This window comes from Micromys minutus (assembly GCF_963924665.1).
Source record: "Micromys minutus genome assembly, chromosome: 8".
Taxonomy (NCBI): Eukaryota; Metazoa; Chordata; class Mammalia; order Rodentia; family Muridae; genus Micromys; species Micromys minutus.
Window position 1 is genome coordinate 30,073,134 of NC_137977.1, and position 144,179 is coordinate 30,217,312.

Genomic DNA, 144,179 nt, shown 5'->3' on the forward strand with positions numbered 1-144,179 from the left:
AACAAAAGAACATATACTCAACTTACAACTTGAAAAGCTTTAATTTTAAGGGCAAAGAAGTGATCTCACAGGATGGGTTTGGCCATGCTAAAAAGTTTTTACTCTAGTTCATGAAATTCTAAATTAAAGTTCACTAAAATTATTTATGTGTAACTTTATTGGTACATATTTTGGATTTAAATCTATCATTCTGATTTGAATAGGAATGGCCCTCATAAACTCATGAGCTTGAGTTCTTGGCCCATAGGGTGTTGTACTATTAGGAAGCATGGCCTTGTTGGAGTAAGTGTGGCCTTATTGGAGGAAGTATGTCACTGTGAGGGTGGGCTTTGAAGTTCCATATGCTCAAGCTAGGCCTAGTGTGACACAAAGTCTTTTTTCTGCTTCCTGTGCATCAAGATGCAGAACTCCCAGCTCCTTCTCTAACACCATGTCTGCCTGCATGCAACCATGTTTTCTGCTATGATGATAACACACTAGACCTCTAAAACTGTAAGCCAGCCCCAATTAGATATTTTTCTTTATAAGAGTTGCTGTGGCCATGGTATCTCTTCACAGCAACAAAACCCTAAATAAGACAATTTTAGAAATATTTATATAAAAGTAATCCTGATTTTCCCCCTTTCTATTTGTATATTTATGGAAAAAGATGTCCACAATGATGTAATCAAAGTTTTGTGTTTGTCATGGGATTTTGAGAAAATTTTAAATTTATTTTATATTTCCATATTATTTTGAGAATTTGTTTTTTTGAGACCCTCCTCTTTACTGTTTAAATTTTTTATTTTAAAAATGGTTTATTTATGCTTTAGTTTTATGTGTGTATGTAGTTTTCCCACATGTATGTCTGTGTATCACACACATGATTAGTGCTTGCAGAGGGCCCAGAAGAGGGCATCAGAAACTCTGGAACTGAGGTTACAGATGGTTGTATATTGCCTTGTGCATACTGAGAATGGATCCCCTGGAAGAGCAGCCAATGCTCTCGCCAGAGCCGTCTCTTCAGAGCCACACAGCAGTGGGGTAGAATAGTAAGTAGTGCCTTATACACATACTTCTGCCTTTCGGTAGCTGACAACTGGTGCAAGGCAAGCTGGGAAGCAGACAGTGGTGCAACACAAAACCGTGTTCTTCAGTCACATTCACCAGCTGTCATGCTCACCCTGGGCCCTGACCCATCCTACCTCAGTCCTCTGCCAGCACCGCGGTGATATTGACCTGGCTTTTCAGGCCTGAACACCTACCATGACTTACTCGTGTGTTACCAAGCAAGCAGGAAAGAACTGTGTCATCTTCCGCTCCCACCCCCAATCCATTACTGGGAGCTGTGCTGGAGCTAGTTTGTCCTGGATCTGCCAGCCAGTTGTGAGGTATCCAGAGATCCCGTTATTGGTAGTTTGAATCAGCCAGGGTGAGGTGATCTGTGAAAACATCAATCCAAGTTTGCCTTCCTTCCTAGAGCCTGCTCAGCAGCCCATTGCAGATGGCAGAGCGTCTGCAGTTTATCTTGATTAATGTTGGCTCCCCATATAATGCTTTTCTCTGGGTCTGTCAGTAAATCCTCATTTTCTACTGGAATACTCATTTTCTTATCAGTCAACAAACTTCATTTCCTCTGTGTTTATGAAACAGGATGGCTAAATAATCTAATTTTGAAAAAGCAAGGCTCTCTGTTAATGGATGTTAATATCTTCTTAAATGACCTTCCTAGAAGTAATTCATTTCCATTTGCCCTAGGGACATTCTGGACTATATATATATTGGACTAGGAGAGAACATATGTGTGAGTGTGTGTGTCTGTGTATATACACACACATATATGTAGGCTTGAATGGAAGTATTGTAACTTTTTTTCATTAATCAATTTATTTATTCATTTTACATCCCAATCCCAGGCTTCTCTTCTCCAAGTCCCCTCTCACATAGCGCCTGCCTTCCACCCCTCCCTGTCACCTCTGAGAAGGGAAGCAATTCCTGGGTACCAACCCACCTGGCACCTCAAGTCCCTGCAGGGTTAGGCACATCCCCTCCCACTGAGGCCAGACAAGGCAGCTAGTTATGAGAATTGGATGGTCTGAGCCAGGTTTTGGTTCTGTGTTTAGAAGCCTTTCCAAAAGGCAAGTCACCCATGTTATGCACATGCATGCCTTCCACACACTGTAGGTGTTCAATAAATATTTCCTAAAAAAAAAAAAAAAAAAAGAATAGTTATTAAGGTCTTGTCCGAAGTACGTACGCATTTCCTTAAGTCAGATCTGCCTGAGTGAGACACACCTTAGGGGACTGTTTCCTCTCTAGAGCCTCTATGATGACTCCAGGCATTTGAAAGAAGCTGTCCTGGTTTCATAGCAGTAGTACCCAGCTCTTGGCTTTTTGCTTGGTTGTCTTTGCCTTTGCTCTGCTTCCACAACCTATAGCTACTAGAGCAATAGAAGCAAAGGAAGTCTTCCGTTTCGTCCCTTGTGATTTTTCAGAAGCAATCAGAAATTTTTCAGAGCTGTAATCGGGGCCTCGTACATGTTATACATGGGTTCTGTCCTGGGGCTAACATCTTCAGTCTCTGCTCAAGCCCAGAATAAAGTGCTGATTTTTCCTTGATAGGGAATCAAACTACCTGTAACAGGACACCAGTATCCTGAAGGCACAGGTGTCAGAGGAGAGCATCTTTCTCTTTTATACTCCTGCCTTTCAATGCGATGAGCTCCCACAATACCCTTCTGTGCTGCACCCTTCTCACTAACCAACGAAAAGACATACTAATGAAAGTGTGACTTACTGCATCCTTACTATGTTCCAGCCACACAGTGTTCTTTTGTTCTGATCATGCAGTAGCTTATTTCATTCTCATCACGGCAAGGACAAAATTATTATCCTTGGATATTATCCCCTCATCTTACATGTAAGAAAATGGATAGTTTCGAATGGCTAAGTTAATCACTGAAGTACGCATACCTAATGGCATAGATAGAAATGGGGCCACAACTGACTAACTTCCATGGACACAATGATGTCATCTTCAAATAGAGTGGAGAGGAAAGTCTAGAGAAGGTCGACTCTGGTAGATCATTGTTTTCTTCTGTTTGCACTGAAAGTGGAATTGAAGCTCCCAGCACACTTGGAGTCATACTTCCACATAGCAGTGTTTGTGTAACTGAGAACAGGGGTGTGCTGAGGAGCTGGGATGCTTTGTCTGTTACAGTGCTGTTTATAGTTAGGAATGGTGGAACTAAAGTGAAGTCAACATTTGTAAGACAGGTCAGTGATTGCTGGTTTCTACTCAAGTGCTGCTTGGGAGGTAACTATGTTTCAAGGACTCATCCCTAATTCTTTCCTTTGAAAATTCCTCTAGGGAAACAGAGTATGTTTTGGCAATGATATTTAAAGCGTAATACTATCATTTTACAAATGAGAAACAGCCAAAGGTTCCTACACTGTAAGAGGATCCCAGACACAATAACATGCCAATCCTGTCTGTTCCCAGGGGAGCTGGCTTCAGAGGTGGGGATTTAGGGAATGGTTCTGCTGAACTTCCTTGGCCCCTTTTTTGTCTGTGTCTGGAGCAAGTCTGTGTGATAGCTCATCAACTTTCCCAGGTCTTTGTGTTTACAGATGAATTTGCTGGCCAAGTGAGCTGAACTGAACCCCGCCAGTCCTGGAAACAGGAAGTGGGAGGGCTGGTGTTTGCCGAAGAGTGGTCATTCCAGCACTTGATTTTAGGCTGTCATTTCAGATGGATGTTTGAAAGAAACAAAACACAACAAAGCCCACAAGATACCCCATAAAGTGAGCTTTAGAAGTTCTTGGCATACATGTTTTTCCTGGGCAAATGCTCCCTCCTGTGGCCAGATAGTAGAATACAAAGGAATAGGAATTGACAGGGAGGACACCCAGAAAATAACAGGCATAAATGCAGCATTGTACTCAGAAGGAACAGATGCACAGTACAGTATAGATGACAGTATGGCAGTTTATTTGGGAATACCTTCTTGTTCATGGAAAAAACCTTAAACACAAGGCAAAAAAGCAAGAAAGGTAGGAGAAAAGAAGGAAGGGAAAGAGAAAAAAAGAGAACAAAGAAGGCAAAGGCAGGAAAGAAGAAAGGAAGGAAGGAAAGAAGGAAGGATGGAAGGAAGGAAGAAAGGAAGAAAGGACGAAAGAAAGAAAGGAAGAAAGAAAGGAGGAAAGAGAGAGAAAAACAGAACAAAAAGAATAACAAAGCAAGCAAAAGCCAATTTTTTTTTTCATCAGAGCATCCTGGTTATCTCTCTTTTTATTGAGTCTTCTCCAGTCACTCGAATGGTATCTCAGTCAGTCCTCCACAAACAGTTCAATACAGAAAACAACAGAATGAAATTGATTTAGAAAGACTCTGTTCGGGACAAGGACCTGTACCAGATGCAAAGGTGTGGAAGCAGAAAATAACTTTCAGATTTAATTAGGAAATTGATTGGAAAAGCACAAAACCAGTAGTGAGAAATAGTACTAGGTGCACAGGACACAGGTACAGGCTGTTCTATCCAACTACATGTCCTTAAAATGTTCTTACTGATGCACATCCATTGTACCTAATACTGAGTTTCATAAAAGTTTGACCATATTCCTGCCATTTACCATTTTCTTTCTCTCCACTCCAACCTATCCGGTCATTCTTTCCTCCCCTAGTCTGCCTTCTATTGTTGTGTGTGTGTGTGTGTGTGTGTGTGTGTGTGTGTGTGAGAGAGAGAGAGAGAGAGAGAGAGAGAGAGAGAGAGAGAGAGGAGAGAGAGCACGTGTGTGGTTTTATGCATCCACAAAGAATCTGGGTTCAACAAATGTTAGAAAACATGTCCACTCAATATTTAAAGAAAGTGATGGCTAAGACATATATTCAACTGTAAGGCTTATGCAGGTGAGGGGGGGGATGAGAGAATTCCTGCTCAGGAGGAACATAAGTAAAATCCAGAGCAGGAATTGGACCCAAAACCTGAGCAGGAACTAGCCCTTCAAACCTGCCATGGTTTTTCACATCAGACTGCAACATCTACTTGTATTACTGATACTTCAAAAGTTACATTTGCGTATTTTACCATATTGTAGATCAAAATTTTACGCAGAGGTTCTAGGAAACGTGGTGGTGACCAGGTAGAGCACACTGGCCCAGTCCCCATATCTGGCTGCTGTACAGTGCATAGGACAGTCATAAGTGGTGAGAAGCAGGGAGGTAAGACCTAGAATGAGAGTGGCAACTGGCTAGCACAATAACCTCTCAAACTTCCCCCAGAAGAGGGATCCTAATAACCTCAGCTTTTTGCCAATGATGTAAACTGTGCCTCGGTCTCCCTGAAAGTGTGCCTGTGGTAGTTGGAGCATTCAGAGGCCTGACTAGAGAAGATGTGTGCTTCTCATTCTTGATGTTCAATTTCTTTCACAATATTATACTCTCAATCTTATTTTTGCTTCATGCTGCTTTTATAAAATGTTTATGAGTTGATTTATATTTTTTAAGAAAAAATATCTTATGAATAACACAAGGTAAAAGGTTTTATTTTTTTTTTTTTTTAGAAAATGCAGTTTGTTTTATTTTTCATAGAAACAAAAACACCAGAGTTCATTGATTGCTATATTAAATACATAAATTATAAAATAACCATTCATAAAACTTTACATACAATAAATGGATTCCAATCTCTATGGTGTTACATACAGTACATGTACATGTCCTGTGAACTTCAGACAGTCACTCTGATGCAATCAATCAAGTTCTGCCTCTCATTAGTAAGCACTGAAGTGGCCTACTGGTCATGCTGAGATAGGAAGGATCCGAACTAATGCAGGCGAGTGTGGGAATGCTTTGGAAACCAGCCCCCTGGCTGCACTAACTCAAGAGACATATGAGGAATTGTGGATTCAGACATCTTTCCTCTAAACTTAAATTCCCACAGAATTAGATACTATAGGTTATATCATGCACCGAAGCTTCTGGAAATGCAGTTTTAGTTGATAAAAGCATAGGACCTTTGACTGATATGAATACTGTAAATTGTGCTGGGTGTTTTGTTGAGAGGCTAGGGAACAGAAATTTCTGGCTTAGGGGATAGGATCATGGGAAATTCACAGGCAACAGGAAATAGCAGTAATGGTGGAAGGTGGGTCAGCTAAGCAGAGACAGCCAAGGAGGGGTGGGTATAGACATTATATGCCAGACAAAATCGAGCTGCCTAGTGACATCAGAAAAGCATCTTCTCCAAGTCTTCTGAGGTCTGAAGTACATATCTGTTAATGCCTGCAACCCCATTCTATGTACAGCATACATGTCCCTCACTATTTACATCTTGTATTTATAAGTGTTTGGGTTTTCATCAGCCTTATTCAGGAGAGATGGTTTAGTTAAGAGGGGAAATAGGCACATTTTGTGAGTTGTCTGTCAAACTGAAGTGACTGCAGTTTATAGCGGGTTCCAGATCTGTTTCTGATTGGGAAATTGGTTCATTCATTCTTTAGTAGGAAGTCTTCGTGTGGGCAAAGAGGACTCAACATTGTTTGTCTGCACCACTGCCACCCTGTAGGACTGTATATAACAAAGATTTTAGTACAAAAAGAAACAGCAAAATAAAACCAGAAGGCTTCACTGAAGCAACTATGGGTTCGACACTCTAGAGTGAATGTAGTAAATTTCAATCCATTTTCCTGGACTGCTCCCTTACATATCTCTTTTAAAATTCAAATTAAGAACCCAACCCAGGCTCTCCCAGCAACAAAAGATTTATTGAGGAGGAACTCAACTGATAAAATCAGGGTTGTGATGAGAACCTGTCCTGCTCAGTTCTGAAGTGGCATCTTGAGGTTCAACCCTATTCTTCCATCATGGAAAGTGCCCCTGTGTATATGTACAGAATCTAGTCTCTAGGCGTATTCTGCATGAAAAAAATAAAGCAGTCAGGAATAAGGAAATCTTTATGTTATGTCCTTTTCCCCATCAAAACAGAAAAGAGACTTGCATCTATCCTGGAAAGCATCGGATAGTCATCTAAGATCTACTTGCAGCACTGATAGTTCCAAAGTTATATTTATGTACTTTCCACATAGTAGATTAAATTTAAAACCTCTAAAATTTATTAAATTACCCGGTCTGGGGAGATGCACCTCTGTGCTGTCTAGAATGCCGAGGCACCTGTGCTGACTAGAATGTACAGGTATCTGGATTCAACCTGTAGCACCAGTATAAAAAAGAAAATAAAAGGTAGGAGGGATGGGGGTTAGGAGAGAGGGCAGTGGAAGTGGCCCCAAAGCAATGCAACTGCCAATCAACATATCTGAATCCTACCAATCTTATCCTGGTACACACATTGTGTGTGTGGGGGGGGGGGCAGGCAGTGTGTATGTGCATGTATCCCATTATTTTCTGACAAATAGAAAGAATACAGTTGTGTTTTAATATTGAGTACACTGGTCATCTATTTTGATGTCACATCACGGAAATGGTCTAGTTGTTTAAATATCAACACATAACCAGCAGATGCTCATTTTACAGTTTCTATGAAAACCCAGGCAATTAAAAATGATAAGCGTCATTTTAAAAGAAGGTGCTTATTAATTCCATTTAAGTTATGAACATACAGATTTTATAGTGTTTATAGAAAAAGTTAGCAATAAATAGGCAGAAAAAAATGGGCATGCTTTGTTTCAAGTAGAAAAAAATAACCAAAACATTTTGAAGTAAAATACCACAACACAAATGATTTGGCAAATTCCATTTCTTCTATGGCAAGTGAAGGCCCTTTCTGACCCCAATGATGACCCACACCTTGTAAGGTGGAAAGAATCATATACTTTGATAAGAACTTACTTCTGGGGCTGGAGAGATGGCTCAGTGGTTAAGAGCACTGGCTGCTCTTATAGAGGTCATAAGTTCAATTCCCAGCAACCACATGGTGGCTCACAGCCATCTGTACTGGGATCTAACACTTTTTCTGGTGTGTCATAGACAGCAGGCTCATATAAATAAAATAAAGAAATAAATCTTTTTTAAAGAGAACTTACTTCTGAATTGAAGAAGCAAAACAAAGTGTATTTTTTCATGGTTTAAAAACCTCAGTTTTAACAGCAGTTTAGCTGAAATGACACAAGCCAAACAGGATCCGACAGTGCTAATCTAAATCCTCAACTGGGACAAAAGTTAGACGGCATTTAAAACAAGATGGTGAAGTGGCTAGCCTTGTTTTGTAGAATGGTTATCATATAGTCTGTGCATTTCTTTTATGGAAACCTCACTGTCCTAACAGTGTGAAACAGGAGCTTTCAGTTTTCTCAAACTAGTTCAGTAGGATGCAAAGAGATGAGTACTTGGCTAAGAAAAAGTAGTTAAATGTACTCTTATTGTGCTAACCCCCCCACCCCCAGATCTCTTGATGTGTGTGTGTGTGGTGTGTTTTGACAATGAGAAACAATGTCACATTACAACTCTCCATTACTAATGGTACAATCTTTTGGCCATTCCTAACATCATATGCAAGAAAGCATTTATTGAGATAGCATCCATGAAGAAGCAAAACACACACTTCCAATTTTTCTCAATACTGCTGTAGTTGTAGATATGGACAATCTATCAAGATATTTAAACTTTCATAGTCTAAATATTAGAGCATTCATTCTGAAGACGATGATGAACAGCTGATAAAGAGTCACATATTTACCCTATGATCTAGAGCAATTTCCTTGATATTCTGGATATTAAACAGAAAGAAAGACTCCCCCCACCCCCCAATCAAAGTGTTGGAGATGGCTCGAGTGGCTGCCACTCTCAGAAAGTTCAGTATGGGTTTTATGCAATTCAACTAGCAGCAGGGAAACATATGGCATATTATTAACATTCATAATAATTTAGACATAGTTCTCCGATATGAAAGTTTATCCACCAGGTTTTTGATAGGGAAAGCATAAGGAGTGAAGGAAGGCATGTATGGAGCAGACTAAGTATGCATTTTCTCAAGTGGGCCCCAAAATAGTACATGAAGTATAATTAAAGAGGTGAAGAAGCTGTTTGTGTACTCCCATCAGGAGTGAGTTAGTCGGATGGCTGGTGTAGTGGAAGTACCCTGTTCAACAACAACTACACAATGAACCTGCTAATTGCTGGGATCTGGGACTTACCTTAGTTGCACAAAGAATCCATTAGGGCAGTTCTGACTTTTTAAATCTTTGCATGAGGACACATCATTTGACAGTCCTTGAAAAAAAGATCGACTTTCTTTGTTGCTTTCTGTTCTTGCCAGTCCATGGTTGCATGGTTGGCTCTCCTGTGATGATGACAGGGTTTTGATTGATGGCAGGGTTTTGATTGATGGCATGTTATGCAATGAGGAGAGCATAAGAGGTGCTTAACATTGAAATGGCACACTCTCTGTCTTGCTTAGTAGGATGAGTCAACCTTCCTATAGATGCTTCAATCTTGGGGTTTTTGAATCTCACAATTTATTGCTAATAATGTCCTAGGTAGCTTGATGGGGAAGCTTCAGTAATGCTATGCTGTTTGAATCAAACTCAGGAACTATGTCGTTATACAGGGAAGTCAAATATGACAGCATTTATAACAGTTACAAAGCACTTTGTGCTACCTTAAGCACCTCTTGTTCCAGAATTGCAAACGAAACCTTATGGAAAAAAATCAAAACATTTAACCCCCATTTTGCAGATGAGGAAACTGAGGCACAGAGAGGTTTAGTGACTGGGCCAAACAGTTGGGTGAGCATTAAATACAAGGACAAAAATGTGGGACCCCGGGATTCTGTTTTGTTTTGAAGATTCTTCAGTTGTTCTGGCTCTGAAAACACCAGTGCTAAAACTGAAGGGGAATATACTTGATTCACATATGGAGCTACTTCTGTAGCATTTCATAGTCAGAGTTTCTGGCTCCCTACACACATTCTCTATGCAGGGGACCTCAAACCCCAGAAAGAAAACATTGAATATTTGAAAAATTGAGGTTTCCTTGTTATCTGCAGTCAAGGAGGTGTGAAATCAGCTCTTCAGGAGGATATATTTACTGTCATTGTTGAAACCAGGACTCCATCATACATGACGTAGGAAAAGGATTAGTTGTCTCTCCACCTGTAGTAGAGAGACCCTGCCAGTGTTGTCTATAAAAAAAGCAGAGCTGTCTTGCTGCGGACAGCTGTCTCAGAAAATAACGCTATTGTTCTAAATGACAAGAGTTCGGATTGCTCTGGGTCTAAAAGGACACTCAGTATCCACAGCTCTCTGGCAAACCCCGAATTCAGCCGTTAGCTCATCATGTCTCTGGGCTTTTCACACACGTTGGACAGCGTATTCATCTGCAGGCAATTTTAACTCGGATCTGGAGGGTGCAGAGTTGCTTTCTGGCCCTAGTTCCCTATAGATCTTGATGTTTTAGAGCTAAGTGAGGGAGTTTCTGACTCCTGAGTATAATCTTCACGGTTTTCAGCACAGATGAGATCAGTCCGTCCACGGTGGAGCAATGCAGGTGTGTGATACAAGGAAGCATCGACTTCCAATCCCATTCCATGTAACACTCCCCAGAGTCCATAGGCTTGTAGGGAAACTGGGATCCACCTCTAATCCCCAACTCCACCTTTTGGAGAAACACAATGGAGAGTATTTTTCTTCCCTCCTCATCATAGATGTCTCTGTTCCTGAGTTTAAAACAATCATAAAGACAGAAAAGCAAATCCCTGTAGTAAGAAACCAGACTTTTCAAATGAAACATTTTATTGTAAATAGTTCCTCATAGGTATTAATCCTCGTGCTTCATTACCCGCCCACCCTTGGGTTTTTTTTTTTTTTTTTTCACTTTTGTTTGTTCTGTTTTTTTAAATGATGTTTATTTTCAGGAATAGTGTTTCCATGGGGTGTGGTGTTACATTAAAATGACCCCCCCTGCACAGCAGGAGTTGAATGTTTCATTGTAACTTTGGTTCCATGCCCAAGACACATCTTCTCTTGATCTGCTGAAACTGGTTCCACTGCTGAACTTTTCCTTCCCACAATACATGTTTATAGTTCTCTTCTTCTGGTTTGACATACACACGTTTCATTAAATGCAGCATATAATGTAGATTTTTCAACAGGGTCATTATAAACTGTCAAGTAAGAAACCTTGAGTAATGGCTTTAAAGCACATAGTCTTGGCTACAGAGTAATTCTTAGATTTGATTTTCCTTACATCGGTGTAAACAATTTTGCCATCTTTGAAGATTTAAAAGCATTTGCCTTCTTGGGGTATGATCCAAGTTCTTGATTTTTCTATAAAATAGAGGAAAAGAATTTATCAGCCATTGTTCGTACTGACAGCTAATCAGAAAAAGAAAAGGAAGGAAAACTCTTATACAAGACAGGTTTTGTTTAGTCTCTAGTATCAAAACCAAACCAAAACCCTAAATAAATTCAGAGAAAAGATAAAAACATTTTTATTCTTGTGTATGTTTTTTGAGCTGAGTGCTTTTTAGAAGTTATATAATATCTCTAGGCTTAGTTACTTTAAGAGAAAAAGAAAAATTATTTACTCTACATTTTATTGAAATAAGATGCATATAAAGAAATCAAGAGCTTTCACAGAAAGTGCCCTAATATGTTAGCTATTATCATTATTACAAGATATTATTTAAAAAGCTATTTTACCTACAACTTTTTATAGTCACACTTTCTGTCCTACAGTTGTAGCTGCTGGAGTGTTTTCTCACCCAGAACAGCCCGAGGATTCTGCAGGAAGACTTCATTGTTGACTTTGAAATGTCACTGAAACTGAGCTGTGGCTATGTTTTTTTTTTTTTTTTTTTCAGTTCCTAAGCATGCACTGCTGTCTGTATTTCTACTTGAATGTAACTCCCCTTTATAATGTTCTGTCTTCCAGTGAAAGCCAGAGAAGTCACAAGAGGACAGACTGCTGTGCTTTACTGAATGACATGGGTGGAGAAAAACCTTTCCTTGGTTTTAGAATCAAGTTTTAGTATTGCGTTCCTTTGTTTGTAGTATCAAGTTATTCAGCTTCTCTAAGCAGCACTTTTTCCCCATCTAAATAAAAAAAAAATGAAGATATTGTTTCTGTAGAAAGACTATGCTATTGCCCTAGAAATGTTGACAAGATCTAAATTGAGAGAAAAAGAGGTATTTCATATCATCTTGATCATATTTTCAAATCACCACATAGAGGCATATTAAGCAGAAAAACCTTCCTGCTGTAAGTAAAGTTAGACATGTTTATAAAGTAGTTTTATGGGGAAAGTTTGGTCTAATGTCTTGGTTAGACGGACGCAGATGGATATTCACAGAGTAGACTACAGGAAGTTGTACAATGAATGAGGGGGTGAGATTATGATGGGAGGGGAAGGGTGCAGAACACAAGTGGATGAGTAAAAGTACTACTTGCTGCATAAACTTGATGAGCTGAGTTAGGATCCCAGAAAACCCATCAAAACAAATAAGCAAGCAAACAAGCAAGCAAGCAAACAAACAGAAAAGCCACTGAATGTTGTGGCTCCTATGGGTAACCCCAGCACTCTTATTACGACATGGGAGATAGAATCTCACAGACCATCTAGTGTGAAGTGTATAGAACAGCAGCAGCAGCAGCAGCAGCAGTAGCAGCAGCAGCAGCAGCAGCAGCAGCAGCAGCAGCAGCAGGAGGAAGTGGGGTGGTGGGAAGGAATGCACACACAAGAATGGATAGCTACATAGGCAAATTAAAGAGAATACCCTGGGAGGAGGTGGTGTTGCCAAGAGGCATAAAGAGATTGGTGATGTGTACACAGGAGGAGATCTGCCTTCTGTATACATAATTCTTTCTCTTCCCTTATTTTTTAGAGGAAAGAATTGGAGTGGGAGGACAGACTGGGAGAGCAGAAGGTTCAATATTTTTGTTTATGTGTCAACAAAAATTGACCTCAGCAGGAGGCTGCAGGCTGTAGCGCCACTGATGGGAACCAGAACAAGAAGAACCCTGGAAAAGGCTGGTTCTCAGACAGGCTGAGACTAAACTACCATAGAGTAGCCTATCACTCCTACCTATCACAATTAGCCAGATAGCACATGTAGTTGTAGCTAAAAACACATGCTAGTCTTAAAACCAGTTAGTCCATAAGTAATTTCCTAGGCTTTTACAGTTCTACAAATTAAGGGGTATCTTTAAAGGACATAGTTAGCACTATTATAAGGCCAACTGTGTTGAAACTAAATGACTCTGTTATCCAGAATCACAATATGGGTCACAGGGATTCTTATGAGCCAGTACTTAAAAGTGCTGAGCACTCCTTCCTTCATCAAACACACTAGTTGCAGCTACCATTCAAAAACCCTACATGCCACGAGACTTTGAACCAAGAGCATGTCACATCTGACTTGTGATTTATTATCTTTAAGCAATGGTTTTAGTGATTCTTTAAGAAATTCACATCATATATTTTGACAACATTCACTTTCATCCTTAAACTACTATTCCTACCTCAACAACTTTCATTTTCATTTTTTTTCCCACTGAATCCAGTTTGTTCTGCTCTTGGATAGTGGCTTTTAAGTGGAGCATGGTTGACCTATCCTGGACCACACCCTCAAAGAAAACTGCCTCTCTTCTAGCAGCTAGCATCTGCCAAAGACTGTAGCATCCTAAAGGCGCCACCATTTAACCAGTCACACCATTTGGAGACCGAGGGGCAACTCTCACACTTTTACATTTCTTCAGAACTGAAAAGCAATTTATCACACAATGGAGAGCCATCTTTATCTCTTTTCTACCGAAAAAAATGGCATTGAGGGTTGTTAAGTAATTGATACCTGGGAGTTTGAGCATGGAATATATAATACTGAATGAAGCCTAATAGAAGCCAGAGGGTAGAGGCTTCCTTGACCTTTCTACTGACAAAGGAGGTGATATTGTCATGGGCTGGATGATTTCTCCGTAAAATGTCTGAGGGAATGAAGGAGGTTCTTTTTGCCCTTCTGCTTCCTCTCTTGTATGGGGACATACTGTCTCTTACAGAACACACAAGGTATGTGTTGTCTTTGAAGCAGAAACCAAAACTTCATCAGATCATGCGCATGCCTAAATGAAGACTTTAATTCTCCCTGCTGTGGAAAATATCTCATTAATATTTATAGATCACCCAGTCTGGGGCAGTTTTTTGTTTGTTTTAAATGGGATGCAGATCCAAAAAATAATATGGTGTAACAAAATAATAGCATTGATTTTACAGGGTTGTTATTAGTATTAAAACATGGCTTTCAATTACCCTCACACCCCTTTTTGCCTGGAGCTAGAGACTGAAATCAGGGTTATGTATATGCAATGGTGATGCATTTTTAAAAACTATCAGGGATCACTTACAGTATTACTCAAAAACATGCATGAATATGAATCCTATTGTTTTAAACAGTACATATTTTCATATGTAAGTTAACGTTAATGAACAGAATAAATATTAAGTCAGTATATATAAAACTATCTGTCATGTGCTTTTCCTACCTATGAACAATCTGACCACTTTTCTCTAATCTTCTATCTTTATGGAGATGCTTTGCAGACTCAGATAAAATCATTCAGTTTTTAGTTCTATTGTATTTCCATAAATTAGTTAAGATATTATTATCTTTTGAAAATAAATAATTTTTTTTTTGTTTGGATTTAGGCTATAATCTGCTTGGAAATAGTGAAACTTACACTTTCATTATCTGTGTTAGAACGTCAATACATGCAATAACTAACATTAAACATAGGAATAGCTAAAAATGAAGATTACTTAATTATTTTTCAGGTAATTTGATAAATATTTTTCATGTGTGACATCACTTAATTCTCTCAACACATCACCATAATGAAGGAAAATATTTAAAGACTCGTGTAAATTAAATACACTGTCTGCTGTTACACTCAGGTTCAGTGGCAGAATTCACACTTACAACTGACTTCTGTGGTTCTCTGCTGTGATTATAAACCACTCTCCCTCCCCTGTATCCATTTTATACTGACCAGATTAATTGTCCCATTCCTCTGCTATTGTACTTCCACACTAGTCTTTCGTTTTAGAGAGAATAACAAAGTATCAGTTGTGTGCCTTTTGGAAGCACATATCCAATCTTGAACATTCCCGAGAGACTTCCAAAAACTTAGTAACGGTGGGGAAGGCATGCTGGGTCTTCCCCAGCTCCCTGACACTCAAGAGAGCAGAAGATACTGTGCCCTTCATGAATGAATGTGCACTTCCTTCAGGATGAAATGAAGATGCCCTGCTTTTGCTGGTTAAACTGCCTGTGGAGTGAAGAAAGTGAGTGTAGACCATAGTCCCGCAAGCACAGTGTTAGCAGACAGGCACCGGATGCTGCCTTTCTGATGGTAAAACAGGAATAAAGGTGTTGCTTATGCCAGAGTGTGGTTGTTGAGGATTGAAAGTTCTTGTTGCTGGGACTAACTCCCAGGGCTCGGCAGTGTGAGTGCTAGTGATACTGGAGGTCCCTCCTTTCCACCTGGTACTTGTCACTTTGCCTTTTCTAAGTTGCTATGTAGCACTGGCTCTTTATTTATGGCATCTACTCCGCTTATTTTGAAGAGGAACTGTTTGCCAACACTGTGGCCCCGTTAGTGACTTACCACAGACTTCTTCCTTTACCCCCATGTTCTCCTTCCTTTACGGGTTGATAATCAAAGGATGTAAACTTTTTGAGCCTTTTTCTTTTATTCTTCTAAGCTCAGATCATGCTAAAGCTTTCTTACTAGTTTGTTTCCCAGGGAGGCAATGAGGTTAACAACATGCATGAGGAGGGAAAGTGTGTCTCTTCTATATTTTTCTGCTTGCTAAAAAACAAAACAAAACAAAACAAAACAAAACAAAAAAAAAAAAAAAAAAAAAAAAAACCCAAAAAAACTAATATGAAGCCTGGACAGGAACTCTGGATCTCTGGATAATGCAACTCCATGACATAATCAGTGTCAAAAGTGGTCCATAGAAAGTATATTTAGAATAGCATGGGAACCCCCTTTGTGAACAGTAGTACTGAGATTGAGATTTGCAGTTTCTTTTGCTGACTGGGCACCAGAACCATCTGGTCGGCTCTGAAATGCAGACCAACGTCTGCTCTCTTTCACTCCCACCTCCATCAACTCTATCAGCTCAAGTGGTCTCACTCAGGAAGTGCACGATAGGGTTTCTGTAGCTGCTATTTTCAGCAGTGAGAACCATGAGCTAGAATTGCTGATGCATGTGCTCATTTTGGGCTTGGTAATGGCCATCATAAGATGTCATTTCCCCCGGCCCCCGCCCCTTGAATTGATGTGTTGGAAAGTATCTTGCTTCAAAACAAGATTCAAGTTCACTTAATATCCTGTTTTCCAGACATCTGACGTGGACAGAGCTGCAGTAGGGGAAATGGCTGGCTTATCTGAGTCTTGGAATCAGCACTTTAAGGCCGGAGACATACTAAAGAGACGGTGCTATTTTCTCAGTTGGGGGATAGAGACACAACACCTCCTGTGTGACGGACAGTCACCATGAGAACACTAAGGTTCATAGACACTGCAGTTTCTCAGGGTGGTAAAATTAAAGCGAACAAGTCCATTTTACAACATATGACCTTGAATTTTAAAAACAGCCAACCTGGATTGGACCCATTTTCCATTTTATGACTGACCAAACTATTTAGTGTTGGGGAAAAAACAAAAACATGCTGCAATAACAATATGTAACATCATCCTTCTGGACCACCTTCTAGAGCCGTCTTTGAGATACATGGAATCTTACCTTTAAGAGGCACCTTGACATCAAGGCCATAGAATGAAGGCAAGAGAGAAGAACAAGAATAGAAACAGAAACTGCAGAAGAAAAAAAGGAGATTATGTAAATCTGAACTTTCCTCAGTCACGCCCGCAGTATAAAAACTCAGCTGTTCCATATTACTTCATTTTAAAACATTCCACCATTCACCTGTTTGCCAGAGCCATGCCTCTAAGGCAGATGCATACACATTAGAGTCATTGGCAAGGGAGTCTCACAGGCAATTGCTCTTGGCATTTGGCTCCACATTTTATAGATGATAAAAAGTAAGCACAGAGTGGTAAGCCAGTAGTCTAACTTCATACACTCTTGGGGTACACTGAGAGCCAGAGCCCAGATATTGTGAGTTGTACTTTATTGTATACATTATCTCTTTTTTCAGGAATGGATGGGTACTTCAAAAATGTAACAAGAGATCTATGCTTATTAAGCTCTTATTAATGTGACAGATTTTAAGACCAAGACCCATCAGGAAGAATATTAAGGAATTGTGTAATGGGTCACAATGAGTGAAACACACTTGAGAAGATGGGACACTGTTAGGAATTAAACAGGATTAAAAAGTATAAATTGGGATATCCTGTACAAATTAGAATGTATGTTCCTCCTACTGGTATGGAAGGTAATACCACATCAGTGGGTATTATAGATAATGAAGGAGGGATATTCCAGCTGTCCTCATTTTGGAATAGACCTCTTCATATGTGACTTATAAATAGTCTAATTTGATATCTTTACCAAAATCCTTCATTAGAGAACAGAAAATCAGATGAAGAGACTCATGCATATGAAGTTCTGGAGTAAAATCAACTATGTATTAATTTTGAATTCTCACAGGCCAGGTGTACATTCAAATGTGGGTTCCTTTGGTAGACTTTACGTCCATTAAGCCACTTTAGGAATGTTCTATGAAGACAGCATGTTGGAGAGGATCCTGAATGGTTATTTGCATAATTCTGTCATTGCCAACCCTTATAATATTTTGCAACATTATTGCAATTGTTATAAAAATAATATGCTGAAATCTATGATTGATGACTTTTTATTTAATTTTCTTATTTGCTTATATTATCTATTTATAAACATATGTTAATATTTTATATTTATACGTTGATGATTTGTTCTAGTAAATGAAACTTTGTCTCTTTAAAAAGTATTTTCTTTATGGTTTCTGTTTGGTTTTTGTTTTGGGTTTTTTTTTTTTTCTTTTTTCTTTTTGTCTAACTGCCCTGGCTGTCCTGAAACTCACTTTATAGAGGAGGCTGGCCTTGAACTCACAGAGATTTTCCTGACTCTACCTCATGAGTGCTGAGATTAAAGGCCCAAGCCTGGATTTTGAAAAGTATTCTTTGAAAATACACACATAACAAGAAGACTAGAGAATGAGGGAGAATGGGAGGCTTCCCACCACTCCTTGAAGGAGAAGTTTGAGCTGAGCATGAAGCAATGACACAGTCTGTCACAACATTCTTAGTTCCTACAGTGAAATGGGACCTATAGTTGGTCACACCAGCCTCTCACCTTAATTTTCCATAGACTGGTTATATAACCTTGGGCAAGATGTTTACTTTCTTTGATGCATTGCTTACTACATAAATAAAAGAGGCCAAAATGTCTGCTGTGTCTCCCTCATGGGATAATTATATGACGAAATAGAAGTAACAAAGGAGGAAGTGCACTGCACATGTGAACTACTGTACGAAGTTGAGGATGTGTTGCTTGGTTTGTTGATAACTTCTGATTCTCACCAACTGTATACATGGGAATGAGCCACCCAAGGCCAGCAGGGAGACTGTGTGTAATCTACATAGGCTTTCAATGGTTCCAAGGGGAATAGGGAAGAATTTGCTGTCACAAAGAACTCTTAACTATTTTAGGATACAGGGCAAGAGGGAGTGAGACCAATGAAGCTGAACACCCAGCGTGAACTTCATCTCCCATTCTACCCCCTTTCAAGAGTCAGCTGCCTTGGCATTTAAATAGCTCAGTTCACTACTTTAAGACAATATTCAGCACCAATTGCTGCATTACTTTATTTTCATAAACGTCTAGGAAGTTTGAATCTATAAATATAGAAGTGGCTGTGCCACATTCTTATTAAATTCTGAAAGCTTTAACTAATTTTAATTTATTTAAGATTAATTTAATTAAGATTAAATCATCTTAATTTCTTTTCTCCCCAAATTTCCACAGCATCTATTTAGAAAGCAGCTGAAGTGGCAACCCTAGTATTTTAATTCCAGGGGTTAGGGTAGTTACTTCAAGCCAGGGAGATAGGTACGTGGGAGAGAGCCTCTCTACCCTTTCTGTATTCCCAGCAGAATGCTCCTGGCCTGTCAGACAGGACAGGCATTTGTGCAAGGCAGACATTTCTCTCCCATCAACACAATCTTTCCAAGTTCTCTCTTTAGAGAATGACTATTTATTTTGTCCAAGCATAAACTTTCTTGGAAGAAATTTCTCTTTTTAACTACTGAGAAAAATGGCAGGCACACTTATTGCTGTCAGTATAGGTTTCTGAAGTAATTGTTGAAGCCTAGGAATCAAAGGGACTTTTATACATAATGGGAATTTTTAAAGGTACTAATATATCTTTGCAAGATAAAGTAAATTAGAGTAAGTTTTAAAAGTGCTGGAAATTAAGACAAAGAAGGTAGAGAGAAGAGAATCAAAACCACACATAGCAAAATTCCAAAGGCTGCTGATGGGACAACCTTGCCCAAAATCCTGGTGTTTGACTATGGGTGGGCACTGCTCTCTGTGTACCTACAGCTGCCTGTTCCAGACACAGTAACTAGAAGAAAGGGAAAGTACCGAGGCAGGATCAACACCACGTTAAGATTAAATAAAGGGGATACAGAGTTTAGTGAATACCTTTTCTTCTAAGTCTTTTATCTGCCGCTTCTGTATGTCTGTTTTATCTTCTAGGTCACGGATTCTCTAAATAAAATGAAGAAAAAGCTAGATGTTAGGTTGTAGGGAAACTTGTTTACCAAACAAAACATACCACTTTATACAAAAACATTTGTATTAGGTCTCAGTGAATGGAAATAGCAGAAACATCCTTTTCCTTGTCTATGGGGTTTCTGCAGGTTACAAAGCTGACCCAGACTTGGGGTGGGAATGTATTATCACAGACAGATAAGACTTTTAAACAGAGTATTTTCTCATTGTTTTGGTTTAGATCTTACATGACTTCCGGACGAACACATCCTACAGGCGTGGTTACCAGCCCATGTGGTAAGGAAAGCCAGAGACACTTTACAAGGTAGGGTTTTGTAGAAGTCAGTCAGGTCACGGGGTGGTGGTGGTGGAGGGGGGCGTTCCCTAATAAGGGTATTGGGACCTTGACCACTTTCTCCTCTTTACTTTTTAGCTGCCGCAGGGTGAGCCACTTTGTTCCAGCTAATGCTACTTTCATGATGAGGCACCAGTGCACAAAACAAGGAGCTATGACCATAGACAGGGACTTCTGCAAGTGCAAGCATGAATGAGCTTATCTCTGATTGAATTGATTTTCTTAGGAATCTTGTCACAGTAACAGGCTACTAACAGCCTTTCTTACCCCAAACAGAGGCCTAGCTCAGGTGACAGGTGTGTATTCCACCACACTGCCACTGGACTTGGCCGGATTGCTTTTGGCCCAGGAGATTGTGAACTTAAGATAGATGTGAAATGTTGCATCCTTATAAAGAGAGCAGTATCCCAAACTAGTGAGCATGAGATGACTACTTTTGCCAATCCTTTGAATTGATATTCTTGTTGCTTATTTGTACAGCAAAAAATAGCTAAAGATAACTGTGCAACAGGAAACAACCTGTTGATCTTTCTTGTCTCCCCTGCCACAAGCTTCCTTGGAGTTAGAATTTCCATAGACAACATGATTAGTCAATTCACAAGCGCCAAGAGAGAGTACACTTTAACCCAACTTTTCAGAAGTAAGCCAATAAGCTGGGGATGAAGCATTAGTAAGAAATAGCACAGGAGCTCATAGAACTACATTCCATGCACTGGAACAATGCAGCTTAGATAGGGCATTATATAGACAACTGTTAGGAGGTAAGATAAGTCTTCACAATTCCTCTTGGCCACCTTCAGGCTTTTGGTACCCATGTGCATTGGGATGCTTAGTAATCTTGTTATTTAACGATCACTGTTTGCAGGGAGCTGTAAACTGGCTCTTCACCTAGAAGTCTCACTAGGATGATTACTTATGTAAAGGGTTTTATAAGGCAATGTGGGAACAAAACCATGTAAGATGGAAGAAAAAGATTTTAACTTGAAAAATCAAGCTTCCTCTCCTAAAAAACAAAATCTCTACTTGAGGTGCTTTTAACCCTCTGCTGGAGGGTGTCATTTGGTAATGTCTTAGAATTCTTCAAATTAGTTGGTATGATTATTTTCTAATGCATAATTGTTTCATATTTTAATATAGTGGGAAATTTATGTACCTGTCACCAGAACTTAATTGTGTAAGTATCTTTTATTGCCATTATTGAGGGTGTGTGCCAATGGCATCTGCTGGGTCTAAGTCAGAGGAGCTGCTCAATATCCTACACTGCAGGAGGCTTCGTTCCACCCCAAAGAGTTAAGAATGAGCTGACAATCTCTTTTAGTAGTGCCAGATTGACAAATCCTACCACTAAAGAAAAGAGGTGAGAAATGTGCTCTTGTTATCATCTTGAGATGTCAATGCTGATGAATAATGAGATTCAGGTGAGCCTGGAATAACAGTGGCACTTACATATGTGATCTGTGTGCTTGTGTGTACTTCAGCACTACTGCATAGGCTCTAATACTATACAACAAAATGATAAATGTGCCACAATTCCTTGGCCTTTATCTGTATACAGACATAAATAACTGATTCAGAAAACTGCATCCATGAGATTCCTGCAGTGCTTGTTCAGCCATCAACTCTGTGCTTTCTGACATGTCTACAACTGTGCCACATGTACTGGAGAAGACAGCTAAGGCATCACCTAATTCTTGCTTTCAAACAAACAAACAAACAAAATCACCTAATGTTCTTCAACTAGGTGGAATGTAAAACTGAGAATAACAAAATTAAGTAGCAAAGGTCTGAAATGTCAAAGATGTAAAATGGTTTCACCAATCTTCAGTTCCTAAGGCTGTGAGTCTATGCATAATACCAACTCATCACATAGTGGATCAATACATTATTTTTATCACATGTAATAGTCTTCTCTTTCCCAGACACTTGTCATCCAACAAAGAGAAATCTGAGACTCCAGAGTCTCAAACTCTTCCTTCTCCCCCCCTCTCCATTTCTCCCATTTCTCTCTCCCTTTCTCTCTTCTTCCCTTCATTCTTCCCTCCCTATCTCCTCCCCCCCTCCCTCTCTCACTATCATGAACATAGTGCATGAGCTCACCATCATTCCTTATTGGGCTGATGAGAGAATATTATTTCTTCCTGCCTTTTCTTTGGTTCATTCTACACCATGTAGGATCAAGTCCTTCCTACACCAACCAATATAGTTAATAGGAATGTGAAATGTAAATTGATCAGAGTGAACGTGGCATAACACCTGACTAGCATGCACAAGACCTGCAGTTGCACTCTTAGTGGCATCAGAGTAAAAAGGGTTAGAAGGATCACAACAGTCCTAAGTCTAAGAGATGACGAAAAGTTAGTTGAGTTGTATTAAAACCAAGGCCCAAATTATTAAAAGGCTCCATGCTGATCTTGACCATTCTTGCTCTCCAGCCTTTCCTCTTTGCCTGACTTGGTTCCTGTCAGCCATGTTGACATCTTCTACAGCTATTGAATGCACACTGGGGTCTTAGTGTTTCTTCTGTTTGCTGAGACATTTTTCTGAAACCTTTCTGTGGCTGGCACCTTGGTTATCATGTATCTTTAGAGATATCATCTGACTATCTGGCCTAATATGCTTAATTCTTCTGTCTTAGTCACATGAACATCAATACACAACATCTAAGTGTCTTCACAGCACTCAGTGGCCCTGGTGGAGATGGTCCATGACATGGTTCATCTGAGCTATGGCTTTGTCTTTTTCCAGCTGTAAGACAGATCAGATGTTTTCAGCAACTGCCATGTCCACAGCATCTGCTACACAGCTGGCTCTCAATACACAACTTTTACTGATTAAAAAATAAGGTTTGAAATATATATTTTTTAAAAAATGTTTCGTCCAATTTGCTTATCTGGTTTAAGCTTCTATAAAAGGTGGACATTTAATTGGGACTGGAAAACAATGAGAATGTTCAAATGCTACTTTTGGTGAAAAATTAAGCAAGCAAAAGCTTGGAAATAGGACATCAAGGGCAAGTGGCACTAGGCTTTGCATGTGGAATAACTCATGATGTGGTCTCAAGTTACATTAGATACCAGCTAATGAAAGACCTTAAAAATCCTACACAATGTCTATTGTGTATTGTGTATTGTATTGGAAAGGGAGACTATAGATGCCTTTGAGCAAGAAATTACTTTGAAGAAAGGTGATAAAAACAAGGACTGACTTATGGAGGAGAGTGGGAAGTACCTAAGATGTGAGTTCCATGATCCCTGGGGACCCAAGTACCCTTGTTAATGCCATTTAACATGTTTCATCATATTTTTATGCTAATTACCATTGTCTTTGTCTACATAAAGGCAGTGTCTATGATGAATTAGGTAGATATTCAGCAAATGGAATCTACCTCTAGAAAATACATTGAAATGTTCAACACGTACATAGATGACAGAGTTAGGTCAGCACAGGAGGCACCTGGAATCCATTGTCATAAAGACAAATCCTAAAAATGCCTGGGTGTCAAAAACAGAACAGCTGAAAAGCACCTGGGGGACAATGTCAGTCAGATGGGCTGCTACCTGAGTTCATGGAGAGATAGAGGAATGACTGAGAAGGCATAAGTGCTGGAGTGTGAGTGAGATTAGATTAAGATCATTTTACTGACCCAAGCCAATGGAGTGAGATGAGCTAAGGACACATTGTTTTTGTTTTGGGACACCCAAGCACAAGTGTCTAATGAATGTCTAGCAACAACCTCTAAAATGTATACATCACAATTACATCATAGCTCTATTCAGAACAACCCAGTTGGTGCCTTCTACAATAACTGATTTATACCTACTAATTAAAAGGGAAGAGGAGAGTAAGAAATAATTGGAAAAGTATACTTAATAAATGCTTCTTAGAGAGAGGGAATTGTCAGGGAACTCTCTCAGCTCAGCCTGAGTCTCTTAAACAGGAATTCTTTGTAGAGAGAGGTGGCATAACTAAAAGGTTAAAAAGAGACTCAAACTGGGATGCCAGAGTTTGATCGTAAGCAAATTTGGATAACCACAAGTTCACATTAAAACAAACACATCTGTACTTACAAGACAAAGCTCCCAACTTGTTAAAATCAATTTGATGCTTTTGCAATGTAAGAGATTTGTGTAGAAGACATTTTTATCCCCCAAATAAAAGTGAGAAACAAATAAACAAACAAACTCATGAAATAACCTATCATCAAAAGTGTCAACAACTTTCCACTGGTCACACTGCATATCCTTGTCATTCTGGGGGCACTCTGAGAGAGCATGCACATGCTTATCATCATTAGGACAAATGCCTTGGGTGCTCTGCTGGTTTGAAAACCACAAAGCTCCTGTCTCCATCTGCACTGGCAGACTTTGGTACTTCACTCTTACTAGTATCATAAAAGAACCACAATTCCTGTTCTACTTGAACTCCAAAGCATGCTTCACACCTGTTAATCCATCAGAGTGTCAGAGCTTTGAATACCTATAGTTCAACCTGGCAATATAGATTCTTGAGTTCTTTTGAATTTGCTCCATGGACAGGACCCTACTGCTGCTCACTGGTAAAGTTCCAACACAAATGATGAATTACAAAAATTTATGGTGGCAAGTTGCTTATAGGTGCCTATTTTTTTGGCTTGCCACTTTAGATTGATCACATAACTCACAAAGGCCGCAAGCTGTGTATGACAGCATTGTACTTTGGTTAGTACCTATCTCTTAGGGTCTGGCATATCTGGACTATAATTTTGCTCTGCCATTTACTATTTTGAATAAATCATTTGAATACCCTGTCCTCAAAAATGGAATAAGAACACTTATGTCATAGAGCTCCCATGAAGATAAGGTGAAATGCCTTTACATTCTTCACAATCTATTTTTATATGTATGGGTGCTTTTTCAGAGTGTATGTCTATATGTCAAGTGCATGCCTGTTGTCTGAGGAAATCAGAGAGGGCTCTAGTTCCTTTGGAACTAGAGTTATAGTCAGTTACTTGCCATCAAGTAAGTGTTGGGAATAGGATCTGAGTCCTCTGTAAAACAGCCACCCTGCTTACCACTGAGCATCTCATCTCCAGCCACAAGTACAGCCTTCAGGTCCTCACTGAACAAATGCCAGGCAGCATGCAACAGTCTCCAGGCTTTGTTGTTATTGCTGTTTGTTCTGAGAATCGCCTGGAGCTCCATTATTGGCAGGGACAGGTGAAGCAGAGCTGGTGCCCTTTTTCCTTACACAGGTGAAGAAACAGGTTCCAATAGATTTGGAGCCTGTGACAAAAATAATTCTAGAAATGATGGTCCCATGCAGGACCTCTGAAATGCCATTTCCCTCAAGACCAAGTTTATTTACCAACCTGCATGATGGTGGGAAACAGTTACTTGTTTCACTCGTCTGTCTGTCCACTGTTTCATTCTTGTATCGAGCACATGTGGCCCTGTCCCACATGCTCAGGGCTGACCTACACAGAGGTGGGCCTTGGTCCTCACCTGGTGGGCTTGTTGTAGAAGTTCCATCCTCTCCTGAAGTATCTGACAGTCGTATTCCCGGCTCTTCCTCAGCATTTGCCGCCGCAACTTTTCTACAGCCGTCCTCAGCTCTTCCTGCTGCTTGTCACTTAACAGTTCACCGAACTTGATCACAGTCTCTTGCTGCAGAGCATTGTACAAAGTAGCTTCTAGTTCCTGGATTCTCTGGCAAATAGAATCAGAGAAGTCTAACTTTGGGACTGAGCATTTAGGTGTGGTGTGGGAAAAGTGTGTGTGTGCGCGCGGGCGGCTGAGACAGAGACTTGGTGCCTTGGTCTCAGGGGATCTCAGAGTTTCTGAGTGTCTCCTGCCTGACTCACTCTTTATGAGATGACACAAATGCCATTCACACAATGCACAGGTTACTTTGTAATAAATTCATTTTTTTCTTGGAATGTTGTGTATATTTATTTTAGGAGGCCCTCTGTTATAAGGACGACACCTCCATACCTTTTTGGCTTTTCAAATGTAGCTGGGAATGGGTTTACTCTCCTTATGACTTGACAACCTTGCTACTGGTTAAAAGCATATGTGACAGTGACCAATGCATTAGAAATAAGTGTAAATAGGAAAAAAGTACTTGAGGTTGGAGATACATTTCAAACATGAAATTCCATCTCATTCACACAATTCTCTGTACTTGAAAATGTTTTATGGTTTTCATGTGTTTTCCTTAAAAAAAATGGAAATTGTGATTTAAAAATAGCCTAGAATTTTGGAGTTGCCCTGGTGTGGGGTGTGTGTGTGTGTGTGTGTGTGTGTGTGTGTGTGTGTATGTGTGTGCACACACATGTGTGTCAGGGCTTGGCATCAATGTCTTCTTCAGTAATTTTCACCATAGTCTTTGAGGTGGGAGGTGTCTCTTATTGACACTGCAGCTCACTAAGTTTGCTCACCTGTTTGGACAGCCAGCCACTTCTATGTTGGCTTCCCTAGCAATGGGATTGTATCAGAGCTGGGAATCAGGTCTTCATTAAATGAAAATCTCCTGAGTATCTGAACCATCTTCTCAGCACCTGGTCCCTATCTTTTTGCTACTATACACTAAGGTTTATAGTTGTTCAAATCAACTCAGTCCTCCCTCTGATTGATTAATTATCTACTATCTCTCCCTCCTTCACCCCCCCTCTGTCCCTCTGTGTGTGTGTGTGTGTGTGTGTGTGTGTGTGTGTGTGTGTGTGTGTCTGGCAGAAGTGAGTTGCAAAGTGCTGATGGGATGCTTTTCTACTGTTCCTGGATGAAATATATATTCCATCTTTAATTAAATATGGTTTTCTGAAGGAGATCTCAGAAGTTTCTTCCTAGAGTCCAGGTTAATTTTGTTTTCTATAGGCAGGAGAGACAAAGATTTTTAAAAGGGAAAGAAGTGGTTAAATGAAAAATTGAGTTTTATTTTTCAGCCCATTACCAATTCTCATTCTCTTCTTTCCCCAATGAGTACAAGAATAACTTACTCATTTGGAGAGTACAAACTAAACTAAACCATCTTTGATGCAAACAGAGATTCAGGGGTTTACTCTTCTCCTCAGAGTTACAAGAACAATATGAAAATCTCTGATAGCAATCTTGGAACTATTTCCATACTTTGCCCTTTGACTTCGGGTTCATTCTTGTGACCCAGTGAGTGGGTGGGGATAAGTAGAGAAGAAGAGCTGTAGTCTAATGTCAGGAATTTTGCAGTATGCATTTTGTGTAAAGGGAGGAACAAGTCCTGAACTTCTATAAGCACAATTATCTACAGAGTAAAAGAGGTTTAGTCCACTCAGCACCATGGCCTCACTTGCTGTGGCTGCAGTAATGGGCGCAAATCAGGCCACAGTTCCCAGAGTAAGAGCTACATTACAGCTTACTATTCTAACATCTCCAGCAAAGGTTTTCCTCTATATGTAAAAAGAATAACAACATTGCCTTTGATTTCTGTGGTTATTTTAAGAAATAAATGCATTAAAATATGCATAACACATTAAATTAATTCTTATTCTATTACTACATTCGAGTTCCAAATGATAATACTTGATTTAATAAAGTCTCTGATGGATCCACATTGGCATTCAGTATATCCTACATTTAAATATTAATTACCTAATGGTATACATTTAATTTTAGAATTAATTAGAATTATGTACAAAACATAAGAATATTATAGTAACAACAGTCTTGGGGTTTCTGTTCTAAAGCAGAAATAGCAATTAATAACTGCTGTATGTATTCATGAAGTGTGTATACAACTACACGGAATAACAAATTAGACAGAACACCTTAGCTTTGTTGTACAGAGTGAGGAAGGAGGGGTGTGTTGGCTCCGTCTGGTACTTACCATATATGCCTGGTCAAGAGCCTGTTTTCTATAGTCTAGTTCTTCCTCCAGGTAGCCTTTGATTTTGCAAAATTGTTCCTATAATAAAGGGTCACATTGACAAACTGAGAAAGAAAGCTCAGCTAACTAGAAAGTGATACATGAAAGGTACACGGATAAATGTTTTCTCTAGCACACAAGACAAATTACTAGACTTGTAGAACCATATTTTTTTTCTGCAAAGAAATTAGTTTAACTTTCAGTCTCACACAGGGAATGTGAAAAATCAATAGGAAAAAAGATAAAAGGCATAATCACGTGGAAAGCTCTTACTGACTTTTAAGCCAGCCTGAGAGTAGCTAATTAAGAACAGAGTTTAACCCAGTGGCTGTTAAATAATAACCTGTGTGAGTATACTTGGCTTTTCATTTCTCCTGCCTTCACACATAGAGACCCAGTCATCTTTGGAATGCAAATATTTGAAAGAAACATCTGCTGACTATGAAATTTGCTTTTATCATCCCTTATAATCATGGAGTATAATAGGTATTTATAAATAATTTATATTATAAATGGAATAGTACATAAATGAAACCTAGGGATGTTTTAAGACTACATAAGAGCATATGTGTAGATTATATGCAAAGCTGTGGCATTTTATAAAAAAAAAATTTGGCATCTGTAGACTTTGGTGTTTCCAGGGGATCCTGGAATCAGTTCTCCGAGGGCACAAAGGACAGCTGTGTATTGATATAGTATATTTTTCTAAGAATTTTAGGACATTTAACTAGATGATATATTATGGTAAACAAACTTGACTGTTTCAAGTTAATTGATAAAAAGATGAAGGGCATTTTAAAGAGCCAGGGTGACTCTGCTCTCACTGTCATTTGATGACTATTTATTGGCCCTTGTTGCAAAGCTAGGAGAGATAACTGAAGTTTTCTCATTGCTGGTTTCTACTTTTTTTTTTTTTTTTTTTTTTTTTTTTTTTTTTTTTTTTTACAGTAGCTATCCTAATAGATGGAAAATAGCTTATGGATTCTGAAAAGCAGAGTTATACACCCATCAAGTCTGTAATTTTTACATGGTAAATATTCCTAGCAGAAAAACATTATTCAGCATGAGAGAAAATATTTAATTTAATTTTTTAACATTAGTTTTTATAAATATTGCCAGGGTACAGTATGCTTTGGGGGAGACTAGAGCTGAAGATAATCAGCTACTTATGAGAAATATATCCCACTGTCTGTACAGAAATCAATAGGGCACATATGAGCTCCCATGAGTTACAGATAAGACACAGAGGCAATGTTCACTTCCAGACATTGTACAACACTTTGTCTGGTGGCTCACCATGTCACTTTCTAGTTCCATCATCTTCTGGTGCAGGGCGGCCTCTGCTCCTTCAATTTGTTGGATCCACTAAAGGGTTAAGAAGACAAATGTTTAGAGTGACCTGTGGTATGGATTCTGTAGGCTGTTCCCTGGTGTGCTTGGTCTCTCCCTTTATGTCTCTGGAAACTAACGGAAACTTTAGGTAAAAACTTAATTCATTTTTATCTCTAGGACTTTAGACAAAATGCTGCCATCTTTTGTGCATCATTAATTCACCAAATGTCCTCTGGTGTCTACTACATATCAGCTCCTAGGGCTTCAGTGATGAATACAGTTAGCAGAGCTTTGGTACCCATGAGGCATTTCTTTGGGAACCAAAGTCTAACAGAAAACCGAGGGATGTTTGGAAAAAATCTGGAAGAGAATTTCAAAGAACACAATGTTCAATACCTCAAGGTTAGAGAGTCATAGGGAGTGTTCCTAGTGAGAGTGAAATTTGGATCTATGAAAATGATTCTTGTAATGTGGTAATTGAAGGCCTTTTAGACAAACCACACAAAGAGAATGTATTTCCTACTACTCAGACTGTACCCTTTTGATGTGCTGTTAATAAGCACATGGTGTTTGGGTCCTATTGTATGAGAATACCATATATATGACTTAATTGAACCAATGATCTGAATAGGTGTCTAGCAAGGTGAGTGCTAGCTTAGACCTTATGGATTTGTGATTGAGTATAGTTATGCAAGAATACCAAAGAGAACCTCCTTGGTTCCTGTTCCAATTCAGCTTCTCTTTTCAATGTGGCTTTGAAAGGTAACCCAATGTCTCTTTAATTATACACTTTTATATATCAAGTTGTGTTAATAATAATAATTCATTAAAAAAAATAAAAGGTGACAGCTGAGCTGTGAATCTCTCATCTCCCTGACTATACACACAGAAACTTCTTTAAGGACATTTCAGTCAACAGCTATGGTTTTGTACACAGTATTGCTTTTCCAGACTCTTCTATTTTCTGTCTCTTTATCTTTGAGAAATAGTGTCAGTTTCAAATCATTCATCTGCAGACACTACAAACCTCAACCATGCCATTGGAAGCTGGGTATATACATATTGTCTCCTGCTCCTATTTGTGTGGCTAATGCAAGTTACCATTTATAAATGAAAAATAAGGCACCTGTAAACTGGATTTGAGAAACAATGATGGTATGTGCAGTTTGTGATGCAGACCTGAGCCCACTATGCTTTCTCACTTAAAGCCACTACTTTTTATGTAAAGACACACAAAGCTCTCCTGTTGGAATTTTGTCTGGGCATACACTGTAGCTAAAACCATACTCCCAACTCTTATTTAAATTTGTAGTCTTGAGATCAAAGATGAAATTTGGAGTAACTTGGCAATAGAACCAAACAAGCGACTCCATGGAGAAGGTGACTCTGATTTGAGTTGCACAGATCTGCACAAAAATTGGTTACACAACCAATGCCCCTAGGTAAGCCTTATTCATCTAGCCCCTTGTTATCTACCACAATGTTAATATGGAGCTATTACCCATTACTTGCTTAGCTAGACACTGTTCAGCTGAAAGAAAGACATGAGGAAAGACATGTATTAGATCACAACATATCCAATGATCCAGCTGCCTAGTGTTTTGTACAGCTTGCTTAAGAATTTCTTGAACCAGACAAGCATCTAAAGAATGATAAAGATGGACCCTGGGTCTAACTAATTCAATTATCTTCTTGGGCAGAGCACCCACATTTTCCTTGCTTCTGATTCCGTGAAGAAAATAAGGTGATATTTAGATTCAGTAGTTATAAGAGTCCAGTTCAAAAGAAGCACTCTGCACGTATTCACTGCGCTTCAACCGTCTTTGCGCCACACTCACTCAGGGACCAGGGTGATACTCATGGACCTAAAGAGATGCACAAGGCTAATTCTTGTTTTGTTTTGTTTTGTTTTTTAAATCTCTCCAGGTCACACCTTTCATGGAATCAGCTCAAGCCTTCTTTACAGTCTCAAAGCAAGGCAATTCTACATCACATTAAAGGACTATAACTCTTTGTGCCTTCAACTGAGTAAGACCCTCTGGCCATTGTTGTTAAATAAAGACCAGAATGGCTGATACAAACTGTGCTGTTTCTTAGAGTATGAATGAGTTCATTCATTCACTTTTTCAGTAAGCATTTACTGATTGACCATCTCCTCTCTAGCTGCTTGAGTTGAAATAGAAGAAATAAAGGGAAGAGAAACAAAGACCAAATTCTTGGTGAATGAGGTGTGAAAGTTTGAATGATAATGAGCCCTATAGGCTCATAAGACTGAATGCTTGGTCCTCAGTTAGTGGAATGGTTTCGGAAGGATTAGAAGGTGTGGCCTTGTTGGAGAATGTGTGATTTTATTGGTGCTCACCATAATGGTCATGGACTAACATTTCAAAACAATAAGCAAGTTCCCAATTAAATGTTTTCTTTTGTAAACTGTCTTGCTCACAGTGTTTTATCATAGTAATAAAACAGTAAGTAACTGAGATAGGTGGGTAGGTATGATAACCATGAGGTGGAAAGGGAAGATGTGAGTATCTAGATAAAGACTGCAGGGCATAGGACTAAGTGAAAAGTGAATAAGAATAGAGAATGCACTCCCCCACACATGCATACACAGGCATGCAAGTGTGCATACAGAGAGGGTGAGGAGAGAGAGATAGATATATAGAGAAAATGGAGAGGGAAGAAGGGAAGGAGAAGACAGGTAGGGAGGGAGACAAGGAAGGATGAAGATGGGGAATTATAGAGGAAAGGAAGAGAGAGGGAGAATAAAAGAGAAAGAGATAGGGTAAAGAAGAGAGGAGACACAATATAGAACAAGGGAGGTTGGAGGGGAGGAATGCTGAAATAATCAGTAGGTAAGGCTTCAATCCAAAAAACTCTTGGTAAATTTTGAAATCTGGACTTTCTATAGGAAAAATACGACACTATTAAACTACTAGGGAGAGGAAAGAGAACATGAGCAGGGTTTTAATTAAATTCTTAGGGAAACAACTCCTAAAATAGCAACTTCTCAATTTTCTGTTAGTACAAATGCAAATACTTCAACATGCATTTCAGACAGAAAAGTAAGGCCTTTCTAACCTGAAAAAAAAAAAAAAAAAACAATCATTTTCACATTTTGCAGAACTGGTATTAGTTTCTTTTATCATTTGCTAACTAGTCAATATCAAAACTTTCCAAGAGATGAGCAAAATGTCTTTAGTTAGAACACATAAATGTGGTTTGATTAAATTGATATCAATTAATGAATCATGTCATTATTTTGCATTTTTAATTCTATAGCACTTTCTCCTTTTTGTTATTATTTTGAGAATCAGAACAATGCTATTTGACCTGTAGAATTTGATTTCAGATGAAAAAAAAGAGTATTTCTCAGGGCTTCCTGTTACTTTTAACATGATCATTATGCCTTTTAGAATTAAGACACCATCTTAATGGATAAAAGCAAAAAAACCTTTCATCTCATTCAAGTATGTGCATGTGACTCTCTGCTATGTGTGGATTCTCTTTTTAATTAATTTTTCTCGGGAAAGGTTCTTGCTATGTAGACCATGCTGGCCTTGAACTTGTCTCTCTGCTTCCCAAGTTCTGTGAATAGAGATTTGTCCCATCACATCTGGCTCTATACTCATTCTCCTCCGGGCTTCCCAGTGTTGGTTCTCTCCACAGGTCATTTACCAGATGTAGACACAAGGGGTCAGCCGTACACCAATACTGTCCTGCTTTCAGCCTGAAGCTGCTTACGCCCAGAACCAAGCCACAGATGCCATGGAGTAAGTGCGTACTATAGGGACAGCTTGGGACTAGAGCCACTCTACTTTCACCAGCTCTCAGCAAAGCCCTTCTTGCTTGCTTCCCAGGTTGCTATGATTGCTTGAATAATATAACTGAGAAGGGTTTTCATATTGATGAATGCTATATTTTACAGATGACTTTAAAGGAAAAAGTATCTATCCATCACAAAGGGATTTACAGACTTCTGTCTGCACTCGTGCTCCTGGGTTGAATCACATTTATTACCTATTGGATAATGTAAGGCTGGATGTACAGGGGTAGGTGCTTCACTCTGCTGCCCTCAGACACCCAGCTAGACAGCACTGGATGATTAGAAATGCAAACTTTGCTCATTACCTTCTCTGCCAGAGACAGCACAGTGCTGGCCTGAATTATGGCCACCTGTTCTTCATTCCTTAGGTTCTGGAAAAACAACAGAAAGAGGATAAGGTGAAAATGTTTACAGCATGGAGAGCATGTATGCTGTGAACAGAGCATGCGTGCAAATAGCCTCTGCACATCCCTGCCTACTCCTAACTATTCCTCAAAAAGAGTTCATCTAAAGTCTGCAAAGTCCAGTGCTTTGTGCGAGTGTATACTCAGTTTATTAGAAGTCATGCTAGGCAAACCCAGAGCAAGGAAGGAGCTGTCTCCACACACAGCAGTTCTGACAAGATTTCATTGGTTCCAGTTTTCAAGGGGAAAATGGCATACATTGCTCAATGTACTCTGTGAGCCATTCACCTTATGAGCTACTATGAGTGATGCTGCCTCTGAATTAACAGGGAGCTGTTAGAAAGAAAAAGGATTATAGCCTCCTGCTTCATTTATGGGGCTGCCAACAACCCTAGTGTTAAGCAGTCTTTTCGACCGCCTGACTGATTAATTTTACACAGAATGCCCGTGAGCAGCAGACAGGCGGTAATTAGCTTTAATCACTGCAAATGTGATCTGCATTCTAACCTGAACCGCTTCTATGAAAAGCTCTTTACCATATCCCCTTTCTCAGTTACCTTCCAGTCATTGCTATGGCTGTTTTGGCTTGTGGGGCTCTCACTGTGGAGGTACATGCTTAGGCAGATACACTGTCTTTCTTGCTATAATCTTATGCCTGGCATCCTGGCAAGAATTTCTTAACTCTGTTCAGGCCAATTCATGCCCCCACCATATTTAATGATGTGTGACTTACCCCGTTATCACCTAGGATATCAAGCTGCTTTATGAGATCGGGGATGTTGACATCCTGCAAAATCAAGGAGATGCATTCAGGGCAGGGCCAGAGATGGTGGACAGAACACTGAAAGAAGATTCACTGGGCAGCTAGCTCAGTGGAAGCAGTAAGAGCCATGCAGAGAAGCTAAAGGACCAACCATAAATAACAAGGGCAACCCCAGGTCTTCCTCAGAAGGAAGTCCTCATGCCTTTCATGGGGATGCATGGCAGTTTATATTCTGGGTAACAAAACCACGTCATCTCAACCTTAATATTTAACAAGTGTTCTACTGAGTGCTAAAGAAAGAGCCACATTTGATCTAGTAAATTCCATATTCTGAAGCCTAAGACCCTCCCCCAAAGGGCAAAAATCCTCCTATCATTAAATCCACCAAAAGCAGAAATGACTGGAGGACTTCAAAAGTTTCCTGTCTTCAAAAGTTTCTTCTCCCTGACTTCAAAAGTTTCTTCTCTCTCGAACACCCCATAGCACTTAGGAAGCTTCAATAAAAGGCCTCATGACAGATTCTATCAGGCCAGCTTGGATTATATTTCTTGAAGCACATAGTTTATTTGTATTTCTCCACAGGTAATTAATGCCGTTTATTTTAATGCATGCTTTGATCCCGCACCATTCTGTATGTCCCTATGATCTGAATGCCCCATCTCTGTCCTTTCCTATTATCTTTTATAAATCTGTTAAACATTCATTTTATGTCCTATTGATTTCCCGATAGATGTATGGCTATTTTTTGTCTAGCTGTCTAGGGATTGACACACAGAGTGGCCATGAGCAGCCTTTCCTTCCCCAGTCCCTGCTTTCCTGATGTCTGCCATCCGATGTGATGTCAGCCTACCTTGACACCTTCTTTCATGCAGTAGATCTGCAGGGCACTCACACCGTCCGAGAAGGGGTGAATTTGTAGATTAAATGGAGGGGATCTCCTCTCTCTCTCCTTGGAATATATGAGGAGAAAAGAAGCAGCACCAGCTGATTAAACACTAAGCCACGTGCGTCTCTTTATTCTATTCCAGCCATTTATCAATGTGTCATTTGGCCAAAAACCAAAACCAAAACAAAAACCCACCAACCCTCAAGATGTATGACAAAATTGAATGGAGGAGAATTAAGCAGTCAACTAAAAATATGGGAGAAGAATTTATAGACTGTGCCATCCATCCTTGAAAACTTTTGTTCAGGGGAAATGTGGAAAGGAAAGTAGAGATGCGATTTAAACAATATGAATATTGTTTAAATTATACCCTGCAGGTCTCACAGGGTGAGCTTGCTATAAAGGTTTATGGTGGCACATAGCCTCTGCGTGTTGATCCTCTCATTCTTTATCGAGAAGATATGCAAGCTGCAGGGGCAGTCACTCCTCTCCCCTGCAGCACCCTGATGGTTTACTTTACCATTCGGCATGATCTCAAGTATATCGGTGGCAAAATAATGTAAAATTCAAGCAGTGATTTGGCATCACCGAGAACTTCAGTCAGATTTTGTAGACTACAATGATGCGGTATGACATGTTTTACTGTAAAACATTAAATTCCCCAAACAAGTACCTCACATTTAGCCCGAATAATGTAGATATTTCCTAAAATCCATCACCTGGTTGTTGGAAAAGCACAGTTCCTGTGAGGACAGTCTCAAGCTTCTTTAAAACGTTATCACTACCAGACAGATGTCGGCAACATTTCTAAGGTATTTAGTCTTGATTGTCACAGTTATACTATCTGGAACAACCTCTGGCGTGTAAATGACAGTATGACTCTGAAATGACTAATTCACGGTCTGCACAAGGCCATGCCAACATTAACACCAGCACTTCCTTACTTCCAGTTCTAGGTTGCGGAACTCCAGCAGCTCATTCTGGTCTCTGGCATCCTGAAGTTCTTGCTGTAGCCGGTGATTCTCTGCTTCCTGCTTCTCTATCTGATAAAGTAAACCCCAGAGTTAGGTGAGCACAGTAAGGGGACACCTTTGCAGAGCAACCATGGAGAGCTTTCATCCACCCACTGAGCAAGTAGACCATGACAATAATCCCAAAGGGTTTGGCTTTCCTTGTAGCCATTTTCTAGCTGATTTGGGGAGGCACAGAGACAAATGCCCAGAAAGGCACACGAAGGCTAGAGGTCATCTAGACAGTGAATTTGAGACACTCACATGTCCTGTGTGGATCAGATACAGTGTGCTCAGAACAGATTTAAGAGTGTTTATGAGGGAGATGAACACTCATTTCTAAAAATACCAGTTATCATAGGAATAATTTTACTGTTAATTTAGATCTTATAATTATATATGTTTCTGGCTACAACCTCATCAATTCATGGCCATCTTACAGCATTTTGTATGGTGGTAAGATCTGACGGGTATTTTTGCAGTTATTCTAAAATATGTAATCACCTCAAATAGCCCTTACCTATAAAACTCAGAATTGCTAAAAAGAGAGAGTGAAACTCCTTAAAATGGAATTCCAAACCTTAGAAAAACTGTTCACTACCAGATAATTAAGTATTCAATGTTGCCAGTGTTATCTCTGCACAGTCATATGTGAACATGTAAGCACACATGCACACGTGTGCATACACACCGATGTACACATGCAAGTATAAGCAGTCCTGATCCATCCTGTGATTCCAGGAGCTTTTTCTGTTCTTATCTATATGGAAAACACTCTTATATTTTCTTTACTACTGAGGAAATCATTAACTTCCCTGAATGCTAAGCTTTAAACTCCAGATGAGCCTCTGCTAGCCCAAACACTCAGAAATGGCACCTCTTCCTCCATTATCCTGTAGAACTGTTTGTTGTTTCTTATTTACTACTGATTGGTTAGTTTTCTAACACAGTATTTTTCCATGTCAATTAGACTGGCTTCAAATTCCTGTCCTCCAGTGACTGTTCTGCCTTAGTGTCCCAAGCAACTAAAACTATAGGTATATGCTGCTACATTATGGTCCTGTATGACGTTCTCAAGGGCATCCTGTCCAACCTGATGAAGCGTGAGGCATGAGATTGAATCAGATGTGCATTTCGTGTGCCGGCCCATAGAAGGGCTCATGTCCGAGACTCCTGTCGATCTTAAGGGATCTGATAATTGTATGTACTTTGTCATTATGGAAGGATCACTATGTACAGTGACAGTTTAAAAGCTTAAATGTAAAAATGCAAAAACTATAACTTTCATGGTAGAGTAAATCTCATTTTCCAAAACATATAACTGAAAATAAGTAGGATTTGTGTGTGTGTGTGTGTGTGTGTGTGTGTGAGAGAGAGAGAGAGAGAGAGAGAGAGAGAGAGAGAGAGAGAGAGAGAGAGGGAAACTCTGTTTCTGATTTAGAAGACACAGCTCAAAAATCCCTCTTTGTACCAAAGTAATCAAGAAGAATGGCTGGACTCAATTGCACGATAAAGGGTTATAACAGTGCATCACTAGGCATCTCTGATATTAGTAGGACAATAGCAACTGAGCAATCGTGACCTTCATTAATATGACAAATAAGGGTGCTATCCACTATGCACCCTGTCAATTTTTTTCTGTGTCATTCACTTGTCACTTGACTCCCACTCCCTACACATCTCTCTCTCTCTCTCTCTCTCTCTCTCTCTCTCTCTCTCTCTCTCTCTCTCTCTCTGTGTGTGTGTGTGTGTGTGTGTTTGTTGTACAACTACAAGGATGTGGGTACCCAAGGAGTCTACAAGAGGGTGATATAGCCCTTGGAACTGGAGTTATGAGTGCTGTTAGCCACTTGCTGTAGGTTCTGTAATTGAACTCAGGTCCTTTGAAAAAATAGCATGTGATTTAAAATGCTGAGCCATCATAAATACCTGTAGCCAAGTGAATTTTTTAATTGACTCAGCTTTTTATTTCTTTTGTAACAGCAATTGAACCCAGAGATTTAGGTGTGATAGGCAAGTGCTCTACACCAAATCTTTGTTTTTGTTTTGTTTTGTTTTGTTTTGTTTTTTTTTCTGAAACAGTTTCACTAAGATAACCTTGGACTCACCATATAGCCTTAGGAGACCTTCAGTTCTGATCTTCTTACCTTAGCCTCTTAAGTAGCTAGACACTTGTGCTAAGAGACCCTCCTAACCACATTTGTATAGAAGCTTTAAGGTCTAACTCATCTGGAGCGAGACAGGCTGTTCTAGCCTTTCCAGACTAGATGGGAACATCTTCATCCATCTCACTCTGACCCAGGCAGAGTGGCCAATTTTTGTTAGTTATCAACTATTAAAAATAAATGGAAATAAGGCTGAAATATTCATATATCCTATATTTAGAAAGCTTTAAAGTTTGTTTGTATCCAGTATAAGATTTGTTTTTAATCTTTCATTAGACTACAGAAAGAATGTATCAAAGAAAAAAGTTACCTTTAACCTTGAGATGTTCTATGGTGCTATATTGCCTCAGATCAAAAGGCTGTGGTTAATTATATCTACTAGGTAGAAACATAACTTACTGCACTAACCAGTTTCCTGGACATAATGTTTTTTTTTTTTTTTGTTGTTGTTGTTTTGGATGCTTCTAAAAACTAAAATAAATCCCTTCCTTTATGATGCAAAGAAAAGAAATAGCCAAGCCTACCAAATATGTCCAAAAGTGAGAACATCATCTGTGAAAGTTGGAGCACAGATATATTCTGCCACTTTCTTACACAAACAGCATATGCAGTGAGGATTTGGGGGTAGGAGTGGGGCCGAGGCAGGTGAACAGGAGATGCTCATGTGCATGTGCGGGCACACATATATAGACATACAACATATATACAGTACATATATGTGGATAACGCATTGGCGGGGCACAGGATTCACATCCTCACTAGTATGCAGCCATGCATGAGGGCCACTCAACTGATGGGGATGGGAGTAAGGGATGCGGTTGAGCACTGAACTGATGGGTGATGGGGGTAAGGGATGTGGCTGAGCCCGCAGCAGAAGACAGAGCAGCAGTAGGAGAGCCTCCCCTTCCCTGGCCCCTGTGCCACTCCTGAGAGCACCCCCTGCTGCTCCTGGATCATCATTTTCTCGCTGCCCCACTAGGGTGGTGCGCCCAACATACCTTTTCTAAAAGCTCCTGGTTTCTCTTAATGAAAAGTTGTTTATCTTCTACCCAGTGTGAATCCTGTTTGACAAAGAATATCGCGCAGTCAGCATTTCAGAGTGCCAGGAAAGAAGTAGCATGTGCCCTCAAACCAGTTGGCCGGAGCCATGTTCTTTCCACCCAGTTTGCCTGCAGAGGGTAACTGGTTCTAGGAAATGATGCCCACCCTTTCCAGCAGCTTTTTCAACATTGCCAGGAAAAATATAGTCCTCTCTCCATTGTCATTTTCTACCCTCTACCTTTTCCAGTCTGAATAATCCAGGACCAGCCTTCTGGGGACTCAGAAGTGACCACACAGGCAAAAAGTGAAACAGGTCAGAATGCACACGGGCTCAATACGTATGAATGGAAAACATTAAAATGTAGAACCATATATGTAGCACAGAGGCAAAGAACGCAGCCAGGGAAGGGCAACCCGCTGCCTTAGCGGCTTTGTCGCAGCGCTAGGCCTAATTGACTGAGCACCTCTTCCACTGGCCTCTCTCTTGCCCAACTTCACCCACTGTGGGGGGGGGTTACATTCTTGGAGAATAACACCAGGGACAAGGACTAGTTTACATTCTGACACAATCTGAGAAAGGTCACTGTGGTGAGCCAAGCCATGTCCTGGGTGTGACCCATGCAGGGGTGAGCCAGAGAAGAGTTGGTGTGTTGGTGTGAACCGGCTGCCACTGAGGGAAAGCTAGCACCAAGCACCTACCTGCCCTTTCTGAGCCAGCGTTGCCTCCAGATCTTCGATTTTGGCCCTGTACCTCTGCACCTCTGCCTGCAGCTGCTCTTGTGCCTGGTGAAATCAAAATTCCAGAGCTTGGTGAGTAAAATGGCCTTTCAGTGTGTTGTCCTTTGTTCATCAAGTTTGTTGTCCCTGTTGTCCAGTGTGTTCAACAAGTTTGTTTGTATAAGGGAGGGATTCTTGAGACTAAAAGTGTTCGGCTAAGTTGCCTTGATCTAATGATCTAATAAGATCTAGTGTTTTCAATAAACTTCCCTGGGATGTCATTTGTCATCAATAATATTCGCACTCTTTAGTAGGCCATTAAAGGACTCACATCACCCTCCAGACACCACCTAGACTTCACCTCTGACCCATGGCATCCCTGTTTCCTACATCCTTGCTGGCAACTCACCACTACTCCATAATATAAACAAGCTTGCTGTCTGAGGGGAAACAAGTCTGAATTTCCTCTTCAAGTTCTATTCATTCTTTCAGAGCCAACTTTGTAAGCTGGTATCTACACCTAAGATGAAAAGTTTGTATTTTATTGGCCTTTCCTAGGAGAGTATGAAAGGCTGGCAAATACCACTAGTGAAAATCTCAGATATTATTTGGTATCAAGATAAACATATGAGTATAGGAGAAAATTTTCTTCTGATGGTGCACAGCCTGTCCCAAATCAAAATATAAGTGTAAGCATATATCTTTGTGTGTGTGTGTGTGTGTGTGTGTGTGTGTGTGTGTTTGTGTGTGTGCAGGCATGCCACACTTAAAAACAAAGACTTGTAATACCTATCTACCATGTAATTGCTGTGGCATGTCCTGGCACAGTCTCCTTCCTTTGAGAAGAAAACTGGAGCAGCAGCCATGCAGAGACACGCTCCTTCTGATCTCTTGCCAAAGGTCACAAGGCAGGCTCTTTTGGGTGGTTCTAACTCTGCACTTTGAGGGCGGGGTTCAGGTCCTAGCATTACAACCTTGGGTGAATAATTTAACTTTGTAATGTGAATTTAACTTCTATGTATCATTTCTCCTTCTGTAACTAGGAGAAAAATCATAGGCATAGAACTTTTAGCACTCTCAATGCCAAATGTGGGGCAGAGCAAGGAGTGACTGACTAAAGGCATAAACAAATATTACTTACAAACTTCCTTCTTTTTCTTCTTCTTCCCTCCCTCCCTCCTTCCCTTCTGCTCATCCATCCTTTGTTTTTCCTTCAAGAAAAAAGTTCTGACATTCTACAAAGAACATGGATGGGTAACAGGGAAAGTTCACTAATCTCTCTGACTCTTAAGTCCTTTTATAAAACACCTGCTTTTGAGAGCTGACCCAAGGATTCATTTAAATATTGTCTGTGTAAGGCTTAATAAATTGAATATGCAATGTTTTGCACTTGTTAATTCAGTATCGAAAGTGGCTAATCATTACTTTAAAAAAATAAAATAATTACTTTTGAAAGCAAGGAACTTCAAAAAATGGATCATCAAAATTTAATATGAGTTAACTTAGAAAATATAAGTTTTCAAGTAGTAAAAATAAAAACTATGTATTTAACTATCTTTAAGAAGAAAAAAAAAAAGCATTGATCTCTGCTGGTTCTTATGTGGGTAGATATGAAGTTTATTAAACACAGCAATTCAAAAGCCAGAGGGGACAAAGCGGCACAAAGAAAGCCTTGCCTCTGACATTTTATGGCCACAGTGCTTTTGCCATGCAACCTGTGCACGTTGGTTCCAGATCTCTTCAGGCCCACACTCACCTTGGCTTCTCTTTCAGCATCTATGATGCCTCCGGTCTGCTCCTGCAAGAGGGCGTATGCTCTTTGGAGGGCTTGGTATTCTTTTGTTAATTGTCGAAATCTTAGCTCAGATTCTTCAGCAGCTAGACTCTTGGGGTTTGACATACAAAGATTCCAAAATTAATTATGTTATGTCTGCATACTGTGTTCTGCGTGAAAAGTGACATTTGACCATATTTGTAATGAAGCTATGATTTATTTGCTTCTGTTTATCAATCTGAATTATCAGTAAGGATGTAAATTCAGAATATTTTCAATATATATTTTGGAAAAATATGTAGGACACTATTTTAATGAAAGAAACACTTATTTTTATGTTAGTGATTACTTTTCATTTGGCCTTGAGTAACACCAATTTTAGATTCAAATAAGAAGGCACATTCAAAGTTTGGATGTAAGTTTGAAGCAAGGTTACTTAAACCTTTACTCTTGTTTGTTTCCATGCATTTAGATAAACAAATAAGTTATTAGTTTATTATTATAAACTATAAAGTCCCTTCTTAGCTTCAGAACTTAGATTTGGGGCATAATTTAATCATCATGAGAGAATTTGGTCACAAACATAACATGAAGGCCTAGGTAGGAAGCTTAGTTGGTAAAATGCTTTCCTAGCATGTATAATGCCCATTTTCCAGCATTTTACACACACATGCACGTGCACACACACATGAACACATATATAGTATAGGTATAGGAGTTGAGGTAATCTTAGAACTTGGGAAGTAGAGGCAAGAGGTCAGAAATTAGGTCAGTCTCACCTGTTTAGGGTACCCAGGGCCCACTGGCATTACATGAAACCCTGGCTATAAAAACCAGTAAGTGTGGACCGAGAAGACTCACAGCACTAACCCTGACTTCGGAGTTGTGTTCAGTGACACTGAATCCACAGGATCATTCTGATGAAAGTGGACCACAGAACATGGGTTCTGCTTAGCCCTGCCCCAGACTGAATCCACAATCCTAGGCTTGCTCTCCCTTTCATGTCATGCTTATTAAAGTGGAATAGATCTCAAGGTTGGCCAGTGTTAGAAGATCACTTTATGATTTTTCTTCCTCTTAGAGGGAAGATTTGGTGACAATATCACGCAGAACCTGAGAAAAGGAACAACTTACTTCATCCAAGTCATCATCAGGGGTAGCAGGTGTCCGGTCTGTTCTAAAAGAGGTTATGGATGATGTTTCTGAATCCATGGAGTCCTCGTCATAGCCAATGAATGGATCTAACACAGGCCTCTAAGTGGAAAGAAAGCTTATACTTACTAATACGACTATAATTCATCAGAGATGCTGTATTAAAAATCCATTTACTAGGGCAGATGTAGACGATCGTTGAGGTCCTTTAAAGCTTCTTTGCTGAAATACAAACTCTAGGCAGGAACACAATGCCAATTCATCCCTCCCCTGTGTTGTTTCACTTCTGACTTATTCAAGGGAAATGTATGGACATTTGGCTGTCCTCCTAAAGCCACCATAAACTGGTCACTTTACGCTCTATGCCACAATGACTTAACATGCCTTGTTCTTTTCAGTGTTTAAAATCTGCCAAAGGGGCTTTAAAAATGGAGTCATCCATGTGAAGGGGGTCTTAGTGTCTTAATTCTGTTCATCTAATCCCACATCTGAACCAAGTAAAAAGCAAACACAGTAAAAAGAAATCAAGACAATGAAGCTTTTGTGTATTAGATCCTATAAACATAAAAATGGACAGAAAATGTCATTATCAATATTTCCCAAGTGATAATGCTTAATCAATTACAGGACAGATACCAGAAGCAAAAGTGATTCAATGTAAAATACATATATATGGCTTAGTTTTTCTCAGTGTGTAACACATCCACTTGTTAGAAAAACTTTTAAACTTTAAATCCAGTGGCTTCTAATTAGAGGAAGCGATGGTCTTTCAGGTAAGGACACAACAACACAGCCTAAACGGAGAAATGGAGAAATGACCAAACTTTTCTTCAAATAAGTAGTGCTCATGGTATACTTCAGTTCAAAAGCATCTGATTTATCACATTTTTGCAGAGTGGTTTCTCGGCATGCCTCCCTTTCCCTCCCTTCGCTTTGTAGCATCCTGATAACAGTTTTCTTGTTACCTTGATTGGTTTTGAGCTTCTTCTGTGCTTTCTCCTCCGGATGAGTTTTTCTCGATCCTAGAAAACAGATAAGGTCTTTTCAGAGCAGAAGTTGTCCAATGTCCCCCAGAAGTTCTGTTGTCACGTTCTTCTGGACACAGAAGCCAGAAGAAGGCATAGGATCCAAGGGAGCCTCTGGTGGTTCGGAGAACTGAGCTCAAGGGCTGAGACAGCTCTGCAGCCCCTTGTTTTGTTTTTTAAAGAGGCAGTTGGTCTCCTTTGAAGGATTATATGTTTTTATCTGAAGAATGATTTTATTTTAAAAATTTTCTAACTTTTCAATGTGATATGCTAATATTTTCAGAGTGTGTATAGTATATTTTTCCTGTCATCTAATCACTTAGGAAGTATATGCTGCTCCTTCATTTTATACTAAAAAACAAATAACATTGAAAACTTTGCACTTGTGGTGAGAAAATACTATTTTTCACGAAGATGCATATTTTTTCCATTTTGTCATTTCTTAGCATAGACAGGTGTCTCTTGACTATTTTTAGAACCTTGTTTTGAGGCTGCTGCTTGTAAGGATGAGACAGGAGGCACACTGTCTGCTTTCTGGGAGTCACCTAGTTTTGTTTCTACTTTATTTAGGCAGAAATGGCTACTGTTTTCTGAGCAATTTGGTGATTACCTACCAACAACAGGCACTGGGGCAACTTGGGATTTAATCATTACATAATCCGTGTATTTACTGCAAATGTCAACTATATAAAACTCTCTAGTCAATTGGAAATTTATAGCTTAATTCCAGGCTGTTCAAAGTTAGGTATATTTCTAGAACATGAAATACTAAAGATTAAGGAGTCATCAAGGTGGGAACAAGTGACCCAGGCTTCACACCACATCTGAATATGACTCAGAACATTGATATTTAAACTTTATCTTTTTTTTATATATAAAACATTTTAATCTTGCATCCTAAATTTAATGAGAACCTTTAAAATTTACACATTGTATACTTAGATTATTCACTTAATTTTAATTATAGCATACATGAACAATGAACATTTTTTAAAAATTGGATTTAAATAAATTCTCTGTATTTACATTTCAGATGTTATCCCCCTTACCCTAATACCATCCCCCTCCCCCTCCCATTGCCTCCATGAAGGTGCTCCCTCTCCCAAACACCCTCTCCCACCTCAGTGCCTTGGCGTTCCCCTACACTGGAAGAATGAGCCTTCACTGGACCGAAGGCCTCTTCTCCTATTGATGCCAGAGAATGCCATCCTCTGCTGCATATGCACCTGGGGCCATGGGTTTCTCTATGTGAACTCATTTTGGTGTTTTAGTCTCTAGGAGCTGTGGTGGGTTTGGTTAGTTGATAATTTTGTTCTTCTCTTGGGTTGCAGAACTTTTCAGCACCTTCTGTTCTTTCTCTAGCTCCTTCACTGGGGTCTCTGTGTTTAGTCTGATAGTTATCTGCAAGTGTCCTCCTCTGTATTAGTACAGTTCTGACAGAGCCTCTGAGGAGGCATCCATATCAAGTTCCTGCCAGTTAAGCACTACTTGGTATGAGTAATACTGCATGGGTTTAGTGGCTGCACTAGACAAGGCTGCCCACTCTCTTCCTACCTATTCAATATAGTACTGAGCAATCAGACGGCAAAAAAGAGGCGAAAGGGATACAAATTGGAAAGGAAGATTTCAAAATATCATTATTTGCAGATGATATGATAGTATACTTAAGTGACCCCAAAAATTCCACTAGAGAACTCCTACAGCTAATAAACAACTTCAACAAAGTGCCTGGATATAAAATCAACTCAAACAAATCAGTAGCCTTCCTCTACTGAAAGGATAAACAGGCAGAGAAAGAAATTATAGAATTGACACCCTTCACAATAGTCACAAAGAATATAAAATACCTTGGTGTTACCCTAACCAAGCAAGTAAAGGATCTTTATGGCAAGAACTTCAAGTCCCTGAAAAAGGAAATTGCAGAAGATCTCAGAAGGTGGAAAGATCTCCCATGCTCATGGATTGGAAGGATCAACATAGTAAAATTGGCCAGCTTGCCTAAAGCAATCTACAGATTCAAGGCAATCCCCATCAAAATTCCAACTCAATTTTTCATAGTTAGAAAGAAAAATTTGCAAATTCATTTGGAATAATAAAAAAGATCCAGGATAGCAAAAACTATTCTCAACAATAAAAATCTTCCCAGGGTATCACCATCTCTGAAAATGGAAATTAAAAAAACATTATTTCATGTATGAGTGCTCTGCTGAATATACATCTGCCTGCCTGAAGGGAGCATCAGGTCTCATTACAAATGGGTATAACCCACCATATGGTTGCTGGAAATTGAACTCATAACCTCTGGAAGAGCAGCCAGTGCTCTTAACATTGAGCCATCTCTCCAACCCAACAATGAACATTTTTTAAAGGACAAGTAGTTATTAATTAAAAGCAGAAAAACAATCTCTTGCTCCCAGTGGCAGTGAATATTCTTGTTTACCTACTCTGGAGACTGGTGTATAAGAGCCCCCCCTAACTCCCAGCCCCCTCCCCCACTTCTGTGATTAGTTCAAGTCTACAGGCTTTGGCTTATTCTTGAAAAAAGAGGCAACAAAGATGCCACTCTCAGAATAAAGACATTGAGAGGAAGAAGGTTCAGGAGGCCTCTCTGCCCCATGTTGCTAAAGGGAACCTCAACTATATTTAAATAATGTAGCAGCAATCATGTAGTCAGTAGGTACTGAAATATCTATCAACCAGATAGTGTAGACTGGAATTCCTGCTTTATTATGTAACTATGATGATGTTCTTTACTCACAATGTTGCACACAGATTGTATCTATGTGCTGTGCACTAATTAGGTGTCAGAAGCATGACATATATGTTCCTGTTTTTGTAGGCAAAAACAAATAAACGAAGAAGCAAAAAACCCAAAGAATTGCTGAGCTTCAGAAACCTGATCCTAGAAACCTGATCCTAGTAGACAATTACAAGATACACCTACCTAACCTGTATACTTCCATAAATGTACAACTGGAAATTTCTTTAGTATAAGTTTTACTTATGCTTTCAAACTATGTGACAGATGTTTATAATCAGAATATCAATCATGTTAATGTAAAACACTTCAGGATAGAATCTCTTGTACATAATGATATTCTAAATATATGAATGGGCATTTGAAGTTAATCTGAAATTGTGGAGAGCGGGTGTGGCGGCAGTCCCAAGATGGCACTTGGGACTCTGGCCAAGTCTTGTGACTAGCACCTGACTTCCTTCTGCCCCCCCCCCCAAGATTAGCCACTCCCACCGTGCGAGCTGCGCAGGCGCACCCATGACTCGAGATCAGGCTAGATGATGCAGACCTATGAACTGCAGTCACGCAACATGGACTGAGGAGGCGGAGATGAGAGAGAATAAAAGGGACTGCGCTTGGGGGCGGAGAGAAGAGAGAGAGAAGAAGGGAGAGAGAAGGGGAGACAAAATATTTTTAACTTGCATGCTGTAAGGTTCCTGAATAAACCGCTTTGAAAAGAACGCTGTGTCGTCGCTCCTTTTCTGCTGGCCGGAGACGGTAGCGACATGAAATTATTAAGTGTTTCCTTATGTGTTGGTTGTTGGCTATCTATCCTTGAGAACAGCTAGAAGTTTACAGACGGTTCACCTACCCTTGTGAGCTCATCAATGATATTCTGCTGTTCAATGACCTGCAGTTTTAGAAACTCTGTCTCTTGTTCTTCATTAGCTTGGTCAAGGTCATTCAGAGATTTCAGTTTCTTCAGTGGTGGGTGAGATGTTATTTTTTCTCTCTAAATTGGAGAAGAAAAAAAAATAAAAGCAGAAACTTCAAAAATTCCAAAATTTACTCATTGTTATAGTTGTAGAAATTGGGATCCAGTCACTTTGAATATTTCTCCAGTAGATGACACACTTTTATGTACATGAACTAAAACTGTCAAGTACATTTTATCTGCTATAATACATTGGAGTCCTTGGTAATGCTCTGGAGATTGCTAAAGCTATATTGACAGCCTTTTCAAGAATGTACTGTCCTATCACCCATTAACATATACTCAAGCTCTGATATTGATTTCCCAACTATTAAACAAATGAGAAGGCAGGCGTGACCTTGCTCCACATTTCTGTCGCTTAGGAGCCACACCTAGTCTTTGCTGCTTGGTTTCCAAGTATCTGAAGTGTAAGTGTATTCCTGGAAGAACTCCTTCAGTTCTGCGTGGTTAGAAACCCATACGGTTCAGAGGCAGGACCTTCTCTTGCTTTTTTCTTTCATGTCTCCTTGCTTACTCAAGGAAAAACTCAACCGCTTTATAAAAAACCACCCCCGAGAGGAGGATATACTAGGTTAGGAGCAACACCCAAAAGGTATTGCAGAGTGTGCGATACTCACCATCTCTGAATTTTCCTTGGTTACGGCTTTTAGTTTCTCTTCCATGCGTTGCAAAGACACCATCAGTTCATCGTTTCTCTTGGCTAGGCACTTGTTCCTTTCCAGGAGAGGTTTGCATTGTTTTTCGGTTTCCCGCACACGTTTCAACTGGGCATAAGTAAATTAAAATGTGTTTCTCATAGCTTGAGGGAAATAGGGCATTAGGGGTCGATTTTTTTCTAGTTTTGTCTCCTGGGTGTTAGTTTGGCCTGCATGCCAGCCCTCTTCATTCCTCTCTGGATGCCTACCTCCTTGCTTCTGAATGGGATGGTGCTATGGAGAGCACTCTGAACTTACTATGTAGACCTAAGAACAGTGCAACAAATGGGATTCCTCTTGTTCCTGTCTTCCCAGTGCTGTAATTAGAGGCCATGAGCCAGGATGTTTGGCCCTCATCATAGTTCTCAAATCTCGTTCTATTTGTTACCTTACAAGAGGTGCCACAGATTCAGGTGGTTAAAGTGGCCAAAAGCCAAGTTCTGCTGCTCCCGTTTACTTTCCCCATAGATTACCAACGCAATTAAAGAGTCTTGTTGAAATCTCTCTCTCAGTAAGACAACTTATGTATTTCTGTTGTTGTCATGGGTACTGTTTTGTATTTCATAGGGTGTTTAGCAGTATTCTTGCCCTCTGCCTACTAATGGCACTAATACCTTGCCAGCGGAGATGACTATATGTTGCTCAACTGCATTAAGTGTCGAAGTACTAGGCTAAATGTATAAATGTTGCCTTGTAATTCCTTCTTTTTTGAACCCCTTCTGTTTGGTTGATGTACTATAGGCCAATCCATAGAAAAAGCTTGAATTTCCATGTTGAATTTCTAATGATTAGCTTACTGTTTTCTTACAACAAGGAAAGAAAGATGTGAGAGGATCTCAAAAATAGTGAGCTCTTTTATGGAAATCTATGATTTGGGGAGATATTGGGGAAGGAGGAAGTGACCTATGCTTAAACAAAAATCAATACAAACTGCGTTTGTGGATCTTGGCATTTCCCAAGTTCCTTGGGATTTTGAATTTTGGGATTCAAAAGGTTGATTTTGAATATTCTGATTTTGAAACTCCAGTTTTATAATGAAGATAAACACTGGATTCATTTTTTTCATAAATAGTGTAAGGCAACTCATAATTTTTGAACTTTGGTATCTGAATCATTAATATTAAATTTTGTGTACATATGAAGACAGATTATTCTTTAGGTTTATTATTTCACCCTTTGCCTCTTACAGAGATCAATGCTTCATGTTTTAAATATCCAAGACTACCCAGTGCATACTATTCACAGAAAATTCAAATGAACACGAGAAGAAAGAACTGCCCTATTTTAGCACAGCATACAAGCATGACAGTTCTGAAGCATCCAACAAAATGATTCTTCAGAAAGACAGGACTTGGTATGTAACAAAGACTGAGATGATACATATATGATAAATCATGCATATATGTATGCATACATATAATAAACAGAGATTCCTGTGAACACTAAAACCTCCTGTATAATGTTAACTAATAAGTGTCAGACCTGAGGTCAAGGAGAGAATTTATTTTATAATATGAAAGAATTGCTATACCAACACCATTAGCAAATATTTATTTATACCCACCAAGTAACATAATTTCAAATAAGTATGAAGAAAAATGGGCAGAGCTAAGAGGAGGCAGAGAAGAATTTGCTCAGAGAATAGGTAGGTGAAATATTAAGGGTATATAGAAAATTTACAACGAGGTAGCAAATTTGAATAAAGCTACAACTGAAGGTTGTGGAACACATCTTTCTTTCCTGAGGACATAGTATATTTCTTAAAGCCACTGTCCTGGTTAGTTTTTCTGTCAACATAGCACAAGCCAGGGTCACCTGAGAGAGGGAACTTCAGTTGAAAAAATGTGTCCTGGGTGTTGGGGCCTGTAGACAAGCCTGTGAGGCAGCTTCTTGATTGACGCTTTATATGAATGTGTCCAGCCCACTGTGGGTGGTACCACCTCCTAGGGAATGGTCCTGGGGTATATAAAAGAGCAAACTGAGCAAGCTAGGGTCAGCAGGCCAGTTGGCACTGTTTTCCATGGTCCCCGCTTCATTCTTGCCCTGACTTCTCTTTACGATGAACTGAGATCAGAACACGAAAGCCAAATAAATCCCTTTCCTCCTCAACTCTCTTTTGATCATGTTATTTTACCAAAGCACTAGAAAGCAAATGAAGACAGTGAGCCTATGTTGTGGCTGTAAAGACAATCTTAACAAGCACAAGAGGATGAAATGTTGCTAATAAGTAAGTAAAGCAGGGGGCTGGAGAGATGGTTCAGCGGTGAAGAGCTCTGACTGCTCTTCTAGAGGTTCTGAGTTCGATTCCCAGCAACCGCCTGGTGGCTCACAACAATCTGTGATGGGAGAGTGAAAGTGTATTCACATACATAAAAAGTAAATAAAGTTTATAGATATATAGAAAGAAAGTAAAGGAGAATAGAAAAAGAACAAAATACCCAGGGCAGACTCTAAGGGAATCTAGGTCAACCAGAAGGTATTCGACAGCTCACCCAACCTTATTAGAAAAGGTAAAAATTAAAACAAAAGTGAGAATAAGGATACACCTCATGGTCACAGACACTGATGAAGTGAACAGTTGTCTGTTTGCATTGGCTGTGAGAACCTCAGCATCGGAACCCATTCAGGAACAAGGTGACCACATTACAAGCTCCAAGTGTTTATGCCCAGAGGCAACAGACACTTTTCTTCCTCACAGATACAGAACAGCCCCTCTAAGCCTAAATGTTCTTAGAACCTCTGTGAGTTCCCTTTAAAATGGCTGCATTCACTGCACTTTGGAAACTGGATGTCATCGAGTCACGGAAGCAAACAGTTTCACATACAACTCAGAGGAAGAGTCTCACAGGCCAGCACTGACTGAACCCCAGCAGCAAGGAACACAGGCCTAATATGCAATTATGGTTTTAACAGCCATCGGAGTGGTGTCATCTTTACTTGGGTGTTGGGTAGGAGGGAGGGGTCTTGGTCATTTTCCACTTACTCATCTGGAGGGAGTTATGTGTAGCAGCCATTTTGTGAGGATTTATCATGCTGAGCTTTTATTATCTCCTTGCTTTTCTCTCAGATAAACTATACAACACAAGGCGTACTTTTGGAGTGTAGTGCTTAACAAGACACACAATGAAAACTGTTTGAGTATAACTCACCAACTCATTTCGCTCATCACCGAGCAAGGTGTTCCTGTCTTCTAACTTTCGTATAGTGGCGTTCAATTCGGCTATTCTCTTTTGGTTTCTTCTCAAATCCTGCACGTGAGAACTAAAATGAGTATCTCTGGACCACAATTAGTAAAAGTAATAGGCACCTTTCTTTCAGTTGGGCACATGAAGATGAATAATCTTTTACTAAGAGAAGACTAGATAGCCCTTTCAACATTTACTCCTGAATAAAAACCATGCCTGGTTAAAACCACAAATGAATTCCATGTGGCAGACAAACCCTGGGAGCCAGCCTTGTGGCATGGAGGGGGTGACTGAAGGTTGAAACAGGTTATCAGACCTGTTTGTCATGTGATCTAGGTGAGGTGTAAGGTTCAAGGCATATCCTCATGTCGAAAATGTCCATTGCTGCCTGTGACACAAACACCTGCCACTACTATACTTAGCAGGGGACAGCTTAGGAAGTAGGCATGGGCTTTCGAATATATGTATAGTTATGAAAAAAAAGGTCACTGTGAGAAAACATTAACTTCATGTGCAAAATGCAGGGTGTACAAAATAAACTTGAATAAAATATTTTACATAATATAACCTATTATCTCCTTTTATTTGGATAGTGGCTTGCTGTTGGTAGAGCAGTTTCACATCGCTGGAGTCATCATAGCCTAGAAGGCTCAACAGAACCGACAAAACGACAAAACGTTCGGTGGTTCTAAATCAGCCCAGTGTTGTAGTGGATAGCTGTACTCAGTGCCTTGAGGGATAACTATGGAACAAATACACTTTTCTACATTCTCTAAATGGTGTTTCATAACAGGTAGACCAGCCTTGAAGAAACCACCATGGCTTCCATCTTACATTTGAGGATACTGAACAGGGAAGTAGTTCATATATGGAAATTAAGATAAAAAATTTGATCCAAGGGGTCTAAATCCAAAGTCCATTTTGGTTGAGGAGTAATCATGATATATCACATGTAGATATTAACAAAAGAACTAAACTTTCCACATGCTATATCCTAGATCAGTATATACTTCCTACCACCTACTAGGGTGTGTGTGTGTGTGTGTGTGTGTGTGTGTGTGTGGTGTGTGTGTGTCCCATCCTGTGTATGTGCTTGAGTGTGGGAGTGTTTATGTCCCCTAAAAACCAATTTATAAGTTAGTCATTACTTTGTTACGTGTCATACTTTGGAACTCATTTTTGTTCCTAAATCACATATTTTCATCTTTTTTGCAGCTAAGTCAATTGATAACTCACTGCATGCAAGCTTATATCTTTCAGTGTACAAAAACAATTACTCATGTAAAATTATGTCAATCTGGTAGAGTAAGTGGCAAGCTCGTTAAACTAGAGGCTTTCATGCTATGACTATAGATAATTCAGTTTTTTGTTGCCGGCATGCATCCCAATCTCTGAAGATGATAGTGGTCTTTGTCAATTTCTAATCCAGTTGCTCACACATGAGAAAATGACCAATGTTGCCAACAGGTCAAAATCTTTATTAAACTCATAATTCTTATAATATATTCTAGTTTGGATAGATATCATTAGGCCAGAAAAATTCTGGGATAGATGTCGACCCCTGCCTCATTTACTTGGCATTTACTAATGAATCCCAGCACACTTTGTTGTCTGTGAGTCTAGAAAAGCCTGTTCCCAAGATACATGCTGGTTTTATAGTAGGCGGCAGAATTGATTTCTTTGTACTTATAGATGGGAAAATAGCATAAGTGAAAAGCAGAACATGGGAGCTAAATAAAAGATGACTCCTGAGTTGTTAACCGCAACTCGTAGGGACTTACCGGGCTGCTGCAGTGTTCAGAACCGTCTCCTGCCCTTCCTGGAATCTCTCTCTTCGGACTGCTCATGTTACACTCTGCCTCCTTGACAAGGAAGAGCTGCTCATCCAAAGCTTCCTTCTGCAGCTGGAGTTTCTGGACATAGCCTGTCTGAGTCTCTAGTTCCTTTTCCAGGGAAAAGATGATCCTGTCCTTGGCTTTGATTTCATCCATCTGAATTAAATGAGAGTCAGGGCATTTAATTTGACTGTGGTATGAATGAGTCCCATTTTTGTCATGGGAAGTCTGACTCTTTCTTGTGATGATGAAAAGAAATTCCTCGGGAATCTGACAAGTGTACCAAACTACCAAATGATATGGAGTAGCATTGACTAATGAAAGGTGGTTTACCCTGTATGGGTGTTGTCCTTACATACAGTGTTTGAAATGATCTGGGTCGGGTAGCCAAGGATAAAATGATTTAAAATGGATTATTGGCTTCAATGAAGATAGGCTCAAAATATCCTAGTATGATGATTCTCAGGGCAAATAAATTATTACTGTTTCTTTCAGGGAACCAGCATTCACTCTTGATCCTAATATTGATTGATATTATCAGCCAGTCATTCACAACTGAAGGAAATAGCAGGCTTCCCAGGAGTCATTTCTTATTTTCTAGGAAGTGTCAGTTCTGGTGATATCTGGAGGTGGTCCTGTTGTGTGATCTTTTCTTTCCCACCCACACCTCAAGGCAACCAGCCTTAGCAATCATCCCACCACTACTGCCAGAAAACTATCACTGGGTCTAGAATAGGAAAGAGAAATGCCTGATAATTTTAGTCAAAATGTTTCCTCATATATCTGTGGGAAATAATTATTGATTTCAACACTCATGTATTCTAATCTTGGGTGTGGCATTAAATATCAGTGGATAAGAGTTCCAATTGACTGGAATTGGTTTGCTGTGCTAGAAGAGAGTCACCGAATAAATGGAAGGAATGTAACAGTGTTTGAAGAGATTATAGACACCTCGTGACACCTTTTTGTCCCATTTCATTATATTCTATGTGAATACTTAAAATGGAAAAAAAAAGACATTGGGCATAAATACCATTCTTGTCTGTCCTTTCTCATATTTAATGACTCACCCACTTAGTGTATTTCTTTGCTGTGCTCTTTAGATGAGGAGAGCAGTCAAGCATCTGATTGTACAGCTACTCTCTTCCTGCACACCAGTGCCTGGCTTTTGACACTAGGCTGCATGACTACAATGGCAGATGACTCGACTAAAGTCTGCACCATCCTCTAACATCGCCTGATAGCTGCTAAAGATTGAAATAGTACCCAGTTGATTTTGAAGAGAATATCAGCACTATTCTCTTATTCCTGAAAGAAGTTTGAGTCCAGGGTTAAGCTGAGCACACATGAGAGTTAATATATACAGAGCTATTTGCTGATTAACACAGCACATAACCTGCATGTTCTTGGCTACCTGTGATGCTTTCTATATCATGGCAGATGCTAGATCATCTCATTAACACCCCATGGAGTCATCCTTACCACTTCTAAGATTATAAATGATCCTTTAGGTCACAAATCTGATTCTTGGCAGTATTTGCAACCCTATGGTTATACAAGTTATCTCACTTTCTATTAATGTCCTGTTCAGTAGGTTCCATTACCACCCTGTACCAGATGGGACTTAGAACATGAAAGGTTAAGCATTACATCACTGTCACCTGCCTTATGTGTGATAAAATCTTGATACTTTACCTTTGTCTTCAGAGCTCAGAGCCCATTTGTCAGACTCTGTGTAATACTGGCTTTATGATTATCCACATATCCCCAGAATTTCCCAGTGTGATTCCCTGTGGAATATCTAGTCACATAGGGGGCTCAATTATACAGTGGTCACAAACACATAATTTGAGTCTCATAATAGCACAAAATTAACCATTGCTCCAGGTCATAGATGAGATTTGTAGAATTATATTGGTAACATTGTTTACAAAGATCAGATTTCATTTTGTTCCCCACCCCTGGATCCAAAAGTACATATGAGGGTAAGACAAGGGATAGGAAATAAAAATGAGAAAGGGAGGAGGGGACACATACAATAATAAAACATTTCCCTGAATTCTGTTTGCACCAAATTTTTGAGTCACTGTTCTGGTGGTTTAGATTTCATATGATTGCTTAGGAGGTTCTCCTGTCTACTTCAGCAGTGTTCTTGGAAAGAGGTAATGGGGGGGGGGGTATGACTAATTTGTTGATTTCACACTGAAAGTCAAGCAAGGATTTTTAATTCTAGGTTTTCTTATAACCCACCTACCTGACTGTTCCATAGTTTACAGTCTTGAATTTTTCTTCAACCATGGTCATTTCAGAAACCAAGAGCAGGACAGAGACCATTATTTTTCTGCACTACACTTGGCCTCAGTTGTCAAACAGAGCAGCAGAATGAATTGCAGGTAACTCACTCAGAAATGGTAGCAGGGGCAGACTACAGTCACACTGTATCACATTACTAGGAAAATGACACAGGCTTTCTTGTAAAATGTTCTATGGGAACCACTTTTGGGTCAGAGTGGAAATCTTAGAGACATTATCCAAAGCACAGACAGAATTTCTAGGAAATCGCCGAGGATGGGCAGACAAGGGGAACAAGATGTTTTTTTGTCTGAATGGTGCTCTGCTTATAGAAACATACAGTTTTAATACATTTTAAAACGATGGTTTTCAACCTTCCTAATGCTGCAACCCTTAAATACAGTTCCTCATGTTGTGGTAACCCTCAACTATAAAATTACTTTTTTTGCTATCTCATAACTGTAATTTTTCTACTCTTATGAATTATAACACAAATATTTTTGGAGATAGAGGTTTGCCCAAGGGGTTTCAACATATAGATTAAGAATCACTGTTGTAAAAACTTAAGCTAATTTTCAACTTTTACATATAGATGAATATAATTTTTTTTCTGTAATCATAAAGAAGATTGACCGAAGCTCCTACAGTTTTTAGATCATTCATTAATTTAATTAATTCATTTATTTATTTTAGCATTGTGATATCTATATCTATCTATCTCCATCTCTTTCTCTATATCTATCTATATATGTATCATTTGGCTTTGGATGCTAAAAGAAAAAAAATTTGTGTGGGTTAAACTAAAGAGGATTGTAAACAGCAAGAAGCTACTTCTGAATGACATCCAAGTGAATAAATAAAAAGTAAGTAAAATAAAATAAAAAGGAATGGCTCCTAATAAATATTCCTTGCTTATTTGGGGGGAAGAAAACCATTTTTCAAATGATCAGGGATTTTTAGCTCAATGTTTGCGATGATGAATCACTCAAGATGCTTTCAACAGTGGCCATTTTCAGAAACATCCCCTTTTTCCTGTAAATACCAATAGAATTTTAGCCCCTGGAAGCCCAGAGCAACAAGCTAAGGTTAGTAGGGTTTGTAATTTACATTTTTTTTTTCATGGACCACCCAAGAACACAGGTTGCTGCATGAATACCTGTGCACCCACATAACTCAATTACAATGAAATATACTATGAAAACGAAAACTCTAAAAATCTCTTACATTTTACAGTTCCAATTTCTACTAAACTTCCTACCAGTGTACCTTGCTCTTCAGACAGCGCAGCTGGCCAAAGCACAGATGTTTAGTTTATGGGAAGTGACAAAAGAACACCCAACAGGTGAACCCTCCCTGTCTGCCCTGCTCTTGTTAGTACTAACCAGCCTCCGTATATCCCGTTCTGATTCCCACTTGATCTTCGAGATGGCTTCCTGGTGGGACTGATGCTCGCTCCTAAGGTCCCCAGCCTTGATTTTATCCGCTTGGATCATGTTGCTCAGAGCCTCATCCACCTGCTTCTTGGCAGTTTTCAAGTCTGTAATTTCCTGCAGGAGCTTCAGGCGCTCTGCATCGAACTGTTTCCGGGCCTCCTCCCGGGCCTCAATGGTGAGTGCTGTCCTTACTTTGTCACTGCTGCCATCCCGGAGAGCACACAGAGCAGACTTGAGTCTCTGGATCTCTCCATCCCGCACCTTCACTGTCCTTGACATTTCCTGCTCATGTTGCTTGATGAGATTCTCCCGCACGGCCTGCAGCTCCTTCATCTTCTCCTCGTGGAGCTTGGCTTTAAGCTCCGTCACCAGGACTGTGTGTTTGCGCTGCTCCAGCTCACGAATCCTCTTTGCTTCTTGAGTCTTCTCTCTTTCAAGTTTTGATACCTAGAGGCAGAGGTGAAAACATGAAAAAGCATGAGCCTCAAAGAAAATGTGAGCTCCTAAGCGGTATCTTGCAGTTTAGATCCCTATGATCTCTTAATACCTTATTTATTAAAGGCAGCAGCGGGGGAGGACAACCTACATGAAAGAAAAAGAGCACCGGCCTAAAAGCAGAGACTATGGTGTGTAAAAGGAGGGAGTATCTAAGATGTTTACATTAGCGAGTTCAGACAAATGTTTGATATTCTGAGGTCTTCTTAATCAGCATGTGGTCCACAGAGTGGCAGCTCCAGAGACACCTGGTAGCTTGTTAAGATTGCAGAATCTCAATTCCCTCAAACCTATCAATCAGAACGGGCTTTAATAACTTCCACAGGCAACTGGTATACCCAGGAAAACAGTGAAGCTTTGCTGGGGTTGTTCTCCCATTGAGAGTGAACGGTCTACAATTACCAACTGCACAGTTCAGGCTTCATCCAAGCCCATCAATGTGGGCATCTCTGCATGGCTCCAAGTTTGATACATCATTAAGGTGCCTGGAATATTATTTGATTATGCTTCTCTTTCCCACTTGGGAGGGAGGAGGGCAGGTGTAGCACACACTGACCATAATGGAGAAGGTAAAAAGATGAAGATAGTTATAATAGCCATGACTTTATTGTTCTTTGAAGAGCAGCCATGTTCCATTCCTCAATTTCTTATATGTCCACACGCATGCACAGTAGTTAGCCAAACAGATAACATCCCTAAAGCTGGTAGGTAGTCTGTTCGGCTCTCCTTTAACGGCAGGGATTTAGGTGTGGTGCTGCTGCATGCTGCTGGGGGTCTCTCTGCTTTCACTCTGATCATTTGACCTTGCTGCCACCTGCGCCAAGTTTCGGAATTTCAAAAAGATTTCTTCTTAATCTTTTCACCTTGCAAGAATGAAAATCATCTCCTGAGTTCTGTTACATTTTCAATGGCAATATTCATTCTTTCTCGACTGTGCTACTTAATTGTGACCCAGTAAATCCCTGACTGAACAGAATGCTATGAAGTGGTAGCTGGCCACCTCAGTAGGATGAAAGGGTTTCTGTGATCCTGTGCTATTTTCTCCTCCACTTGGTTCATCCTATTACCTGCCTGTGCCATCTTCCTGCTTCTTTGTCTCAGTAGACAGGGACACACACACACACACACACACACACACACACACACACACACAGAGAGAGAGAGAGAGAGAGAGAGAGAGAGAGAGAGAGAGAAACAGAGAGAGAAACAGAGAGAGAAACAGAGAGAGAGAAACAGAGAGAGAGAGAGACAGAGAGAGAGAGACAAAGAGACAGAGGCAGAGACAAAGAGAGACAGAGAGAGACACAGAGAAATTGAAAAATTGAAGACAATTAAAAAGCCCCAGGAGCATTATCTGATTTGTGACAAAGTCTCTGCCATTTCCACAGTTGGAAAGTTTTAATAATAACATATATTTTAAATTTTTATTGAACCTCCCCCATAAGAAATATTTTGATTGTGGTTTTCCCATAATTTGAGAGGTTTTCAACCTAAAAGTTTTAAAGTCCCTTTTAAAGTCATTGTAACTAGTATAGAGTGTGTGAGATTTTACTTACCTCAGTAACTTACCTATATTCAGCTATAACAGTATTTCCTAAGTGAAGCAGAGCTTGGTAAACAAATTTTTAAAGGCACAGAAGTTAACCTCACAGTGGTTGTCCTACACGGTCCAGAACCCAAGAGGACTTGGTGAAGCAACAGTCATATGAGTTCCAATGACTGTCTTCTGATCTCTCAGCCTGATGTCCAACATGGTGAATACTCTATACACTGAATACTTGTTGCCATATTGTAAGCATGAGATTAGCTTCCTGTGTAAAATATACCCTAGGTCTTCACAGTTTATCAGGAGACAATGTTTCTTTTTAGTCATTTGACATGTGTTAAAATGATAATGTTTTGTGTGAGTTAAGTTAAACAAACTATATCAGGGAAAGTAACTGATCCCTTTCACTTTCTAAAACTTTGGCCATGAGGCACTTAATTAAAAGCCTCCTATCTGGCATTCATCTGTGGTTCACCCTTCATTTCTTTTGGCCAAACTTACTCTAGAGTTCTTTGGGGTTGCTTTGGAGAAAATGCCTCTCTTCACACTGCTAGTGATGCTCTCTTGGTAAATCCTAGCCCTGGCATTACTGTTGTAGCTGTTCCAAAGCCTCTGAGGGCCCTCTGCACTGAGAAAGGAATCCCTTTCCCTCAGCCTTACCACTCAGGCTCCTATGTAGGTTGAGCAGGACTTTGTTCCTCATTCCCCTCCCCCACCCCTGCTCCAGACACAAGAGAATATGCTATTTTCTGCACATGGTTTATATTTATACCTGTCTGCCTACAGTTCTTTTCCCCTGATGGCTCTCCCCTTGGCTCTCTTTGGGAATATCACATTCCAACTGGCCCAGCTACTTAACATCCTTTCCTGAAGTGTGGCCCTGATTGTCTAGGATTAAGCTCATGTCTACTGTTTTTGTTGTTGTTTTTTGTTGTTTTTTTCTTCTTTGTGCAAGTTCTTGCATCTTAGTACATCTTTCTTTATGTAACAGATTTTGTGCATGCTTCTCTCTCATTCCCACCACCTCTTATCCTGTTCCTGATTAGAAACTCCTAAGAGACTACCATTATATATGCAGGCACATCTCAGTAAGAAGCAAGAAAGCACAAGTGTAATTACAGGCCATATGCTATTGTTTTCTGACTAGCCCCACAAGGAGAAGCATGGATAATATATACTGTCATACAGTTTAGAGAACATGGGCTCAGGGAGTTGCCAGGGTAACTATGCATTCACACATACACCTTTGCAAGATACTACAGCAAACCACAATATCTCTAACAGGTAAGGATGCCTCTCTCTTCTTGATAATGTAGATTATGTTCCCATCTTTCCAGAGTAAACAGAAAATGGTAACTTCCAGGTATGGGATGCTGAAACTAGAGCCTGTATATCTGCCTCTGCCTTTATGAATAAAGATCTATTGGAATACAACCATGTCTGTCTGCCTATTGTTCGGGACAGTCATTGAGTACTTTCAGAGACTATCTGGTCCATAAACTGTAAAATATTTAGTGTCTTCCACTTTGTAGAAATGTTTCTTAATTCTTGTCCTAAATAATGTGTTTATTTTTAGAGGAAGGGCTTTCCCCACCCCTAATTTAGAAATTCAATTTAGTTTACATATAAGATATTAGGAATGTATTCTCTGTCTGAGCAGTAAATGTTTAAAATAGTATCATTGGGAAGAGGATTGTGACAACATGGCTACTGGACCACAAGGTCCTAAGGGAAACAATACTTCACAGGACACTGACAAGCGGTAATGAGAGTGGATACCATGTAAACAAGTTTGGGTTTGCATTTATGCTCTCTCTCTAAGACGGTGGTTCTCAGCCTTCCTGATGCTGTAACCCTTTAATTCAGTTCCTCATATTGTGATGACCCCAACCATAAAATTATTTTATTGCTACTTTATAGATATAATTCTGTTGCTGTTATGAATCATAATGTAAATATCTGTGTTTTTAGTGACCCCCATCAAAGAGTAGTTCCACCCCAAAGAGGCCACAACCAAGGAGGTTAGAACCACTGATCTAAGAAAATGTGTTTGAAAAATACCTGTAATAGTTATTTGTAGAACCATATTAAAACACATGGCAAAATAACTTGAACTGTTATATACTATGGTATATAAGGCAATATTGTATTAGATATGACAGGAGGCATTTAACCTTAAATGACTCATGTCAAACTCTCTTGAAGTACCAAACATAGCGTCTTCTTGTGATTCTATCTTGACTGTGTTGTTTCTCTCAGATTATGCATAGAAATCTTTCATTTCTATGTGTGTCAGCAGAGAGAGTTTAAAAGAACAAAGAGTTAGACTATAAAAATACAGCTGTGTGGAGAAGATATTCCAGCCCAAAGAGAAAGCTAACAAGAACAGGCCCTGGTCACGTTGTCAATCACTCGGGGGAACTCACAAAACAAAGAAACGTTCACATTTGCTTCAGTTGCCATGGAAAAGGCAATTATTTGCAGGATCTCTTAATATGACTTCTTCCCTTTAAACTTATCTGGAAAAGTGCTTCACTTTGAGAGAGAACTAAAGAATGCAATTTTGGAGACTCAAGGGTCATAACAAAGTGATTTTCAAGTGTCCTAAGCTTGACCCTTTAATACAGTTCTTTCTGTCATGGACACGGACACCCATAACCATAAATCTCTTTTGTTGCTACTTTATAACTGTAATTTTCTTACAGTTTTCAAACATATTTCTGATGGTTGTAGGAAACCCTTGTGAAAGAGTTCTACTACCTCTAAGAGCTTGTAACCTACAGGTTGAGAACCACAGTAGTTATGTGGTGAAATCTTTTCCAAACTTATATTTAATTTAGGCATTAAGGCAGAAGCTTTAAATATCCTAATAGAAATCTCGAGATGAGGATACAATAGAGCTATTGCTGAATAAAAATTTAAATATGAACACAATAATATTTTGAAATAGAAAAAATTATTTAGCAAATAAAACTTATTTTGGACAGTGTGGGTGTTTTGCAGAGATAATTTAAGCTCAGCCATAGGCTTGTTGGTGTTTCTGAGTGTTTTACTCTACGTTGATGCCTGTGGATTGGTATGTAGATGCAGGTGAGGGCACACACAAGATAAAGCAAAGCCTGTGATTGGGCAGTGAAAAAAAAAGTCAGGGGTAGAGTTTTTAAAAGGCAGGAGAATGGGGAAGAGGAAGAAGAAACCAGGATGGAGAAAGAGAAGAATGAACTAGCCTTATGTGGCTTTAAGTAGCCACAGGTAGATATGAATATCTTATAAGAGATGTATTTTTCTAGGACAACTTGTCTTATCTAGGTGGGCAGTTTATATCAATATCAACTGGCTCTGAGTTTATTGTGTGGACGTTTGTGGAGTGAGAATTTATTGATATAAATATGGTTGATAAATAACAGGCTTTTAGAGTTTTAACTTTGTCAGGTTACTGGTAATTGTAACTCTAACTATAGGGGCAGATACTGAGAGTATGGGCAGAGTCCAAGCAGAGAGCTGGGTAAACGGGCGTTGTACATATTAGTACATTTGGCCTGCAGGTCAGCACTGTGGTGTCTACATACTTGCACCCACGATTTCAGGGGAGAAAAGAAGAAACAATCTTTCTCTAAGCACAACACAAATCCCATCCGTGTGGCCAAGAGCCAAGTCTGGCCTAGAGCCCAGGCCTGACTGCTCTCAAACTTTCAGCAAGCTCCTTTATCTTGGTCAGCCTTTTTCTCATTGGCATATTGGGCTGATGATCTCATTCTCATCTGGTTGTGGAGATATGACTCAATGTATCAAAAGCAAGTGACTGAGCAACAGTAGACACTCTCCTGTTCACTTTGGAAATATTGTTGCATATGGTAATATATTATACAGTGTTACATCAAGCCTCCAGCAACAAAAATGCAAATACACATAATGTATGACTAACATGGCTACATTACATTAAAAGTGCAGTAAACATTTCCAAACAGAAAGAAATGTCCAAAGCAAAATCTGGATTTCCTTTGGGATGTGTTGAGATCCCTGCTGTTGGTGACATAGGATTTTGACTTGGAAGACAGTGAGAATTCAGGATTAGGGAAGTCAGGGGAAAGGCAAGGACAAGGAACACTGAACCAGGCTATGAAAATGAAAATTCAAATCCCCTTTGCCCTAGAAATTTCATGGGAGGAAAAGATCACTATGAGAAATATTTCCTGTGACAAACGTTGCAGTGGGACGCAAAGAAGAGGCGTCATAACTGCCTCACTCTGTGTTCTGTCGGTAAGTCTACTCTGGCTCCTGGAAATGTCCATGGAAACCCTGTCAAGGTAAACACGGGGGCGACTGGAGTTTTAATGCAGTCTTAGAAGCCAAGGGTTAAAAACCGAAGCAGCGGAGATAAAGCAAGGCTAGGGCTGAGGTTATCAGGATGTGTCAAGTTATCAGAAGCCGAAGCTTGGATTATCTGGCATGTTTCTGGGGAGTAGCTTCACAGTAAACCAGCAGGGATGGCACCTGAGCCTAAGAACTTTCAGACAAAAGGGCTGAGAGGCTGCTTTTATGGAAAAATCTTCTAAGATCTGGGGTAGTGCTCTGTACCCTCCCCTCCCTTCTCCCACACCCTCATCTCTTCCTTCCCTAAGTTTTTCTCTTCATTAGGCCTTTTGAAACAGAAGCAAAGGTGCAGAAAGGAAGAAAAGTATCACACACTACATTTGAGCCTTGAACCAGAGGCTCTGGGAAATGAGGATCGTTCTAAGGGTAGAGGGGAGGCAGAGGTTGGGTGTTCAAGCACTAACTTGATCTCCAATGTCCCTGAATAGAATCCCTGTTTTGGGGTCTTCACTTGCTGCTTCCAGAAAGCAAGTGAGTTAAGCAAAATGGAAACTCATCCCCCCCCCCCCCCCCAGTGAAATCAGAGTAGTAACCACAGGCTTCTTGTGCTCCAAACATGCTGGGAAGACCATGAGGTCAGATGTCAAGTGTTGTGCAGTCTGAACGTCTATTTCCTTTGGCTGCTCCTGTTTGGAGCCATTGCTCCCCAGCCTGTGCTCCCCAAGCTGGCTAGCAGCATCCTGTACAACAGAAACCCCTTCTCTGCTCCCGTGCTTTCATCCCTCTGTCACCCCATCCACACCACTTTTCACTTACACTGTATGCTAGCTCCTAGAGAAAGTACACTCCCTGGAGAACCCAGTACTAGAGTTTCTCAGCCCATAACAATCTACACTGGACAGGGGATTGCAGCCTCTTGGTATCCACAGGCAGGGAAATATCCACATAGTTAGTGGCTTGGAGTACTGACTCAAAGAGAAAGACAGGCCGTTCTTCACTTAAGCCTGAGGTGAGCTTTCCTCTCAAAATATTACAATAATGATGTTACCACAGAGATGTCAGGAAAGCGTGTACAGTTGTTACACGGGTCCATTCAGTAAGTAGTTTTGAGCAACCAGGTAAACAACTTTCTTCATTCAAAGAGAAACAAACAATGCCTGCCTGAGAAGGGGAGACAGAGGGACAAAGGAGCTAACAGGACCATCCACTTGCCATGCTTACCGTCAGGGAACTACTGGCTTCTTCACTACAGCACACTCGTCTGGAGCAGGTGCTTCTGCAGTGCCACTTGACAGAGGAGCAAAGTGGGACTTGAAGACCTACTCGGGGCCAGTCAGGTGCTAAACGTAAGAACAGGTTCTGCAGTAGGGTGAAGTGCACATATTGGAGTGTGTGATGGATGGTGTACATTGGGTCTGTTGTAGCTCGCTATTTATGTTATCCGCCAGAGCATTGATGATGGACTCTGTTCTCTGCACACTGGGCATTTTCTGTAAATGCCAACAGCATTATGTGTTCTGCTGAGAAAATGAGTAATGGCCCATCATCCCAAAGGTTCCCAGGCTTTGCTCCATTTCCTCCCAGTACTTGGATTGTCATTTTATCATAAGAGCCTCAGGGTTAAACAGAGAGCGTAAATTCATACCTTGGCTTTGATCATGTTCCCCCCCCAGAGTCTGTTCCTTTGAAAACACAATCGTATTTATCTATAATAAAATTTCGTTATGATTCATTTGCCCTCCGCTTCCTTTTGCTGCTGACATGCAGAGAGGCTTTGCTCTAACTCCTGTACTGAGGTTGTAACAAACTGTGAGGGGAAGGACGAAGGGCAGGGATACCTGGAAGAAGGGATGAGATGCCTGCTTAAGAAGCCTACTGCCAGAGCCTTGTCAGCGGAAGAGGGGATGACACCTACCTGCCTGTCAACATGGAGGCTACGCCAGGCCCTTGATGACAACTTAGGTAACATTCGAGAGCTGTCTGTTTCAAAAGACTTCTTGTAGTGATGGGTCTCCGTTGGAGTACTGTGGGTATTTTTCTCTCCTAAGCATTCCAATGGCTGTCATTTGCCATCCTGTCCTTACTAAATGGAGCCTGCCTTCCTTCAAATGTTATTTTGCCCAAGGCATAGTGAAAGTGAACAAACTGGATGCTGGTAGGAGACAAGACCTGAAAAAATCCTACAGGGAAGGACGGACTAATCCCGAAGACTGAGTCTCTCTTATCTGAAGCTGTGCTGGGCTCCTTACTTCACCCACTTAACTAAAATTGTTGGCTTATAAATTAAGGAACCTCCATTTCTACTGAGGTCTCTCAGGTCATTCTCTTACAGAGTGATGTGTGTGAGACTAATCACAGATATAGACCCTGAGATACCCAAGTCGGCTTCCATGGAAAGAAAAAAAATACACAAGGCCAAGAACTTCTGATTCACAAATGAATGCTTTTTAAATGTGAGGATGTGTTATCTTTGCCTCATTTGGATACAGATATTTACTTCATGATTTTTACATTAGAGTTTATCAAACGCCAACTCAGCTGAAACAGTTAGAAATAGCTTCAAACAGCCTCAAACAGATTCCAAACTCATTTATTACTTCCATTGAAAAGAGTGAAATAGGTTTGGTGTAAAATTAAATTTCTTACCGTGATCAAAGAGAATGCCAAAACAGTGAAATAGTTGTTAGTTTGTGATCAAGAATACTTTTGTAGTAACAGTTATCTAAACGGTGTAATTTTACATTAGTATGGTTGTCTCTGGGCTGCAGGAATCAAAACCCAGGATTCAAAGGAACTGCTGAGTTTTCTGTTCATGGGGAGTCATGGCCCCAGGTAGCTCCTACTCACCTTAGATTTCTCTTGATGCAGTTCTATCTGAATGTCTGTAAGTTTGGTCCTGAGGTCTTCGTTGGCAGCTTGAAGGGCAACAATGAGGGCCTCGGGCTTCTCGCCCTTATTTCGTCCTTTCTTGGACATTGTCCCTTTCTAAATGGAGTCCTTTGGGTTTTAGTCCTCTCAAACAGGTACTGCCATGTTACTGTTTCATTTCCTGGAGTGAGATGTTTCAGCCACTACTGCATGGTGTTCCTCGCTAAGGTCTTCTCAAACGCTGCCTTGGAAGCCCTAGGAAGAGACAGAGATGGTGGTGACTGCTTGGTGAAGACATGAGTTTTTGCCAGTCCATCCACACCTAGCCAGAATGGCCATAAACACTCTCTCCTAAGGCTTTCATGCCTCCACAACATCCCTTATCCTATATTTTGTACCTAACAGTGACATTCAATTCCATTGACATCTGCTTAGAATCCATTACTTGAAGCATATGTCACTCACATGTCTGAATTCCTTTTTGGGGAATAGAAACCCATTCTTCTGTCTTTTCCCATGTCACTCGTTGAAACTCTTGTGAATGGAGACACCCTAGTATTCACAGCTCAAAAATAAGAAACACTGTATACGTAGCTGAACATAATGCAATGGTGAAAATGTGAGCAGTGGGTAGTAACTAAGTCGATTACTGGATTAAATCGTTCAGTTAATCTTGTTATTGTTACTTTTAAATGCTTTTGTTAGCACAATATTTTTTAAGTCATAGTTCCATGAGAGGAAAAAATCAGCTAACCACAACCTCTATCTTTCTACTATTTATCTGTCATCTACTTAACTAATGTCTATCTATCAATCCATCAAAATGCACCTACTTGCCTTCATCGGTAGCATTGTTATTTATATGATCTCTCAGATAAGTGCTTTGATTTCTATTTTTTTTTTTCCTTTGATACAAGGTCCCACTGTGTATCCTGGCTAGCTTAAACTTGCTTTATAGTCTGGCTGAAAACTCACAGAGATCTGCATATTCTTCCAAAAGTTACTGCTAGTATTAAAGGTGTGTACCACCACACCCGACTGTGATAAGTGTATACACACACACACACACACACACACATACACACACACACACACACACACACACACACGCAGACACACAAATTGCTTTTGCACATTAAGACAAGGACCTTTGTATCTTCCCTGCATATAAGGAAGTGTCTCAGAAGATAGCACCCTTGGTCTGGTACATGAACGATAGATAGGATGTCAACAATGTAGACAGAGGTAAAGCTTCCTGGGCCAAGAAAATTGAAGGTGCAGCAACTTGGCAAAGAAATGACACAGAGACTGTTTTGGGTAGGAATAAAAGCTAATCAAGTTGAGCCCCAGATCTGCCTGGTAAGTATGAATGCTGGAAATATTTGTTGGTAAAAAACTTAGAATATTTCCCACCTCAGCTTGTAGGGCTTATCCTCCACTAAGCAGTGGTGAAATTCCTGACTGGTAAGTGTCCAGCAGGGAAGTGAAGATTAAGGTTATTCTGGTGGCAGAATGGGAAGAGAACAGAGACATAAAGACTAGATAGGAAGTTGCCGAATTGGTTCAGGTAATGGAGGCCTAATCAGAATCCTGACTAAAAGAGAGAAAGGAGAAACATCTTTACCACAAGTCCTTAAACACTGCACTGGAACAAAGATGAAAGCAAAGAAAATTATCCACATCCAACTGTTAAGATTGAAAAAGAGAAGATGGGACCAGAGCTTCCCATCTATGCTTCCAGAGTTTGGGGAGTGGTGAACTGGGATGCTGTCAGTGAGAACTAAGAGACTCCCACTGATCATCCATATGTTCCAGCATCTGCTGCTTTCTACAAACACCGTATTTGGCTTCAAGGATTGGGATACTTGGTTAAATGCCACCCTTTACAAACACTGTAGCTGTGCCCTTTGGTGTGTCTCCAGGGGACAGGGGCATAAGGCTAAGTAATGAGCTCGGGGCAAGAGAGATTGAATTGGTCTACACAAGACATGGATTGATATAGCTCATTCCATGATGGGGCTGGCATTATGGTCAAGAACCTGAGGCTACATAGGTTATAAGTCTCAGGAGACAATCAATGACTATTGCTCTGCTAAATGGACATAGTACTAAATTGACACCTAGTGACTTAGTGTTAAGCACAGAGGTTAGAGCATTTTTCAGATCTCATTAGGGAAGAATAGTTTTGCAGGGAATGATGATTGATGTAGAGAATTATGACTAGTCGAGGAGTACAGAATAAGAGACTGTGGAGTGCTCAGCCCTAAATAAGACATCTGTATCATACAAAAAAACAGTGTTTTCAAGACACAACCCTATAATTACACATTATGCTGGATAGTTTTATGTCAACTTGATACAACTTAAAGTCATCTGAGAGGAGGAGAACTCAACTGAGAAAATTGCTCTATAAGATTAGACTGTAGAACCAGTATGTAGGGCATTTTCCTAATTAGTGATTGATGGGAGAGAGCCCAGCCCATTGTGGGTGGGGCCACCACGGGGCTACTAGTTGTGGGTTCTACAAGAAAGCAGACTGAGCCAGTCATGAGGAACAAGCCAGTAAGTGCCATTGTCAATGGCCTCCTCATTATTTCCTGCCTCCAAGAGCCTGCCCTGTTTAAGTTCCTGTCCTGACTTCCTTCAGTGATCAGCTGTGATTTGGAAGCATAAACCAAATAAGCCCTTTCCTCCTCAAGTTTCTTTGGTCATGAGCTCATCACAGCAACCATAACCCTAATTAGGACATTAAGGTTGTGACAGCATGCAAAGTCCCACACAATCTTATGCCACGAAAAATCCCATTATGGAAGAAGGAGGCTAAGCACAAATTCCCACCACTAGCTGAGAAGCTATTGGCATTTGATTACTACTAGGAAGGAGAAGTTTAGTTTTTTTTTTTTTTTTAAGGGTATGGCCCCTAGTAAATGAACAGTGCTTCAATAGATGGTCATAGATCCAAGATTATTAAGACAATATAAACTCATTTTAATCTTTGTTTTAATGAGAACACAAAATTGGGTGGACGGGTAAAAGGATAGATCCAAAAGGGGTTGGGATGCGTGATCAAATACATTTTATGAAATTTTCAAGCACTAATACAAATACTATCTAAAGAATATATAGTATATATTTACTGATTAAAATTTAAAATATATAAAGAAGCATCTATGACACTCCTGCCAAGTAGTATCATCTACCTTAGAAGATGAGATTTACACCTAACAAAGAGTAAACACATTCTAGGAAACAGTGGATGGGTGAATGGTCAAAGCCACCAGAAAAATTACAAGCAGATTAGGAAGGCATAAAAATTGCATAAGACAGCTAGTATAGGAGTCAACCTCACATCAGACTGCTTTGCCTAAATGGCTGGCACTGTACTGCACACAAATCCACTGAGCGACCTCAGCCAGATCCTTCTGGTATTGCCTCATTACTTTTCAGGCTAACCAAAAAGAGGTTAGTTAACCTGGGGAATGTTCAGTTATGAAATGGCAGAGCCAACACTGAAATGCACATCTGTCAGTCTCTGAACCTTAGCTGTAGTAATACTTTGTTAAGGAGATAGCAGAGAGCACACATAGAAGTTACATCTGTGGGTTAATGAAATGAAATTGTAAGAGGTATTCAAAAACTTGCTATTTAAAAATCACAAAAAATGAATATTAATTAAGTTTTCTTATTGTATATTCTTGAGCCATTAAATAGTCTAAGCTTCTACTCTCTTGCAGCAAAATGGAAATGCGCTTACCATATTGGGCTCTTTCAAAGAATAATGCATTGAAGTATGTGATGAAAAGACTAGCAAATATTGCTGATATTGTCATATTTACAGTTCTTCATAGACATAACACTCTTGGTAAACACCAGGAAAAACATAAAGGGCAGAACCAACACATTTATCACTCTTTATATATTAAAAAGAAGGGGCAGGGAAGACATAGAGATCCTGAAAAGGAGAAAAAAAATGCACATGCTTGCAGGGAAATGAGGCTTTCATTGACACGATAAGTATTCCCAGAGGACTTTGGCTTTGTGACTGCTTCTGCCTCAAGCTAGAAGCTGAATAAAATCATAATTAACCTCAAGCTTTCCAATAAGGCTGTTGCCGCTGAGTTATGATTTGAATGCGATGTGATATGAAATAGCTAGAGTTCACATGTGTGAAGCCAAGTGCTTCAGCAGTTCTGCATAATTGATACTGGAAAATATCCACCCTAAGAAAGCTTTGAGAGCTTATCTAAGCGTCTCTTCTCTCTGAAGACGATGCTTTTGAGTGAGATGCTGTCTGTGTTTAACATGTATGAATTACACTCGAGTTCATTGTCCCTGCAGCTCGCATAGACATGCTCTCGTCCCCCAAACCCTCCATAAATGCAGATGTGTTTTATTGTGTGCTCATGAGTTTGGCACAAAAATGCAATATAAAGGGCTGCCACTTAAACCTTTATAACCTGGAAATCTAGTTTTTCCTGTATGGCTGCTTGTTCTTGTTCTTGTTATTGTTATTATTATTGCCTGAAGGGGAGGGACAGCTCTCCAATTCATTCCACCTGTGTTAGGTGTTGATATTTAGTGTGTAGTGATTATGTACCTTCAGCATGGTAAGCTATTGGCCTTATATGTTTATAATTTTAAGCTTTATTCTTTCAGCAAGTTCCCCTCTTTTTCACATAATAAAAATAGCATATATATGAAAAATTAGTTTAAATTCAATGCCATCAATATAAAAATGATACTATTATATTAATACAACTCAAATATGGCTTTCTTGGTGGTATTTCTTTTTAGATGCTCTGTTAAAATTTCATTTTAGACACACATTTATAGAGCATAAGTATGTAAAGGGCTCATACTTTCACATTTAAGAAAGACTTACTGTCTCTGAGGTGAATTTCCAGGGAAGCTTGGTGGAAGCAGTGTCTGCTGGGAGAGAGGAGAGCCTAGCAGGTGACATTTATCTACTTCATACTTGTGAATTTGGTCCTGTAGCTTTTTGATTTCCCCTTTCTTGCCTTAATTCCCTGGTGAAATCCCTTCAGCTTCATCTTTTTAAACCAAGTCTGATGTCACTTCTTGTCACTTCCCATCACATCTCCTCAGTCTATCCTGGGGTGAAGTATTCCATTCCCCAGCATGGACAACCGTGTTCTCTTTGAGGTATGTTTTGTAGCTCTTGCCACTCATTCGTTCTGTGCTCATTAATTCATAAAGAGCTAATAAGATGGTCCAGGACATACCTGTTCTGTGAAAGAAAAGACCTCTGTCCTTCCTCAAGTGGGAGGGGTCGGCATCTTAATAACTGTAGAAATTGCTCAGACAATAGAAGACAAGAGTAATAGCATATATTCAGGTGAGCCAGGAAAGATTACTTGGGGAAGATGTGATAGATAACCAAGAAGAAAGTCCATCATCTAATTGTTAGAATGGGAAAGAACATTCTAGACTAGTGTTTCTCAGTTGTGAGTCTCACCCTCTTTGGAGCCACATATTTAAATAATCATATCTACATATTGATTTGTAACAGTAGCATCATTACAGTTATGAAGTAGCAATGAAATAATTTTATGGGTGGGGTCACCACAACATGAGGAACTGTATCAATGGGTCACAGCTTTAGGAAGGTTGAGAACTACTGCTCAAGACAGATGTATTGAATATTATGTCCTCCAGAAATAAAAGTATATAAGGATAGTTTCAGAGAAAAATACACTGTGAGTATTATGAGTAAACAAACAAACAGCAAAAAATGAGGTTGGAAAAGCTGAAAGAGACTAGAGGGCAAAAAGCTACCTGTTGTTACCATAGTGTTTCAAGTATAAAAAGAACCCAATGAAGTTGAATTAATAATAATCCTATGAAAATTAGGTACAGAATGGCGTCAAGCATTGTTGAAGTCTACATTAACCCAGGACCAGGACCTTTGGGAAGATGTGACATCAGATGCCAAGAACATAAGGGGTTGTGATTATCGCTTAGTCTGTGATGCTCTTGAAATACCCAGTTTCCCCTTTGTGCAATATTGTTAACTTAGTTTCCTGTACATTTTATCCCACTGTGTAATAACTTTCTGCTGAGACTTTATTTTTCCCATGCAAAATGTATGTAAAATACTACATTTTAAATAAATTTGCTTTGTGAGTCATCTGCTTAGATAAACACTTCTCATCCCCAAAGTTTCCTATCTTCTTTACCTGATTTTGGTTATCTTCCCACTTAGGATCCAATCACTGAAGAATGAACTACGGGTACAAATCAAGGACTTAGGAGAATGTGGCTATGGCCGTTGTAATGTATCTACTCATGTTATCTCTGTTTTGTGCTTTTACAGTGTTAGAAATCTAATGAAAGACTTTGCCTGCCTTAGTCCCACCTCTGCCTCCTGAGTGCTGGCTAATCTTCGATATGCTATCAAGTGCATTCATTCGCTAAGGGCTCTTAATCATTGTTCCTGCCCACCACAGTCAGCCTTACTTTCTCTCCTTAGCATAGGCTTTGCCTTGCATCTTATTCTATTGTCTGGATTTAGAAATACTTCATAAGGATGGGTTGTCTCATGGGCAAAGGTAAGTCTCTGTGTGACAAGTATCTTCATTCTCTTTCTTGATTTGAAGTGCCTAACAGCTATTATGGAGTTAAAATGTCAACTCCAGGACACAAGGGAGAAGCCTCAGACTCAACAGGAAATGTTCAAGGATAGACAGAGTCAGGAACACAGGGGCTCAGAGCCTCTGCCTGAAGCAGGCACTGCTATCCATGTGCATTGCTCTAAAACAAGATGGTATGAATAGAAAAGCATACAGATTATTGGATGGAGTTTTATAGAATTTTATTTATAACCCAGAGCAAGCTTTTCTATTTTAGGTATAAGGGAAATATATATATAACCTATCCAGCTGTTTCCTTGGAAACAGTTTGCAAAGACCTTGAATTCTGAAAAAGAAAACCCATCAGGAATATACCTTTGTGAAGTACCAAACATAAACAGAGACTCCTATAAATAGAAGATGACCCAAGTATGTCAGCTGGCTTTCAAAAAGACAGAATAATTTCAGCACAAAGATTTATGACTAATGTAATACTACTTAGGCAAAAGAACATAAACTTGAATAAAATAGCTTTGATATTCATAGATGGGTGTCAATAGTCCTATTATGAAAACCTCCAATTAATTTTCTGTACACCATATAATAGCAAAAATTTGCTTATATTGTGGTATAGTACAGTGACAAACTACAAAATTACCTGGATCATTTACAAAAGAAGGAAGACTAGGAAAACAGCTTAGCTAGGGAAAACATAATAGGCTGAATTTTATTTTCAGGACTCACCCATGTGTTAGAAGAAGAGAACTAACCCTTGAATATTGTCCTTTGACTTCCATTCACACACACACATACACACATACACACACACACACACACACACACACAATTAAATTAGAAAAATGTTACTAATCAACAAAATTAAATGATGTGTTGAAAGTTTTTTCTTAAAGAAGCCAATGCATGTACGTGTGTGTGTGTGTGTGTGTGTGTGTGTGTGCGCGCGCGCGCGCGTGCGTGCACGCAAGTATGTTCAATTATTAATATCTTCAAAGAAAGTTTTCGTATTTAATAAAGTGGTTATGCAAACTCTACAGATGGTTTTTTCATAAAATCATACACAAAAATTAATATAGACACAATCTCTGAAATATAATTATATATTATATATTTGACAATTACGTTACAGTTTGGTTTAGCACAAAATATATATAGTAAATGAAACTTCATATTCTAGATGCTAAGATTGCAGGCACAGACATGCATACAGTGAGAGAGAGAGAGAAAGAGAGAGAGAGAGAGAGAGAGAGAGTACTGCGTAGAGAGATACTCAACAAGCAAGCAAAGAAACAGTAAAACAAAACCCAAAAGCAACCAAAACAAAAAACATACACAGAGGTGAGGATAAAAGAGCAAGTCCTGGTGGCCTAGGAACTGATGGATTTGTATGTAGTCTAATCCTTACTGGGATGCTGATGTTTTAAAGAGAAGAGGCTTGAACCTCCCTCTTGAGTGAGTTTTGCACCAGCCTATGGTTAGGAAGATCTTTGGTCCTAAGGCAGAACTTGCTATTGTTATTTTGCTGACTGGCTCTGGTTGTCTGGTTTTCTTGTAATCCTTTCCATTTGTACCCACAGATCCGGGCTGCTCTCAGCAGAAGCTTCCTTACAGTGGGCAATAGTCAGTGGAGAGATGTGAAGAGTTGAGGATAAGATACTGAGTGCTTATCCCTAAATGCAACATCTTGTCTCAATCACTTCCTAAAAGCAAGGCTCAGGGAACATCAGGAAAGGGGCAGCAGACAGGATGTAAGGAACATAAAGAGCAAGATGAGGAGGAAGAGCATTAGGAAATGCAAACCTCCAGATGTAGCCACTACAGAGCTACTTTCCTCACACCCGCCATGGTTACCTGCATATGACCTGCACACGGTCCATTAAGCAGAAACCGAGTAGAGGTATCAGAGGGGCCACAGTCTTGTGTCCTATCCCTTCCTGAATAGTGAGTGGAAAAGGAAAATCATTCATATTTTATTTCAGCATGTAGACATTGGTAGATTTCCCATGCTCCAGTGGATGCCCCCAACTCCACATACATATGCTCAGTACTAAGTGGATTTGATGGGTTACCAAAGAGGACATGATGTCAGGAAAGGAGGGTTAGTGTTGGAGGTATTTGGAGGGAGCTGGAGAGAGGAAATAAGAGGTGGTTATGATAATTTTCCATTGTTTACATGTATGAAAGTCTCAAGATTAAGGAGAAATTAATATGAAAATTGCTGTGTGTGTGTGTTTGTGTGTGTGTGTCTGTGTGTGTACATGTACAAAATCCTGTGTGTACCTGCATAGAGGCCAGAGAAGACATCAGGTGTCCTGGTTATCACTCTTAGCTATATTAATTTGACACAGGCTTTCTCACCGAACCTCTGAACCTGGAGCTGGGCTGGTAGTCACGAAGCCCTGGCCATCATTTTATATTTTAATTATGAGGATTGGAGAGATGACTGAGCAAGGACGGGTGCCTTGCAGCCAAGGCTGGTGGCCTGACTCTCTTCCCATGTTTCGGTCTCCTACCTGCACTGCACTTGGGTAACAGATACACATTCAGCCTTACATGGCTATGTATGTGTGTGCTGGGATCTTTCCTCGTGCTTCAGCAGCAAGAGCTAAGAGCTTTTAGCCACTGAACTGAGTCCCGAAACTGGCCTTTAAGGAGGACTATTATTGGCATTCAGTGTAGTGCCAAACTGAACAGAACGAAACTACAGCAAAAAGTTCCAACATGAATTTGTTTGTAATATTCAGTCAGAAAAGAAAAGCTTAGAATGGGTGGAGAGCTACACAGCTTAAGCTAAAAAAAAAAAAAAAAAAATGTAATCCAACCCACGTTTATGATTCTCTGTATTATAAACATCTTCTCTTTATGAATTTAACTGATGAGCCCGTGATATACATCATGTGTATTTTCTTATTTTGACTTTAAAAGAAACTATGCATCATTTGTAGATATTTGCAGTTATAACACTCTATAGAGAGAGAAGGATTCCGTTGATGGGAGGTAGTTCCCTCACTAAAAATCAAAGAGCGAGGCTAATAGCATCATTGAGACATAATTGGCGGAATCCTCTCAGTGCTTCTCCCTGTCTGGTTTGTGACATGGTGAAAACCCATGTACCATGCTCATTCTGGAAGCCTTGAGTTAATGAAAGTTACAGATGACACAAAACTCTAGCACATGGGACACCAAAGAGTGAAAAAACTGCTCCCCTGACAACCCCACCCCCGCCCAATACCCAATGGTTTAGCAATAACATAAACTAACAGTTTCAGGGACCTTAAAACTAAAGTCAGGCACCATGTTAAACAGAGAATGTTCACATCCCCACTACTCCACATTATACATAGGAGACTGAAGAGAAAAGATCAAGAAAGAAATGAAAACTTTGCATCTGATCATGTAATAGAGAAGTAAAGTCTCTATAGCTTAGATAGATTTGTTCCAGGAGTTTATAAACACAACTATCAAAAATACTGTATCTAAATTATTGTGGATATCTATCTATCTATCTATCTATCTATCTATCTATCTATCTATCTATCAAAAACTCACATTTGAGAAACAACAGTATTTTCTTTTTATTACTGATTTATTTATCTCCCTATTGTAAGTTTGTTCAATGCCTTATCTGAAATCAATATCAAAGCACTTTATGGAAATAAATTTCAGTATAATGGAATCTATGACACTGAAGAAAAACCAGATAGTTTATGTTTACACACATAAAAAGACAAGTGTTCAAAGAAAAAACAGACATGAGCTTTTTAATGTCAGATGACGAGATACCACAAATTTACCGAGGCTTTTCTTCCCCATTACAAAGATAGTTATAATGATTACTGTGTTACTTTTATGACAGAAATTGGATATTGCTTTGGAGAAAAAGGCAATTCATAGAAGAGGTCAGTGAAAGAGGTGCAAGGAGGAAAAACTACAGGCAGACAACCATCTGAACCAGGAATGAGGCAGGACTATAAGGGATTGACACAGCAGTACAAGCTGAGATTGTCACCAGCAGAGACATCATAATGGAACCTGAAGTGGATACAAGAGGCAGTTTCTTCACAGAAAGCCAGAGAGCTACATTCTTTTACAAACAAGACTTGCTTGAATGAACTGAGTAAAACTAAGCACTAACACCTGCTGGCTCCATTTCAGGAACTATTGTCAGGATTCAACTAGACCAGCACTTAAATAGAGATGATTTTGGAATTATTGAAACTCACTGTTTTCTAACAACCTTTCTTTCTTTGTTTCTTTTTTTCCACCAGTTAATATTTTTAATTAAAACTTTTTAATACCTTTGACTTTGATCACATTCTTAAATCTCCCTCCCCTTAACTTCTCCCAGATCCTTTCCAACTTTATCCTCTCTAGGTACAACAGACATACTTCATGATAGGTCTCATGCCCAGAAATAGTCAGCCAACACAAAATGAATTACATGGGTTGGTTTGTTTTAAGAAAGCTTGCTGTTCTTAAAGAAGCTGTCCTGCTTCCTCCCACGAAACTAAACATCCTTCCCCAGCCTTTCACCTTGCTACATTAGCATCTCGCTTTCTTCTGGCCGGAAGAGGTAAGGATTCCTTGAACCTGTCCATGACTCTGCTTTGATCTCTGGGCACAGAGGTTCATAGCAGATATTCAAACACAAAAGTGCTGTTGGAAGATCAGTGAATTCTGTCAGCAGTCTAGGTGTCCTTCCTCAGCTCTATGGCTGTTCCAGAAGAGGGCACAGGACACTTTTATGCTTGGAAGAGGCTTGTTATCTCCTCGTTAAATATTGTAATAGACTAATATCCGTGAAAAGTTACCACAATACTCTCAAATTTTAGCAATCTGTATTTGAGAAATAATTATTCCCTCAGTATTTTCTTAGTTTTATTACCTTCTGGAACAGAAACCAGGAAGAGCCCTTCTTCATTTTAGGTTTTAAACTATCTATCTACACAGCTTTGCTAGAAAAAATGAAGCCTTGGGATTGTTTTCCTCTATGGTTCTGACTATCAGAAGGTTCAAGAATTTCCTGTGTGTGTAGCAAGCAGTTTTCTATATTACAAACTGCTGGAGTCCTGGCCTTTCTTATTCTTGACACAACAGCTTTGTTAAAGATAATTCTTTAACACCTCATCTGCTGACTCCCCTCCTGCTGAGAAGAATGAATGCTCCCCGGATGCTCTGCTTTGTCATTCTCATCATGACCATTGACCATGCATTACTGCTGGTCACTGTGCTAAGTAAGTATTGACTGGCATTATCTGCTCAGTGCTCTGGTGGGGGATGGAAAAGTGTTGTAGTCACTTCTGAGTGTGTGATTTATGAATCCTCTCTACAACTCTCACCCCAGGGGAGGCCAACATGTAAATAATGAACTCAAGTCTGCAGATGTAATGATAGCCAAAGGAGCTGTCTGCCCACCATTCGAGCACAGAGGACAAGATGTGTTCCCTGGGGAGGATCACACAGATCTGATGGAAAGGATGGCCCAAGTGAGTCTTGGAAGATGACACAGGATCTGCCATGTGGTCTGGAGACAGGAGAAGGGTTGAAGGGAAATTAACATGAGAAAAGTCAGTAAGAACTATGGATGGATTGAGGCTATTGCTTGTTACGAACATAGAAGAAGAATGAAGGAGAAAGGAACACGTTGAAAGGGTTCTATTTTTCATACGTGATAATAAATTCATCAGTATTCTTACACCTCAAGTGAGATATTTGATATGAGAGGAAAGGGACTGATTTTTCTGATTTGTGAGAAGCACAGGGATTAATAATGACTCTGCTGAGTGGCTGCGAATGTAGCATGCAGGAGGCCTTCCATCGGGCCCCTTACAGCAGAGCATTTCACAACTCTACTCGGATCTGCATGTGTCCCATTCTTTTCAACCTGCTTTGTTTCAGTTTTTGAGACAGGATCTCGTCCTATAGCACAAGTTGGCCTGGACATCACTATGAACCCCAAGCTGACCTCAAACCTGTGGTAATTCTCCTGCTTCTGCCTTGTGTGAGCATTAGAGGTGGGAGGCACAGTGTCCAGCTAAAATGCATGTATTTTATGGAGAGTATCAGGAACATTTACACATTTTGTGTACCAAACATCACTGTGATGCTCTAGACCCTCTCACACTGCTTCAGCCATTGCACAATTATCTTATCAAAACACATTTATTAGAAGGTACATCCTAATATTAAAATTTTTTTTTATTTGCCTATGTAGATCAGAGAGTTAATTATGCTACTGGGATATATTTGAAGGCTGGAAGAAATGGGTAGGTCGTGTGGGTGATAGAAGAGCTAGTGTGAGACTTTAGAGTAGTTTGAGATGTCCAAGTCCTGAAACTGCAGAAAACTAGGAGCCTGGAGTGGGGAGGGATCCAGGACAGCAGCCTAGAGGAGGGCTGAAATTAATGGAAGAGCAGTATTTACAGACCATGCTGTGCCTTTTAGACATCTTTTCATAAATTTTGGCTTCTACTCAGAGGGTAGGGATCCCCTGGAGGCCTTAAGAACAATGTCCTAATCTGACCGGGTCTTTTGCATCTTTAGCATTTCACTCTCTGATTGTGCTGGTTAGAATAGAAAAAAATTCCAAAATTTACTGAACAGAACACCAATGGCTTGTGCTCTAAGAGCAACAATTGACAAATGGAACCTTATGAAGTTACAAAGCTTCTGTAAGGCAAGGGACACTGTCAAAAGGACAAAACAGCAATCAACAGATTGGGAAAAAATCTTCATCAATCCTACATCCAATAGAGAGCTAATATCCAACATGTACAAATAACTCAAGAGGTTAGACTCCAGAGACCCAAATAACCTTATTAAAAATGTTGTACAGAGGTAAACAAACATTCTCAACTGAGGAACATCAAATGGCCAAGAAGCAGCTAAATAAATGTTCAACATCATTAGTCATCAGGGAAGTGCAAATCAAAACAACCCCAAGATTCCACCTCACATCAGTCAGGATGGTAAAGATCAAAAACTCAGGTGACAGCAGATTGTGAGGATGTGAAGAAAGAAATGCATGTTTCCATTGTTGGTGGGATTGCAAGCTGGTACAACCAATCTGGAAATCAGTCTGGCAGTTCCTCAGAAAACTGGACTTAGTACTACCTAGGACCCAGCTATGGCACTCATTATATTATTATATATTATAATGATATTATATATTTTGGGTATATTAACATATACCCAAAAGATGCTATAACATATAACAAGAATACATACTCCACTATGTTCATAGCAGCCTTATTTATAATAGCCAGAAGCTGGAAAAAACCCAAATGTTCTTCAACAGAAGAATGGATACAGAAAATGTGGTACATTTACACAGTGGAGTACTACTCAGCTATTAAAAACAATAACTTGGGGGGGGGGTCTGGTTGCAGCTCCTTCAGTCCTTTGTCCAACTCCTCCACTGGGGACCTTGTTCTCCATCCAATGGTTGGTGCAAGTATCCATTTCTGTATTTGTCAAGCTCTGGCAGTCTCTCAGGAGACAACTATATCAGGCCCCGGTTAGCAAGCACTTCTTGGTATCCACAATATTGTCTGGGTTTGGTGACTACATATGAAATGGATTCCCAGATGGGGCAGTCTCTGGATGGCCTGTTTTTCAGTCTCTGCTCCACACTTTGTCTTCATATTTCCTCCTGTGAGTATTTTGTTCCCCCTCCTAAAAAGGACCGAATCATCCACACTTTAGTCTTCTTTCTTCTTGAGCTTCATGTGGCCTTTTAATAGTATGTTGGGTATTCTGAACTTTTTGGCTAATATTCACTTACCAGTGGGTACATACCATGTGTATTCTTTCGTGATTAGGTTACCTCACTGAGGATAATATTTTCTAGTTCCATCTGTTCGCCTAAGAATTTCATGAAGTCATTGCTTTTAATAGCCAAGTAGTACTTCATTGTGTAGATGTACCAGATTTTCTGTATTCATTCTTTTGTTGAAGGACATCTAGGTTCTTCCAAGCTTCTGGCTTATATATTCTGTATAAATACAGTTGCTATGGACATAGTGAACATGTGTCCTTGTCATATGTTGTAGCATCTTTTGTGTATATGCTCAGGAGTGGTATAGCTGGGTTATTATTTAGAACTATATTCAATTTTTGGACGATAGTAAACAACCAGATCCCCAGAGCTCCCAGGGACTCAACCACCAACCAAAGAGTACACATGGAGTGACCCATGGTCTCAGCTGCATATGTAGCAGAGGATGGCCTTATCGGTATCAATGGGAAAAGCCCTTAGGAGGAAGGAAGATGAGAAAGGGGGTTCCAGAGGGAAAACCAGGAACCAGGATAACATTTGAAATGCAAATACATAAAATATCCAATTGAAATTAATAAAAAAGAAATAAAAAAGAATTAGCACGAGGGTGAAAGCAAAAAGCTAGGTTTTTTTTTACCTTCTGCAAAATCCTAGCCTGGCAATGGTAGCATAATGTCTGAGACCAGAGAAGAAGCAGGAGGAAGCTGAGAGAAAGTCTAGTTACTCTGCTCAGCACCAGATTGACAGGTCCTGTGTCGTTTCTTGGGCTGAGCCCTGTCTGTCCGAAGAATTAACTGCATTTTATTGTTCACGTCTGAAATAAGCTTGTCCTCTGTGCAAGGCATTGTGCTTCCCCTGCAGCCAGAGGAAATGAAGCGACTGCCATTGATCTCACAGAGCTGCCTGCCTATAGAAAGGACAGGGGGCTGCACCTTACTGCATGTGGTGGCAGAGTTTGGCCACAGAAAATTTATCCAGTGAATACTTGTGTTAGTGGACAGTTTGAGCAGCTAAAGAGTGATCTGCAAAACCAGTGTATAAAGGTCCTTGTACACATAGAGTTTATATTTTAGTAGGCTGAGACAAAAAATAAGAAGAGAGGTATGTATATTATTAAAGGTAATAAAGAGAGACTTCATGGTTATCAAATTTTGTACTCAAGAAGTGAAAAATTAGATGTGAACCAGTATCCATATAAGAGAAACAACTTTGAACAGTTAACAACATACTATGCAATGACTTTAAAATACTTAGGTTCATCTATACTGGTGAACAGCCAAACTGGACTTCAAAATATATGATATGGACCTCAAATAAAGATACACAAAGTATAATGTTATTCATGTAAAAATGAAGTATATTCATTCATGCTTACATTAATGTATACACATACAAACATATTTCTATGTGTACTCATATATATAAGTGCACTAAACTTTTGGAAAACATAAAGAATAAAGGGTTCCATTGCACTCAGTCTTTTTCACGTTCACATCCTAAAGTGGGATTCTAACCTCAGTGAGGCGATGCATCATTCTCCCCTGTAGTGCATGATAGGCTGGTGCTATGCTCTATGTGACTACAGCTCTGACAGCAACATATGTGACCTTTCTCTGAAGCTCCTAAACATCACACACAGGATTGATTCTGAGTGAGAATAAGACCTGTCCAGCTTCTCTCCAGTCCAGGACACCTCAGGCTGGTTGGTTGAGCTCTAGTCTGGCCTGTTTTCTCCCTTTCCCTGCATATTATTGTCTTGACAGCTCCTCCCTCCAGCCTTCAGAAGCAGTTAGGGTGAGAAGCTACATTTGTCGATGTGCTCCCCCAAAATAAGGTTTTTATCCAAAGCCATGCCTGGCTTTATGAGTTTTATTTTTAAAAGAAGTTTGAACACTTAAGCTCTGCCAGAGTCTGTCAGAAAGATCTATTGTCCGTAGAGCAGCATGGATGTGGTCAGCTATTAAGATGATTCCTGAGAGTTCCCTCACATCCTACACTGTGCCCAGGTTAAAGGCTAATGTCATTCGTAACTTTCCTATGTCCTCTAATGGCCTACAAATTGAGAAAGATAATTGTAATTCATCTCCCCAATCCATATTCTATTTTCACTGTCGAAATATATTTGGTTGAACTGCTCTAAATTTAAGAGCTCAGGGTATCTATATGTATGTATGTATGTATGTACCATCTATCAACTAGCTATCTACCATCTATCTACTATCTATCATCTGTCTATCATCTATCTATATAATTCTCTATCATCTATCTCTCTATGTATGAATGTATGCATGCATCTACCTATCTATGTACCTATCATCTATCTACTATCTATCATCTGTCTATTATCTATATTTCTCTCTGTCATCTATCTATGTGTATAAGTAACTATGTACATATCTATGTACTATGTATGTATGTATGTACATATGTATGTATGTATGTATGTATGTATCTATCTATCTATCTATCTGTCTGTCTATCTATCTATCTATCTATCTATCTATCTATCTATCTATCTATCTATCTATCTTCCTTTGTTCCTCTCCATTAAATACTTAAAAATACAGTGGTGTGCTTTTTCAAACCTAATATTTATAATGACACCAAAAGGAAGATATGCCTGTCTTCACTTTTCAGATAAGAAAACTAGAGCTTAGAAACTGTGGTTAGAAGTTTACCACAAAGATGGGTTTGATCTCATCCATCTGCCTCTAAAGCAGTGGTCCTCAACATGTCGGTTGTAACCTTTACAGGGGTTGCATTCTGGATATCCTGTATATTAGACATTTACATTCTAATTCATAACAGAAGTAAAATTAGTTATGAAATAGCAATGAAAGAAGTTTATGGTTGGGAGTCACCATGACATAAGGAACTATAGTGAAGTGTCACCACATTGGGAAGGTTGAGATCTACTGTGTCTACAGGCTGTGTTCATGCATCACAACTCAAGCTTTGGCTTTGAAGGAGGCTGTACCACAAGGGCTTGCTCCCCTCAAGTCCTGTTAGAAAAGGGCCAAGTTTTTCTTTTCCATTTGTCTGGAGTAGAGTTGCATAAAGATAATCAGAGATGTGCACACCTCTCAGGAAGGACTCCTATACACAAGAACCTGTACTTCAGTCTTTGCTTCTGTGTGCTCTGGGGGAAGTGTTCAAATTTACATATTCAAGTGAGGCATCCCATCCTCCCCCAGAACTGGTGCAGGCCCACTACCTTCATGGAGAACTCTTTGTCTCTAATTTTAGTACCTCAACTTAAATGTAATGGTCGCAGAGAAGCTTATGTAGGAGGGCAAATTGTGACCTCCAAAAGACATGTTTGATTTCCAGCTACCCAGGCATTTCACCTTATTTGAAAATGTGATCTGGCAGATGTGGTCAAGTTAAGCTTATGTCATCTTAGATTAGAGATGGGCCTCATCTACCAACTGGTGTTCGATAAAGAGGAGAGAAGTTTTGAAAGAAATGCACAGACATGCAGGGGGCAAGAAATTGAGATCGTAATGACTTGTCTACAGTCCAAGGAGCAGACTCCTGTCTGTCTAGAAAGAACCACTGCTCTGGACACCTGATTTCACACCTGTGAGAGAATACGTGCCTGTCATTTAGGCCACCTAGTTTGTGGCAATTTCTTACTGTAGTTGTAAGAAACTCACTAATGTCCACTTATTTTCTGAGATCAAGGTCTAATTCTTAGGGCATGTTTGCATAGCAAACCTGTCACAGATGTAAGCAGATGTTTGATGTTCTGTTTTACCAAGATAGAAATCCTGTGAAAGCTGGATTTGCACTGGGTTAATGGCATGTAGCAGTCAATAAATATTTCTGAAAGAGTTGAATGCTTAAGTGCATTGGTAAGTCAAGAGACCAACCTGACAAGGACAGTACTTGTCATTTAGGGCCTGGAGACACTGAGAAAGATTCATTCCAAAGCAAAATAAAGATCCCTGTCTTGGTAGGCTCTTTTCATTTAGTTTGATTCATAATATCTGACATTTTTAAAGGGCTTGGAGTAGTGATAACAGTGGTCAAAATAACTAGTATAAACACTGGTGACGGATGCTAAAAACAGTGCAATATGGAACAAAGCTGTTCTCTCTATCAGCAGAGACATTGGGTGCCTTTCACCACTGGAGCTTATTATAAAGCATCACATAGATTTTTAGGTAAAATTCAGGACTAGAAGCCACCTCTATGCAATCCCATGAAATAAAGTAGTTTAAATGAAAAACAACAGACTATTCGAAAAGGGAGCCAGAGAAAACTGAAATGAACAGGGACAGGATTTTTTTTCCACAAAGAAGCTCATATCTGTCATGTGTAGTAGATTCCCATGGGATGCTCTTCTTCATCCTTGGTATCAACAGACTATCAAGACTGTGGAGATGCAACTGGAAGCCAGCTAGAGCAAGCACAGTGAGTCGGCTTAGCAGGGTAAGTAGCAGAGACAGATGAGAGCTCCTGATGCAGAAGCTGGAAGCTGAGATCATTCGTGGTTATCCTGGCGTTTCCTGGAGGATATGATCCCCATTGTTGCTTGTATGAGGTACAATGGAGTGTAGAAAGCTGTTGAACTTATCAAAGGGCCTAGGGCTGAGAAGATACTTGAAAATGAGAGAGGTGAGGAGGTAGGCAAACCTTTTATTAACCCTTTGAGCCCTAGTCACATAAATCCCTGTGCATGAGAAGAAAGATCCACAAAATAACAGAGACTAAATTGGAATTTCAAGGTAGTGAGGCCTTAGACTATGGGTTTTGGGGAGAAAATAGACTTCCCACACACACACACAAAAAAACTTGTTTGCCTTACTGAAACTAGTGACTTCCCTTCCATCTGTGGAGACTGATAAAGAAAACAATTCAAGAGAAACAGAACTCATCATCCAGGAAAAAATACTGATATTATAATATACCTTATGGTTTAATGTATTTATTTTTTATTTTTATTTATTATTTTGCTTTAATCTGATTATTCTGCTGTTTTAGTACTTCCTAAGTAGTGTTTTATGCCTTCCCTTTTCCCTTTAAACATATTTTCCAATATGTTCTTTTTTGTATTTCATACTACTGACCCCATATACTTTCCATCCCATCCATAATGTGATCCTCTTCTTCTCCTTAACCATTCCCTCTCAATTTGCTAGTCACAGACACTCTTAGCTTTAACCAACTATAAGTTATGTACTCACCAGATAGTACACTAATACCATTGTCTTAGAATATTGTTGGGAAACACAAATATTTTCTACAGTGGGACTTCTATCAAATTGTTACAGCTGTCCTATAGGTGACTTTCCCATTAAACAGTACAATCAAAAAGAGTAAGGAAACGTAGAAAAACAAAGCTGGCGAGTGTATTTATTCCAACAGCTTTGCAAACAAGATGAAGAAAGACACGCAAAAGAAGAGAAAGAGAGACAGAGATAGACAGCAAGCCACAATAACTTCTACAAAGTCACATGCCCTCAATATAGAAAAATAAAAATAATGGGATAACTGAAATAATGGAAAAAGAAACTCAGAGTTTTAAAATATACTCCACAAAGTACCTAAAATAAACAGATAAGACACAGTGCCCAAACCATAAGTAAGAAATGGGCATCTAAAACACAAGAGGCATGAATTGCAGGTAGACATGACCAGAGAAGAATCTCTCTACAATATATAGTCAAAAGGCCAAAAATACAGAGCAAAGAACTAAAACGCTTCAATAAAAAATACCAGTCACCAACTATCTTAGTTAGAATTCTATGGCTGGGACAAAACACCATAGTCAACAACTTGAGGGGAAAAGTGTTTATTTCTGCTCGCACATCCTGATCATCCTGAAGAGACATCAGGGCAGAAACACAGAACAGGAATGTGGAGGCAAGGACTGTAGCAGAGGCCATGGAGGAGTGCTGCTTACTGGCTTTCTTTTTATGTTTTGCTCAGTTTTCTTAGGACCATCTAGGGATGATACTATACCCCATTGTCTGGGTCCATCCACATCAATCACAAACTTGCCTATAGGCAACCTGGTGGAGTTATCTTCTCAATTGAGGTTCCTTGTTCCAAATTGAAAGACCACTGTACCACCCAAACCAAATAACATCAGATTTCTCATCATTAACCATGAAGATATACAACAATTAATTTCAAGCTCGGAATGTAAATCATGTACAGCCAAGATATCTATTCCTATCAAAACCTATCTCTTAAAAATAATGTAAACTTATGACTGAACACAATACGGAAACAATGGGAAGAAGTACTTACTGGAGCATGTTGAAATCATAAGATATAAAGCAATACTGATATAAAGGCTCAGAAAGACAACAGGTTTTCCTAGTCCTAATTTTCCAATTGTGTGATCAATAAATTATGTCATGGCTAATTTAGTTCAGAAGCATCACATAAGCTAGCTGATAATGTTGGTTAGAAGCAGGAGGAATGAGCTACTGAACCACTGTACCAAGCTGCTTGTGCAGACTCCCCCAACTTGCTGACCAGTATTAATTATACAGACCAGTGAACTTCTGTCATGAACGGACCCAGGCTTCCCAGCATTGGAGCCCACTCAGAATACTGAATCTGCTGTTCCCTCAGCCCCACCACCTTCAACTGCTGTAACCATGAGCTGTCGCTAAGAGTGGCACCAGGAGGATCAGAGAGAAAAGGTCTGAACTGTTGAAAAGCAAACAGCAGACGGGGACATGGTAAGTATGAGAGTGCATAGCAGAAGTGCAGTCAAGGAACCAGAATCTGACAAAAGTAGAGTTCCTCCCTGCCATTCATTGCAAGGGTTAGACTAAGCCATACCAGATGTGTGCTATTGAACCCTGCACACATTAAATTATTATCTCTTCATTAAATTATTTCAATTTTGTACTTTAGTTGATAAGTTGCTCCATTTTAACTTCTATTTCTTTAAAAAAAAAACTCTTAGGACTTCTCTTTTTCTATACCTCCAAAAATCTTTTGGACATTTCTCCATCCCCAGCCAGCTGTCTAATGTCTCAGAGTCTGCACCTATTTGGGACACAGGAGGCACACAAGTGCTTCCTGTCACAGGTCAATGGCAGGACCAGTGGCAAATGTCAAAGTAACGACAGACATTACTTCACACAGCAGCATCAGGAAATAGAAAGGTAACCCCATCAGGGAGACTCACAGGAAAGAGCAAAACAAAATGAATAGCATAAAGGAGAAAAATTAAAATGGGAAGAAACATTCATCTCAACAAATGCACAAAGTAAACCTAAGAAGTCTACATGTATGAAGCAAGAGAGTATTTAGGGCAGTTCATATCAGAAACCAAGACCCCGAAATAGTTACATGTCAGAAAAAAATTCAGAAACCTTCTGGAAATTGCCAACAACCACATAGAGGGCTCAAATAGGCACAGAGACAAAGCCTTCTTAATAGCTAAGGGCATTTAAGTAGCATTAACTTCATATTAATAAAGAGAAAAGTTAACCAAGAAGATTTAGAAGCATAAATACTTATGTACTGAACCAAGAGGGTTTCAACTTCATTACGTAAACATCAGAAAGTGTAGGCAGGGCATAGTTATAGTGGGATCATTAAGGATCCAATTGCACACTTAGATAGTTCTCCCAAACTAAAAACCAGCAAACCAACGATAGCCTCAAAGAAAGGAAACTTCTTGGAAGAAACTTACTTAAAAGGAAAGCCCTTGCAAGAGCCACCTTAAATCTCTGAAAAAAAGAGATTGAAAAAGAAAGCAGAAAATGGCCGTTTGCTCAGCTATGATCAAGGTCACACAGGTCACACAGTAGCTAGAGAATGGAGCTACTCCCAACATCCCTTGCCATGAAAATGTGGCCCATGTGCACAATGGAACAACATTCATCTGTAAAGAAAAATCATAAAACTTGTAGGCAAGTGCATTGAACTGGAAAAGATTATGTTGAGTTAGTAACCAGGACCCAGAAAGACATATGCTCTATGGTCTCTCACATGGGACGTTCCTAGATCCAAACCCTCAGATGTGAGTATATAACCTGGGGTAGCCAGAGAATCCAGGAAAGAACAGATAAACCATGGGAGGAAAAAACATGACTCTAAAGAAGTCAATGACAGGAAGCAGGTTATATGAAGAAAGAAGTTAGGAAAAGAGAGTAAGACAGTATAGCAGGAGAAGGAGGGAGAAAGAATACTGGTATTAAGATTCTAGAAAAAATACATGTGTCTTATTTTATATTTACCTAAAGTTACATATAACACATATAAGCATATACATATATATGTATATATAAAACATGTTTTATAATATGTGAATATATAAAACATGTTTTATAATAAATATGTATATATAAAACATATGTCTATATATATATATATATATATATATATATATATATAAAGTGACAACATTTGTATATATATTTCTTTTCTCCTAGCTCTCCTAGGTCCACTCTTGCTCCTCCTAACTGCCTTCCAAATTCATTTTATTCTACATTTAAGGTTAGGTATAAACAAACATGATTGCATAATTTATTATCCTAAAAAATTACTGCACTCAGAAGTGAGATTGAGAGACCAACTCTAAACAGTTACTATGTCTGACCTTGAGCATCTTAACTCCTCTTGGCTTGGCTTTCAATTTCTGCCTGCCGGGAAACTGTTTGATGGACCAGACTATTACATGCAAAGCCATGCGGAAGTGACTGTGATGACCTATTTTAGCTATCACCATCACAGCTGGATGTCTGACATGATAACACCGTGGTGAGCAGTCACTGAGGCATCTATCTACCTGTCCTTGTCTGAGCTACACCTGATACATCATTTCCCTTTTCATCTGAAAGCAATGAATAAAATAGGTGGGCGTCATGCTGGACCATGGATGGTAAGGCGCTTCATAACAGAAAGAGATAGTGATCTTCACCAATCTTTTTGATTCGGCAACAGAGAAAGGAATAAGCCTTACTTTATTTTGTGCTAATTAGTTAAATTCAATTTTTAAGCTCGGTGAGGTGGCAGTGTTGGTAAAAGTGCTTGCAGCTTTGCCAAGACTTGCAACTTGAACTTGATCCCAGGGATGGTGTGCTGGAGAGTACTAACTCCTGTCAGGTATCTTCTGACCCATGAAAACACACACCCACACACACACACACACACACACACACACATACACGAGAGGGGATGGGATGGAGAAGGAGAGAGAAAGGGAGAGATAATAAATAAAAATAAATAAATAAGTAAATAAATAAACAAATAAATAAAGTAGTGAAATGGAAAAACAAACTGGATCTAGAATCATGAAGTCAACATTCCAAGGGAATGCAAATGTCTCTGGTTAACTGAAAGCATCTAACAGTCAGAACTGAGGTCAGCTCATGAGGAGAGTTTCTGATCAGATAAGCTGTATGTGGAAAAAATCAAAACCCATTAAGCATATCCTTGGTGTTTGCCCTTCTCAAATAATTGACATCTCCTAAAATCACTGCAAATCCTTGTAGATTAAACAATTAATACATTGAACTTCATAGTATCCAGGCGTGAATATGACTGTTTGGATGTCAAATTATGATCATATTGTCCAGTCTAAATTTTAACATGCTGGTAATCATTGGCACCCATGCTGGAGAAATACCAGAATATAAAGCATCCCCTTGACGTTCTGTTTTGGCTAGAGGCAGCAAGGGGGATGCCAGCAGCCCGATCCCATTCTAGATACCTCCCGTTTAATTTGTGTGGTTAATGATGGGCTGACATTCAAATCCTGTACATCTAAAACAGGGCAAGCCTGACTCCTCAATGGACTCTGTATATCACACATTATCATTATGCCAGGCCAGCCCTTCCAGGGTTGAAGAGGCTCTGTAGAAAAATGAGCCTCCAGCAAGATTCTTCCTGGTCCCATAATTGTCTAGTGAAATTGATAGGCTGCGCTTGTCAAAGCTGCTGCTTGCCGTTCTTCCTGACTGCCTCCCTCTGTCCCTCCACGTGGTTGGCTGCTTCCATCTGCAGCCTTTATGGTTTAACATCTAATTTGGCCTCCTGATTAGGCTTCCCCCAGAGGACCTTCATGCTACTTTCTTTCCTCAGACGTTTTTCTCTTAGTATGGTCAAGTCACTCTCCCCATCTCTCGAATAGTCAGAGTTAATCTGATGAAATACTCAGGGAAACAAATAAATGAACGAAAAACTGATGAAAGAAGGTAAAGCATGAGAAACAAACCATGTTCTAAGGAACAGAAACTTAATTTGTTTTCTGTCATTTCGATCAGAATCTGCATGTATGCGTTTGATGCATGTGGAATTGTGATAGTTATTGAGTGTAAGGGGCTTCATCGCGTGCTGATTGACTCATAGCACAGAGAAATACAAGTACAAGAAATCAGGGCATTTTATTTCATTTGTGAGCATTTTTAAATGTCATCTTCAGAGTACTCTCTCACCTCATTCTCAAATAAGGGACATTTATTAGCGATCCAGTCTAGACATGATTAGTATTAATGCTCAGGATACCTTCGGAATGATTATTGGACCGAATATGGCAGTTTTACGAAGATGCCAATGATCCAAGAGGTGCTCTCTTAACAATGGCTAAAAGGAAAGAAAAAGAATATTTGGCAGTAGATAGCATAAAAAGAAAGATGAGTTGGAATTGCCTGGCTTGCTTCCAGGAGCACTGTGAGAGATGTGACACTGTCAAGGATGCAAGCTTTGTTTCCTTGGACTAAAGATAGCTGTAGTTTATGATGGGCACTGGGTTAATGGCTTTCTTAGTCTGCAGGTTGGTTTTTCCAGTTCCCGCATTTCCTGTCTAGAGTGCCAGATGAATTGGCTTCTGTGTGAGAGATCTATGTAACGGGAATGGCTAGGCTCCAACTGCGGCATCCCTTGCCTGGGCCTTGGGCCCAACATTTATGCTCCTTCCTAGCTACTGAGCAGCAAAGATAGTCGTGTTTTTTTTTTTTCTTTTCTTCCCCTATTGGCACACAATTGAATAGACTGTGTGTGTGTGTGTGTGTGTGTGTGTGTGTGTGTTAGAGAGAAAGGGTGGGAGGAAAAGAGGAAGGGAGAGAGGGAGGGAGGGAGGGAGGGAGAAAGGGAGAGAGGCAGTGTGCACAAGCTGAAAGACTTTATTATGTACTGATTTATAGAAGTTGAGGTCTAAAAGCTGTCAGGCCTCCTTGATTTATATGGAGACATGAGTTAAATTTAAATTGAAACATGTTTTTTTTTCTTACAGAATTTTACAGAATAATCTTTAGTTTTGTGTATTACATTATATATTTTAAGGCCTCAGCAGATCCAGTGACAAATATAGAAGTGTAATATTATGACATCTGCCTCCATTTTCAAGGAGGCAAGAGCATCACAACACTCCACGGAGGCCCTTCATATTCCTGCTTCAATAAAGGTTAAATAACCACAACGCAGCATGGAAATAGATCCCTTATGGACATTGGGCAGACTTGGGAAGCACAAAGCAGTGCCAGCTAAGTTTAAGTGCAAAAGCGATGGAGACTGACATTCTCCCTCTCTGGGGACAGGACTGTCCTTCATTGCTGCTCCTTAAAGTTATAAACAAACGTCACTAAAACCATTAATACAGCATGTGCTGTCATTGGTTCCCTGAGGCCCACAAAACAGTATCTCCTTTACCACACTCTTCACAATGTGTATTGAACCACATTTATCACAATCTATACTGATGAGATTTCGTGCTATACAATCTATTTACTGCAAACCTTTTCCTATAATTGACCCATGCCCCCTTACTGCCAGTGGCCTTAGTTCATGTTTTGATTCTAATATAATCAAGCACATGTAATATATACCCACTCAGTACATATTGTATGGGGAACACCATTGAACAATGTGTTTTACTGTAGGATAAAGGAGATTTGAGGACAGCAGAGCTAAAAGTTTTATAGTTTAATTAAGGAAAGACCCCACTTAATGAACTGTAGGGTTTGCTAACCTATGTGTCCTGTGCAGACGGTATGCTAGCAAGTCAAGCTGGGCTTTGGTTAGAACACTATTACAACTGTTAAACAAGACGGAGTCAGACTCTGGCCTAAGGTAAAAATGGAGAAAGAGTAATGTAAAGAAATTGCCCAGGGATGAGAAAAGAATTAGAAGCTATATTCTTGGTGGTTATTGTATTTGTGTGGGGGGATGAGAGAAGGAGTCTTTACATTAGAGATGGATATAGAAAAAGAGGTTAGAAAGAGAGGTAACCAGGTTGGTACAGGGAGAGGTGGCTTGTGAAATAGAAGAAATGAAAAAACAAAGGTTTCCTAAACATTTTAACCTTTTAAACAATGTCACCTTTAATCATCCAATAATGATAACAAAAATCCAATAGCAGAATCAGAATAGGCTTCCAGAAAGATCTTACATATGGGGTGTTGGCTGCTGCACTTATTTCTGTACAAAAATATGCAAAAGAAGCAGTTTAATGAAGGCAGTGTGCATTCTGCTCACACTGCTGGGGTGCAGTACATCATGGAGGGAAAGCACGAATACAAGAGAGGAAGACAGTCACATTGCATCCACAGTCAGGGAGAAGGGAGGGAGGGAAAGAGGGAGAGGAAGAATGGGAGAGGGAGAGAGAGAGTCGGAAGGAGAGAGACAGCGACAGAGAAACAGAGAGAAAGAAATGGACACACACACAGAGCAGGTAGGGAGAGGGAGAGGGAGCGGGAGAGGGAGAGGGAGAGGGAGAGGGAAGTAGAGGGAGAGGGAGAATTAGAGGGAGAAGTAGAGGGAGAGGGAGAGAAAAGAGAATTTTTATTCACTCTTGGAAATCAGTCTATAGACAGTGACACTCACATTTATAGTGAGTTTTAACTCTTCAGTTAAACCAGATGTGTCCAACCTTTTCGTTTCTCTAAACTATAATGAGCAAAGAAGAATTGCCTTGGGCCATGCATTAACCTTTCTGGAAACTCAGAGACATTTCCACAGTGGTTCTAAACCCCATCAAGTTGACAATCAAGATTAACCTTCACACATGGTTTATGTTATATAGGAACCAACACATGCATTCCTGGAGGCAGGAAACAAAGCTGAACACTTTAAAAGTAAAACTTACTTCTTAAGAGGAACTTGAATAGAATCATGTTCCCAAGGAGAAATGAACACCAACCTGCTCCGTAAGATCACTCAGGTAAATGGCCTATTACAGGTTTTCTGATGTGTCAATTAAGGGAATTCATTTCTTGACCCAAGCCACAAGCCAACCTTCATAACAGTACAAGATCTGAGTTCATCCTGCCAATCATAGTTAAAAATATTTGCTTGAGAAGACCACTGCTTTCCACAACAGAGGGGAGGAAGGAGTTCAAAATCCTACTTTACACAGACCTCAAAACTTCTTCCATAGACATTTCAAAAGTGGAAGATTTATTGGGACAAAAGTATCAGGTAGCAAAAGTAGACTCATGAACATTTGGAAATTATTGGGCACAGAAATTTTATATTAGGGCTGTAACATGTAAGAGTTCAATAAGGATTGAAAAATACAAGCTAGGAAGTAAAAAAAACATTAAAAACAATCTAATAATTCAAAAGCATTCAGAATACACACACAGTGGGTCTTTAGAAAGCCTCCTGACTCTCTGAGCTTTCAGTCCCATTACCTCCTCCATGCTGTGGCTCTGTACTCTTCTAAAATGACGTTTTCCAGCAATGTGGCTTCTTTAATTTCCTTGCATGCAAGAAAGGAACTCTTGGTAACTACTACATTTCGGGTGAAAATAAAACTTTTGGATGGAGACACGTCTTTGACACTGGGGTCTGTGCAGCAGGTAGCACCATCTATGAAGGCCAATGTTCAAAGTTCATCTACTTCACAACCTGAGAAAATGGTTCCTGGCTGAGCCATGGGACAGTGCATTTTAAAGATGAAGAGAATTCTGATTCCCTCACTCACCCTCAAGGTTAGAGTAACAGGATAAGCAGACTTAGTTTGGAAATAAAGCCCCCTGGTGAGCAAAAAACTATATTCCTGTAATCCTGGTGTGATTCTGTTGGGGTATGATTGCTAGTCTCCCTTTCCACTTGATCATATGTTGATTCCCAGCTCCACCACATTGGCTTTAAGATGTCAGGTCTTGAGGGGCAAAGGTTAGGTCATGAGTGTGTGACACTCTCACAGATCCTGCCAGTGATACAAGAATCTTAAGAATGAAGATGCAAGAATATATCATGTCACAGGAGAGCATGCTCAGCAGATAGATGCTCTGGTGCACTGATCATGGGACTCCCAGCCCCCAGGGTGTGGAACAGTTAATCTCATTTATGAATGATCCAGTCTAGTGTAGTTTGGATCAGCAATATAAGTAGATAACGCTGTGCTTGTTCATTCAATTTGCTTTTCTTTCATCTCTCCACTCTTCTGATAATAGAACCACCTTAACTAATGATTCTCTTCCATTCTAATTTGACTCTCTTTTATAGAAGCATGAACCTTCTACTACCACCTATCTCCTGCCTGTCCGGAAGCATGATTATTATATAAATAATTCAAATAAAACACTTTTAGGACAGATAGACTACTACTTTTCCACTCCATCTATTCTTCTCTTTCTTCATTTTTTTCTTCCTCTTTCTCCTCCTCTTTCCTTCCTTTTTACTTCTGACTTTTCTTCCCCCCTCCTTCTTTCCAGAGAACTAACCCATGATGGACCACAGAAGCTAAAAAGAAAAGAGACTGAGAGAAAGTAAGACACATACTGAAACTATACATGCATCGATGCAGTTCAGTCTCTGTACTCAAGAGACACAAAGTAAATTATCTCTCCTGCTTGTTACAGGTATGTTTCTGAGTCTTCCAAAAGAGAGACTTCTAACAGGTATCCTTTAAAAATTTTTGAATTTATGGAAATTTTTTGCAATGGAATCATAATCACAGACATAAGAAAACAAACAACAGCAAAAGCCAAACTATCCTATGATAGGACTTCAATATGATAACAAAGGTAGAAGTACAATACTCTGGGATGTTTGATTTGTTTCTAGCCTCTCCATGGGTGAATGGTAAGTGTAATGCTAACATTTAGGTCTCAGATATTTTCCTTCACCAAGATCCATCAGGACTACACACATGTTCCATTTCTCCCACATCATTTTAATACTGGGTTTTGTTATTAAGAAAACAAGTGGTATGTGTGTGTTGTGGGTGGTGGGAGTTTTCCACTGTTAGTAGAAGGTGAGGTATGAGGTGCTAATCAGTGAGTGGGGTGATTCGCTCTTTTCGAGAACTTCATTAAATATTGGTAATCAATTGGCCTCTTCATGGAGTCCTCTGCTAATCAATCTGCACTGTCATTATTCACTGGTGAAATCTGGAACTGTCAATAATCATGCGCAGCTGACATTATTGCTTATTGTGACTTTAAGGACAGACTATAGGGTAGAGTTAGGAAGCTCCTACAATAAAGTAACACCTCATGCGCCTATGTAAAGCCAGTCAAGGGCCTGAACAAGCGGGATTTCTTCGTGTTTCAGAAGACCACTGCATTCATTCAGTGGAACTAGGCAGAGAAAATGACAGCAACAGCATAATAGAGGGAGAATGGCAAGATGCAGGCAACCATCTGCACACAAATCAGGCAGGGCAATTTTATCTCATCATTGGCTATGCCCAGGATATGTGTGCAAAATCTCTTTGGAATATGCTCACTTGGTGCTGATAGACAGACTATTTCTTCACTCTTAATGATAATTGTCTTCTGATTTCTTGGTTGCTCAATAAACCTATTAAGATGCATAAACGACTTCTATTGCTCAAGCAGAATCTGAATTGCAAAGTTGGTGTAAGACACTTGCTTTCTGCACCTAAGTAGCAGTTTCCTGGGGCTGTCTGAGAATTCAGAGAACACTACCCTCTGAGACAGAATGGTAACCTGTTATGTAGTGAGCATGTTAAAGACCCTCAATGCCCCTGACAGAGCTCTGACAACCTTTACCTTCATCTTTGAGATATTCGATGTGAGCAAATGTGACAAAGTGAGATCTATGTCCAGAACAGAAGTATTGTGACCAGTTGTGTAATGATCAAGGGTAGCACTCAGAAGTTCTCATTAATTTTGGCACAGAGCATAGAAAGAGAAGATGTTTAAGCCTATATGTAATTAAGAATTTTCAATTTGCATTATAAAAATCATTGTTAAAAACAAAGACAGGATAAGGAGATATCCCAACCTGTACTGTGCTTGCCTTGGAAGTACAGAGACCTTAGTTGGATCTATAGTATTAGTTACACCTGTCCAAATTTTCTCCGCGACTCGATCATATGTCAAAATGTTAACAGGCCAAGAGCAAATAGTCATGTAGTACATAGGCCCTAAAAGAAAACTGTGTACTATTACTTTGTTAATCGGACATAATTTTCAAAGGATGTTTAACAACTTACTACTATACACACAGATTAGTGAATCTCTCAACTGACATCAGCAAAACTTCTTGCAGTAAATGCCAACCAATACAGAAAACCATGACTGGTGCAAGTGTAGAAAACAAGAGACTGAGGGATGTTCAGCCTACATGGACATCTATGCCTCACCCCTGTTCTCAGGGCTCATGGGTTTTCCTTAAATTGAGGGCAGAGCTACTGCAGTAACCAAGTACATGACTTCAAAAAGAACCAATATTTATAGATACAAAAGGGAAGCTGTGCATAGGAACTCGAAGGGGTTCTGACAGCATACAAAAGACCTGAACAAGCTCAGGGCACACAAAAGAACAGCATAGAGAGGTGAAGATAAACATAAAGAGCTTTTGGCATGTGATACCTTCTGGGGAAAGAAGAATGAATAAGTTTTCTGTAATGGTAAGACTAATGATGGTCACAAACACTAAAAGATGGGCCCCAATCCTAAGAGTACTTGGGGCACCCAAATCATAGGAGGTAGTCTTTAAAATATCAGAAGTTACACACAAAGTCTCATCAACGTTACTGTCTAAATATGAGCTGAACAAGGATAACAAAGAATGAGCATGCCAAACTACATAGAAAAGCCCATGAATCCTCAACCTTACACAAAGAACTGTTGGCAATTGAGGAAAGCCGGAAGCAGGAGAAGTGGTGCTCCTCAGGAATGATCTACAAATGTTCTGTTCAGGCTTGAAAGCATACATATAAATGACATTATAAAGACTGTACAAGTTATATTTAGAAATACACATACACATGTGTGCACGCATGCACGCATGTGCACATGTGCACAAACACACACATACACACACACACATTAATGGAATAACAGTAGTGAAAAATGAGGCTATGACTTTGAAGGAGAATTAAGAAGGATATATGAGAAAGTTTAGATGAAGTAAAGGGAAGAAAGAAATGTAATTATTTTATAATCTCAAAATAAAGATAAATAATTTATTTTTAAAGAGGGCATAAATTTGGGTAGGAGTGGATCTGGAAAGAGTTTGTGAGAGTGGATATGATCAAAATACAACATATAAAATTCTGAAAGAATTGACTTAATGTGCCAGGTATGGCGGTTTGTCTTTGTAATACCAGAGTTGGGGAGATTAAAATGGAAGACCTCACAAGTTATTCGTTGATGAATTCAGTGATGAGTTTCAGTGGCACCATCTCCAAAGGATGTAAACAGTGTTTCTGAGAATGACACCCAAAAATGCCCTCTGGCCTCTATACAAGATATAAACACATGTGTATGCACACACAGGAATATGCCATGAAATATAAAAGAATATATATGTACATATACATATATAATTGTGAATCTTTACACACAATTAAAAGGTCTTATGTTTAAAATGTACTGTTTTATGCAGATGTGAAAAAACCACATCTGCTTTCTGGTGGAAGTGTAAACTTCTACATATGTTTATGAAGAGAAATCTGGCAACATGTTTCACAACTAACATAGACATGATGCTTTTAGGAATTTATGTCATAGCTTTAAACACCCATCTAGAGAATGACTTTCTAATAAGCCAGCCTCCCCATTATAGTAGCTTCTAACAGCCAAACACTGGAGGCACCCTAACTATCAATATCTATGTCAATATTTCTAATTGAATATCTGTGGTTATATAAAAAAACTAAAATTAAGGCTATACAGAAAAAACTCAAAGTGTTTCTAATTATTTCTTGTAGAAGTAAGTTATAAGGCTAATTTATATTAAAGGTTCAAAAATGATAGTGGCTTTTCTCTGAGGCCATGTATTGAAAACAGTTGAAGTGAATTTTGTATTGTATGCATGACCAGGTTAAAAACTCCAACGACTCAGGTCCACAAGAATGAGTATGCTTTTGCTGGGTGAGATTCAAAGAAATGGCAGTCTTCCTCTAGTCCAAATATGATGTTATCAATACTTGTAATTTACCTAAAAGCAGTAGAAGGCTGAAGAGAAAGCTTTGTGTTAGAGAACACTTGCTTTGCAATCAACAGTGCTGGTGTTCAGACCCAAAACCCACGGAACAAGCTAAGTGTGGTGGTTTTAAAGGGTGCCCTGCCCCCTGCTCCCATGGCTCATATATTTGAATGCTTGCATCCCAGTTTGTGGTATTGCTTGGGAGTTAGGAATTGTGGCCTTGTTGGAAGGGATGTGTCACTAAGGACAGTCTCTGATGTTTTCAGAAGCTCTCATTATTTCCTGCTGGCAATCTCTGTCTTGTGCTTATGAATCAAGATGTGACTCTGAGCTATTGCCCCAAAACCATATTTTTCTGCCTGTTGCCATGTCCCCAAAATGGCAGTCACAGACTCTGAATACATTCCAAATGAAATTATTTTTTCTATTACCTTGGTCTTATTGGTAATAAAAATGTAAACGACACTAGGTGTTCAGCATATTCAGACAACACCCTCTGTGAGGGATTAGTGTCCTCAGTTGGTCCCTACATGCACACAGGCATGTATGTTAAGCTAGACATACAGAGGTTCACTTATTCACAAACACACGCACACACACACACACACACACACACACACACACACACACACACACAAACAAATAAATCTTGACATACATTATTGGCATTAGGGAGATGGCTTAACAGTTAAGAGTACACTTACTGCTCTGTCAAAGTATCAGATTTCAGTTCCCAGAACACACATGAGATGGATCATATTCACCTGTATCTCTACCACTAGAGATATGTGGTCTCTGAGGTCATCTACACTCATGAGGACATATTCTTTTGCACATAGACATATGCACATGAACAAAAACAATAACAATAAATTCTGAAGATATCATGGATACTTTACAATGTTATAAAGATACTTTGCTGACACATATACTTTTATGACATTTGGAACAGATCAGATTCGATGCATGAGCTCCCAGAAAAGTAAAGTCAAAGAAAGACCCCAAGATTATGAGGTATATACATTTTATACAAGGCAAAGTGTCAGAGAAAAGAAAAACTTGCAAACTCAAGTGTTAAGATCCAGAGTTTCCAAATCTAGACTTGGCTTCTTCTCACGTCAGATAGATGACCTGGAGAAAGTCGATTATTAATAATTTTTGAGGTTCCATTTGCTGATGTGTAAAATGACGATGATGGTAACTGTGCTCCCCCTCCCTTGTTCTGCTGTTCGTTGCATTAAGATTATACGTGAAAAACCAGCTCATATGCAGCCACACAAAGGAAGGCAGCTCTTTTATCTCTATGCCAGTGTCTTAATGGCATTCAGTCAGATATTATTATGGTAACATGAATTTAGAGCTCACCAAGGCTTTGTCAAAAGGAAACATAAAATAATGTGAAGGATGTGATGATAAGAAGCTCTGAGAAGATAATTATGTTATGCAAATGTAGTATAATATTATTTTACATCTCGATGCAGATTTCTGAGGCAGTTTGAACTATCTCCATAACGAATAATGCATGCTTCTTTGAACAGAGGAAAGCTGCTATGCTATTCCTTTCTGACACCAAAGTCATGGGTTCTGAAATCTGTCTGAATATTACTGACTGATTTTGAAAAGGTAATTGTTAAATTTAACTAGTAACAGCAGCCCACAGATGTCTTTACATTGAAAAATAACTTTGAATTTTTTATAACATGAAGACCGTGAGGTCAGTGACAAACAGAAATATTTAATGATTAAGGCCAAGAAGGTAGAGAGTTGTGCTGGTACCTATGGAAACATATGAACAAGATGGCATATAGCTTTGAAAGTCATAATGAAACAGATATGGTGGTGATTCTAATAAAGAATGCTCTTTTAACTTACTCGTTTGATAAAGTATCCAACAAGTATTCACTTTTGCAATTGGGCATTTTGCTTGGGAGCAAAGATGCAGTAGTGAATATGAAAGATAAGTTTCTTTCCTTCTGAGACACCTCTTTAGGTAGGTACAATGATGTTAAAGACCCTGGGAAGGATTGAATGGTGGTAAAGTATAGATATGTTAAAGAAATAGATGTTGACATGACTTGGGAAAAATACATTTTTTTTTAATCTGTGATTTTTTTGTTGGCAAGATGAGATAGTATTATCACTGAACTTTTGGGTCTCTGAAAAGATTAAATAAAGCAAATCTTGTAACGTGTAGAGTATACCACTGAAAGCCTTAGTAAATGGTAGATGTTATGTGTTTGGTTGTCAGGGAGTCGGGAGATAGCTTAGTGCATAAGGACATTTGCTCTGCAAGCATCTGTTCCTGAGTTTGATCCCCAGAACCAAAGTAAAACACCAGTGAGCGTTAATATCTGTGAGTGCATGTAACTCCAGCACTGGACAGTAGAAGAGGGAGGAACCGTACAGCCTTCTGACCAGTGAGCTCAGCTAGGACAGAAGCTTCCGGGCCAGTGGCAGATTGTCACAAAGCAATAAGGTATGTGGAGACAGAGGAAGACATTCACATCCAGTATCCTGTTCTGGTTCTCACACGTGTCCCCTCATACTCATTTGCATGTACCACATATGTGTACACTACATACAAGGCATAACATAGACACACACATGCACACACACACACACACACACACACACAATACATTAAACACAGTTTATAGAGTTTCTGTCACGTTAGAAGTTCCTACCAGGAACTTTATTTTTTATCTGTGACTTAGAACCCAAACGTTTTATTCCGTCTAGCAAACTGAACAGCTTCCTGATTTGAAGCTTCCACATTCTGACCTTAGCTTTCTGTCCTGTCTTCATTGTTACACACATACCAGACACATGCTCTAAACTGTCTTCTTAGCTTTAAGTTTGTCCCCTCAGCTGATCTTAACAGAAGACATCACTAAACTACCTGGGTCAGGAAATAACTGCCCAGGCAATACAATCAAGGTTTCTGCTGAGGTTGTCCTAGAATCAGGGAACCATTTCAGTCAATTCTGTTGGTGACAAAGCAGCTTATGCTTGTTTTGGTCTCAGTGTCTGCATCCACTAGATTACTAGAACTGATCATAGATCACATTCTGAATGTATTGTCAGAAATCTCTGCTTCCTAATTTTAAAAGTAATTTAGCTGTAAATCATTACAGTTCTTAGAGACACACTTCCAAAATTCTTTGAAGCCTATTGAGACAAGAGAAGCAAACACGAGAACCTTTTAATTCACTGTATTCCCTTTCTGTGTGGCTTCCCAAATTAGACAATGTCTTGCCAATATCAGTAAGTGGAGGGAGGAGGAGGCTACACTTAGAGGCAGGAATTAGATGATTCGCTTGGCTGCTCCTTCATCCATCTTCATTTAGACAGCCTAACCACACAGGATCTAGCATCCGCCTCTCCTACCCTGATGGAAATAATGATCATGCCTATGAATGTAAAAAGAAAATATGGATGAATGCACAACATATCCCTTTAATGACAGACATATCCTGCTCTCTTTCTCAAGTAAAAATCTGAGCACTCACCCTGTCAAGAATGCTAAGGATTGAAATAAATTCCTTGGATTATGTGGAGTTCATAAAAACAATAGATTGTGCTTAGGCAAGGGTCTCTTTAAGGAACATAGCTAATGGTTTGGAAATGTGTATGGAAAGGGAAAATCGACAGTAAAGGCCTGCTCTGCACAGTAACCCTGCATATTAATAATATACTACAGAAAACCAAGCTGCTATGTCTTACATTTACTGTGTCTAGCAAGGAAGTAGATGATACAGCCACACAGGATGTTTTCACATGAGTTCATTTTAGTAAACTACAATATGAAGAAAACTAGCATACCTCACATTTCTATAAGATTCACGATGTGATTGTTATCTCTCTTGAAGCTTTGTACATGTACATTTACTAAAAGTGGTCCAAACAGGCAGTCACCTATTGTACATAGGAGGAAATGCACAGCAGGAAAAACGGTTAGCATCCTAACTGTACTGAGGATGCCACTTAACTGCAGCCAGGATGATCCAGGTCGATCCTACCTGACAAAGACAGTTTAAAAGGCTAGAAAAATAAAGTCTGCAATTTCCAAAACCATTACAGAGCAAGCAAAACTATGAAAAATGCCCAGGTTAAGCTTTGGGAGTAATAAAAACTCTTATACAAGAACACAAGACTGTCAGGAGGTACGCTGATGGAATTTGCTGATTCGGGGGATGCAACTAAGATGGTGACATGAATATTTTTGATTGGCGATGGGGGTGAGAGTGTAAGAGTTGGTCTCCAGATGTGCCATCCGTTTTAGGATTGGGATGCCACACAGGAAGCAAGGGGAGAGGAAATTTTCTTAGTTACTGTTGTATTGCTATGAAGAAACACCACGATCAAAGCAACTCTTATCAAAAAAAAAAAAAAAAAAAAAAAAAAAAAGGAAAGAAAAACATCTAATTAGTGGCTGGCTTGTTTGCAGTGTGAGAGGGTGACTTCATTATTAGTATAATGAGGAGCATAGTGACAGGCAGACAGATGTGGGGTTAAAAATGGAGCAGAGAACCTGACATGCTGGTCCCCATTCAGACAGAGAGACACTGAGATTTGAAATCTCAAAATCTACCCCATCGTGTTCGAAACTGTTTCTAATGTTTTGTCTTAACTCTGCTCCCAATGCCACCCTTCCAGACCTGAGGGTCCCTGCCTCCAGCTGGCTTAGATTGGGAATCAAGAATTACCATATAGCCAATGGCTGTGCAAAGAGAAGGATGTGGGAGTTTTAGATTGATCCAGCAGGGGACCACGAGAGAGGGGAGGGAGAAGAGAATAGCCATGACGAGGAAGCAGAACGATGAAATTAAAGGCCCACCAACATGTAAAAATCTGAGAGAGTGGCCCTAGGGTCCACTTCCCTGATTTTGTCTTAGGTAGCAGAGATAAAATATAGATTTTAAAAGATGTTGACTCAGGAAGACCAGAGGGGAGTGTTTGCTAGATGCAAGAGAGGTTTCAAAGTGTCCAGCCACTGAACTAGTCAAGGCATATCAAAATTAGCTCACGTATGTATGTCTTTCACTCCTTAATCCAAAGAGCACTTGGGTGGATGCAGGACACACTTGACCTGTCAGGAGTCAAGTGGTTTATCTAATTCCCTGCTATACCAGTGACACACCTCCTCCACCATGGCCATACTTACTCCAACAAGATCATACCTCCTAGTCCTTCTAATCCTTCTTAAGCAGTTCCACTCCAGGTGACTAAGCACTCAAGTATATGAGCCTATGCCAAGCACTTTCATTCAATTCACCACAGAATGTGAGTCAGTGGCCTGAATAAAAGACTTTGGGTGACCTTGGGAAAAACCTCAGATCCTAAATTTAGATGATCTTTCCATATTATCAGGCCAGGAAGAAGCAAGAATCCAATGAGTATGGATAGATAATTCAAAATATTCCAGCTGTTGTCTAAATATCACTTTCAGCATATAGTAAAAGAAAACAGAACAAGGAAGAGACAGAAAAAGTGAAACTCAGTAGAATCAAGAACATATAAGCACGTGAAGACTTCAGAAATTAGCCAGTCACACGTTCCTTCCTCATGTATTCAATTCAAGGAAGCAGAAAACAACATTTAAAAAAATTTTGGAAGGGCACTTGAAAAAAAACATGAAGATATAGAAGGAAAGGGAAAAACCAATATTAAAATTACGAAACTTATAGAGGTTGTAACCAAATGTAAAATATCAACAGGTGAGTCTATTAAACATTTATAAGAGAGGGATAAGAAAAAATAAAAGAATATGTCTGAAGTATGGAGAGACCAAGAGTGAGAAAGGATGGAAATACAAAAGGACACAGGATGAAGGTCGATGCATGCTCTCTGGGGACAGACAAGGAGGGTCTAAAAGAAAATGTGATCAGGATGATGACTGTGGAGATTATGGCTAAATTTGCTGTAAATTATCTGTTGATGAAACACATCAATCCACAAAGTGAACAAGTCTGCTATGTACCAGCAAGAATCAAATACAAGGAAGCTGTGGGTTCTTATTTGCTGCTAGGTGATGCTAAAAGGCTAAGCCTGCAAATAATAAAACACAGTCAGGAGTGAAAGCATGAGCCCGGGGTTTCCAGTAGGTTAAAAAGAAGTAATGGCCAAATTGAAATCTCTACTTACTGAGGATCCCCATCTAGGATGAGAGGAGTAGCTGAGAGTGACTCAGTGAGACTCTCAGTGTTCCTCACACAGGAGGGAGAAAGAGGAGACAGGAATTGGGTGAATCATGCAAAAGGGAGGCAGGGAGTGGGTACTTCAGGCACAAAATAGTTAGGGTTTATGTACATTGGGCACAAAATGCAGTAAGAAGAAATAAGGGATATCAAACATGGTAAGCATCTGGGCATACTGCAAATACAGAGTAATTCTTTGAAAATGTATTTCTTTTTTTAAAATTTTTATTGGTTATTTTGTTTATTTACATTTCAAATGTTGTCCCCCTTCTTGGTTTCCTCTCTAGATGGCCTTTCCATCAGTCTCTGCTCCACTCCTTTAGACAGGAGCAATTCTGGGTTAAAATTTTAGAAAGGTGGGTGGCCCCATCCCTCAGTCAGGGGTTGTGCCTAACCTCTGGATATGGTCTGTATTCCCCCGTTGTTGGGTATTTCAGTTAATGTCATCGCCCTTGGGTCCTGGAAGCCTCTTGCTATCCTGGAAATAGGGACTTTCTATTGGCTACTCCTAGATTTCCATCCCGCATTTCTACACACTTCTGGTCAATTTGCTGACCCTCTGTATATCTCCCCCCCCACCTCCTACCACATCTAATCCTGCCCACTCTTTTTTCTCTCCCCTTCCTCTCTTTTTTCCAAGTTCCTCCCACCTGCTACCTCCAGTGATTATTTTGATCCCTCTTCTAAGTAGGACTGAGGCATTCACACTTTGGTTTTTCTTCTTCTTGACCTAAATGTATTCTGTAAGTTGGATCATGAATATTCTGAGCTTCTGTTCTAATATCCACTAATCAGTGAGTACAAAAAATGTATGTTCTTTTATGACTCTGTTGCCTCCTCACTCAGGATGATATTTACTAATTCTATCCATTTGCCTTCAAATTTTATGAAGTCATTGTTTTAAATAACTGAGTAGTAACCCATTGTGCAAATGTACCACATTTTCTGTATCCATTCCTCTGTTGAGGGTCATCTGGGTTATTTGCAGATTTTGGCTATTATAAATAAGGCTGCTAAAATCATAGTGTAGCATGTGTCCTTGTTATATGTTGGAGTATCTTTTGTATACAGTAAATCTAATAGAAGAGAAAGTGGGGAAGAGTCTCAAACACATGGGCACAGGGGAAAATTTCCTGAACAGAACACCAAAGGCTTATGCTCTGAGATCAACAATCAACAAACTAAACTTCATAAAATTACAAAGCTTCTGTCAGGCAAAGGACACTGTCAATTAGACAAAATAGTAACCCACACTTTGGGAAAAGGTCTTTACCAACCCTATAGTCAATAGATGGCTAATATCCAAAATATACAAAGAACTGAAGAAATTAGACTCCAGAGAACCAATTTACTCTATTATAAATGAGGGGACAAAACTAAAAAGAGTTCTCAACTGAGGAATCTTGCATGGCTGAAAAAGCACTTAAAGAAATGTTCAACATCCTTAGTCATCAGGGAAATGCAAACCAAAAACAACCCTGAAATTCCACCTCACACCGATCAGATAGGCTAAGATCAAAATCTCAGATGATGGCAGATGCTGGGGAGGATGTGGAGAAAGGAGAACACTCCTCCACTATTGGTGGGATTATAAACTGGTACGGCTACTCTGGAAACCAGTATGGTGGTTTCTCAGAAAAATGGGCATACTACCTGAAGATCTAGATATTACAATCCTTGAAAATGTATTTCTGGTGAGACATACAACCACAACTCACAGAAATACATGGAATCTATTAAAACAGTTCAAGAGGAGTGTATCATTTTTTTAAAGTGACAGACAAATCCAAAAATTAATAACTTAGTAAAAATACATGAAATAGCTGTATCAATTAAAAGATACAAGCAAGCAAACTTGGGGGAAAAGCCCGAGTGAACAAAAAAGCAAGAAATCTCATAGGCTTTCTAAAGAATTACTATGTAAAGTTCTAAAGTAATTGTAGATGCTCTAGTATTGGTCTAGAGAGATTCCTTAGTGATTAAGACCTTGCATTGCTCTTTGCAGACAACTGGAGTTTGGTTCCCAGAACCCAAATCCAGTGGCTCACCACTGCTTGCAACTGATCGAATCCCCTTTTATGGCCTCCATGGGCACCTTTACTCAGGTGCACATAACCTCCTCTTTCAAATACTCATGCAACTAAATCTTTATAAAGTGTACATGTGTAATTGGGTTATTATATGCAATATAAAAACAAACTTTAAATAAATTCAGTGATATATTAACACCAGAATTATATACATATCATTATATTAAAGGAAGTAGCTTCATAACAAGGAAATTCAACTGTCCCCAAGAAAATATCTGTTATAAATTTCTGTGTATATGTTGATGTATCTATAAATACAGTTTTGGAAAAAAACACAAAGCAAAGGTTGACTAAATGATGAAGACAAACAAAAATACTAATCATAGTAAAAAATTCTTTAAGCAAAACATGTGTTCTACAGGATGTCTGAGTGAATAATATTTTGTGATCTCATATTAACGTTGGTGAGGAATTGGGTATCTTTCTGATTTCTTTCCCACAACTGGGACTATTTTGGAAGCAGGCACCCTGAAAATGACAAGTGTCTCACAAAACTTTAGAATGGTATTTTAGCTGTCTGCTGTCACTGATGGTTGTCTCAGGACTTTTACAAATAATTTAAATACATAAGATATTTGGTAAAACACTATTTTAAACCAGTGAAATTGGGGTACAGAATACTGGAAAAACATTGTCTTAAATTTGTGGAGGCTCTGGGTACCTTTCCTAGCATTACACAAGATAGATAGATAGATAGATAGATAGATAGATAGATAGATAGATAGATGATAGATAGATGATATATATATAGAGAGAGATAGATAGATAGATGATAGATAGATGATAGATAGATAGATAGATATAGATAGATAGATAGATAGATAGTTAGATAGATAGATAGATAGATAGATAGATAGATGAGAGACACAGAGACAGAGAGATTAAAAAGAAACCATAAATTATTGATAGGTGATAAAAAGGGAGGAAACAATAAATTGATAGATAATGGATATAATCTATAAATAATAGGTAAATGATAGATAAATAGATAGATAGATAGATAGATAGATAGATAGATGGATGGATGATGAATGGGCAGGTTAGATGATAAATTGAGCAGAGAAAAAAGATTTTAAGGTCTCTATATCTACATTTTATAAAATGAACTCGATGGTATTCTCTTCCAAAGCATACTGGAAATCACTATGCTTCACATTATAGTTCTCATTGCAATTTTGAACTTGATGTCTCTAGAAATACCTGTGCAGCTATGCAAGGATGCTTTTGTAGCTTGGCGTGGCAGGTTTCAGGTTTTTCTCTTTGTTCCTTTTAGTTATTATTCTCTCTTCTGCTTCTTCCCTTCCGTCCCTGCCTGTGCTCTCACCTTTCATTGCTTGTACGCTTTGTAATAGATATTGCACAGTGGACATCCTGTGTGTAACAACCAGCCTTTCTTGCTGAAAATTCTCTGTATGGTTTCCTGAATATCTTTTTATACTCATTATATTTTATGTCTCATTATCTTTTTATACCAACAAAACCCAAAGCTAAAGCCTAGAAGTGCCACATTTCTCCTTATTACTTTACTTCTATTTGTTTAGTTATTAATTTTTATCATTAATAAAATATAATTGCATCATTTCCCCTCCCCTTTCTTCTTTTCATGCCTGTCATGCTTCCCCTTTGCTGGAGCTCAAATTCATGGCCTTCCTCTTTTTGGTAATGTCATTGATGTGTATTTGTGTGTTTCTCTCTGTGTGTGAATGCACAAGCATATGAACATAATCTGCTCAGTCCATTAAGTGATTCTTGTACATACATGAGGCTAACAACTTTGTATTCTATTAGTAGGCTTATCCTTGGAAAAGACTATTTCTCCAGCTCCCAACATTATTTAGTTACCTGTAGTTGTTTATCTATGGGTAGGGTCCTATGAGATTTCCTCATTCCATAGAATGTCTATTGGTGTTATCCTTATTCACATCATGATAAGGCAGCCATATTACTGATGTGTCGAGTGTAAAGTTTCCCTGTCATTTCTAGGAGATGCAATCTCTCAGCAGATCTCCTGTACCTCTGTGTCTTATTATCTCCTGGCTCCCTCTCAATGATCCATGAGCCTCTGGTTCAGGGGTTGAGTTTCAGATGTATCTACTGGGAATAGGTATTCCTTCATCATTACTTCTAGATATTTTCACCAGTTGTGGTTCACTGTGGTCTCTGTCTAATACAAAGAGAAGCCTTTTTTGATGAGTGCTAAAAGCTAAACTTATCTGTGGGTATAAGGTAAATATAATGCTGTTAAGATTTATGGTAGTTTGCTAATGTGTCAATAGTAGGCTCTTCTTTAAGATCCATGACTACTACCCTGGTGTGATCATAGGCTTCCAACACCAGGTATGACTTCCTTCCTGTCCAGTAGACCTTATGTCAAATCAGAATTGATGGGAACTGACAATGTACGAGTGGTACTATTGTACTCTGAGAATATCCTATCACACTAGTCATTGTTGTGGTTCCTAGGATATCTGTGGATTAAAATGTTGGTTGCTTCCCTCGCTTAGCAGCTTTTATAGTACCAGAAGGTACTACTGAAAGGTAGCCTTCAAGAAGAAATTTTTAACTCATATCTACCTTAGATCCTTTGTGTTCTGTTTCTTAAATCCATGCTGTTTTCAATACCAAGGATTTATTTGCTTACTTTCATTTAGTCAAGTTAAGTAAAGTGTATTAGACACAAGGTTTAAAAATAGAAAGGAAGACTCATCAATCCATAGCCAAAGAATGGATATCATAGAAGACATACTAGTCATAGGCAGGAGACAGTATTTTGATCTTATTAAAAATGAAAGTAAAATGAAGGAGAAAAACTAAAAAATTCTGGTCCTGTTAGTGGAAGCAAATTACCTTGATAAATGCAAAAATTTACTTTAACAATATTATGTAATGTTTACTGGTACAATGGTGTGATTTTTAACCTCCATTGTCTAGCTTGCATATACCTTTAAGAAAAAAAAAGATTTTTAATATTCTGCACTTAATCTCTCTATGAAAAAGGCTTTAAAGAAAAAATAGAATTCAACTCTACAAGTCAATAGCTTCCCACATGCGTTAACTGGAAGCTTTTCAAATTAATATATAGACATGTAAAACACTCTTTGAGAAATAAGAAACATTTATATGGCTAAAAATTATTCTAATGGAATAGGTGAAGAATCTAATAAATTCTAGGTAGCTTATTCTACTATGGGTTATTAATAGTTTGGGGTAAGGTTATGGTAGAAGGCTGGCAAACTTTCAAAGACCTTTTCTTTTTTTGTTGTATGTTTAATTAAAGAATATTTTAAATCTACATATGTATTCATTTATTTATATATGAGGTCCTAATGTTGAATTTGGACCATTGGGCATGGTGGCAAACACTACTGGCTGTTAAGTCATCACACTCATTCTATTACAGGAAATTTTAAAACAGGTAAATCACTGGTTAAACAGCAAAAAGCTGGTGCTTCTTAATATTCATAGGAAAATTCTCTCGCAAATTTTTATGTCTTTGGCAGTTATTTTTAGCAATTACTGCTCTGCCTTCTGTCTCATTCATTATGCAGTCTGTATAAACCACCAAGTGACATGCAGGAAGAAACTCTACATCCCTTTGAAAATACTGTCTTGTCCACCTGCTTACCTTTAGCTGTTTCTTCATTATTCCAAGGAAAACAAACCCACACAAACCCAAATATAATGAATAATCTGAATCTCCAAAAGGAAAGAAACTTAAGATATCTGGAAGACACTATTTTACAATGGCCAAGATCTTCATTAGTACCCAGTAGACCGCATTTCTATAGCCAAAGAGACATCAATCAAATTTATTTCAGTATCTAGAAGATACCTTTTATTATAAAAAAAGAAACTACCCTCAATCTGATATTTTACTGAAGACTTACATGATGCCAAACACACAGCAAGATAATAGAGCCACAGATATATGAAGCTAATTATATTATTATTGTATTGATTTTTGTAAAGCATGAAGCTAAGTCTTGAGGATACAGGACACTTGGCCTCACACTTCAGTTTTTATTCTGCAGTGTCCTGTCCTCTTACTGTCCCAAGTGCTGTAGGATCCTAAATCATGCGGCATAAAAACATTCCAAGCATATGCTTCCCAGGATATGAGCTGTAGGGAAGAGAAATTAATGAGACCACAAAGATGCTCTTTGCCATCAAATGTGCCACCTTGCATTTTTAGGAAAATAAACTATTGACAATTGAGAAAATCCTTTAAGGCTATAAGATAAATTCTTTGAATACAGAAATCATAATGTTCTGGTTCCCTTTGCACTGGCTAGATTCACACCTACTTTGCTTCTTGAACTAAGTAGAATTCAGAACCACCCACAGTCTCCTCTTCTGTAGCCTTTGGGATAGAGGGAGATTATTTAAAGAGAGTCTGGATGAGTCTCTCCCAAAAGCTGGCGAAGAGGAACTTCCTAAAACAACAGGCATTTGAATCCATGGTCCTTGTTCAGCAAGGAAGACTTTAAAGTTTGAAGCCCAGTGAGCACACCCACACCTCATCTTCTCTTTATCTAGATGACTGCTGCTACCCACCAGGTAATCACAACAATAGTTTTGAGAAATAGGTCACCTAGATATCAATGCTATTTTATTTCAAGCCATCTGGGGTGAAAGATGGCTTTGAAATGAACTGTACCGTGGCAAACCCTCTTAATAACACACTAGTGTGCACGTTTCCAGCATTCCAGCCTTATTCTGCATATTTGTGATTCAGAAGGTGTACCATGCATGCATTTGAGCCTCTGAGAAATAAACAACTCAGCATTTCAATTAGGATCCCTGCACTGCACACATATATAGGAAAACCACTATAAAAATCTTGGAAGGAAATGGATTATACATGTTCTAAAAACTAGATATTGATGAGCAGTCCAGTTAAATTCTGATTATTTGTGTAATCTCTATTCTGTTCTTAATTTTCATCGATGAGGTGTGGCTAATTTAGTAAAAGTTCAAATTCTTTCCACTATAGATTCCTAGCGTATGTTTAGGGAATGTTTCTTAGCACATTTAATGGCATGCATAAAGCTTTGATTAAATGACAGCTAACAGATCAGATCATGTGACTCCATTAGTTCTCATAAATCCCAAAACAACTGTAAAAGTGCTAAGTGCCTTCATTTTACACAGTTTCCCTTCCCCCATCTTACTGGGTTAATCCTTACTTCTCCATGGTTACAGGTACTAATTATAAATGCAGAAAATAAAGATGGCTCTGTTGTAAAAATGTGTGCTAATCACATGGAACTACTGATTCATAATTGGCTCAGTGGTAAGAGAAAATACAGTGCTTATTGTGTCCTGTCAAATAGTAGGAGATGATACACAGCAACAGCAGTGACAGTTGTGTATTAAATGTTTGTTGTGTGCACGATCAAACCTAACTCTTATCATTAACACACACACACACACACACACACACACATACATGCCAGTGAGGAAAGCACTGGTACCTCCAGAGTCTGAGCTTAGAGACCAAGGTCTACCTCTATCCAGTGCCACTAGGACATGATTTTTGATAGAATGAGGTTTAAAAGACCAATCACATTCTGTTTCCCTTTAAAAGAATGCCACATCTGTTACTGCCTTGCCATTTGACTTTACTACACCCTATTACAATTTTTCCACATTCACGTCTAAGATTAATAGCTAAGAGTTTAAATTCAGAAGAGTTGACTGTGCAAAGGAATCGTAATTAAACCATGGCTCAGGTGGAGATGTTTAAGACTGTTTTGAACTCTGAGGTTCAAGTGGAGAAATGGCATCAACTGAATACAGTAAGTGACAGATGGCTGTTACCAAGTGATGTTTACTGAATAAATGAGCATACAATAGTTTTATTTGACAGTAACTAGCTCAGACATAGGAAACCTAAGTGAGCAGCTTTAGTGCATGCTGAGCTGAGTCTTGTCAGGGAGGAAATGGATGAGGAAGACTTCCTGTCTAGTGCAACTGCATGACTTCTTTCTCACCTTTCCTAACCACTCTCTTTTGATGCTGCCATTTCCTGTGTTCTTTACATTTCATTTGCTATTTTTGTCTTTTGGGGGGGATGGAGGGCAATGACTTGGGTATATCAGAATAATTTCAAAGTACTCTTCAGATGAAGATGATTTTAAAGTTCTGATCTGTGTATTTCCTCCTGCAAAGTTCTGAGATTTCAGGCATGAACCACCTGACCTGGCTGCCATTTTTCTATTTGTATTAAAAATTTTAAACTAAATTATAATTACACTACTTCCTTATCTTCCCTCCAAACTATCCCATGTTCTTCGCCTCATTACATCTCAGGTCATGAACCTTTTTTTATTATTGTTCTTACACGTATATCATATAAATGCCTGAATATATAAAGAGTACTTGCTGGGTCTGCCTGGTGTGACTGTGTGTATTCTTGATAAACTTTCCGCTCCTCTAGCTACCACTGCTGTCTCAGCATCTTTGTATGGAGTTATTGGCAAAACCAACTGCTTTCCAAGGAGAACAACTAATATTGATTTGAGGGTAGGATGTACTAACTGCATTGAGATCATAACAAACTGCTAATAAACAGCTTTCTGTTTCGAATGGGTGTGAACACAGAGTCAGATTTATAGTTTGTGTTAAGGGAGTGGAGGGGGAACTCTGAGGACCGGTGTAAGAAGAACATGGTGCTGTGTTGGAAGCAGAGCAAACACCTCCCAGTCTGGTGATGGGAATACACTGATGAAGTGGGGGTACACTGAGAGGGGTGCTTCTGTGGGCTCCCCCAAGACTATTATTATTATTATTATTATTATTATTATTATTATTATTATTATTATTATTATTATTATTATACTGTTCCCCAGTCAGATCTCCACTAAGCACTGGCTCTGTCATTTGTGTGACCTTGGTCCAATCGCTGTATCTGTTCTAATCACTCCATTGACAAAAGCAACAGATATGAAACTCAAATCAGACAATTTCACAAATATCAGAGTGATTTACAAATTACACATAATGTTTCTTATGCTGATTATTCATATTAGTTTTGTTATTGTTATTGGCGCCATCACTTAGAAGTCTACAAGAGAACAATGATTGATGATATCTTCATGATTAGTCATGATTAATAACTAACCACTTTAATATTGTAATAAACATACATAAACATATATATGCCTTTCAACTATAGTGCTTTCCAATGAATACTTTGATCAATTGGCTTAATTTCTAGAAGATAAAATTGTTTCCAAAGTGAGCTAGAGTTAGTATTAGTTTGGAAGTTAGGAATTTGGTATTTCTATTCACAGTATGGAGTCTAACTTCTTACTATTCTTTGAAGAATAAATTATCTAATATCTGATAAACTAATATATCTACTTTCAATTTATAGAGTTTGAGTAATAGGACACTTCCTGTTAAGTTGATTTTCTGTTTAATTAAAATCATTATTTTATTTTTGAAATTGCTTAAAACATTCTAGTGATATGAATCCACTTTAACTTAAAGAACCCTAGCAATGAAGGCATAGGGTCTCTTAGAGGCCCTTTAATCAATTCAGTAAATAACTAATTAGTTAAATGGTCCTATAAATTGATTATCTATTGGAGACTGTTATGCATCTGTGTTGCATTCTCTGGTTTCCTTTATAGTATACCTTTTGGTTTCAGATTAAATAAAAAATTTTATTATTTCTTTATGATAGACAGACTTAAGTATCTATCATCCAAATATTTTTAATATGTGATGCAGTATTGTTCACTATATTATCACTATTGTGATGCAGAACATCAGAACTTATTCATGGTGTCAAACAAAGCCATGTGCCTCTCTGTTTCATCTCTCCCCATCCACTACGTAATTCTCTCCTATCACTGTTCAGTGCTATTCTCTTATCATTTCTTTGGTGAAGTTGGGGTTCATACTGCTACTTGGTAAGTGAATCTGGCATTTAGTGCAGGTATGTATGTACCTGTGCTTTACAGCATACATCAGTAATTTAAGAAAATTCAGTGGGTGGAAATTCAGTAAACTGATCAAGCAGAGAGCTTAACCTGGCACTAGTCACTGGCAAAGAACTCTCCTAACATTGGCCTCACCATAGCAAGTACGTTAGAACTTTTAGGCTGCTGTTAAAAAAAAAGTCTTAGTTTCAGTAGAACAAGAAAGACTGGGCTTTGTATGTATTTGTATGTATTATACCCTAGTATAATGAACACAGTAAAAATGCCTGTCAGACATATTAAAATAGCTTAGACAGGAACCCCACTACACACAAAGCTGTACCTGATAACCAGAACTCAGTGACAGCACTCAAGATAACCGCACATATTCCTAGAACCCCATGATACCCACTGGGCAGTATAGAAGCAGAGACTAGAGCAATTCTCTGTTCAGCACATCTGGGAAGAGGCCACCTTATCTGTCTGTGACTGGAGAATTTCCCAGGATTCTGACCCTCACACTGGAGACTTCTGTTAGAGACTGAACTGAGTCTGCAGCAAAGATTATTGCCTGCTGCTGAGTTCATTGTTCCTTTACAGAACTCATGACTTAAATGACTCCCTATGTATTTTCTTGCTAATTCCTTCAGATGCATATTGTTCCTATACTGTTTGAGTATCAGAGACAAATTATCATTTACATGTGTGATTTAGTGGCAAAATGGCTAGTACAGTGCTTGGCACACGGTCATATTTTTGAAGACCTGACCTATAGCATTGCGAAGTCGAAATAGGACTAAACTTTCATCCATTCTCAAAAATTTCACAGAGCACTTCCTAGCTTATCTTGTGATACTTAGCTTTCTCCTCTGAGAAACCTTTCAAGTGAGGAAAGTGATCCATCATAGACCTTGTGTGCCAAGCACAAGAGATATCATGCTAGCCCTGCATACGGCATTTGTATGAATCCTTGTCCTGACACTGCAGGAAACTGGCCTGCAGGCTGTTGGCTTAGATAAGGAAACATGCTTAGCCAGGTTGTCTGACCTGCTCTGAATCATAAGGCCTGTGGAGCTGTGATAGTCTCAGAGCAGGGTAATGTAATCTGAGGCAAGCTGCATACTAAAGGAACCTAATGTTGTCCCTTTTACTGAACGTGGCTTGCATGTGGAAGGGAGATAATTTACCAAAGAATGTGAGACATGCTGATGGTACTTATACTTCAATAGGTAGGCATGGGAGAAATAATCTATTTGAATCAAGTCTGTGGGTTCTTCACAATCAAATGCAGGCACTAGAGTTTGGTCTCAAAAGGAACTTATGGCTCTGGTGACATTTTGATCTTCTGTACAATACCAGGATGAGACATTAAGACATCATTAAGACATCATTTTTTATTATCTCTCAATTATCCTACAAAATGATTGCTAAAAACACTGCCTGAATGGAACACGCAGCACTACTCTAGATTTTGTTGGTACCGCTTCCTGTTTTGTTTTTGCAGTGCTGGGCCTAAATCCAGGGCCTAGAGTATGCTGTGCTGGTCAAGTTCTCCACCACTCAATTCCATGCCAATCCCAGCCACTGTGATTGATTTACAAATTTTGCACAGGGGGTGAGAAGATATTTCAATTAATGAAAGGTTTTTCCTAAAAACCTGAGGAGTTGAGTTTGGCTCCCTCACACTCAAGTTATAAAAAATAAATATCAGGAGTGGTTATAGGCACTTGTAAATATCATGGTAAGGGAGAAGAGGCAGGCCTCTGAGTGTGGTACAGAAAGTAAATAGGTGAACTAAGTAATAAATCTTTCTGTTTCTCAGTGCTGGCTACAGAGGGCCTAGGATGGCTAATGAATTATTTTTTTTTATAAAACTGTACATACTCAAAAGAAAAAATGTATCTTCTCTGAAATGTCAGGTCAGATGTCTTAATCATAGGGACCCTGAATCTATAAGAAACCACCAGCTTCTAACTTCATATGACCATATTAAGAATATGCCCATACTCTAAAACTTATTTTACTGGGTTTTGATGTTAATAAAAGCATACGTGCTTAAAGGAAGTTCTAAAATACTTTAATTTTGAAATATCTAGTTGTGTTAAAATTGAGAGCCCAAATAGTTATATCTAAATGTATTTAGAGAATTTATATTAAATCTGCAGAGGGATAAGAGGGTGTGTTCCTTACAACACAAGTCACTGCATTTATTATGCAAAACAAATTCTAGTTCACCATAGGCTATAAGGCTTTATACTGGTGTCGCTATTTAAAGATTCAGAATGGCTGGTGTCTTTAAACTGTAACCACAGCATCTCTGTGGTCGTGTCTCGATTCCTATGAGAACATAGCACCATCTTAAATATGAGACTCATAATGTGAAAGAGGTTCTAAAAGTCTGAATATAAATATTATGTTTAGATAGAACAGAGACAAGTAAGCCATTGGAGGGATAGGTAGATTTATGTTAGCAACACTGACTAGAGGAGGAACCCACCAACAAAAGTCAAGTACTGTAGAAAAGAAAGATAATACTACCTTTACAAGATTTGAAAATTTAAGACATTATTTTTTTTAATTTCTTACACGTGTTAGTACTTGGTTATATGCATATATATGCATGCATGCCTCATGCTCATGGAGATCAGAAAAGTGTACCAGATACTCTGAAACTGGAGGGATTGACTACTGTCTTAGCCATTAAACCAAATCCTCAAGGCCGGTTGTATGATCCCCAATTTTCATGTTCTGTTAGATTTTTCTTGCCTTATTTATAGAAAATGTCAGAAGAAATGTCTTTGCCATTTCTAAGTCATCATAATACTCCATGACATGATCTCCACCTGCTGAGACCACAGTATAGATTGGGATGTACCATGATGGACAGGCCATCCATTCTTTGGTGGCACCCCTGAAAGGCTGCAACAGTAAGGGAGGTTTCACCTTCTCTTTTGTTATTGTTGTTTGGTTGTTTGGTTGGTTGGTTGATCGGTTTCAATGGGCTTTAATCAGTTCTCTTTTAATTTTTAGTGATTGTATTTCTAATATCTACTTTTGAACCTGAAATAATAGACATTCTCTGATCTTGCACTTTTATTTGCCATGAGTTTTCAGGAAGCAACTTCACTAGAGCAAAACACAACAGCCACAGGGACATGCTATTATGAACTGTAAGTATCAAGTCTAGTATCTGCTTTTGATGAATTTTTTTGTACTTTTACTTATTCAGATACTCCTGTAAATACTCTTAAAGAGTCTTAAAAGTTTCTTCATTTTCATTCTTGAAAATGTGCATGGAATTTTGGGAAGATTTAATATATTTACATAGTATGACAAAAATAAATAATGGGTTTTTTATAATATTAGTATAATTTCTATAATGTGTGTGTGTGTGTGTGTGTGTGTGTGTGTGTGATTTTATATGTCATGGTAATTGGAATGACAAATATTCTATATATTTTTGGCATTTGAATGTTTGGTCTCCAGTTTAGGAAGACTTAGGCTATAGCCTTGCTGGAAGAAGTATGTCACTGGAGGTGGGCTTTAAGAGGTTAAAGGTGCACTGTTTAGATTTTCCTTTCTGAGTCTGCTTCCTATTGGTGGTTTGGGATGTGACCCTTCAGCCCTCAGCCCTAAGCTTCAGTCACCATGACTGCCTGCAGCCATGCCTCCCCAGCATAATGGTGATGAACTCTTAGCTCCTGGAACCATAAGCCTCAAGTAAACCTTCTTCAATAAGTTGCCTTGTCATAGTGAGAAAAAGAATGACTAAAGAACACAGATGTCCTTCAACAGAGAAATGGATACAGAAAATGTGGTAATTTACACAATAAGATACTACTCAGCTATTAAAAACAATGACTTCAAGAAATTCCTAGCCAAATAGATGGAACTAGAAAATATAATCCTGAGTAAGATAACTCAGACACAAAAGAAAACACATGGTATGTACTTACTGATAAGATATAGCTCACCATATGGAGATCATATGTCGTTCAAGAAGAAGGAAGACCAAAATATGGATGCTTCAGTCCCACTTATAAGAACAAAATACTCATGGGAAGAAATACAGGGGCACAGAGTGGAGCAGAGACCAAAGGAAAGGCCATCCAAAGACTAACATCTGGGGATGTATCCCATATGCAGCCTCCAAACTCAGTCACTATTGCTGATGCCAAGAATTGCTTGCTGACAAGAGCCTGATATGGATGCCTCCTGAGAGGCTCTGTCAGAGCCTTACTGATACAGATTAAGATGCTTATAGCTGACCATTAGAGTGAGCACTGATACCCCAGTAGAGGAGTTAGATAAAGGACTAATGGAGCTGAAGGGTTTGCAACTTCATAGGAAGAACAGCAATATCAACCAACCAAATACCCCAGAGCTCTCAGGGACTAAAACACCAACCCCTTAGCTTTAGTTGCATATGTATCAGAGGATGACATTGTCTGATATCAATAGGAGGAGAATCCCTTGGTCTTGTGCGGGCTCTTATTCCCAATGTAGGGGAATGCCAGAGTGTTGAAGTAGAAGATGGTGGATGGGAGGAGAAGCATCCTCATAGAAGCAGGAGGAGAAGTATGGGAGGAGGAACTAAGAAAGGTGTTAACATTTGAAATGTAAATATGTAAACTGTCCAAAAAAATTGAAAGTATGAATTGTAAAATTACTATCAATTTTTAAATAATTATTAACTATGTTCGTGTTGAAAAAGCTTTGGAGAGTTGAATTCTGAAGACCTGATATCAAATTTTGAAATACCAAATATAAACAATATAGTATGGAAATATATCAATGAAAACACAGTTCAAGAGTAGTAGACTATTAAAATGAGCCTGTGCTATTGTGGTATAGCAGAGCTCAACCAAGCTTCAAGGGTATTTCTACATTTACTCCTTTCCTAAGAACAACCTTGTGATGGAGGTGTGTGTGTGTGTGTGTGTGTGTGTGTGTGTGTGTGTGTGTGTGCATATATTTGTGTCTTTATACATATATATGTATATCTTCTGCTATATATGTCTCATTGGCACAGAAGTTGCTCAGGCTATGTGGTACCCTGATCTCCAGCATCTACACAATCTGAAACATTCATGGTGATATGTGTTGTAGCCATGAAAAGCAGGGATGGTGTCAACACAAAAGTCTCCAATTTATCAACTAAAAATTTTATTGAGATCAACAACTCTTCTAGGAATTTGAGTTCTTGTGTGTTAAATAAAATAATTTTTATGTATAAAATTGGTAATATGGATGGGCACTATGAGGCTATAAACAGGAGATATAAAATATGTAGGTTATCTTTACATGTAGCATTAACCATGTAAATCACTTAGGAAACATGAGTTCCATTACTATAGAATAAAAACCTACACTTGTTAGACCATCAAATGTAAGATGAATTTCTTTACATTTACTCACACATTTTCTTTTGTTTGTTGGTATAAAAGCACATTGTTGGGGCTAAGGAGGTCAATTGGTGCAGTAATTTCTTCAGGAGCATGAAGACCTAAAGTTAAATCACCAGAATCCATGTGAAAAGTTGGCATGTGCTGAGTGCTTAGAATCCCATTACTGGGCAGGTGAAGACAGATGGGACCCTGAGGCTCACTGCTAGCCAGCCTAAGCAAATGTTTGAATGTCAGGTCAATGAGAGACCTTGTCCAAAAATCACAATGCATAGTTTCTGAGGAATGACATCCAAGGGTATTCTCCAGCAACCACACACATAAGTACCTACACACACAGGCCAAACCTGCACTCACATACACATTCAAAAACATGCAACACAATTTAATTACTCTGAAAATGGTTAGCACACTGAAATGCCCATAGAAATTAATTGACAATTACTGTTACTCACATATTTTTTATGATTGATGACCTGGTATTCTGGTTGTCTGCTTTGCTTTCATTTGTATAATGATCACTATCGTTCCAAATATTCAAACTTAAATGTGTGGTGTGCTTGCACATAAAGAAAAACAGACATGCACACATGCACATAAACACACAAAAAAATATGTCTAAAAACTGATGTCAGCAAGTAAGCATGCGCTCTCAGTGAGTACATCAAAGAAAGAGATGCAATTGCTCTCCTCATAGTTTTCATCAGGCCCATGAAGAAAAACTGATTCACCATGAGGCTCCATTGAAGACTGGGCATCATGGACAAGACATAAATTCATAGGACAAGAGGAAGACTCTGCATACACATGAACACCTCCTGGTCGCCCATACACAACTACACAACTATGCATCTACTGTGTGCCATGCAAAGATGCTAAAAGTTCTGTTGTGCTATGATACGCCATATTAGACTCAGAGAAGAAGATGACCACAGGAACAGAGGGACACAGACTTCCCTCCATTCTCACCAGAGCAAAGGCTAAATGGAACACACAGAAACATTTCCACAAGACAATATACTTAAAACATCACTTGCAAGGAGCCACATGCAGTTTCTGTTCTGAAGGAAAATTTAACAGGTTGAGGAACATAATTACAGAACTGGACACAACTGGCCTAGGAATGTTGGGGTCTAGTATGAACACCGGAGAGTTACAAAAAAAAAAAGTACAGAAGCAGAAGAAAGCCTTCTGTTTCAAATAGTCTGGGTTCACTGGATCTGGGAATTCATTATCTGTTCCATAATCAATAGAAAATTTTGATAGCCTCTTTGGCCAGATTCAGATGCCAGGACAGTGACTTACTGAAAATTCCTTCTTCTCTAAGTCAAATGACTTTCTCACCAGACTTCTCACATTGAATTTAAGTGAATCAAAAGTTAAATGCTAGCCTCTTTCATCCAAGCCTATTGCCTCATACTGAGTCTTCTACATGTGTTGCAAACGAACTTAATCCTGTTTTCCATAGATGTCCTCGGCTGTCTTAACTGTGTTTTCAATATCCTGTCTGTGTCTTGAACACTTAACATATGAAAATATTCTTTGCACCTGGGCTTCTATAACTATCTTCTTGCTCTCATATTTTTTTCCATTATGCAGCTATAACTTACCTCATCTGGATAATGGTTTTCCATACTTTCTTGTTAATAGCAATAATGGGGACCATTTACTGAATGCTGGTACATCCCTAGCACTCTGCCGTAGATTTCATAGGTTTGCTTAGAAAGTGAGAAAGCAGAGTATAATGTACAGACTGCGGGATGCCAGCATTCCCATCCTGGCTCCATCACAGACGATCTGTAAGCACAAAGATATTTATGTTCCCAGCTCTTTCGTTCATCTGTAAATGGAGGCGAGTTGGCTAAAACGGAACTGTAAAAGTTAGTGGCTTATATGTGAGTTCTATGGCATGATAGCGGGACTGCTGCTCAATAAGGTTGCTATGAGGAATTACCTGAGACTGTACCATAAGCATCGGTGCTGTCGTACCTCACAGACTGCCATGAGGCAGACATCAGTGGTCCCAGGCAAGGACCACTGAGGCTAAAGAAGATTGGATACATGTTCACATTTACACAGCTGCTATGCAACACACACAAAATACAGTGGATAGACAAAGCTGTGCGCTCTGAAGCGCTCTCTCTGTCTCTCTCTGTCTCTCTCTGTCTCTCTCTCTCTCTCTCTCTCTCTCTCTCTCACTCTCTCTTTCTCTCTCTCTCTCTCTCTCTCACATCTTTGTTTTAGAACTACTAATTTTCTTCCAAGTTAAACAATGTGAGCAAGAACTATGGTCGCTAACATTTATTGGGTTTTGACTGTATGTCGTGTGTTACACGAAACAATAATCATGCGTTATTGCAAAACTCACAGCTGCTTTAGCAAGCAGGGCCCACCACCATCATTTACTAGAGGGGGAAACCTTGCTTCAGACATGTTTCAAAGCTTCTCTCAGGTGGCAGAGCAGGTCTACAAAGCCAGATTTACTGGAATAAAATTGTGCCCAGGTAAAGTGACTACTGGTTTCTTTTAGGGTTCTGAGTGTCATTTAGGACTTTGTAACTTGTGTGTGAGATCAAGTAGACTTGCCAACCTGCCAGAGATCTCAAGATCAAGACCCTGTCAAACTCACCATGGCTGACCTGAGTCTTTTATGCAATAAAAACCTATTCATTATTGAATGGATGAATTTCACAATGGAAGTTGCATTTTAATAAATCAAATGGTTCTTAGAATGATGCTTACTTTACCAGGACAATAGGTTTAAGCTCACTTTTTCTCTGGGTAACTAATAAATTAAATGAAACTTTGCATTAAGTGAAATGAAGTTCGACCTAAGTTGTGTCATGCGTTAAGCTTACTGACAATCTTTTGCTTATTCTGCTGGCATTACATGTCTCAGATTCTCCATCTATAAATGCAAGATAACAATACTCCCTGCGTAGGAGAGACTACTAGCCAATTAGCACTGGCTACTTTTAGTTTATGTCCTGGGACTCCTGTAGGGTGGGTCACAGGTGTTACCCAGTTCCAGGAGATCTGATGTCCCTCTTCAGACCTCTGAAGGACTGAACAAATGTGTTATGCCATATATTCCCATAAACACACACACACACACACACACACACACACACACACACTTAAAATTCCTTTTTCATATAATTGTTATTGGGATTGGAGCTTCTTCTAGATTAAAGATGTCATTTTCTACAAAAACGATTGCTAATACAATGTAAATATTATTGAATATAATTTAAGATTGTGGTGCATCCATATTAAGAAATAGGTAATGTTGAGTTTGTAAATAAAAACATTCATTTTCAATAACATCATTAAAAACTTTAAATCATTCTAGTCACGTTCTTACCTACATCTAAGATCTTCCTCAGGTTGCAGGAGATATAAAATACAGATAAATGATGATGGGGGTTATCAAACGCCCTGGAAGGGCAGGTTTCTGAGAAGTTAGTGGGAGCACAGCCATTTTCTGGTAAACAGCTTCCTTCTTACCCCAAGGGACTCAATCCTCAGTGGATGCCTTTGTGTTGTTAAGAAGTGTGAGAAAGACAAAAGTCTCCCAGTGAGGACAATTCTTTGTCACACCTCAGTGGGAAACTGGATTTTAGGTTTAACAATAATTTTTGTAGAATTTTCATCTCCGACTTAGAAAAGGTTGTGAGTCTAGAATTGGTGAAAAGGGAGAGTCAAAAGACAAATGAAAACAAAACCAAAAAGATAGTACAAAGATTGCTTGAAAAAGACTAAACACTATTATGATACTTACCTTGCCAAGTCTGTCTGCCTGCCTCCCTGTCCCTGTCCCTGTCCCTCTTATGCACACACAAACTTTCTGTGTGTCTATTTCTCTCTCTCTCTCTCTCTCTCTCTCTCACACACACACACACACACACACACACACACAAACACACAGACATATACACACACTCTGTCCATCTCTCTACCTTTTTCTGTCTCTGTCTCTCTGTCTTTGTCTCTCTGCCTGTCTCTTTCTGTCTCTGTGTCTCTGTGTCTGTCTGTCTCTGTCTCTGCCTCTACCCTCCCCCCACATCAATAAAGAAACCCATAATATAGGAAGCTGTCGTATTTGAAGGTTGCTCACTTGACAGACTGGATTGGGCTCCCACCAAATTCATATGAGAAACCCTAACCTAACCTACAATTTGAGTGGATTTAGAGACAAGTCCTTCAAGAAAGTAACCAAGGCTACAGCAAAACCCATAAGTTATCTTGAGTGCTAACTTAAAAATAATCCATTTTAAAAGAGAAAAAAAAATTAAGATCACATAGAGTTCAGAATCAAGAGCCTCCAATCTTGTTAACAGGGGTTGTCTGAAAAACACCTGGAGCTGTGTGAAGGATTCTAAAGGCCAACTGACTTTATCCCAAAGGTAACCTAAGAGATTGTGGAGAGCTAAAATATGAGTTCAGAGACAAATTATCTTAGAATATCTTTAACCCCACCTCACTGTTTAAACTAACATCCGTACTTCTGACTATTAGGCAGTTTGTTTTTAAATGTACCAGCAGACAACTTGTTTCCACCAAGCAAAAGCCAACAGTGTATCAGAAAGCACCTATGGCCTACTGCAAAGACCCCTGCTTTCTACAACATACCTGCTCTATAGTTCCTTAGATGCACTAAAAAAATGTTCTGATTTACTGTAAAGCTTCAAGAAACCCCTACTACATTGCAATGGATTATTTGAAGTAACTTGTTCTGTGTTCTTCAGCCATGGTCACTCATAGTTGGCTTCAGAATAAACTAGCCATTATTGCCCTTGAAGTGAGCACAGTGCTTGGTGCTGACATCTGACCAGATGTTGTTCTTATGATGAGAGGCAACCACATCAGAGATCCCTCCCCTATCCCATAAAGATGAGGGCACACAGGGCCCAATAAGAAGTCTGCTCTCTTGGAATACCCAAGAAACAATTCACAGAACTTATGAAGTCGAAAAACAAGGAAGGCCAAAATGTGGATGCCACAGTCCTTCTTAGAAGGGAGAGCAAGACACTCAGGGGAGGAAATACGGGGACAAATAGAGGAGCAGGGATTGAAGAAAAGATCATTCAGATACTGCCTCACCTGGGGATCCACCCCATATACAACCACCAAACCCAAGCACTATTGCTGATGCCAAGAAGTGCTTGCTGGCACTTAACCATTGGACTGAACAAGGCGGGCACAATGAAGGAGCTAGAGAAAGGACTGAAGAGCTGAAAGTGTTTGCAACCCTACAGGAAGATCAACCAACCAAGCCCCCCAGAACTCCCAGGTACTAAAACATCAACTAAGCAGCACACATGGAGTGACCCATGGCTCCAGTTGCATATGTAGAAGAGGACAGCATTTTCTGGCATCAATGGGAGGAGAGGCCTTCGGTCCAGTGAAGGCTCATTTTTCTAATGTAGGGGAATGTCAATGTGCTGAGGTAGGAGAGAGTGGATGGGAGAGGGAGCACCTTCATGGAAGAAAGGGGAGGAGGAGTGGGGGGGATGTGAGTGGGTGAAAAAGGGATAACATTTGAATTATACTGCTGAGAATAATAAAAATTAAAAAGAAAAGAAAGGAGGAGGAGGAGGAAGAGGAGCAGGAGGAGGTAGCTATCTGCAGCCAGGCATCCCACTATCATGGTGGCATGCCTTTTGCTGTCTCTCACAATGTTAAGAAAACACATGGCTGTTCCGATAGCCACTGGTTCTGCAGGTGCGTTACTGCAGCCTGAGCAGTTCAGCACACGGACATTGGGCAAACTACTCTCTACCCTCCGGAAATAAGTGTGTGTTCTAGTGAAGAACCGAGAAAGACCTGCCACTTCTTTTACAGTCCAGAAGATGCCACTGGGTCTTTGTGATTTAATACTATAGACAAAAAGAAAACCAATTAACACACTCAAATATAACCTTCCTTTAAGAGTTTTTCTTTATTAGCAATGTCTTTCTTAAGCACCTCCTCTAGGCATCATGCTTGGACAAGAGCCATAGGAGGAAAAAAAAAAGCCACATAGCCAGCAATGTGCTTAGCAGTAAAACAGAGTCTTTGTTAAATAGACAATACCCCCTTATCTTCGGAAATTCAGATTATTTCTGGCTCAGAGGCTTTTCCTATTGAGTATTCTTAGGTAAGTCACACTTGGCGGTTTTTGGTTAAAGGAGAAAGCATGGTCTGGTGTGATGGCTGGGGTTCTGCATGGTCTGGTGTGATGGCTGGGGTTCTGTGGACCCTTCGAAGCCTGTGAGCTTACCCCCGTGCTCTGCTTTCAATGACAGAGCTGATCTTGGTTCTTGTGGAGACATGGTCTGCGTCTGCTGCTTGGAGAAGGCCTGGCAGTTAAGCAGTAATACTGTTGTCTCTGACTTTGCCCTCAGCTTACCTTCAGATCCCCACACAGTTCACAGCACAAAATATCCAGTCAACAATGAGGACATTTCTGACAGAGGTAGACACAGAAAAAATGGGGAACGTGTGGCTTTAAATTGTGACTTGGAGGGAGACCAAGTTGTGGTGGGGAATTGCTCTCAGGAGAGACACGTGCAGGGAAGGGACTGGTCATGCTAACATGGGAAGGAAAACTCTGAGCAATTAGCATAGAGGCCTTGGATGGGGAATTAGCTTGTTTGGTCTAAACCTCAAGATGAAGAATCAGAAAAAAAAAAGGTTGGGGCAAAAAGGGTCCCAAGAGGAAAAGGTTAGGAAAGGTAAGGATTCATACTCAGTGCTGGGGAAGCCACTTCTGGGACTTGGGTCTAAATTCTACTTTTGAAAAGCTTGTCATCATGAACCCCGCCTGCCTCCTGTTTTCATAAATAAATACCGGGAGATGGCCATGCCTGACCCTTTAAGAACTGCCAATAATTGTTCTGGGGACACAAGGGGGAATTTCAGTGGTGTGATACGAGAATCACAAATCTAAAACATTTACATTCTCGTCCTTCACAGAGCATGTTTGATGAGTGGAAAGCAGTCAGCAGGCTGTGCAGTTAGTTATCCAGTAAGAAGGTGGTGGTGGCTAGTCCCACTGTAATTGGTGGTAGCACAGAGGTGGGGTGGTACACAGATCTAGAACATGCTTTGCCTGAAGGACTGATGGAATCTGCTAATGAATTCGTTCGGTCTAGAGGCGAAGAGAGAATGGAGTCAAAGCATGTTGGGCTAGAACAACTGAGCAGATAGTCAAGCTGTCTGCTGAGGTATGAGGGAGGGGTGGTGCTGTAGGGAGGATGGGCGTGAGGAGCTCTGAGGAAATACTCATTTCAGGTCACCCCTTTCACAGTAGGGCTTCTCTGTTTCTGTCACTCCAATCCAGCACAGAGATCCCCTAAGCAACCCCAAGAGTTCATTAACCTTATTACTTCCCAACAAAGTCCACACGAGCAAGGGCTTCATGAGGAATATTTTTTCTAGACAATAATCTGAAACCTGTCTAAAGTTGGGGACCATGCTTGTCCTTAAAAGCCTAACACATTCCTAATCAATGGCATGTAGTAGATGCTTAGTTCATTTTGGTTTTGCACCAAAGCATGGTAAACACTTACAGGAAACTTACAGCATCAGACACCATGTTATTAAATTATGTTACTCATTCTTACAAAAGTCCTGCTTGATGGTTCCAGTCACCATATGATAATGGACAAATTTAGAAGCTTGGGTTTAGAGGAAGGAAGCAAATGCTGATTCAGCAAGGTCAATTTGGGAGGTATAAATAGTTAAGTCACCGACTAGGGGAAGTAGTGTAGCCTTCCTTGCATGGGTAATTGCTCCCTTATGACCATTGAGCACGGCTCTTTGCAAATGTGGTGCCACACAGAATTGACAGCTTTGATTTTTTTTTCCAAGAGAAAATGTAATTCTGTTTTGTTATCTATGAAGTTTATTTTTAAAAAAATTGTTCTAGAGTAAGTATTAGAAACCTGACCCTAGCATTCTTCTTCCACATGGTGTGTGTGTGTACATTTATGTCTGTCTGTCTGTCTGTCTGTGAGTATCTGTGTATGTCTGTGTGCACATCAGTACTCACTTAGCAAATACCTTTCTAGTGGAAGAAAAGCGAATCAGCCTTGGTAAAAACCCATACATCTGGTATCAGTCGTGACCTGCATGCTCAGCTAAATGTATCTTTTGCTGAGGATGTTCCTCACAATAGCCAAGAATGACAAGCACTTGCCTTTTGTGTCAAGAACACTGTAGCCATTCTCTGAGGCTAAAGATCCTACCTAATGGCTGCAGCGAAGCATTAAATTATGTTGTCTGGGAGGTTCATGGCTGCCCGTAGTTCTCCTAACACAGGATGCCACTAACTGAAGTCGTTGGGCTGACAGTTGGGAACTAAGATCATTAAGTGTTTCTCCATCTTTGTTTGTTGTTCTTGTTTTGTGTTAAAACATTTAAATTGTGTGTGTGCACACCTGTGTAATAAACATGTAAACACAGTTACTACTTTGTGAATATTTTTTTCTCTTTCCTCCCTTATGTGGTGGGCTCTGGGGATTGAACTCAGGTCACCAGGCCTGTGATGCACCTGCTTTGCTCTCTCACTGGTCCAGTTTTGCTTTATACCATTGAATTCTTGCCATTGAGTTTGTCTATTTATTTATTTACTTACTTATTTATTTATGGAGGCTGGCAATAGTATTGATGACTTCAGTTTAAATTAAATATTTGATTTTATAAAAATTGGAGATTAGAAATCATTGTCACTGGTTTATTGATTCAATTTTCAACACAACAACCCCAATAGTGTAATAAAGGGAGAAATTGAGCCTTTAAAATGTCTAACAGCCCAGCTAGCGAAATGATCACTCAGTGCCAATTATACCCCAGATTCCATGATCTGTTCCACCATACAAAGTGAACGAACCATTATGCCCACCCATCAGCACTAGCTGTCCATTGAGAGAGATCATTCATAAATAAATCTACGAAGAAACAATGCTATAATAGAAATGTTGCAGGATGAGTCAGGAATTACTAATAAATTAACAGAGGCAGAGCTGGAAGAAGTAAGTCTAGGCCTATGAAAGAGATACTGAGAGGATTACTCCTGCATTAAGACTGACTAGAGTTGCTTTGTGCTTTAAGTGTTGTATGTAGTTTTATAAACACACTACTATCTTATCCCGGGAGCTGGGACCACGTTCCCAGCCCCTCCAGGATCTGTTGCCTCCAGCCCCAACCCAGCTCCTCTCTTTACCTGCCTTACTCTGCAAGCCCACTGCTGAGGCCCTAGAGTCTGCAGGTAAAGGACAGACAGACAGCTTTATTATTTTAGAATTTGCTAACTAGACACAGTTGCTGGTTGCAGGTCATAGAATCTGATGCATGAAAATGCATACCCTCATCAAATATTATCCCCATCGCTCCTCCTGCCCTAAACTTTACCAGCTAGTCTGTATCAGTTAGCTCCCCCCAACCCCCTTCCCCATGCCCAGGCACTGCCAACCTCCTCGGGGCCCCTGCCCATAGCTGATGCTGCAGGCTTTAGCTGCCCCAAGACCTTATATGACTGCTGCTTTCTACTCCAAAGCAAGGCAAAAGAGCCTCTCCTTTCTTGAGCCTACCTTTTTCTCCTGGGACCTGGAAGTCTCACCTGTAGCTTCTGCCCAGAAATTGGCTGCAGGCCTTTCTTATTGACATCTAGGCATATGAAGAAGTACATTCTAGCTGAAAGAAGCTAATAGCTACAAAGCCCATCACAAGAAATTATCAAACATGAACATTTAACACATTCTCACAATGATCCAATAAGTTAAGTGTGCCTGTAATCCTTATACTTGAGAAGTAGAGGCAGAAGGATCACTTCAAGAACACTCTGGTCTACATAAGAAGGCTTACAAAGTAAGATGCCATTGCAAGAGCAAACCAAAACAATGCATAAAGCAGGTAGGGCATTGCCAGTGACACTAGAGCTTATATAACCTGGATGATTGACAGGTTGAGTTATGCAAATTCACAATGTGAGTGAAAGACCTACCCAAGTTCAGATGAGAAAACCAGGAAAACAACAGAGATATGGAGTCATGGCTTGAATATTGAGATTCGTAATACATAATAAATGGAAAAGTGTCTACACTCAGGACAAGTGTAGAGCTGAAACCCTGCAATGGAGCACTGACAGCAGTGACAGTAGGCATGGACACTGACAGTGACATTTAACCCAGCATTGAGTCCTCTGCCCAATTCCTCTGCAGCATCGTTTTTCTTTGAAACTAGGCAAGAAGGAATGATTGTGTTCACACTTAGTGCCTCTACACAATTAAGGTATTGACTAATATGAGGACATGAGGAATTAAACCTACGTTAAATTTAAGAACTCACAATAAAAACAGAGATCATTTAACTTAATTTGGGTACCTGTGCATTCTGTGCTCTAACAACAAGCACAAGGGATACTTTTCAATGAAGGCTTAAACAGACATCCATATGGAAGTCTGATTAACAGTTTATCAGTGTGAAGAGAAGAGATCAATACACCTGCTTCAATGAGTTTTTATATAAGGACTATTGACTGAGATTATCGTTTGACTGCTGTGGATTAGATTGAACTCCACTAGTTAGAAATAATTACTTTTCAAAATACACTACTTTTCGAAATTATTTGTATTTATCACAATGATTGAACTTTCAAGGAGAAAAAAATTATACAAAAGACACATTTCACTCATGTTGCCAATTATAAGAAAAAAAAAATTCAACTTAGTAAAAATTGAAGAAAACTGTCAGGGAAGCTCCTGTCCTGGCTTTACTCTGGTGCACATAAAGATCAGGGCATCCTGACCAAATAGACTAGGTTCTCTGCATACTGATCTTCTTCTGAGATTTGTTTTTTAAGGGGGCTTCATGTATACAGTGGTGTCCTGTCTATAAATATTTAACAGAAAATGACCTATTCAACATGCTCCATCACACTTATTCTTTGTTTCAGGATTTGAAATAGCATTATGAAGGAGCTTTGATAACTCTCCATAAGACAGGTGCCAGTGGGAACTCATCTCCATGGAAGGGAGATGGAGATAGGTAAATAGAAAGGGGACTTGGAGGAGAAAAAAGAGCAAACAACTATTACTTGGTGTCCTATTGTATAGCGTCCAAACAGGGCTGAACATATTTGCATAGGTACGACTGAATATAAATAGTCTGGGCTTTATCCCCCAGCACAACTATTGGCTCTGGATTAGCCACCTGTTAACATAGGTGAGCATCAGCGGACAACACAACCGACATGCAGAGAGGACGCTGGGTAAGGTAGGCATGGAAACTGATACAGAGCACTGCACTTCTGTGTCCCTGAAGCCACTAGATTCCATCACACTTTTCAATAGGTGCTCAATAAATGCTTTCAAGTTTTCTGTGTCTTTTCACCCGCCTTTCACATAATTTATGTTGTCTGCTGAAAGGAGACTGGTTAATTCTGAACTAAGAGAGGTCCTGTGGCTGGATGCTTATTGACCATGAAAGAAACTAATCGATCACTTATAGATGCAGAATCCAGGAGGCAGAGGTGCACCTGTGGCAAACAGTGGTAATTATCTATGAACCTTTTCTCCAGTGAGGTGCACTGTGGTGAGCAGGGAGGAGATCTTCACAAAGTTCTTTTTCCTCACCATGGGAGGATAGAAAGACTGTGGAATTAGGAGACTACCTCGCCACCCAAATGACTGAAGTCAGGACTAATGGCTGCACACCAGCCTAGAAGAAACCTTTGCAAAACTCTAGCTCTTCCCAAAAGAAGGGGCCTATTTATATTAGCTCAGTCAGGAATAGTACCTAGACTAAATCACTGACCCTTAGCCTGACCCTAGCTGTGTGCTCCTCAGACTCTGGCTGCTCATCTGTGTAGTGAACAACTACAATAGTATCCAGTAGATTTGCCTTCAAAGAAACCATAGAAACCAAGAGAGATAATGATTGAGGACGTGTAGTAATATGCCAGGCTCACGGTTAAAAATTAAACATGTCAATTTATGTTGGTAGAAACTTTTAAGAATCCTATGGTGGTGATAGACTTGTATCTGAGGTTCAGCTTTAATTCACAAATGCATTAATGTATTATAATTATGTTTAATACATATATATTAGAAAATATAAAATTTTGGGACTTAATTTAATCCAATGTTTTTTTGTTTTGTTTATCAAATATATCATGTAAAAATAAAAATTTTAATTTGTTCATTAGTTGAAAATATCATCTAGAACTTTTTAAAACTCAAACCAAAACTACATCATGTGCTTTTTATCTTAAAAGGAAACAGGCTTACCCATTAAAAATTAGTCATCATAGAAGTTAGGTAAAATAGGTATATTAGCAAATAGCTTAATAGATTTCAGAAAAAATAAAGGTCTCTGATACTTACACCCTCATACTACAATGCTACTAGACCAATGATAAGAGTTAAGAAATACTGAGATTATCAGAATGTCACCCACTGGTTGCCAATTTTACAACCTTATCTAAATCATTATAGAAAAGTTCATGGCAGTATAGCAATTAAATGATTTAACTAATTTCTATATGCAATGGAAGTTTCGGTGTGTAATTGCTAAGATGCAAATGAAATCCAATTTAAAGGGGTAAAAATAACTTCTTTGAAAGTACAAAGTTAATATGAGAGGGAGCAAAAAAAAATATTGTAGGTAACTTAAATAACCTTTAGTATATGTCGTATGTCAAAATAACTTCCAGGTTGCAATGAAGTATCAGATCTTTGAACTAACAATTTCCAAATACGTTAACTCTTGGTTAATTTTGTCTGTCAGCTTCACACACGCTAGAATCATCTGGGAAGAGGGAATCTCAGTGGAGAAACTGGCCCCATCAAGTTGGTGTATTTCTATGGCATTTTCTCAATAAATGGAGACCTAAGAGAACAGTTTGCTGTGGGTAGTACCACTCCTGGGCAGGTGGTATTGTATAAGAAGGCAGACTGATCAAGCCCTGGGGGACAAGCCAGTAAGCAGTGTTCCTCCATGGCCTCTGCATCAGTTCCTGGCTTCATGTTTCTGCGTTGAATCCGTGATCTGGTTTCCTTTAATGATGGGTTGTGATGGGGAAATACAAGCCAAATAAACCCTTTCCTCCCAAACTGCTTTGGCCACTGTTTTATCACAGCAACAGAAAGCAATTTATAACAATCTCAAACAAAATGTGCAATGTACTTGCTTCTGAAAATGTTAGAGTTTTGTGTAATAACAGCCACATTAGAACATATCAAAAGTCTATATATGCATGCGAAGCTAAACCCTTGAAGGAACAAAGGTCCCCAAATATGATCTATGGGATATATATTTCATAAAGTTTTAGTGTTCCTTTTTGGTGTGCTGAGGGTCAAACTTAGGGCTCTATAAAAGCTAGTACTCTATCATTGAGATGTATCTCCAGTCTCAATAAACTAAGTTGCTATAATAAACAACTCTACCACTGGCCCACATGTCAAGAGACACTGGTCCTCTCTGAGTGTCTATAAAGTATATGGTCTGTTTTACTGTTCTTGGAAATTTCTCTGTCTCTTAACATCTTCCTTTTATTTTAAGTGATAAGGATCTCTAAAGATAAAGAGAAAAGCAATACATTTTAAGGTTTACAGAGGGTTTTATATCTGTTTAACATGATGTCTATTACTGGTAAATTACCCCAGGAAGATAACAGGAAGTTTATTTTTTAATGTATATCTATGGTAGCTTTTTTTTTCCCAGTATGATTTAACAATGATAAAGAACAAAGTAAGGAAACTACAATGGGGGTGAGAAGAATGGAAGTAATAAAGATAAAGAAGAGAAAAAAGAGATGGTTTGCAGCATGACTTATAGAGTAGATGCCCATCCATTACGCCATTATGTTTGAAGTAAGTTTTATGGGGTGCACAGTCATGCAAGGAGTAGTTTAAAGTGACTCTAACCTAAATAATGCATTCAGCACACAGTTGTGTGCTTACTCTTAGGATATGGTTCTAAGGTTCAGGGAGATGAGGGCACTGTGGTAGAGAGTTTGAGAAGCTTCAGATGGTGTGAAGTAGAAAGGGTGGCAGTGCCTTCTGCAGACTGGATGTGCTGAGTGGAGTTCTAAATGAGAGGGTATCATGCTATGGTTTAGATGACAGAAGTACCTTGAAAAGTAAGAGAAGAAGACACCAAGGAAGCATGGGGAAAGTGAGTCTGAAGAGGGGACAAAGGACCATACAAAGACCATGTAGACCGGAGTTAGATGTGAGCACACAAGGACTGTGAAGACAGGAGTTAAATGTGAGCAGACAGGACTGTGTAGACAGGAGTTAGATGTGAGGAAAGGACTCTTCACCATGCTTCTTGGTAGTTAAACTACAGTTTCACGGTTAAGCCTCCTTGAAGCTGCATCCAGGCTTGCTCCATCAGAGCAGAAAGTTAAGATGCCAAGGCTCTCTCCCAGCATCCACCCAGAAGAACCAATGAAGCTCTGTGGCCTCAAACAACAGCCATTGTATTATATTACCATCTGGGTGTTGGCTTTCACCCCTCTCCTTTTCAGCTTTCAATAGGATTATGGGGAAAATATCCTAAAAGGGAGATCCAGTTCATGAGTTAATGGGGTAAAGGGGCAACGTTACCCTAAGGGTTATTCTATGCATCTTATAAACACTCATAACCACGTCCTTAAAAGCTATAACAGAGAACATAATAGGCTGCTAGTCCTTTCATGTCAGGTCTGCCCACTCTGAAATCAATCCCCTCCTCTTTCTTTTCTTCTCTCTCATCACTTTGTTTTACTTGAATCTTAGGTAAATGTTTTGAGAAATCAAGAGCTGAAGATAAAATTTTAATAACAATGGAGCAATGTAAAAAGTAAGTTATTCGGGCTTTGTAAATTTTGACAAAAAATTTTTACTTAATACATGATTTAGGGGAGAAATTCAGGCCTGGTTTATGTTTCACAGTATCCTCCACCCACCTCTCCCTCTTCCTACCCCCCCCCCACTCTCTGTGTGTTTGTGTGTTAGTTTGGATAATCCTGTTGGCTTGGGGGGGTATTTTTTTCAATACCAAATACTAAACCCAGGTCCTTGCTGATAGTGGGAGTGATAATAAACAAATAAGGTACAAGGGCATCTTTGCTGGATGATGTGAATAATCCAGACAAGAGATTTAGGGAAATGAGGATATAACTTCAGAGGAGAAGTCCTTGAGTTAAGCGTCAATAGACAGAACCCATAAGCTCTTTTCTGAGTTGAAGAGCTTCAGGGATGTCCCATGGTGAAAACATGAGGCATAGCTACAAAGTGTATAGGCTTCAGCTATAACAGCACACATGTCATAGGCAGGCTTTACGGAAGTATGTTACTAGTTTCAGGTGAAAGGTAAATATTCCTTCTTTTGATATTTAGTACTGGCTGCTTTTTATAATATTTTTAAAGTTATACATTTTCAGAAAATCTCATGAATCAGGGCTTTTCCACCAATGTAGCAAGAGAAGAATAGGAAAATATATGGTTATTTGCATACAAAACCTCTGAACAAAATAGTAATGACAAGATGCTGCTCCTGATGGCAAACACCATCAGTCTCTGTATTAACTCCTTATGTATTTAATAAACACTCCTGTAGAGTTACTATATGCCAATACTTTTATAATAATTGTATAAGTATTAACATACTTAAGATGGCACACGATTACTTCGTGTGGATACTATTATTATTCCCACTTGATTCCCAAGAAGTCTGGGACACGTGTCTGGCCACATAAACCACAGATGTGGAAGCTAAAAATAGAAATCTGATCCCAGAACCTTTGCCATTGATCTATCTACTCTAGGTTAACATCATCTTAATTACAGACTTAACAAGCAGAGCATGCTTCTGTGCTTAAGTTAATTACAGAGCAACTTAAGGAAGGTTAAGCAACTTTCTCTCAGAGTCACAATATTTCAATGACTCTCAAATATTAAAATCTGGAATTCTTATCTAAAATTAAATATTCTGAGCACTGGCAGGGGTTGGAGATGATGGAATGCTTCAGGGACTTGTGGTACTTTTGGGGCATTGTAGTTTTTTTTTTCTAACACCCAGGGCAGGAGACTTAACAAATCCTGTAGCTCCTGCTCCAGGGAAGCTGCCACCTGTTCCAGCTTCTACAGGCACTCACACTCACATAGGTACCTCAGACATGCACACACACACACACACACACACACACACACACACACACACACACACACACACACCAACATAATAAAATTATTAAATCTTTTAGAGGAGAAGCTTTAGAAACAGTATAAAGGTTCCATGTTTAAAAAAAAACTCCCACTGCGAAAATGCAATGAAGAAGCTTTTTGAAATGGCATTCCAGGCAAAAATGTTTAAAATTCTAGTAGCTACTGACTTTTAAAAGGTCATAATCTGGATAAGTTATTTTAAATGTGTTTTAAAGCACAAGATTAAAATACACATATCATATGGATATTTCCCAAAATAACTCATGTACATTGTAGGGGGAAATGCTTTACAGGAAAACTTATAAAGAAAAAGAGAAAGACCCAGATTTGTTGGACAAGCATGAAGACCTGAGTCTGGAATCCAGCACCCACATAAAGGCCAGCAGTGAGAATTGTGGTGTCTAGCTGTAACCCCTGCTGGGAGGGGAATGCAGCTGTTGCTGGCCAGCCAATTACCTGATAGGCATTTCAAGTTCAACTAGGAACCCTGCCTCAGATACAAAAAGGAGAAAACAAAGACAGAGAGGCAACTGGCATTGATAAAGGATGTGTAAACATCAATTTCTGTTCTCCATGGCAGCCCAAAGGTAACCCACATAGGCAAACACACATACAAATGTACATGCACACACACACACACATTCAGACTATATACACAGTGCTCACACATGCATGCATACACATAGAGATAGAGGGAGGGAGGGAGGGAAGAAGAAAGGAAGAGAGGGAGAGAGGAAGGGAGGGAGAGATACAGTGGCAGTAATCAAATCAGATTAAGAAAGGTTTAAGGTTTAGTGAATACAGCTGTTGACATGGTACATGTCAACACAGAGATTTATAGAAATAGTGCTTTTGAGTTTTGTCCCTTTGCATCTGAAGCCTACTAGGAATAATTTTCATATCAGTGAGCAGTGCACAGAGCTTGTGAGTTGGACTCAGGTATTGACTCAACTAAGGATGTGTCAAACTGCTCTGTATTTAGGTGTCTTTCCAGAGAATACCGACATGTGGGGCTAGAGAGGAGGGCTCTTCAGCAGTGCCCAGATGAGAGGGAAATGTGACAGCATCATCGGGACAGACAGTGGTCACTATTCAGAGGCATTAACTGCTCTATTGCTGCTGTTTCCAGATGTTTCTTTGGCTCTTCAATGGGTACTGAACAGCATGGCACCTTCATACTTTGAGCACTGGACTTGGATGGCAAAAGTGTTCACGTTCTGGATTTGGAATCAGTTCTCTGTCTCCCCAGTATATAGGTGCTTTTCTTGCTGGACTACCCTACCTCTATTGTGTAGGGCAATAGAGTACACATCTCCTCTTGCAATATAGCAGACTTTGACTACTGTAGATCCTTGTATCCTATAATGCGATCATGAAATTGTATTTGAATCCATCCTGTCTCTTTCTACAGTTGAGTTGTGTGTTCATTTGTTGATGCTAATATGCCAAGTTAGATGTAAGGTAAAAGTGATGTCAGGTTTCTCCTGGGGTCTTTTGCTAGACTTTCAGATGTCCTTCTCACTGAGTTCCCACGGGTCTTCTTCTGTGTGTGCTCATTCCTGGAGTCACTTCCTGAAATGATACCTGTCATATTTGATGAGTACTTTATGCCCTCAGTGAGGCTTAAGTATTTCTTGAAAGACTCTGTCTCTAAATAAAATGTCATACTGGGCATAAGAGCCTCAATATCTTCACAGCTTTCTGATAATATAGATCATAAGGAGGGCAACCATAAATGGTCCTCACTCAACTGTTTTCTCAGGGTGCAATTATGTAACAGGGCAATCCCTAGGCCAAAGAAGTGAGCCACTATAAGCCTTTTGAAATCCACAATCAAGTTCATACCCACAGCCAGTCTGAAGGTAAAATCTGCTAATAAATAGCATGCAAAAATGAAGACACTGCTATTTAAAGGTGTGGTGTGTGTTTGTGTGTGCATTTAAGGGAGAGAGACAGACAGAACAGAGACAGAGACAGAGAGGCAGAGAAGTGTTCTTTTAACCGAATTCCTTCTTAGCTGTGAATATTACTTTTTAATTATAACAAGAGGGGCATATCTCAGGCCTCTGGCTATAGCAGCTGGTTTGTTTGCTTCTGACTTTCAGGTAAATCTGTAGAGCAAAGAGGAACTCTGAGAGGAAGGGTACAGTGTGAATAGCTTGGGTAACACCCTCCTTTTATATCCTCACTGTCTGCACTGAGTCATTCCCTTTGAGCTCTTCACACTATTACTGTACCATCTAAAATCCAGTTCAATCCAGCTAAATGTGAGATCCAATTCATCCAAATGAACAGCAGAAACACGGCAGCACAAAGAACTGAGAAGAACACGCAGAGTAATCAGGGGAGGCCAGGAGGCTTCTTTCCTGCAAACTGACAGTTGTATGAGGGTTTTTCCCTTCTCAGCATCCCTCCCATCCCTCGTAACAAGTGCCTTCTGCTGTATCCTGGTGATATTAGGTTGCTGTGCAGCCTAAAGGCACTGTAAGGAATTTAATACAGCATCAATACTTGCTCCACTGCACCTTTCTGCTGGAGTCCACTATCCAAACCTGGGTGCATATTTTAATTTCAAAGTGATGGGAATCTCAATTTGAAAGAGAAAAAGTAGGCTCTTCTTTATGAAATACAGAAAGCCTAACATGGTTCCTGGGAAAGGCTGAGATTAATATATTAGACCTTCTGGTTTTTAATATGGTTTTTGATGAATAGAAAAAAAATGTCACTAAAAAAGATATTAAGAGAAGAAGGAAGTCTTAGCCTAAACAGGAAAGGGCAGGCAGAAGCAAGGTTTGGCTGGATTTAATGTTTAATACATTGAGTTGTCACCACAGTTATATGAAACAACACAAGGACATGGAAAGGGTAGACAATTCAACAAAATTCTAATTTTATGAACCATCAGATACCATGTAAGAACAGAAACGGGGCAGAGATGTCCAGTTGTAAGCACTTGTGTGTTGTGAGGAATGTGAGTTCCAGTGTGTGTAGCACACAGGCTTCTCCCGTCAGATGTGTTTCACTCCACTTCGGGAATCAGGAGGAGACATGGCAATTCTTAAGTGCCCTTCAATACAGATGAGACAGTGCACCACGGCCCTGTGAGTACCACGGGGATTCAGAGTCAAAGACTTCTGAGTGGACGGGACGGCTCTGCCAGGGAGACAGGCATCTGATTGTGTGGTTACAGATGCTAGACGTGTGGAGTAGGTGATTTAGAAAAAGCAAGGGATGGTGAGAAGAAGTCGAACTGAGCAGTCAGAGGGCACGATGTCAAAGCAGATACACAGAAATGGTCCCGAAGGTGAGTGATCCAAGGAAAGAAGTTAGATTATTCGGAGCCTCTTTTCATTACACATACAGATACATTTTAAGTGTATTTTCAAATAGGTCTTTCTTGAAGAAAGCAATTTATGCTCATAATAGAAGCAATCAGAAAATAGCTAGGGTGACTAAGAAAGATTGCAGTGTGAGCGTGCACTGAATACTCATCAAGAGATGACAATGGCTTACATGGTTTATCAGAATTCATTTTAAAAATTAAGAAAAAGATACATTAATATAAACCAATTAGTAACCTTTAAACAAAATGATCTCGATATTAAAGTCTATGATGACTCACAGGGGGAACATCAAGAAAGTCTGTTCTTTTCTATTGATCTCAATGACATAATCTTTGTTATCCCCTTGGTCTCACCTTGTGGCTTTTCCTTAGGAAGTTTCACACCTTTAATTTGAAGAGGGCAGTGCTGCATGTGGATCTCATTTGGGTTGTGCGTTAATGAATGATAATTATTTTAATTCATACCTAATTTTTAATGTATGAAGAAGCAAAATAAAATAATAAAAGTAATATTCAGCTTAATGTTGGAGGCAGGAATGACATTTATCTCCCAGTATCCATGGAGATCTTTCTAGAATGCTCAGTTGCTGGGCCAAGTATCTGCCTTGACACTGGGATGCTGGAGTGTCAAAGACATGTCACTTAGAAAAGACAAAATGCAGTCCAAGACAGGGGTCTCAGCTCATGTTCTCCTGGGGTCTGAGACAGAGACTGAGGTTCTCAGTCTCTTATGTACCCATTAGGGACCCTGAGGAGTTGAGGACAGTGGTCCCCAGCATCCTGTGTACTCACAAGGCTCTGGGGACAGAGGAATTGGAAGCAGGTATCCACAAACTCCAAGCTTCCCCTATGCACCAGGTAGAAAGTGGATAGCTGAGCCCATGGTGATGATGGGGTAGGATCTGGTTTGGTTCCGAGTGAATCCTGATAGTATGGAAGGCCTTCTCTAGGAGATTTAGGCGCAGATCTTTATAATAAAGCCCCAACTCAGGCCCAAAACCCAGCCCACTGCAGGATCCTTGATGGAGATGGTACTTGCTTGTCCAAATTATTTTATTATTATCAGGTGTGAATGCATATATACCACTCAGGGTAAACCAGAGATTCAATACCTTTTGCAGGAAGAGATGCCCAGGAAAGGAAGCTCATTGGTTAAACACTAGGCATCTATCTAGGTACCTTCTTAGTGTGGAAAACTCTAGCGTTTTATGTTATAGGACTGGTTGTCATGGTCCTGTCAGTGGGGTGTTTTGGTTATGTGTTCTAGGACAGGCAGGCCCTCACTGGCTGAGAGCTGGTTCTAAGGCCTGTCTTTCTCAATCATGAGGATTGCTAGGGTTTTTGTACCTGCTTTGACTTCACCAGGTCTCCTGTCTGTTGGCAGGTCCACTTGCCCCACACTCAGTTAAAGCTACCTTTTAATGTTCATTCTGGCTTCTTCTTTTCTTACTAACCATGTAATATATGTACACTGTAAACAATTTAAGAAGCATGGGCCATAATAAAAACAAAAACTCAAAAGATATTTAACATTATTTCTACTACCTGGGCATGTTTTACTTTCTGCTAGAGTTTTCTCTATTTGCACAGACCAGTGCATTTTAAGTGAGCACAATGTTTTCTAATCTACATTTGTACTCAAGGTATTCTGAGCACCCTCACTGGTTACTAACACTTGCATTTCGATAATCTTTAGAACACTCCCAGAACACACCTCTCGGCGATGCTGTCTCACTGTGTACCAGCATCACAGCTGGAACAGCTGGACTTAACAAACGGAGTAAATTAGTGTGGATCTGAATCATCTTCAGGCTCTGATAAGGTCCCTGGGACTTCAGCTCTTTTCCTTTCCCTTTCCCCCACTCCAACCCATCTCAGTTCCTTCGAGGAGACTGTAGGCTAATGGGAGAAAAAAGTGGGCCTGTCAAATAATCATGCTCACTGGAAATAACTGTAAACTAATGGGATAAGCTATTATAGAAGATGGGTTTTTCAATCCACTGGCAAACCTGCCTATATTTGAAAGCAAAGAATTAGGAAATATTTGTGCATCTATATTTTTTTAAATCCTTGCTTTTACTACATTTTAAAAAAGAAATGGGAATTTTTTTTTTAATTTCTGTCTTTTTATCATTGAAGAAAAGGAAAACAAATAAAGAAAAAAACAGAATGGATAGGCTGCCTGCTCATGTCACCCAGTTGGCTTCCCAGAACCACGGAAGTGTGGTTGTACCCTTGAAGCATCCCACTACTCCATCTTGAAAATGCCACAGCCTGAACAGAATGTGGTACCTGAACCACAGCCATGGGGACAGGGTCCTTGTCTAATCAAGGGGCTCTGGTTTTAAAACACATTCTACTTCTCAGTATGACCTCAATGCATGTCCAGAAAGGTGACAGGAGGAAGGAGATAAACACATCCTTTGGTGTCTTCAGGCAGACCGACTGATGCTCATACTTTGATTAAAATATCACACATATGGCTAAGCTGGCTTCCCACCTGGCCTCTAAAAAGGGAAAGTTAGACAGTGACTCTGAATGTGTGAGCACAAGGAGTCTGCAGGGCAGAGAACGAGCTTCCCTTTGGGACTGCATTTAAGACAGGTTCACCCGGTCTAATGTCTTGTGTAAACTTCGTAAAGCATCAGTGTCTCTGCCAACGTGTCGTCTACCTTGTGCAAGGAGGCTGTGGTACATGTGGAAAACAGAGAGACATGCTCAAAACCTTTGAAGTATTGGACTGATGAATTAATTTGGCATCTGCATTTCTGGAGGGCTTAAAATTGTGCTTGCTAAACTGGATAGCAATATCCTAACGCTCTTTCTGCACCTTCATTCTTCTTTTGTCTTTCTCTGCCAGCCTCCCTGTCCTTCTCTTCTCTCTTGTCTCTTTTGCCTTTTCCTCCCTCTGTCTTTCCCACCTGCTCCTGCTGTCTTTATTTATCTCTCTTTTTCTCACTATCTCCCATCTCTCTGTTCTCTGTCTCTGTTTCTCTCTCTCTCTCTTTCCCTATTCCCAACACACACACACACACACACACACACACACACACACACACACACACACACACACACACACACTTTGAATGATGATTCAGTACTACTTGATTATTATGAGAATTACCTATTTAAGGCAATGGACAATCAAACATTGTGCTAGACAATTGCAAACCTACAAACATAGACTTATAGTTAGAAGAGCCATGTAGGTACCCTAACCCAACATTTTCCTTTTAGTTAAGCAGAAATAAGGAGTTTAAGGAATTTAAGTTGGTTTTACAGACTTCTGCTTCAAGGATATTTGGAGAAAGGCAGAAAAAAAAAGGTACATACTATTTAAAACTGAGGTTGGGGATCTGAGAATCATAACTCAAAGAAGAAAAACCAGCAGGGTAAAAGCCAGAGTCAGAATCAATGCTCTTATTAAATACTCAGTGACCCCATTCCCTCTGGGTTTCCATTTTTCTTATTTTCAGGGGTTATGCTTTCTGTGTTAAATGAAGAAAACAAATAATAATGAAAGAGTCCCTTGACTGTGACTGGAATCGATGTCTTTAATGTGCTTTCTCATATTTACTGTTCATGTGCTCTCGATAGATTTATATGCAAGTAAGGGAGGACTCTAAGGGGGGAGGAAATGTAAGAGTCATTCATAATTTTTCTTGCAGGATATGACAGTTCAATCTTACAGCCTGCTTTCCAGCACAGTCACGTGACAGTGCTTCATGTATACTGGAATTCAGAACATAGCAAGCCTACAGTGCTGCCAAGGGCTCCGTGTGGTGTCATTCTGCTTTATTTTAAATGTCACATTCTGCATTGTTTTCTGAATAATGGGCATTTGTGACTTGACTCTGCATGGCTGTACCATCCTGTTTTA

The 144,179-nt window shown here is 39.4% G+C and overlaps 1 protein-coding gene across 3 annotated transcripts; it reads right to left on the bottom strand.

Moving 5' to 3' along the window:
- Positions 1 to 11,175: 11,175 nt before the first annotated feature.
- Positions 11,176 to 66,542, bottom strand: JAKMIP2 (janus kinase and microtubule interacting protein 2; the record flags this gene model as incomplete). Of its 3 annotated transcripts, none has more annotated exons than XM_080920272.1 (20): positions 11,176 to 11,259; positions 19,647 to 19,712; positions 25,551 to 25,754; positions 27,907 to 27,984; positions 29,242 to 29,310; positions 33,409 to 33,474; positions 34,241 to 34,294; positions 35,121 to 35,219; positions 36,101 to 36,199; positions 39,330 to 39,392; positions 40,072 to 40,155; positions 41,846 to 41,974; positions 42,998 to 43,117; positions 43,981 to 44,037; positions 47,649 to 47,789; positions 48,389 to 48,535; positions 51,616 to 51,714; positions 53,433 to 53,642; positions 57,161 to 57,658; positions 66,414 to 66,542. In XM_080920272.1, the coding sequence occupies 20 exons, from the start codon at positions 66,540 to 66,542 to the stop codon at positions 11,176 to 11,178; spliced, it is 2,496 nt and encodes an 831-aa protein (XP_080776398.1). The 3 variants fall into 3 exon arrangements, with proteins under 3 accessions (XP_080776398.1, XP_080776399.1, XP_080776400.1); XM_080920273.1 differs by lacking the exon at positions 11,176 to 11,259 and adding an exon at positions 16,760 to 16,810; XM_080920274.1 differs by lacking the exons at positions 11,176 to 11,259; positions 39,330 to 39,392 and adding an exon at positions 16,760 to 16,810.
- Between the last annotated feature and the right edge of the window lie 77,637 nt (positions 66,543 to 144,179).